The sequence below is a fragment of the Chrysemys picta genome, chromosome 2 (assembly GCF_011386835.1).
Source record: "Chrysemys picta bellii isolate R12L10 chromosome 2, ASM1138683v2, whole genome shotgun sequence".
In the NCBI taxonomy this organism is placed as follows: Eukaryota; Metazoa; Chordata; order Testudines; family Emydidae; genus Chrysemys; species Chrysemys picta.
In genome coordinates this window covers 150,748,615-150,854,286 of record NC_088792.1, presented here as the reverse complement: position 1 = coordinate 150,854,286, position 105,672 = coordinate 150,748,615, and the positions used below count along the sequence as shown (strand labels likewise).

The 105,672-nt window shown below is 50.6% G+C and overlaps 4 protein-coding genes across 7 annotated transcripts; 2 read left to right on the top strand and 2 right to left on the bottom strand.

Moving 5' to 3' along the window:
• Positions 1-3,577: 3,577 nt before the first annotated feature.
• On the bottom strand, positions 3,578-27,026 carry STAMBP (STAM binding protein). Of its 3 annotated transcripts, none has more exons than XM_005286504.5 (11): positions 26,839-27,026; positions 25,464-25,531; positions 24,291-24,506; positions 15,857-15,932; positions 14,374-14,469; positions 13,195-13,570; positions 11,728-11,852; positions 10,067-10,204; positions 8,209-8,321; positions 6,865-6,964; positions 3,578-5,844 (listed from the first exon to the last, which is right to left on the bottom strand). In XM_005286504.5, the coding sequence occupies exons 3-11, from the start codon at positions 24,491-24,493 to the stop codon at positions 5,788-5,790; spliced, it is 1,284 nt and encodes a 427-aa protein (XP_005286561.2). In that variant the 5' UTR covers positions 24,494-24,506; positions 25,464-25,531; positions 26,839-27,026; the 3' UTR covers positions 3,578-5,787. The 3 variants fall into 3 exon arrangements, with proteins under 3 accessions (XP_005286561.2, XP_005286562.2, XP_065440464.1); XM_005286505.5 differs by having other exon boundaries at positions 26,365-26,956; XM_065584392.1 differs by having other exon boundaries at positions 25,464-25,693; positions 26,839-26,956.
• Positions 27,027-28,057: 1,031 nt separating this feature from the next.
• DUSP11 (dual specificity phosphatase 11) lies at positions 28,058-39,716 on the bottom strand. The gene is made up of 10 exons (XM_005286503.4): positions 39,470-39,716; positions 38,206-38,281; positions 37,174-37,305; positions 36,019-36,142; positions 34,012-34,072; positions 33,538-33,584; positions 32,276-32,351; positions 31,781-31,906; positions 31,318-31,362; positions 28,058-30,546 (listed from the first exon to the last, which is right to left on the bottom strand). Exons 1-10 carry the CDS (start codon positions 39,502-39,504, stop codon positions 30,276-30,278), a joined length of 993 nt encoding a protein of 330 aa, XP_005286560.2. The 5' UTR covers positions 39,505-39,716; the 3' UTR covers positions 28,058-30,275.
• Positions 39,717-49,307: 9,591 nt separating this feature from the next.
• On the top strand, positions 49,308-50,399 carry C2H2orf78 (chromosome 2 C2orf78 homolog). Its single transcript, XM_065582460.1, has one exon. It carries the CDS (start codon positions 49,308-49,310, stop codon positions 50,397-50,399), a length of 1,092 nt encoding a protein of 363 aa, XP_065438532.1.
• Positions 50,400-64,822: 14,423 nt separating this feature from the next.
• On the top strand, positions 64,823-98,185 carry PROM2 (prominin 2). 2 transcript variants are annotated; one of them, XM_024108402.3, is made up of 24 exons: positions 64,823-65,364; positions 65,711-65,760; positions 66,521-66,723; positions 67,527-67,647; positions 73,972-74,035; positions 75,078-75,167; positions 75,660-75,859; positions 76,068-76,142; positions 76,232-76,295; positions 77,542-77,701; positions 78,500-78,652; positions 80,717-80,840; positions 84,239-84,330; positions 85,595-85,679; positions 86,811-86,957; positions 87,987-88,058; positions 88,245-88,337; positions 88,961-89,014; positions 91,846-91,926; positions 92,299-92,367; positions 93,660-93,749; positions 95,173-95,279; positions 96,486-96,572; positions 96,757-98,185. In XM_024108402.3, exons 1-23 carry the CDS (start codon positions 65,100-65,102, stop codon positions 96,547-96,549), a joined length of 2,523 nt encoding a protein of 840 aa, XP_023964170.2. In that variant the 5' UTR covers positions 64,823-65,099; the 3' UTR covers positions 96,550-96,572; positions 96,757-98,185. The 2 variants fall into 2 exon arrangements, with proteins under 2 accessions (XP_023964170.2, XP_042715222.2); XM_042859288.2 differs by having other exon boundaries at positions 64,844-65,364; positions 97,002-98,185.
• The last annotated feature ends 7,487 nt before the right edge of the window (positions 98,186-105,672 follow it).

Here is a 105,672-nt window from a genome sequence, read left to right as displayed (position 1 = left end):
ACATGGCCAAGGCAGTAATGTACTGGGGAGGGGGGGGGAATGAATTTAAACTACCTGTGCGCATTCTGCCAAATGAAAATTCTCGGGAAGGATGATCTTGTGGTTAACAGACAGCATTTGGGTGACCTGGAAGGCAGCAAGGCTTGGTGGTTAGAGCACTGGAGTGGCACTCAAAAGACCTGGGTTTTATTCCTGGCTCTGCCACAAGCTGGATGACATTGGGCAAGTCACATCCTCGTTCTGTGCCTCAGTTTCCCCATCTGTAAAATGGGGAGGATGATACTGACCTGCTTTGTAAAGTGCATTAAGTTCTAGAGCTAGGTGGTGTTATAATTCCCAGCTGCCCCACAGATACAGATACTTGGATAAATCACTGCCTCAGAGCCTGACCTCTGTCTCACGGTGAGGCTAATCCATAAGTATTGGCAAATGGTGGGAGCCAAGTATGTACTTAAACAGGTTCTATTAAATATTTAAGCTCCCATCGCATGTATGGACTGGTACAAAACATACAATCTTTGCCCCAAATGCTCAGCCCAGAGCGGGACGTGTTATGTTTGACAATACAGACAGCAACCATGATACCTTCATTAATTGGGGTGGGGTGGGGTAGCCCTCAAGAACAAGACTAAAGTCTGCCTAAGAGAGCAAGCTGTGCACTCTCTTCTAACACGCTGCGTCAACTCTGCCTTTCAAGACGGCAGCTGCCTTGAACGGACCACTAGAAAAATACAGGTGCAGTCCCCAGAAGCCACAATCAACACCATCTCAGAGCTACACACACACACACACACACACACCCCCCACGGGAAGGCCAGGCACAGTCCCAGAACAGAGCAGTGCACTCAAAGCAAGTTAAGATGTGCCAAAGACATCGTTTACCATGAAGTTGGGTGACCCTCTACCATGTCAAAAGTATTAACAACCCCAAGAGTTAAAAAATAAAATAAAATAAAAATCCTGTGTTAAGCCTCTCAAATCACTACAAAAAAAAATCATACTTTTTAAGCCAATGCATTAGGGTTCTCTATTTGCCTTCTGGTTTATGAGCCTTTGGGGTGGACTTGGATCACATTTTCAAGCTTTTCACCCAAACCTTAAGAACTTTAAAATAAAAAAACCCTTGCTTAAAAAAAAAAAAAAAAGAAAAAGAAAGCTGAGATTCTTATATATTCCCATGAGTCCGGGAGCTGGGGCTCCAAGAAACACACCAAACATTGCAAGACTGTTAAAAATCACAAGCATTCCCAGCACTGCGTCAATGCAGTTTGCCTTACAGGCCAGAGGAAAGCAAGAATTCAGAGCAAAACATCGGGTGTGGACAAGTTACATGGACCAGGGACACCTCTGCATTTCTGTAAGCCACAGGATAAATACAGCCACTGGGAAAGGTAAGTGAGCCCAAACTAGAGGTCAGGCCAAAACTCTTTCTTCAGGACTGGCCTTATCCTCACAAAAGGATTCCAAACAAGAGCAAAGCAACTCCGAATATTTGACGCCAGCCACAAAGGCTTTTCCAGCTTTCAGTAAAGTGGTATGAAAGAGGGCCAAGGAAGTAGCTGTCATCTCCCCTCATGGGTCTGCCCCTCCGGGTCTTTCCTCAACCTTCCTCTTCCAAAGACTGAACCAGGAGCATTCCTCTATATAGTCTCCAAGGTAGTCACATACTTGGTCAGCTGACCACACTCTTCTGTCCTGGCTGGAGACTAAACTCCCAGCAACATTCTAGGCCCTTTTGAAGTTACGTCCACACTGTAAAAGCTGCGTTTAACTTGGGTGAACAATCTAGGATTAAAATAGCAGCAAAGATGGGACAACTTGGCTTTTAACTCAGATTAGCAGCCCGAGTTCAACCCCAGGTGGCCCTGTAGGCTGTAACCCAGGCTGCTAACTAGAGTGAAAAGCCAAATGGAGTCACTGTGTCTTCACTGCTGTTGTACCCTGAGTTAAGAACAGGCTCTTTTGCAGTGTAGACGCACCCTGACCGAATTGAGGGCAGCACCCTGTTACAGTCCCGCCCCGCTCTAATGCGGCCGTTTAGGAGTGGAAGGAGAGCTTTAACCTAGCACGTAGGGACAGGGGGAAAGGACAGGTTACAGCAGTTAAGTCTCCAAAACTCAGCCACTATAAGAGGTCAGACCAGAGCACCATAATGGTCCCTTAGTCTACATCTCTCCACAACCAGATTAAGTTTGTCTCAGGTCAGACAGGCATTCAAGTCGTTTTCAGCCAGTGAGGGCAGCAGCACTGCAGACTCCTCTCAGCTGTGGGTGTATAAACCTGAAAGGAAACCCACAGGGCTCAGAAAGAAGCAAAGATAGGGCCCTTCCATCCCCGGCTGATCTCCCTTCCTCTCTTCCGTGATCTTTTCAATACCTCCCCAAAGTTACTTTCCCCTGGCAGCAGCTGCGGTAGTTGCTGTTGGGGGCAGCGAAGAGGTGGGGAGGTACCTAGGAGGTAACATCTCCACAGAAGCATGAGCCACACTATGAATCAGTTGGCAAATGCCTGGACTGAAGATTTGAAGCTGAATTTCAAAGGAGTCATTGTCATCGACGGACACAGGCACGGTAATGAAATTCTCTGCAATGCTTCGTATAAAATCCAGTCCAAAAGGGAAGGATCAATCCTCCATTCTCTAGGACCAATGGCCTCCACCTTGTAGATAATACATCTTTAATGTCATCCTAGCCATCTTCGGGATGGGGTCATCACTAGGATCGAAAGATCAGATTCTGAATCCCTTATTCCCGTTGGATAGTTCCTTACTCCGCCAGCTGGTCTACTGAGGTGAGTGGAACCATTCATGGAATCTAGGGCTATTAAACAAAGTAAGAGTAATAGAATCAGGCTCAAAACCAGTGGTTCTCAGCCAGGGGTCTGCGACCCATGGGTGTCCATAAGTAAGTTTCAGGAGGTTCACCAAAATAAACCCGGCTTCAGTCCCAGGCGGCAGGGCTCGGGGAAGGAGCGCCACCTCCATTCTGACTCACCTCAATGGGCCACCTAGCCTGCGGGTCCGCACCAGCAAGTTTCACACAAAGTAAAACAAAAATAATATTCAGGGTTTTTATTTTTGTACCTATCTTATGCTTTTCTTTTGTATAGTACAGATGTGTGTGCGTTTAACTGTACAACTCTCAGTTTAATATGGCTTTTTATCTGCTGGATATGCAGGAAAACATTTGCTGTGGCACAGGTGGGCCATGGAGTTTTTATAGCATATGGGGGGGGGGGGGGAGAGGGACATGTCTCAGAAGGAAAAAGGTTGGAGAACCCCTGCAAGTCTAAACAGTTCCCAAGTAAATGAGATCTGTAAGGGCAAGTCCCTAATAGCATTATTTGCTCTGCTCCTTTCTTGTTGCTAGGAATAATCTATTTCCAATTATGACCTCAAGGTCCGATCAAGAACTCGGGAGGCAGTAAACCAGGGTCTCTCCTGTGGTGGGATGCTGGGCAACTCACTCCCCCTCCATAAAACAGGGATCTCTCTCTCCTTTTGTATCCTGAGATGAAAAGGGTTAAATCAGTGCAAACTATTACTGCTGTACAAATGATCAAACAAACCCATCCGAGATAATATCATCGATCTGTATTAAACTGTACACCAAAGAATTTTATACAGCAAAACAGGTCAGTAAGGGCACATATTATATTCCAGATGAAAAGCCAACTGTGCATGTGTTGATAAAAGAAGGAGGCGCCAAATGTAGGATCTCATACTACCGTCAGCTGCTCCAGAATGAAAGCCTAAAAGCTTTCACTCTACGCTGAGCCAAAAGTCCGGCTTGTTAACATTTAACGCTCATCGATAATCTAACACATCACAGAGTTAGAATGTATGAAGAGTATTAAAAAGTGGGACAGTTTCTAACACGTGGTTATCTCCATTTCTTCTCCCAAGACTAACAGACACTGAGAAAGACAGATGCAATGGGGGAGAGAGGGGAGAGAAGAATCAGTGTTTGGCATCTGACGTGAACAACGTATTACACTTGTCTACAACATTCAGTGATTCTACACAATAGGCTTTCGAAAACAGATCATCTCAGGACTTCATGGGAGTGTGAACTTTGGCAAGGAGAGTTAAACTTTCTATGACTTTGGCTTCCTAGGGGAGAAGTCAAGCAGTAGCAAGGGGTTACGGAGGTTAATAGAGGATTCTTCGCGACATGACGTGAATACTAACAGGGAGGCATTTGGATCCCAACTTTGCCAATCGTCAGGGATGGTTGACCCAGAGAATGAGGAACGACCCATTCTGGACCTCAGGCCTGGTGAGAAGTTCAGATCCAGGACTATCTGAATACAGTTAATTCTGGCATGGTTCTAATAGTTTCCCTGACCAGTGTGGATAAAGGGTCTCCGGGGTACCCTGCCCCAAATGCCTGAGAACTGCCCTGCTGCTATTAAAGTGTAGTTCTTCCAGGATGCTTTTCATCTGTAGATCTCAATGTACATGACAGAAAAAAGGTCAGTTTCATCATCCCCATTCTATAGACTGGGAAACAGATCTAGAAAAGGGAAGCAGCTAACCCAGGAACAGAACCCTGGTCTCCTGACTCACAGGCCAATGCCCAATCCGCTGGACCTTGCTAAAAAGCCCCACGCGAAGTGCCTCTAGCTAGACTAGATAACACTTCCCATTCCCCCGCAGGAATTAACCTACCAAGGGAACGCAGTGTTAGAACCACGACAACACTGTTTCACCTCTCTCGCCAGCCGGCTGTTAACACACCTTCCATGTTCTATCACATGGACGGCACAGCTGAGCTGTGGGACTTTCCTACTGCTACACTGTTAGAGTAATCCATAAGAAATGACCCTCTTCCATCCATATTGCACTATTAAAGAAGCAGAACAAAGACCAGAGTTATTTCCCATTTAGGAACAATAATAAAATAAAGGATCCTATTTCTCCTCCCGCCCCCATTACATTTTTGTCATTTTAAACCGATTTAACCAACTATTTATAGCAACTGTGAATTGAAACCAGTTTCCTGTCTAGTATCTATTCCTTCCATTGTGCTCACGCTACTCATTTATTGTAGGGCTGCTCGTTAGTGGCGGAGCTGTTCGCACCATTTCCCCCCCCCCCACTGCTCTAAAGTAAAGTAATTGAACCACTGGTTTTAGGGGGAAAAGACGTTGTGTAAATGAGAATCAGGCCCCGAGGGCTCATTTCACATTGCTCTCAGCACACAGGAGGCCCAAATGCAGGTGAAGATGTCACTTACACGAAGACCCCTTTACAGGGGAAGTAAGTGAGTCTCAGATCCATTGGAGCTTTACAAAAGTCCTGATCGACAGCCCACTGAAGTCAACGGAAAGACTTATGACCGTTCAACAGGATCAGACATGAGGGGCAAAAAAAGAAGATGGGCTAACTTCGGAGGATCCGAGTTTGGAAAGAGCTTCCTTTCAAAGGCTCTCCAGTTAGCCCAATCCAAATGTCAAGCCTTAGGATCACAGTTATTGCCATGAGTCCTTCTGGAAGGATTGCAGAGTGACTGATTATTAGGGAGTTAAATAATCCTCAGAGTGTTAGTTTTTTTCTTTTTTTAAAATCCAAATTAATATTTCCTTTCACCCCCCGGAATCTCAACGTCTCCCGAGACCAGAGAGTGGCCTCCGAGATCTCATGCGCTCCGAGTGGAGATTACCAACCTCACCGTCATTACTGAAAATCACCCTGTACGGTGGGAATCATTTGCTATGGGAGGAAAAGCTTCCCTAGGCCTACAAGTTAGATCTTTTATGGTAAAGAAGTAGGTTAAGGCAATGGGCTTATCGAAGATCCATCAGCACCACGTCTCCCTCAGTTATTGTCACGTGAGTGCAGCTCTGAAAGAAAGAGGAAAAATGGGAAGGTTATTTAAATATCTTCATCCCTTACATTCTATTGACCCTACTTACATGGCCCTCACTGTGGCCTCGAGCATCTCAATCAGTGGATTTTATTCTTACACCCCCATTGTACAAATTGGGAATTAAGACACAGGGTACATTAAGCAACAAAGAGTCCTGTGGCACCTTATAGACTAACAGATGTATTGGAGCATAAGCTTTCGTGGGTGAATACCCACTTCGTCAGATGCAGCATTAAGTGTCTTGCCCAAGGTCCCACAGGGAGTCTGTGGCTGAACCAGGACCTGAACCCAGGACTCTCTAGTCCAAATCCAGCGTCCTACCCGTTAAACTATCCCTTCTGCCAGGAATAACTTATACTTCGCACTTAAAGCATTAGTCATCAGTAGACACTGAAGTATTTATAAAATCTGAGGCAGCATTAGCCCCTTCATTTTCTAGCTGGAGAACTGAGATACAGAGAGGGCAAAGTGACTTGTCCAAGGTCAAACAGCAAGTCGTTGGCAGAGCTGGGAGTAGAGCCCAGATGCCCCCAGTCCTATTCTCTGTCCATTGGATCATGACACCTCCATTATCGGAGGGGCAAGACAATTTTAGAAACAGGAACAAGCCCTATGGATAAATTTGCTCCATGAATGAACATGACGACTCCACCCCCAGTTAGCAAGACATTCCAAGTTCCCTCTCACCATGTCTTCGGTAGGAATTTAGCCCCATTCTGCAGATGAGGATGCTGAGGCACAGGGTGGGGAAACTACTTGCCAGAGGTCACAGCGCTAGACAGTGTGAGACAAACAGAACCCAGGAGTCCAGCCCAACAGCACTGCAATGATTAACCCAGACCAGACTCTCTCATACGTTCTAGGGGGGTGGTCAGACACCCCCTTCTTTCCCTGGATTATAGCCCAGCCTTGCAGTATAGCTACGACTTCAGTGATTGATTGAACAAGCCGAATGAGCTGCAGTTCTCAGTGTCCCTTCTCTTCAGGTACTTACAGTAAAGAGAGGTGGATCTTTGCTGTGTGGATGAAAGCCCTTCTGCCGACAAGAAGAGATCTCCTCCAGGCCATGATCTGTCAGCTTGAAGAATCCCGTCCTACAGAGATAAGATGCTTTGAACAACCCGGGCCTCTTAAAAAGATCAGCAGAGCAAATCCCTTTAGGTCAGACCTGTTTTGGTTTCTCATTTTCCTTCTAATGTCATCTTAACAATGCAACCCTCACTGACACCTCCTCCTAGTCACCAAGGGTACATCTACATTGCATTGTAAACCCAGACTCAGCTCGGAACTCAACCTCCCCTCCGATCCCCACACCAACCTCCCTGACTCTGGTCAGCAAGCACTGGGGACCTGAGTGCTGCTGAGATTCAGGTCCAACCCCTCCTCTTGCAGTGTGGACACAGCTCAAGCCGCAGACCCAAGTCGGAAGGTTGGCCTAGTGCAGTATGGACGCATTGAGTACGGCTGTAGGACACAGTTCCAGCAACTGTATGCCCAGGTTTACAATGCAGTGTAGATGCTCAAGGGTAGGCTTGGAAACACCGAGTCCACAAGTTTGGGTCCCACAGACCCAGGTTTACAAATGCAGTGCAGACCTACTCCTAGGGGGCCCAGCGGTGCTGCCTGGAGACAGAACCATCCCTGCCCCAAAGAGCTTACGGTCTACACAGACAAAGGAGGAATTCTCTGCATTTTACAGATGGGGAACAAAGGGTCAGCCATACGGGGGCAGGTCAGACAGGGCATGCGTAGCAGAGCTGGGAACGGAACCTACATCTCTGGAATCTCATAATGCGGCCTAACCCCAAGCCAACCCCTCAAGTCCACATGATGATTCTACAATAGTTTCCAACTAGTTCTAGGGAGAGCTTGGGATGGGCTGTTCAGAAATGTCGAAGCGACTTTAGAGCAAAGTCCAGGGGACACGTGCACCTAAGGCCTGCTGCACAAACGCCACACAGGGTTTGCACTGGTAGAACTGTTGGTGGGGGGGCCCCACGAGATTTGACTGATACAGTTATAGCAGTACCTAGTGTAGACGCAGTCAGACTAATATGAAGGTTCCTATAACTGCATCCACACAGAGGGCTGTGTTATTTTAACTACACCAGGATAGCTAAAGCAGCAGAGCTTGGATGTTTAGACAAGGCCTAAGCTGACAAGACTGTCAGTTCTGGAAGGCGGGGACCATCTTTGTACAGCACCTAGCGCAACGGGATCCTGCTCCATGACTGCAGCGTTTAGGAGCTACCGTAATACACCTAATAAACAACACTTTTGAAAATCCCATCTGCCCAGGAACGACATGCTTGGGAAGCAAACACACTCCCCTACTTACTCGTTGTATTTGGGTGCACACACAATGGCAATGGACTCGGCCAGCATCATCTGATAGGAGCAGTGCGTGTGCAGATCCACGCTGGAAAGAAAAGCTGTTTGCGTAGGGTGAGTCTAAACATGGATACATACAAAGGAAAGGAAAGAGTTAAGAAGCCTGGCTCAGAGATCAAGGCATCTGAAACAGCAGCAACGACTGAAAGTGGTCACAAAGAGTAGAGCATTTTTTATTCCGTGACACCGATTAACAGAGCAGTAGCATGCTAAACCTTTACCGTATTTGACAGTCCAAACACGCCTCCCACTCCCAAAACAGCCATTTCAAACTAAGATTCCCCTCTTTCTTTGATACTAAACTGAGAAAGACACAGAAAAGGATGTAGGTGGCTGAAGAAGCCCCGTGTAATCTTGCATCTCAAAGCACACTTAAGTACAGTTATAAGCTATATTATATGCACCCCTACATAGGAGTCCCTTCACAAACTAACGAAATGCAGCCCTTTCTGGGATGGAACACGTTAGCTGTTTAACCACACCAAACAGGGCAGGAGGTAAGAAGATTCTAGAATCCAGTCAACACTGTCACCTCCCAGCCTCCTTAGCTGTAACATCTAAAATAATGAAGATCAATTGGCATTGGATGGATTTAATGGGGTTAGATCCTTTCGGATGAGAACAAATCTCCCACAACCCTTCACCCTCCCCTACTGAAAAAGAAAGGTCTCTTTCTGCAGGTCCCTTGGCTCTTTGAGAGGGGAAGCTAGTGCCTAGGGAGACAATCTGGCCAGTATCTTGCAGTTGCCAGTGTTTGCAAGGCAGCTGCCACATTGGAAACCGCGTTCCGCAGCATGAAATGTTTTGCTTGGCGTTTGGCACCACTCCGAAGGCTGAGTCTGGCTGGGAACCAGGCCAGCTCTGGAGGCAGTAGAGGAATCTGGAGCTGGCTCACCATGTGGTGGGGCGGTCTGGAAGAGGAGCTGAGGAAAGCACCATCCCGGGGAACCGCTGGGGGGTTAAGTAGAGGCATCTGGCTCAGAGCTGGAGCTTCAGAAGGGAAGCCGGACAATGGCTCCGTTGTTGAGGCAAAATACCCGAGACGTCTGCGTAGCTCTCAAGTTGCATAAGGAACTTTTCCTCTTGAGCGCTCCCAGGGCAGGGGGCTGGGAGAATGGGGTCACAAGACCCTTCCTCATCTCCCAAAGCCCCGTACTGAACAGGCCAGCTTTCCTAGGTTGAGGATGACTGGAGCTCCCTGCAGCAAACGCCAGCGTTGCTCTCTGCTCTGATGGAGGTGGCATTTAATACCAAACAGAATTTGCAGGGGAAAAAGCTTCCACTCAAGATCCTTATGTTCAAGGGGGCAGTATTGATGTTCCCGATTTGGGGGGGGGGGGGGGGAAGGAGGAGGAGATAGAGAAGGGAAAGAACTTGCCCAAGATTTTGTTTCTATGCACAGCCAGTTTGGGAAGCTCTGCATGCAATGATCATTGCAATATAATGACTTAACAAAGAGGGGTTAGAATCATAGAATATCAGGGTTGGAAGGGACCTCAGGAGGTCATCTAGTCCAATCCCCTGCTCAAAGCAGGACCAACCCCAACTAAATCATCCCAGCCAGGGCTTTGTCAAGCCTGACCTTAAAAACCTCTAAGGAAGGAAATTCCATCACCTCCCTAGATAACCCATTCCAGTGCCATACTGGATCAGACTACCGAGCCCAGAATCTCACCTCCAGCAGTGGCCAGCACCAGCTGCATCAGAAGAAGAAATCCCATAGAGGACACTTTACCTATCCCCTTAAACCGGCTTTCCAGGGTATTTGCTAGGAGTTTTCCCTGCAGGCTCAGGGAAGCACTTACGTGGATCCAGCCCAGAGTGATGAGGCTGTCCTGATCCTGAATCAGGAAGAGCTCCTCCTCGTTCTCCGTGTTGCAATAATCGGGGCCTCCATGTTGTTTGGGGACAATGACGTGCGTTATCGTGAATTCGTTCCTCAGCTGGAAGATAGCAAGGAGAGGGTGGTTACAAAGAGGACAGTGATCAATTGTTCTCCATGTCCACAGAAGGCAGGACAAGAAGTAATGAGCTTAATCTGCAGTAAGGGAGATTTAGGTTAGATATCAGGAAAAACTGTCCAACTCTAAGAGCTCTGGAACAGGCTTCCAAGGGAGGCTGTGGAATCCCCATCATTGGAGTTTTTGGAAAACAGATTGGACAAATCACTGTCAGGGATGGTCTAGGTTGTCTTGGTCCTGCCTCAGTGCAAGGGGTTGGTCTAGACAGCCTCTCAAGATCCCTTCCAGCCCGACACGGTCTGATCCCACAAGGCAGTCTATGGTGGACAGAGCAACGCATCAGAGCATTAGCAAGTTTTAGTGCGGCTGTATACGCTGCCTTGACTACACAAGGCCCCAGTCCTGAGCCCAGAACTGAGGCCAAGGTGTCTGTCTTACCACAGGATGCTAGACAACCAGAAAGCTTTGGGATGTACATTTAAAAAAAGCTTAGGGTCATATACCAACAGAACACTTCTACATTACGCCCGCTGAAGTTATGAATGGGATGATGAAATGGGGTCAACAAAGGGCTGGACCCGATGACCCAAGAAGTCCCTGCCACTCGGTCCCCAGGAAATCTTGTAACGATGAGGTTAGCAATTTGACCCTAACCCACATGAGTCATGACTGGACGTTACTACCCCCTAACGGCAGCTCAGTGACGTATTGGGTGGGTCTGAGTCCCCAGTGGAAAACTGCCCATTTCACTACTTCAATTGTAAGCCCCTTGGGGCAGGGACCATTGTTTTGGTCGGTGTTTGTACAGCACCTAGCACAATGGGGTCCTGGGCCATGTCTGGGGCTCCTGGGTGCTCTCATAGCATAAATAATTAAAAAAACCATCCCCAGCTGCCAATGATTAATAATGATAAAATACTTCGCTCTTACACAGCACTTTGAGAGGAAGAATTTATCACTGCGGGGGGGGGGAGGGGGAGGGGGAGGAAGGGGAGCTGGGAGTACTGGGGAGAAGCTGCTATGCTGCTATAATTAGGAAGCCTTTTGGGGGAAAAGAAGGACCCGATTGCCAACCAAACAAGGTGCCCAATCGTGCAATCAGATCCCAGCAGATGGATCCCCGTTGATTTCAAGGACACCTGTCCGCATGCAATCCCATTCTGCATGGATCTGATCGCAGGATCGGGGCCCACGATGCAATTGCAGAAGGCGAGCAGCGGAGCACAAATACCCATCAAGACAAGGCTCGTGAAGGTGGAACGAGCATAAAGCCAAAGCCTGAACTGTTCGGGTCTTTAAAGAGTCAACAGGGCCAACTTAAGGTCACATGCAATGATGATTTAAAGGCAATGTAGGATCCGACTTTAGAGTCGGAGTCAATGCAGGACATCGCAACAAAAGGTGGTTTTTTTTTTTTTTTTTTTTTTTTTTTTAGGAGATCAAGGGGCCAAAGGGGAACCTAAGGCAAAGATATTGACATGGCTTTATCCAGAATGTCACCTTACCAGTTTCCCACACAGGATTCCACACGTCTCCACACCCCGGGCAGTGTTAGCATCTGCTACCTGGAGGAACTTATGGCAGAGCACCTTGGGGATGACGACATGGCGAAGGCCCTCTGTCATTACGTCTGTGGGGACAGGAAAGGTAGATGTGAATACAAGGCAAGATTTGCTGCAATGTGCACCAGGAAATCAGGAAAGGTCAATACCTAAAGGGGTAGGGGAAATCATTTCAGCCCAAACAACGCAGGGCTGAGGTTTAAAAATCAATAAGCTAGGTACACAAATACCTGCTCATCATATTCCTAACGAGTACATGAAATCACTGGTGTTACTTAGCTCTTATATAGCACTTCTCATCCATAGATCTCAAAAGGCGTTACAAAGATGGAGATGGGGAACCAGAGGCACAGAGAGGGGAAGCGGCCTTCCTAAAGACACAAAGGTTAGATGGAGCCAGGAGTAGAATCTGCAGGAGTTTGGACTCCCAGTCCAGTGCTCTATCCATTGGACCATGCTTCCCAAATTATGTGTGTAAATCAAGTAATTGTGCAAGTGCAAAAGCGAGGATGCAAAACTGAACTGAATCAGAAAGTGAAATGGACCAGCCCGTTTTCCCTCTCTCTAGCCTGGTAAAATACCAAGAGCATTAAGTGGAGAAAGGAAGTTTGATTTAAAAGAAACCATGCTCCATTGTCGCGACCAAAAGGCTGAGTAACACAAGACAATAGCATATTGGGCCCAACTATGATCTCACACTAGTGGGACTATCGATTTCAGCAAAGGTCCTGCACCCATGTGAGTGGTCAAAATCAGGCTCGTTAATATTCCCCCTCTCCCCCATCTTGACAGCATCCCTTTAGAGACCAGAAATGCTTTCAGATGGGTATTGATATTTTTAGGGCATGTGTGGAGGGAAAGGCCAGAGGGAGACAATCAAATGGCAAATCAGCACGGACTTAGCTCCGAATTTTGATCTCCGATTAGTCACTTCGGTGCGTATGTAAGAGGAGAATCCAGCCCTTGATCTGAATCTGACAAGGGACTGAATCCTGCAAAGAGCTGAAAACTGATCCCCGTCCTGCAAGGCACGTAAGCACGTGCTTAGTTTTAAGAAGGAGAACAGTCCAACTGAAGAGCTGTGTTGAATCGGGACCAGAGTGCTCAGCAATCTTCAGGTTTAAATGCCTACTCCTCTTAAAGGGGGAGGAGCTATTTATGGATACTCCAGAGATACTCTCTCGGTCAGCGCAAGCACTCACCACCCATACAGTTAGGGTGGAAGCCGTTCTCCCTGCAGGGATGAGGAGGGCTAGAGATAAAGCGGAAGGGTGTCTAATACATTATGTGTGTGCGTTTTCGCATAGGACACTTGAGACTGACACTATTTATGACGACATCTCTATTAGCATCCAGCCTAGGTTCAGGCACCAGTGTCACTAACAGGGGTTAATTCCAAAAGGTACTAACTGTTTTCCGGACTCCCCAAAGCTCCAGGTTTCAGAGATCTGTCCACGACAGGCAGTTTTGGTAGCACTGTCCCTACCACTGGGCTTGCAGGTGGAACAGGAGATGCAGGAAGCTTTGGGGTTAAGTCAGTGGGGGGCTTTTCCACGCCTGGTATCAGGGGTTCCCCCTGAGACTCAGGACCTAGCTCTGGCTTCCCGAATTCCTGCAGGATTCTCAGACGCTCTTTCTCCAGCTCCTTGCGCCGGATCAGCTCCTCGAAGGCATTAAATTGCTCCTGTTCTGCCTGTTGCTGCTTCATCTGGGCAACCCTTTGCCTCTCCTCCTCCAGCTGCTGCTGCAGAGCCAGATTACGTGCAAACTCCTCCTCCTCCTTCTTCTGCAATAGGAAATGTGTATGGACAACAGACAGGAGGTCACTGGGGCTTGTGGTACAAACGGGTAAACTGAGCAGGGAACAAGGCTAGGCATTGTCAATCCCTTAGACTATCCCTTCCTCAGGACGAATCCTTTACAGATTAGCTTCCCTTCAACATGACCTGCTGAAACACATCCTCACACAGGAAGGGGCTGGAAAGGGCAACCAACCAGATCACATGTCAAACAAGTGGAAGACCACTGCCGCTTTGGCCCATGGACCCCAACGGGCTCCCACATACAGCACCAAGCTCGTTCGGACCCCATTGTCTGGAGTGTGTCTGAACCGAGTGGTTTAGGTCCGAGCCTGCGGATCAGACAAACAAGGAGGCCGGGGTGGAACAGACAGGGTAACAAAAATAGGATGTGTGCAATTCTTAATAGCAGTCACATCGTGCCACCTGTCCTCAGCTGGCAGTTTTCTGTCTCCATCACAGCAGAGGGGAGGTCTGAGGAACGACCTGCAGGAGGAGAAGGTGACTGGCTTTATGGACTCAGACTGGGACTCTTTCCTCCCTGCCTGGCCCTTACGCAGGGAGGAAAGCACAAAGGTGATTTGGGAAGAAGCAGGAGACCTGTCTAGGACAAGGCAGCAGCGACACGCTCAGGAAGTTAGCTCCCAGCACTGTGCAATACGAGGCTGCAATGCGACATTGCAGAATCCAGCTACCCAGTTTGCAGGTTCAAAGACCCTGGATATCAGTTTCCTTTGCAGCTGCCGGTTTTATTTGTGACGCTAACGTTTCACCTCACACCATTACTCACCTTTCGCTCACTGTATTCCACATACTCTTTGGTGTATCGCTTTAGCAGCTCCTTCTTCAGCTCCTCGGCTCTGGGGAACGCAACTTCTTTGAGTTTCTGGAGGGAGAGGGAATAAGTACGATGTCAGGACAGCAAGACCAGATGGGAATGTAGGGTCGGCAAGCCCACAGCACCAAGACAAAGTAAACTCAGCTCCCATACTTACTGCAGTAAGAGGTATTAGGAGAGGTTAAGCCACAAACTGGCAGGGGGCTGGGATACGGACGGCTACAGCAGAGAAGCAGGAGTCAGAGAAAGGAGCACTCAACCCAGAGAGAAACAAAGAAATGGTGCTGCAGCATCCTGCTGGCGCATCTGAACGCAGCACCAGTGGGACACATTGATCACATACTGACGTATCAAGGGCGTACGGTCCGCATTTCCCACCCCCTCCCTGGCTGCTGGGCGGGGAGATGGTGTTCCATGCTGCCTGGCACCCATGGGTGCTGCGAGAGCCAGCGACGCGCTCAGGCATTTACCCAGACGTGCACATCTGCAGCCCCGAAGAACTGCACGAGGTTTGGGGGAAAACAGGCTCACAATTAGAGGGTCTCTACCCAGATGCGCCACAATCTGAGCACAAGACCGGCACTCAGAAAGTCCCATGTCCTAATCCCTGGCCCTCACGGAGACTTGTCATTTGGGGCCCTATTTTGAGAGGTGCTAAATGCTCTGAATTCAACAAGGGCTGCAGGCAATGATAACCGACTCAGCCGCCCCTTCCCCTCCACCCCAGAGCCAAACCTTTGGAGCATCTGTGCTCAAGACTCAGCGAGCCAAGCTTGTCTGTTCTGAAGCCTGTGTCCACAACACCCCCAATGCCCACATGCAGGATAGGGAGGTGAACATGCAAGTTGGCCTGTGCGAACGGTGCATTTCACGTACTGCCGTAAGAATATGGCCCAATGAATACCAAGGAGAAGAGAGGATAGCAATCCAAGGACCAAAACACTGGAAGACCTAGGCTGAATATTAGGGAAAGATACTTTCTAACAAGACCTGCCCTACTGGGAATGGTCTCCCACGGGACGGGGTGGAAGCCCCATTACTTCAGAGAGCGAGTAGTAGATAGGACAATACCACAGACAGTGTAGCAATAGGGAACAGGGCTGGAAGTCTGGCCGATAGAGGAGAACGGGAGGAAGAGGTACCTGAACTACCATGAGGCACCGCGGCAGCATTTCCAAATAGGAATGTCAGTTTTTGGCTTTTCTATATTCAAGTTTTTGACCAAAAAAACCCCAACAATTTTCCACCGGAACCCTCTCTCCATTTTCCTGACCAGCTCCAATAGAGAACAACCCAGCAACGGCAGGATGACAGACCACACGACACACCAGGTCCTTTTCTACTGCCAACATCTATTATTTTAATGTTGTCTAATAGAAATTATTGAGAGAGAAAGAGACTCTTGGTAACACCACTGCGAGCTGCGACAACTTACCTTCACTGTGTCTTTCTTCTCAGGGAGGACGGCGGTTTTGTAATCGCGATGCTTCGGCAGCTTCTCTATAAACAGCCTGCAAACGCAGAGCAGAAAGATTGCGTTTCCAAACGGTGGCTGCAAGACGCAGGAAGAGATGGAAGACAACAGTCGTTCTAAGCTGGGTTTCTTGCAGCCTAGCACAGATGTGCTCTGCGTTCCCACTTGCAGTGCTCAATGCTTACATCCACTACTCTGCTGTGCTTGTGCGTTCCTCATCAATAGCAACTTCCAAAGATTAACCTCCTCCCAGGCTCTTTGGGATAGAGACTGTCTTTGTACAGCACCTGGAACACTTAATCATTTGTAATATTAAAGTGTCCAGGAGTTCCAGTCACGGACTAGGACCCCACTGCTCCTGGTGATGTACAAACACTCCTCGTCATTCCACAATAACAATTTCCATTAAATGATGATAATGGATAGCAACAACAACTTCCATTAAAACAAATTCAAACTGGAGTAAAATTGAATAGACCCAGAATACAGCAGACTATACATGATAGCTCCAATTCAGAGCGATACTTAAGCACAACAGTTGAAGCATGACAGTTGTTCCATTAAAGTCAGCGAGGTTACTCACATGCCTCAGAATCTCGCTAACTCAGGGCCTGCAGAAGGGAAATGAAACCACTTGCGCAGTAGCTGGGGAATCAGCTAATTTCCCCCATTCATATGGCTTAAATAAAAGTGAGCATCTGAGTTGAGAACCAGGAAGAGACAGAGGGAATGAACAGAACAGGATAATTATTGACTGATCCATCCCCTGCTGTCCAGTCCAAGCTTCTAGCAATCAGTGGCTTAGGGACACCCATAGCATGGGATTGTATCCCTGACTATCTTGGCTAATAGCCATGGATGGACCTATCCTCCATGAACTTATCTAATTCTTTTTTGAACCCAGTTATACTTTTGGCCTTCACAACATCCCCTGGCAATGAGTTCCACAGGTTGACTGTGTGTTGTATGAAGTACTAGTTTTAAACCTGCTGCCTATTGATTTCATTCAGTGACACCTGGTTCTTGTGTTATGTGAAGGAGTAAATAACACCTCCCTATTTACTTTCTCCACACCAGTCATGATTTTGTAGACCTCAATCATATCTCCCCCCACCCCGCGTGTCATCTCTTTTCCAAGCTGAACAATCCCAGTCTTTTTAATTTCTCCTCATATGGAAGCTTTTCCATTCCCCTAATCATTTCTGTTGCTCTTTTCTGTACCTTTCCCATTTTTGGAGATGGGGCAACCAGAACTGGATGTAGAATTCCAGAGGTGGGCGTACCATGGATTTATATAGCAGCATTACATATTTTCTGCCTTATTATCTATCCTTTTCCTAATGGTTCCTAACACTGTTAGCATTTTTGACTGGCACTGCACACTGAGCAGATGTTTTCGGAGTCATCATGGATAGTTCTCCAATATCTCTTTCTTGAGTCGTAACGGCCAATTTAGACCCCATCATTGTGTATGGGTAGTTGGGATTATGTTTTCCAATGTGCATTGCTTTGCATTTATCAATATTGAATTTCATCTGCCATTTCGTTACCCAGTTTTGTGCGATCTCTTTGCAGCTCCTCGCAGTCAGATTTGGTCTGAAACTATCTTGAGTAATTTTGCGTCATTTGCAAACTTTGCCACCTCACCCCCTTTCCAGATCATTTATGAATATGTCGAATACCACTGCTCCCAGTCCCCTAATGCCTAGGGGGACCTGCTATTTACCTCTCTCCATTGTGGAACCTGACCCTTTATTCCTACTCTTTGTTGCCTATCTTTTAACTAGTTACTGGCTCACGAGAGGGACCTTCTCTCTTATCCCAGTGGGATAAGAGCACCTACTCCCAGGGCATATTAATGCTTATACGGCCCATAGAGGAGAAGCGCTATATAGAAGTTAAAACTGGAGCCCAAAATAGTCGAAGGATCCAGAGGACTATTCATGACAGTCCTGCTCCAGCAAGGTACTTACTCACATGCCTAGACTTCAGGCTAAGCAGCTATAAATGCCAACTATGATGATCTGCTACAAGGCACTTTTGGCTGTGTAACCATCTCCCAGCGTGGCATCTGCTCCAGTGTCTGAACTGGACTTTCAGCCACCCTCCCAGCTAACCAGCTAGGAGCAGAAATGGTGACTGGCAGATACCCAGTGGAGGGAAGAGGGACAGAAAGGACTAAGCAGTAGCCCAAGGAAGAGTGGTACAAGGAAACAATCAGACCATACCTGACCCAGTTAGAGCTCGCACAGTGATCACAAAGATGAGCAAAGGGATGGAGTGCAAGCAAAGGCTGAGGGAATGATATTTAGTTTGGAAAAGAGGAGATTAAGGGGGGGGATATGAGAGAGGTCTTCAGACACTTGAAAGGCTGCCATAGAAAAGACGGAGAAAAGTTGTTCTCTTGCCACACAAGGCAGGACAAGAGGCGACGGGTTCAAACTATAGCAGAGCAGATTTAGATTAAATCTCAGGAAAAAACTTCCTAACTGTAAGAATAGTAGGACAATGGAACAGATGCCTAGGGAGGTTGCGGTAACTTCTTCACTGGAGGATTCCAAAGGAGGCTGGATAGTTTAGACACAACAAATCCTGCATCTTGGCAGGGGGTAAGACTACCTGACCCTTACGGTTCCTTCTCGCCCTCAGAGTTTATGACCACGGAGTTTATATTGGAGAGCGCATTAACTAGCATGAAAAACATTCCTCACGCCGATTTGTGTTCCCGGATGGCCTGCTGCTCCCTGCACACAGCTGCGAAGCAGGCGACATGACCCTTGGATCATTGCAAACCACTTTCAAAGCTGGAGAGGAGGGAGAGTCATTCGGATGGGGCAGGAACAGGAGCTGCACATCTGGGGTGTGGGGAGAAGGCTGGGTTTCAGCACATGCTCCAAAGCAGGATTCCGCAGATGAGGAAAAGCCACATGGCAGACCCAACATGATCATTAAGGAAAGACAGAAAACCCAGGTACCATGAAATCAATCAGGTCAGAGAACAGCGACACGAAATAAACCCATCCGTGTGTTACAAAAGTCTCTGTTTACGCACCCCTTACTCACAGGAGTAACTCCTTACTTGTGGGCATAAGGGGCACATCTACCCCGCAGAAATACCTGTGGCCAGCAAGTCTCTCAGCCTTGGTCTGCAGGCTGAGGCTTGTGCTTCGGCGCTAAAACTAGCCATGTAGATGTTCCGGCACAGACTCTGAAAACCAGACCCCAAGGTCCAGCCACGCAGGAACATCTACACAGCTACTTTCAGTGCCACAACGTAAGCCTGAGTCTGGAGAGACGGGCTCGGAGACTCGCTGCTGCGGGGGTTTGTTTTTTTGCTGTGTAGGCACCTGATGGGGCTACGGGCATGGGTGGGCAAGTGCTGCGGGATCAGCTTTCAACAACCGCTTTGCCCTGAAAGGGTGAAGCCACCACTTGGCTCCGGGGAGACCTTTGCAGACGCACAAATCGGGAGCAATAGATCCAGAGGCCTGGCAATGGGACACAGAGGGTTTCCCTCCCTCTCCCTCGCCAGCGAGAATCCGAGCCAGGCCAACCGGGACTCAAAATCCCTGATCATCTCATAGCTTTTCACTGGCTTGTGTGGAGCTGGTGACCTCAGTCCATCTGCCAGCTGGCAGGTGCCCCTAGAACATAAGTCACCCTCCGATTGGCTTCTTGCATTGGCAGGCTCAGCTGAGAGGTCAAGAACTGAATGTACCAAGGAAGAGACAACTCTGCTTGAGATCAGGGGGCCCAGTCAGCCCCATGCCCCTCCAGTCAGCTGGGCTGGGAGCACCAGATGCAGTGGCAAGGTGGGAGCACGCCCCTATCTGGATCCAACTGAGCAGATCTATGCCCAGGCAAAGCTACACTGAAGCTAATGCATGGATCCCATTGTAGGATCAGGACCTTAAGGTTCCGTAGAACTTGTGGATTCTAACTGCATCTCTGTATCAGACACAGACACAGAGCTGCACCTGTTAGCATTGGCTGTCTCCCTCTAGGGGCACTGCTAGATGAACTCTGGAAATAAAAGTACGAGCCAGCACTGCCTGAGCTACTGAAGCCGGCCTATTAGCATAGCGACAGCAGCAGGAGCCGGTCATCCAGCCACTGGGGGTGGATAAATAGCCCCACTGTGTTAGCATGAGTTACACATGGTTAAAAATCAAAGTTAGGACAATCAAGAGTTAAAGCTCCTACAGCTGAAACCCAAAGCCAATCACAAGCCCCGCCCCCTCAACTCTATTTAAGCTCAGTGTGATGAGGGACTCCTCCCCACCATGCAAAACCAGACCTGGGAGAAGGCTGGATGCTGCAGATCTGTTGGAGGACGTAACAGACCCAATGCTGCAGGAGAGTTCTTTACAGCCCAAGGTCTTGGGGACAGCATGCAAGACAGCAAGTCTGCGCACCCCACCCCCATGGCACTGTGCTGTGCCCGCTAAGGGAACAAAGTAGCCCTGAAAATATCGGATATTTCATGGTCAGGGCATACAGCCCTAATCCTTGGCTGTGGAGAGGGGAAGTGCCTGATCCTGAGACTGCTCGGTGCTGGGGCAGTCCCCTAACGAGGTAAAAAAACTCTGCTCTAGCTTATGCCAGTTGCCAAAGGCAGCCAGGGACTTGCTGGGACCCAGGATGTCAGCCCACACTGCTTTCCCACTAACACGCCCCCAGCTGCAGGAAGCGTCATGGCTGTATGCCCCACTGGAGGCATCACATATGCTGGAGCAAGCTTCGTCCAGCTGCCTAACGAGGGCTCAGGGCAGTTTAGGGCCAGAGATGTACTTGTGTAATTAGAGAAATCAAGTCCGGCCAATGCATAACACACTGCTGTGCGGTACCTGGCTACAGCACATAGCCACACCCACCCACACCCTGTTTGTTATGGGACAAACTCTGCTCGCCCAACCAAGCCAATTCAGGGTAACAACCAACCACTGACGTGCCTTTGGCATTACACTGATGGAACAGGGGAGTCTGGCCCTATAGCTGGAAAGGGGCAAGCAGGGAAGATTCATAGGGTACAAGGCCAGAAGGGACCATTATGATCCTTTACTCTGTGCATTACACAGGCCAGAGAACGTCACCTCGTGACTGTTCCATGAAGCCCACAATGCCTGCTTGGGCTAGAACAGATCTTTTCACAGTCTTGTTCTAAACCTTTGAGCGATGGCAAATCCACCACAACTAGGTACATTGTTCCAATGGTTAATTACTCTTACAGTTACAAACGTGCACCTTATTGTTAGTCTGAATGCATCTACCTTCAGCCTCCAACCTGGATCTCGTTCTGCCTTTGTCTGCTGGATTAGATGACAGAGAAGCAAATGCAGAGGGCTAGATTCGGGCCTCCTTCACAGTGACGCAAGTCCAGAGTAACTCCACTGAACTCAATGGAGCCATTTCAGATTAGCGCCAAAGTAGGTGACACCAATTCTGGCCCAGAGGAACTAAATAAAATATCCTGCCGAGTAAATCAAATCTAGGTAGAACGAAAGGCTAATTTCAATTCACCAGCATTAGGGACAGCAAAGTGCCGGGACCTGTCCAGACCACATAGCTTCCAGGGAAATGTACATGCCACGGCTCCTGGAGAGGGAACTCACCACCGTCTGTTGCCATTATCATGGAGAAGCGATTAGAACATTTGTTTAGCTAAAGGAGCTTTACGTAGCAGTGTGCGAGGAACGGAGCTGGAAAGATTCCACTTGATTTTACACTTACCAGCCTCCCACAGAGCCCAGAGCAATGTCCATAAAAGCCCAGGAAGTGGCAGGGGGGAAGAGAGGCTGGAGTCCAAGCTAATCAGAGAAAAATGTATTGAATTTAACAAGGTCGGGTGAGGAAAAAACTGTACAGACGCCCTGGAAAAGCAAGTGCCAGCAGGACACTGAATGGCATTGTGGGCCACCGTCATACTTTGGGGAGTGGGCCCTCTTTTTTTAAGTTCCTGATTAGATTCAGGGAAAGTGCATAAAATAAATTGAAGCTGGAGTTTGCAAACGAGCCTAAGGGAGTGTGATGTTCATTGGGACTCGGGCATCTAACTCCCTTAGGCACCTGTGAGAATCCCAACGTTAATGCATTAAAAAGAGAGCAGCCTACACAGTTCAACCTTCTACAATTTGAGATCCCAGACTGACAGAACGCAAAAGCCAAGCAGGGCCTGGCAGGGTTAGCAATTAGATGGGAGATCGCTAAGAAAAAGCCACAGGTCTGCGGGAGTAGGTGAGGGCAATCCACAGCTAGGTCCCAGACGGTGCTGAGTGCCCATGAAGATGGGTGGGAGTCGATAATGGCCTCTCAGGATCAAGCACTTAACACACGCCCATACTGAACCAGTGTCCTCAGTGCAGCCTTTCAAATGAGCCTCTGACCCTTGGTAAAAATCCCAGGCACTCCAAGAAGGTATTATTCACAGCCTGGGGCTAAGCAGCTGTCAGGTTTCACCCCAGGGGTGGGTGCATTTCAGTGCTGGACAAAGCAATCACCCAACATAGTTACATTTGGAAACCTCCAGGGCATGACACTCTGTAGAGATATGACCATTGCCCCTATGTACAGCCGGGCAGCAAGAGAGGAGCTGGTGATGTCTCAACGTGGGGACAAGGAAGAGTCTCTCCCTGCCAATCCAGAGCAGAGAATAAGGATCAAAGTGTACCAGATTCAAAATAGGGTTGCAAAGACCACCCTGAGGAGACACCGTTGTGCTTCACACCATACGGCTGCAGTGCAGAGCATAGGCGCTGACTCCGTGGGTGCTCCGGGGCTGGAGCACCCACAGGGAAAAATTGGTGGGTGCGGAGCACCCACCGGCAGCTCCCCGCCCTGCCTCAGCTCACCTCCGCTCCACCTCCTCCCCTGAGCGGGCTGCCACGTCCTGCTTCTCCCCCCTTCCTCCCAGCATTTGCGCCGTGAAACAGCTGATTTGCGCAAGCCTGGGACGGAGGGGGGAGAAGGAGGAATGCGGTGCGCTTGGGGAAGAGGTGGGGACAGGGCGAGGATTTGGGGAGGGATCCAATGGAGCAGGGAGGGGGCGGAGTCGGGGCAGGGCTGCAGTTGGGGGTGGGCGCGAGCACCCACCAGCGCCAACAAAAGTTGCAGAGGACAGTCTTTATAGGTCAGAGGCATAATCAGGTCTAACCTGTGACTTTAAAGGGAGCATTTTACATTTTAACCCTGTAACAGGCTGACAGCCTTTGCCAGACATGCTCTGCCTTATTAGCAGGCGTTGAAAGGGAGAAATGGGTTCACTGAGGCAGAGGACTCATGATCCCCACCTCAATATAAGGGAGAAGGGATCTTACATGTGGGCTGAGCAGTCCTGAAGGAGGAACTGGAGCAGCAGGCAAGCCAGGGAAGTTGTTTGAGCCAAACTTTCTGATTGTTAATTTCTTTGCCAACAAAAGCAAACCCCAGGAAGTGGTAAACCGACTGTATGCCATGTGTGGACTGTTTTAGAACAGATTGGGAAAGGCCCCTGCTCCCAGCCTCTTACAAAATGCTGCAGTCACCTGGCAGCAGGAGGAGCAAAGGCTGACAGTACCAGCTGGCCAGGGGCCTCAACAGCAGAACATTTAGTGATTGAGTGATGAGGAGAGGGCATTTCCCAGTTTGCCTGGGACAGCAATAAACCTTGGCCCCCACCACAGCTAAGGTTGTGCTGGTGCACCAGGGAGAGCTATGCCAGCAGTCAGAGAAAAGAGGTAAGTTAAGATCTTAAGTGCTATTCACCCTGCAGTCCAACGAAGGAAGCCCCAACATCCAACCCTGTCCCAAAGCCCAGACCACAAGATCTGTTGCTGGCTTCTACTCATTGGCCAGTAAATGCCAGGTCAGATGAGAATGCACACCCAAGGAGGATGAGAATGAAAAGAGCATTAAGCTGGGCAGGGCAGCAGGAGCGAACTGCTCTAGGGTAAGGGGGTCTTGTCAGAGATAGGGGCCTGGCATTGCGTGAGGAGGAGGAAGCAGCTGGGAGTGGCAAAGAGGAAGAGAGATAAAGCGACCATATCCCTGTTCAGTTCTTTAAGGGTTAACTCACGCTTCCCAACACTAGAGAGAACATTTCTAGCGTGGATGGTTTGGGGGATGTTGGACTTTAAAGCTGACCCCTTGGTCTAGCCATTCAATGGTAGCAATACTTGGCACCTATGTAGAGCTTTTCATTCATTGTGAAGAGGCGGGTAAAGATCATCATCCCCATTTTGCAGATGGGGAAACTGAAGCACAGAGCAAGGATGCGACTTGCCCAACAGAACAGACCCCAGCTCTCCTGACTCCTAGTCACTCCTGGATTGTAATATATGGTGCATGACATCCAAAATAAGACAACAGCCCCAAAGAGCTTACGGTAAGTTATCCTCATGCAAAGCAAAGGAGCCCTTACGTGATATACTTGTTGTACAGTATGAAGGCGCGCTCAATGTTGCCTTCCTCAGAATAAATTGTCGCCATGCGGATGATTTCGAGCCCAGAGCGGTAATATCGCCGTGGCGGGACATCCTCATTCACCTCCACAGAGCTCCCCATCTGGATCAGCCTCCTGACTCGCTCCTCCGGAAGGAGGCTGACATCTGTGTGGTCAGGCATGAGGGCCAACGGGCTAGAGAGAGAATGAACACAATGCATGGACATAGACATTATCCCGGTATATTCTCTACATCCAAATTTATCAGGGACATATCCTCACCGGGACATAAGGGAGGTGGAAGTGGTTTTCCTAGGAAAGGGGATATAGTGTTTGGGCTGAGCAGTCCTGTGGGAGGAACCCTAGGAGAAGCCAAGCTCTCATCAGAGCTTCACTTTTCAGATACATGCATTTTTGATTTGGGGGCAGAAATTCATTCGTGATTACCTGAGCCCCAATTACCCCGATTCAAGTTTTCAGGGGAGATCAGACTGAGTCTGAATCTCACCACTGTCCACCACTGGGTGTTTTGCAAGACGCCTCTTTAAACAAGCATTTCCCCGTAAACAATGGTGTCTCAAGACACTTGAGGAAGAATCAGTCACCTACCCCCACTCGCTGTAAGAAACTAGGTTATGGCGTGTCTGCTACAAGTAGGGTGACCAGATGTCCCGATTTTATAGGGACAGTCCCGATTTTTGGGTCTTTTTCTTATATAGGCTCCTATTACCCCTCACCCCCGTCCCCATTTTTCATATTTGCTGTCTGGTCACCCTAGCTACAGGTAAGTGATACAATCTCATACAGTGTTCTGATTCCATGGCAATGGCTGCCACAGAATATAGGATAACTAAATAAAAGCAAGAATCCGCAGAATCTCCCTCTAACAACCAGAAAGCACAGTACCCCATCCAACCCTCCCTGCTCCTGATCCCACCTGGCTCCTGCAAACACCCTCTTCACCCTAGCAATGCCAGATTCTACCCTCTCCTCCCATCAGGGCCCTGTCAAACACGTTCCCGAGTGACCATCAACCTCCTTTCTGGTTCCCAATGATAATTTCAGGAGCCTGAGGCAGGCTGCAGGCAGAAAGCACTGCAAAGGGTTCAGGAAGCACTGCAGAATGGAACGCTTTCACACAAGAATCCTTACCTGTGTCACTGTCCTGTTGATGGAGACCGGCCTCTCTGCTCTCCGACGGGTGCTAGCCACTTGAACTCCTAAAAGCAGATAGTTTCCAAGTATCACCCACTGGGAACTAGACAGTTTATGGATTAAACCTTCAGTGAAATCATAGTGCTGGATCTGTAACATCCTGTAAATCCCTAAGCAACGTGACTGCCACCAATCATCACTGCATTATGATTTCTTGCATCCTCCCACTAAACAAGGGGAAAGGTCTTGATCAGATACAACAGGGACCTGGGGATGTGAAGGGCTACAGGCAAAAGAAGTATCATTTCCAGCTTTACTTTCATGCAAGAACCCCTTTTGAAGGTCTCAAATCCTGCAGTTCTTCATCCTCACTCTGCCAATATGCCTAATGAACTCAATGGGAATTTTTCCTAAACAAGCGCTGTAGGATTTGGCCCTTAATAAACATCATATACTCTGTTCATCTTATAAACATAAGACAGTGGAATCCACTTTCATGACCTAAGGCTGCACAGTGCTGAGCTCCATCACACAAGAACAAGGGAAACCACTGTTCAGGAGCAGAGTTGAACTCCGTCCCGCCCCTGCTCAGCGCCTGCAGAACCAGGCTTATAGTGAAATCATTTCTCCCACATATCTGCCCTGGGGTCAAATTCCAATCTGCACCTCGCAATCCACTGAATATTCAGGCTTTACTATAAAGGGAGTTTCAGCTCACTAGAAGCCCACTCCCCTGTATAGACGAATATGCCTTTACAGCAGCAAGCTCCTGTATGCTTGCCAGTACATAACATATTACCTTCCCCTCCACTTAACTACAACTCTGGAGCCATTCAGCAAGCCACCACTAACAGAGAGCGTGGTGTTTAGGTAGCCCAATAAGACACAGCTTGCTCACCACAAGCATAAGAGGCAGCACAGGGACAGCCTTCGGAACAAGCACCCACGTTTTGGGGGCAGAGTCGCCACTTGTCCTGGTTTTCCTAGGATCATCCCCTCTTTTGAGGCAGCCACCCTTGGAAACCTGAAAGGTGCTCAGCACACACTGCCCGCCGGCCAGCGTGGGGGGTATGGATCACTCAGGCTACCCCAGTGTTGTCTTTTGGTGGCAGCCCTGTTTGGGGGCCCAGCCGCTCGCAGATTCGCCCCCCCCCCCAGCTGTCAGCACGATTAGGGGGCAGGGGCCCCTGAGGGCTCAGCAAAGGCCCCGCCCGTCGCAAGGTGGCCGGTCCCATCTCCTGGGCGGTGGGAACAGGCGAGGGGTCTCACACCTCCCACAACCTCAGAGATGGGGCGGGGCCGGGGTCTGCTCAGCGCCCCTCCCCCAGGGACAGCCTCACCCCGGAGCCCCCCGCCGCGGACAGGGCCTGACCTGTAGCTCGATGGGCCACGGGTCCTCTCAGCCCAAAGGGCGAAGGGGGTGTGTGTGGCGCCAGCTGCCCAGCACCAGCTCCACTTCCGGGTGGCTGGGCTTCCCTCAGCCTCGGTCTGAGCTACGGGCCACGCCCCTTATGAATAAGCTCTATTCTGGCCTGGCGTGGGCGGGCCAGCCTCGCTCTCAACAGCCAACCAGACGGCTTCATCCGGTTTGGGGTCTCTGCCTTTTAGCCTCTCAACACTTTATTGGCCGGTACGGGAACAATGGGGGCGTGAAGGCGGCCGGAAGTCACGGGAGGCGGCCATCTTGGTATAGGCATGGGGACGGGAAGTGAAATCATGCCTGTTATGAGACCGGGGTTGGGGTAAGAGAGGGGAGTGGCCTCTTAAAGGGGCCGCGACCTGTCAGGGGAATAAGGTGGGGGTGTATTGGGGCTTAGCCCTGCCTGGACAGGGGCTACCCTCCTTGTGCCCCCCTGACTGCAACAACTTCACAGCCCTAGGGTTCCCCTGATGGCTCAGGCAAGAGCAGGGGCTGGTGCCCTTGCTGCCTAAGACCTGGTGTTTAATTCCAGCCACCCAGGGCCATGTACAAGGGCAAGGTCTAAAGTGTGTGCCCAAGCCAGGCTCTCCATACTACATGACACATGTTTAAAGAGTACCTCTTAGCACCAAAAAGAACAGGAGTACTTGTGGCACCTTATCGACTAACAAATTTATTAGAGCATAAGCTTTTGTGGGCTACAGCCCACTTCTTCGGATGCATATAGAATGGACTCTTAGCACCATATTCAATACATAAAAGGACTTTTTCCCCATCGGGCAGCAAAACATCCTACCCCAGAAACCTGCAAATGCATACTTGATTTGTACCATAAATGCCATTCTTTGCTTAAGTGGGCACTATATGTCACAAGAGGTAAAAGCTCATGAGCCAAGTGTGTTCCTTGCAAAAGTGTTGTATTTTGTATCATACTCTCACAACAATCCCAGCTGTCCTGCACAGTAAACTCCAAACACCAACATCCTGCACAAAAATCATGAGGCCTGAGTTAGCTGCTTAACTCCTTCCATCCAATGATTGTAACATTTTAAAGAGGTGTGTGGGGAAACACCCCAATTTTACAGATGAGGAAAATGAGGCACATGCAAGTTAAGTATAAAGTCAAACAGCAAATCAGAAAGAGCCAGGAATAGAAACCACACCAGTGAGGAAGGGTACCAACCGCCTAATCAAACCACATTTTATTACAAGCTGCTGCACCCCAAAGGCAAGCAAGGGATAGCTAGCTAGAGTCATTTATAAAATGCACAAGAAGTTTATGAAGCACTTCAGGAGTTCATTAATACAGTTTATTAAGCTTAAACTTTACTTCCAATTTAAAACACACTTTCGCTGACTACAGCAAATAATACCTCCACGGATATGTGAATAACAAATACAAGAATTGATATTCCTAAGGAAGCTGCAGACTGTGTTGACTTACCTTCCACACCACTGGTCAATTCTTGCTCTCAGATAGTCTAAGTGTGAGGGGCTTTACTGCATAAGCCAGCCAGCAACTGAACAAGGAATGAAATCATGATGCCAAGGCACATGCAATCCTGTCCACCTGAAGCTCTTAGGTTAGGGAGAAGACTTGCTTTCTCTTATTCAAGGACTATGGCCCTGGAATGAACACACTTTAATTTAGAGCAGCTTTCAGTGTGCATCAGCAAAGTTATCCTAATCAAGAATTAATCATGCCAGATTCAGAATCCTGTTGCTGGTAGGACACATTGGCTATTAATTCACAGAGCAAACCCACCCTCAGGATTTGTCTTCACTGACACAAAGTTGCTTTTCTCATAGGATAACATGCATTACCTACTCTGCTGCAAAAAAAAAAACAAACCACACAAGGCATATCAGTTTTACTGCAAGGTAAACTCAGTGCCGTTAACCCCAGGTAGAAGTACAGTGCAGACCTCGCCTGGCCACCTCCCAGAAAACACAAGTGCCTTGGTCTCTACTTAGGATGTTGCAGTAAGAACTGGCCTGCATTTATCATCTTGCTGCAAAGAAATCCCCTTTTTAAGCAGTGAAGACAAAGCTTAAGTGACACTATCCTTTCCACGTTCTCACAGAACTAGGACCATGATGTTAGCCTCACTAAATGGGCACGAGCAACTTGCTTTGAACATCCTTGTCAATGTAGTGCTGGTAAAATGAGGTGCCAGGCTGAAAGCCCTGGAGATCAGTCTCCTCCGTTTCTCCACAGAGCAGGAACAGTTAATACAAGTCTCATGGACATAAATGACAACGTGTCTCCACACTGATCAGCTCTGCGGTGAGGAGGGAGTCTCTGCTTCCATCCTCGGCCTCTGTGAGACTGCCACATAGAGTGATAACCATGGTGGTCTGCAACAGTCACCTGTCTCATAAGTAGCGGATAAGGAGCAATGACCTTGCTGACATTCAATTTCAATCTGAACTGGATATGAACAACCAACCTTCAGGCTTCCTAGAGCCACCCAGTCCCTCACCTGTTACATTTAGGAGACTACTAAGGTTAAAAACATACGTTTAAAACAATGTAAAATGAAAATGATTATACTAGATTTTGTTCCTCTTGAAGAATGGAAACATTAGGCTATTAAGTAGAACTGGTCCTAAGTTTTCCAGCTGAAGGTTTTTCTTCGGCAAAATGCCAATTCATCAACATTGAAACATTCTGTAGAAACCTATCAATTTAGACAGCTCTTGTGATGGAAAACAGGCAACCAGAAATCAGACTTCATAGGGAGCTGGGCAGCAAGCCAAAGAATTCTGTGGGAAATCAATCAAGTGGGATTTTTTGAGTCTATCCTTCCCATTAAGCTTTTTTAATTTGATCTTTGGGATGAAAGTTCTCAAAAATTTGAGATTTTTTTCATGGGATGGAAAAGCTGATCTCTGGCCCGCTCTACTATTCAATTTCACTTTGGTTATCTTTCCAGGTATTGCCATGCTATGCTTTGGTTATAAACAAACCCATAAAAAGGGGAAGGCATTTGTTTAAAACACAATTCCCTTAGAGTTTAAACAATACACACGACGTTTCTCATGGAAACCACCTAGTCAGTTTGAGTCCATATTTATATTGGGTGTCCATTTAGAACTCGATACGTCATTTTAACATGGATGTCACAATATTTCAATACAGTAAAAAGGTGAGGGTTTGTTATGAAGGTGGTTAGGAAAAATAAAACTTAAACAGTCTCAATATTAAAATTAATGATTTCTTCCTTTGTGTTTCCTGACTGGCAATTGGCCAGCGATGGGCACCACAGCAAAGGAATTAGAATGAATAAAAGACTCATTCTCGAATAAAGCTTCTAGATTAAAAAAAGCCACAGAGTGGACTCCATATAGCGCACTATCAAGTTCTTCCACCAGATGAGCCCCTCACGTTAATTTGTATAGTGATTCCTTTTGGGTCTGCTGGATGTTTTCATTTTATACATTTCCCGTTGTATATAATGAGGATTTTGCACTGGAAAGTATGGTCCATTGTAATCATTATACTGTTTGTTATAAGGTAGGGGAACAGGGTAGTTGACAGGTCCCAAGTGGTAAGGCGGTGTTTGCTGGGCCAGGTTGGCTGTAGGGACACATTCCTTGAAATAATCAGATCTCCCATTGTCGTAAATCCCATGGAAATTCCTGACCGGGTACAAGGCTCTGAAAGAGAAAGGTCAAGGTCATTTACCTGGATGGCCGAGCTGTTCATGAGATCTCAACTCTTGAAGCTCCTAAGCCACATCAGAGATAAACTGCACTAGCGAGGCATCAATTCTACTTTGACAGGCTCTATTAATCATGTTAAGACTCTCAGTCTCTTAATACTTTGCATTTACATAGATCCTCAGAGGAAAAATGCTAAGATCTTTTACAAACATGAAGCTTTACAGTACCCTAAAGTGGTGGTCAAGTATTACTACTGCCTACCTCTTTTACGCTAGTCAAATGTCACGCAAGAAGTCTTCACAGAAGTATTCCCCTGCTTCCCACCCCATCCAGTTTGTCCTAACAGGAGGAATACCCCCTCCGCCCTCCCCCCCGCCATATTTTGGCCCAGAAGGAGTAATTAAATGTTATGAAACGTTCCCCTGGTCACTTTCGTTTGATTGTCAACCACACACTGGAAGGTTCAGTTCTGTATTATGTAACAGATTAACTCTTAAAGAGCATTCTTGTACTTTTATCTCCTTCAACTTACAAACATATCTGGTTGGCTTTTGTAACTCCCAAATCGTGAACTATGGAAGAATTAAATTCAGCCCAATAATCTATTAAGATTTAGGAAGCGAAAGTTCACCCACAGATCCATGAAGCAAGGACTAGAGAGGGTTACTTAAGAGGTGGGAGCTGCAGATGTAGTATCATCATATGACACTTGATGGGAGGAAGTGCAAATGCCTACATCCCAGGAGTAAAGAAGAAGCCATTTACCTTTGTTCTCTTTTTCTTCCCTTTCCTTGCCAAGAAGGGAAGAGCCTAAGAGCAGGAGAAGAAGAGTTACAGCCTTATTATGACAAAGGCAATTCTGCACAAGAGTCACTGAAGTCCGAATCATAGAGTAGGGCCCTTCTTTGTGCTAAAGTACCCTAGAGTACTAAAACTATTTCATTTATTATGCACCTCCCACAATGTATCTAGTGCAAAATTTAAATAATTGCCACAGAAGCAACCAGCTCGATAGGTCTTGTCCATACTATGGTTGAAACAGTCTTAGCAACTGAGTTTAAACTCACTTCCTAGACAAAGTGAGTTTTGGGACCAAGATTCGAACTTGAGTGCCTGGCTTGCAATCTTGTGCGCCTGTTTACTTTTGTCACTTTCAAAAATATACCTTTTCCCTTGATCCAATCTACTTTACCAGACCCGAGGTTAGAGATGAAAACTAAATACCAACCTGCCATCTGCCAGTGGGAGCTGTTGTGAATACGGATGATGTCCAACTACTTGGAAATCCAAATTTGGTGCCGTGCTGCTTTGTCCTTTGATTAAATCAAATGCTAGTCCATCTGCAGCATGGTTCCTTAAACAAAAATGTTCCATTAGCTCAGCCCGAATCTACAGAATCACTCAATGAAGTTGCAGGGAAGTTTTTATTCTCTTTACAGTCTCAGTGATAATTGCACCTCAAACCACTTTAAGAGGTGGGTGTGATTCCCATTTTAAAGATGGGGAAACTGAGGTACTGGGAGGCAGAGTGACTTGCCCAAGGTCACCAGCAGAATGTGAAACACAGCCCAGATCTCCTGGCTTCCCTATCCACTGATCCCTGCTTCTTCATCAGCTAACAGGAGTGAAAAAAGCTAAACTCGGTCCATTAAATAGCTGACATGACCTAACTATCCTTCATTCTAGCACCCAGACACAAACAGATATCGAAACAGTGACTTACATTCTGATGGGACCCTTCTGAAGGTCCTCAATATAGTTCTGCCTCTCTATAGAATGCCCTCGCGACCTGTTGAACACTACGAGGAGGGAAGAGTTAAGTTACAAAACACCATTATACATAGATATTTTACACTAGGCTACTCAGGACAGGGGGTAGATCATATGTTGGCAAAGCACTGAAGACACTCCATAGTAGCAATAATAAAGAACTCAGAATGATTTTAACCCTTTGGTTTTGACACTGAGCACACCCCAACTTATTACCAGTAATTCAGTTAGGCTCACATGAGCACAGGTTAAGCATATAGGTATCGGAAGGTTGGATATTAGGAAGATGTCCTTTAAGGTACAGAAGAGAGATGCAGATTGGAACGAAGGGATGCCATTTAAAACATCAAGGTGCAACTCCATTTCTACATAGTGTCCCTTTGATGACAGCTCATGGTTGCACGAATGACCCATTGGGCGGAGCAGGTCTTCTCTTGTTTATAAAGAAGAACCACCGAGCTACGAACACCAGAGTTATGAACTGATCAGTCAACCACACCCCTCATTTGGAACCAGAAGTACACAATCAGGCAGCAGCAAACACCCTCCCACCCCCCAAAATAGCAAATACAGTACAGTGTTAATCATAAACTACTAAAATAAAGGGAAAGTTTAAGAAAGATTTGACAAGGTAAGGAAACTGTGCTTGTTTCATTTAAATTAACATGGTTAAAAGCAGCATTTTTCTTCTGCATAGTAAAGTTTCAAAGCTGTATTAAGTCAATGTTCAGCTGTAAACTTTTGAAAGAACCACCATAACGTTTTGTTGAGAGTTATGAACATCCTCCATTCCCGAGGGATTCGTAACTCTGAGGTTCTACTGTAAGAGATGCAATGAGATGGTCTGGCAATGGAGTGGAACATTGCTCAATTTACTTTGCACTCCCACCCATAAGTCACCTGGGTTTCAAATCCAGGGATTCACTGACGTCAGTCTGGCTTAAGATGGATTCCAAGGGCACTGTAGCAAAAATCAATCCATCGTCACAATAAACCTCTTCCTCTTTGCCCACCCATTTTCTATTATCCATCCACTCTTTCAATCTTACATTTTCCTATAGCGCAAAACTGACCTTGCAAGTTCTCCCTCTGCGCTCTTCTCCTAGAGCCAACCTCCTAGCTCTCCTAGTGCCTAGAACCTTTTGAATGCAAGCTATTAGCCAGTGTTTCGCCCCATAAAAGAAACAGGAAAAACAGTGCTCTCCTTATACTTACACTCTATAGCGACGTTTGGTTCCATGCCTTCAACATCAATTAGGTACCTGAATAGAGCAACATAATACATGAGCTCTAATTATGGGAATAATGCTTAAGAATGAAAGACAAACCTTTCTCTCTCTGGATGCTTTTTTTTTATTATGTATTTACAGGCCATGATGGGCTATCAAAGTACTTACAGCTTTTACAGCAGAGGTAAATTTCTGATTGCCATACCAAGGCTCATTCACAAAAAACATACATGCCCTGAGAGCATCTGTACTTATCTGCCCAGAGAACTTCTAACCCTGGTCTGTTCATGAAATCCAAGATTTTATATGGTCACTGGGCCCTTGACCAGTGCACTTAACATTAGAGTCCAGGATTAGCTATAGGGAGGCAGACATTGGATAAATAATTTTCCCATCCCTTGTGCTACTAGAGAAATACCCATCTAGCACAGCTCAACTACAAGAGTTTAAGATATCTCACCTACAAACAAGGTAACCAGTTCTGTTTAAGCCATGCGTGCAGTGAACTCCAATGAGTTTATCTATGAGACAGGAAATTCAAGTTATGCTTTTTAATATAGTGCTCATTTTCAGGCAGGCAGTGGGCATCAGAAAGGAGAAGGAAGCAAATCTGATTACATTTGTTAGTCATTCACCGATTACGCCAACGTAAACAAATTAACATCTCTACAACAGTGCTTAAAGACAAGCTCACATTTATGGCTAATTATCACTGATTATTCAACTCTTGCTTATAAAAACCAGTCAGGTCACACAATTTAGTCACAAATCTTGTTTTAGGAGAAAACATGGGCACGTCGCACAAGGAACATAAAGACACTATGAAGAGCAGCCTTATGGCAGAGTTCTGATGAGTGTAAACCTGGGTTAATGCTTAACATAAGGCATATAACACAGTATCTGTAAGGAAGTGATATTGACACACATTAGAAATTAAATTAGAGCTGGGTAACTAACTGATTTTTCAGTTTGGTGGCAGTACAAAAAAAATGAACAAATTTTGGTTTACATTGAATTGAATTTGATATTTTAAAGATTTTTTTGGTGAACCTCAGACCTGCAACAGACTGTTTAACAGCCAGGATTCAAACCGGGGTGTCTCACACCCCAGGTGAGTGCCCTAGCACAGTGGTTAAAGGTTTAAGGGGGTAGAAGCTGCAGCTCCACCACCTCCTTTCTCCAACCATTTTACAAATGGACACAACTACTGGTGTGAAATTCACAAATAAGTCTGCGATTCTTTAATGGAGGTCACAGAAATCACAGATTCCAGGACTTTCCACAACCTCCGCAGAGGCTGGTGCGGCAGACTTCAGGGCCGCTCGAGCAGCTGGCCCAAGGGTCCACAAGACCAGCTGCACCAGCCGCTGCTTGAGAGGCAGCTGGCTCTGGGGACCACCTGAGCAGCGGCTGGTCTCACAAACCGCCCAAGCAGTGCCCCTGGGGAGTGCCCTGGAGCCAGCTGCACCAGCTGCTGTTTGGACAGCCCTGGGCAGCTGGCTCCAGGGAGCATCCGAGCAGCGGTCCTGGAGTACCCTGGGGACCACCTGAGCACCAGCAGTCTGGGAGGGCGGGGGGAGGAGAGGGGGTGCTGGAGCAGTAGCCCCAGGGGCACTCAGAGTCTGTTCGGAGAGCGGTCCCTGGGAGCAGTGGCTCGGGGGCAGTCAACCCCCAGCCCTGGAGCAGGCCCCCTTGGAGCAGTAGGGCCACAGAAGTAAAGATTTAGCCATGGATATTTTTGGTTAAAGTCATGGACAGGTCACAGAACATGAATTTTTATTTATTGCCCATGACCTGTCCGTGACTTTTACCAAAAATACCCATGACTAAATCTTAGCCTTATTCATGAAGTTATACGTGGACCGAAACTGCACTTTTTGTCAAATAAATTTGTCCAAAAATTTTATTAGTGCTAGATGAAACCTCACTGTGCTTGACTATACTAATAAGAACATAAGAATGGCCATACTGGGTTAGACCAAAGGTCCATCTAGCCCAGCATCCTGTCTACCGACAGTGGCCAATGCCAGGTGCCCCAGAGGGAATGAACAGAACAGGTAATCACTAAGTGATCCATCCTGTCGCCCATTCCCAGCTTCTGGCAAACAGAGGCTAGGGACACCATCCGGCCCATCCTGACTAATAGCCATTGATGGACCTATCCTCCATGAACTTATCTAGTTCTTTTTTGAACTCAGGGTTCACTTAACCATGAATCCAATGTTACTGCTACTGCCAAAGGCAACTGGCATTGTTGCCTTGACATCCTCTTGGATCTTCACATGCCAAGATGAGACGAAACCCATATGGGTTACCAAAGGCAGGGAACTAATTGTACACAAGATTATAAGAGAATTTCCCTAGCACACTGAAATCTACAAGAGATTATGTTCATTATAGCTCAAGACATTTTAATTACAATGGAGTTTTTAAGATAAAATAAGAATTAGAGGTAATCTATGCTCACCGTTATCTCTGTTCTCCCATAAAAACTCTTTCACAGCACATTTAAATTTAAAAATTGTTTCATTATCTGGTACTTCATGCCCAACTGTCAAGATCTTGGAGTAGCACAGTGTCTTTGGTAGCTCCTACAAAAAACAAAGGGGAATCCAACACATTTTTGTATGGACCATAAAACCAAACATTTCTATCATTAAAAGGGTCCACGTGCTTTATAGAAAGCAAATGCTTCTATAGTTTAAAAACTAAACCTGAAAGGGTGCCTGTGAGATTTTAGTCTGGTAAGTGAAATCCTCCGCAATAACTCAGGTAAGTTACAACAGCACCATATTATCAGATATATCATGCATCTCCCAGAAGTGCTGAAATACAATTATGTATAAATACATGGAGTGAAATTTGCCTGAAACAATTCTTACAGTGAACCAGAACTGATGCGAGGGCTCTAATAAAGCACACACCATAAAGAGTTCTGAACTAGAGTAGTTTTACACTAGACTATTATGGAGACTTTACAGCCCATATTTAGTAACAGTGATTCACAAGTGACTACCAAGATGCAAGATCTGATAGCACACTTAGACAACTGTGAGGTACCAACAAAAATATTTTTGACCAACACATTCCTTTGCTATTGTTTCTTATTTGTCCCAGGTTTCCTTCCCATCTGTCTTTTACAAACACAAAGTGCATGTAGCAGAAAGGCTAGAGGAGAATTTTAAACAACTGTTTCCAGGTAATTAATGCCATCAATAAATTAATTCAATTAAATTAATGCCATCAATAGTTTGAACTGGAATTCGGAAGCCTTTGTTTAGCGGTGCTGTGAGAGTGAAATGACAGAACATGGTAACACGTAGTCACTTACAGAGTCCACCATATCCAGAGAAATTTGAAGTCCACTTCATTCACTTGGGCATACTGAGGGGATTTTTAGGCCCTGATCCTGCTTTCAGATCCACACAGGCACAATCTTCCCCCCACCCCCATTACTACAGTATCTGAGTCTCACAATTTTCAATGGATTAATCCTCCCAATGCCTCTGTGAGATGGGAAACTGAGGCACAGAGAGGCTAACCGACATGTTCAACGTCCCACAGAAAAATCTGTGAGAGCAGAAGTATTGGGGCCTACGATAGTTGTTGCATCCTAACTTACCTCCGGTCCATAATAGCGCGTTGTGTATGTTAGATCAATGATCATGCCAAGTTCTTCTTTCTGTTCTCTAATTTTCTTAAGGAGGTCAAAAGGAGAAAATCTGTCTTTTGGGGCAAGTCTCCATTCAAAACTCTGGCGAGAAATATTAATATTTAATAGTTTATTGTGCACAATTGCAGCACCCTAAACAAGAATCTCAAGGCACTTTACAACAGCTTGGAGAGGGAGAGTTCCCATGCACTACTATGGTGGTCCCTAGAAAGACTTAAATCGCCCACCAACCCACAGCCCATTGGTGTACCCCCTAAACAGGTAGATGGTGTCAGAATCTAGGTACCAAACAGGAAGAGGCCTTGGCTATAAGCAGATGCATTAAATATTGAAGCGCATTGATACTGATCTATTGAGAGCATCTTCTCCCTGACATTAGTGCATCAGATTGCTCAGCTGTGTTCCAAGAATCCCAAACACTATAGTGATTGGAGCTCTCTACATGCAGACACATCTGGCAGTAATCTTAAGAGGATACACAAATGGCAGAGAAATGCATCTAAAGAGGTGGAGGTTCACCTTTGAACGTTGCTGCTGGTGCCAATCGTATGGCCATCTGTCAGTATTCACAAGCTTACCATCCTATGCATTTTTAAATACGCAAGCATGTTAAAGAAACAAACAAATGAAAATCTCAGCATAGCAACTGAGATATTAACACAAGGAGGCAACAAGGGGCATAAAAGCAGAATCATCTAGATATTTCTGATAAAGGAATAACAGCTACTACTTATTTCAGAGTAGCAGCCGTGTTAGTCTGTATCCGCAAAAAGAACAGGAGAACTTGTGGCACCTTAGAGACTAACAAATTTATTAGAGCATAAGCTTTCGTGGGCTACAGCCCACTTTTTCGGATGCATATGGAGTGGATTTGAAAAATCCCTGCTCTGAGATCACTAAGTCCATGTTTTCTGTTACAGTTAAAAACTGCAGATCCGAAACGACCCCATAAGAGGCCAAACTCAATCATCTTTCACTTACCTTTTTTAAAGGAACTTTGAAAGCGATGAACCTAGTACCCGGCATTCTTTGTCCAAGTGGCAGATAGTCTGTCCATCTAGAAGAGAGATGTGATGAGTAATGCCACAACTTCCCATAGGGGAATGTCTACACTGCGAAATTGTCAACAAAACTTTTTGTCTTTCACAGGTACTTAAAAAAGCCCCCCCCCCGCGAAAGACAAAAGTTTTGCTGACACAAGTGGCAGGATCAACGCGGTTTTGTCAGCAGGAGCACTCTCCTGCCGACAAAGCTAACACTGCTCGCAGGGCTGGAAGTATTTTGTCGGCAGTACTGACAAAGAGCGTTTACACACGCTGACTTTTCTAAAAGCTGTGTGGTGTAGACAAGGCCTTGCCTTTTACATTCTGTCTTCATTCCATGCCTCCCTCTTACTGGGCTTTATTTCCTTCCTGCTGGCAAAGCTTCGCATAGATGAATACAGATGTATTACCAAATCCCAATTTCTGTGTGTCAACTAATCCAGACCAGTTAGCGTCACTGATAGAGCCCTTTCAAAAATTATTTAGACCCAGCTATTGAAATTAGTGCTGTATATTGCAAAATCAGTTTATTGCCAAGGGAAAAAGCTAGATCAGGCCAAGTCACACTTATTTCAAACCCCCTTCCCCACAGTCTATTGGGCACATGTACAAGTAGTAAAATAGTCATCAGAAATGCAAATCACCACGGCTATGCTAGCCACAACTCCGGCAGCATTTTGCACTCAACGCAGTGTTACAGGTGATAGAGGTGAGAGTAAAACTTATTGGTGTCCTGATTTCATAGCAGTCTGCCAATGATTTCATACAATTCATAGAGACCCTCCCAAAGGAAACATATGGATAAAGGTTCCTTTACTATTGGGTCCAGCCCGCTACACGCAGCCCCAGGCACTAGCATGGGGGATGCACCTGAAGGGTCTCAGCCGCCGCCCCCCGCCCACAGCTAGGGCAGGATCCCAGAAGCTCAGTGGATTCGGGGAACCGGGGATTTCAAGTCCCTCATCTCCCCTGGAAAGCGAGGCGCCAAGTGGCCAGTAGCTGAAGGGGGAGGGGACAAGGGAGGGGACACCAAGAACTCCCTAGTGGGGGGTGGGGAGGGTTACTTTCAACGCGGCACCATTTCGAAAGAGGCGGGGGGAGGGGCTCCAGGTAACGCCCGCCCCCCCGCTCGCCCCCGGGGCCCGCAGGAGTCTCACGCCGGGGCAGAGGGGAAGGGCCCCAGCTGGGAGAGCTGGTCTCACCTGTCCGGCAGGCGGGTGTTGCCGTTCCCCGGCATAGCTCCGGCTCCGCCCCGGCTCCCCCAGCGAGGCCCCGAGCCCGCCCCGCCGCCCAGCGCCGCCCACCCGATACCCAGGCCGGGGCGCGCCGCCAGAGACGCTCCCAGCTCCCGGCCCCGCGGAACCCAGCCGGCGCTCGGCGCTTCCGGTTCCCACGACCTCACGCAGGGGATGTGACGCCGCCACGCGCAAGGCCGCCCCCGCCAGCGTGCACCGCCCATTCTGACATCAGAGCCGGCCCGCCGCTCCCCTCCCGCCTTTTGGCCCCTTTGCCCCGCCCATTCAGCTAGCCCCGCCCCTTCGGAAAGCCGCGGATTGTGGCACGCAGAGCCTCGACCCCGCCCAGCAAGGGCCGGCCCAGCCTTTACCCACAATCCTCCTGGATCCCAGCCCCATTGTCCCCTTCGCCTTACTCACAATCCCCCAGGGACCAGCCCCAATGTCCCCTTTACTGTTACCCACAATCCCCCGGGGCCCAGCCGTGGCACCCCCTTCACCGTTACCCACAATCCTCCAGGGACCAGCCTCAGCACCCTCTTTTCTGTTACCCAGAATCCTCCAGGCCGAGCCCCAATGTCCTGTTCTCTGTTACCCACAATCCCCTGGGGCCCAGCCCAATGCCAGCACCCCAATCTCTCTTATGCTGAAGTCCCAGATTCCTACCTAACTCTAGCAGTATGTTCTAAGAGTATGTCTCCTCTACACTGCAGTTAGATACCTGCGGCTGATTCAGGCTGTTCGGGATGGGTTTAAGAGGCTGTTTAATTGCGGTGTAGACTTTAGGGCTTGGGCTGGATCCCTGGCTGTAGGACCCTGCAAAGTGGGAGGGTCGCAGAGGTTGGGCTGCAGCATTTTTTAAAAAGCTGCTATACTGGATGGCTGGAGGGTACCAAATGTACCCATCTTTAGAAAAGAAAAGGCACTAGGGGTCTTGTCAAGTCAATCGGAGTGGAGGGCGCTCAGCACCTCACAGGATCATGATTCCGTAGGGTATCTGTTAAGTCCTTTGAGAGTCTCTGATGGCCAGCTTTGTCTGTCTTTCTGAGGTGTGTTGTAGCCATGTTGCTCCCAGGATATTAGGGAGACAAGGTGGGGGAAATAATATCTTTTATTGGACCGACTTCTATTGTTGAGAGAGACACACTTCTGAGCTTGTCTCTCTCACCAACAGAAGTTGGTACAATAAAATATATTATCTCCCCCACTTTATCTCTCGCAGGAAATTGATCATCTTATGAGCTATGTCCGCCTGATCCAGAAGGATGATTCCTGCACAGTGTTCCCACTCATCCCAAGTATCAAGCAGCATAAACCACTCCTACTCCCAAATGTGCACACACATTCCAGCGCAACAAAGAGGAATAGTGTGTCCCTCTGCAGGGAGCAATGTCCTGTGCTGGAGCCAGACCGGGTGACAACAGCAGCCAAATAATGTCCTGTTGAAGGGACAGTGGACGGTTCCATGGCAGTTGAGAAACAGCAGTTGCATTCAAAGGGATAGGGATGAACAGCGGATTGGGGGTGGGGTGGTGGGAGGTGCCATTGCATCAGCCCTAGCCTAGCCCACAGCCCTAGCCTCAGGCAGAATCTGGGGGGCAGGAGAAAGATTCCCATATTGTTTGCCAAGTGTGAGAAAGAAATGAGAGCTGATGTCATAGCAGTGATTGCGGGGCCCTAAGTGCCCTGGTGAGTGCCGTGCCCTGGCCTAAGGGAAATGGGGACGAGTGGGTGAAAGAGACAGGGGGATTTCACCCGCTTCCCCATAGAGACAGCTAGAGAGAAGGGATATACCCAGCAGCGATGGCTTACTGGACAGAATAGGAACTGAGGGATTAGTGCAGAGGGAAAGCAAGATTGGTTTTGGAAAAGAAACCTAATAAACCTGGTGTCTGGGCATGTTGTGACAGTCAGGTATAGACAGAGCTAGTGGATCGCAGCTTTAAAGCTACATTCCATACCGGGGTGTGTAATACAAAGGAAGGAGCTGCTTCTTGCTCTTCTACATTCAGAGAGGGCAAGAGCTTGGCAGCGGATGAAAATTCAAGAACGCCTCTATGACCTAGCTCCCAACTTGGTGCTGCTAGTGCATTTAATCTGGGCCACTGATTCCTGCCCTGTAGCAAGGGACTGTCCAGGGGAAATGGGTGGATTAGACAGAGCATTAACAGGGAGGGGATAAGGAGGTAAAAGTAGTGGATGTACTGGGTACCAGAGAAATGGAAGGGAGAGAGCTGATGGGACAATGGGGTGGAGAGAGGGGAGACAGCTAGGATGAGGAGAGGAGGGAAGAGACCATATGGGTTTGGAGATCACCAGGAGAGAGGAGAAGACAAGAGGAAGGACAGAGTGCAGGGGAGGCAGAGAAGGAGGCACCACACCTCTTGGCAGACAGAGAGAAGGGATTTACCTTCCAGGAAAGGCATCAAGGGATGGCAGGAGGTATGGGGAAGCTCAGCTCACCCCAGCCACGGTAAGAAACAAGGGTGCCCATAAGAGATGGGGGCTGGTCCAAACACTTCTGATCTACAGGGGAATTCAATTCTAGGTCCAACCCTCACATCTGGCTCATCTGAGCCAAACCAAAATCCCGGATTGGAGCAGCCCTGAATTTTGGAAAGATTGGGGTATGGAGGTGAGCTGTACAGGCCCGATTCTGCTCTCACCCTGGTGTACATCATGAGTAATATATGTACAGCACCTAGCACAATGGGACTCTGCTCTCGGTTGGGTCCTGTAGGCACGACTAACGCAAATGTTGCTGCTCTAGATTTGCCCTGGGGTATCAGAATAAGGTCCTCTGCCTCAGTGTTAAAGGGAAACAGAGAAAAGCTTAAGAGCCTCATTGCAAATTCACCTATGGTTTCTAGCCAAACCCTTCCAGAGGTCAAATGAGCTAGATAACATTGCAGCACTTTGTCAGTCAAATTACACAGGACGACAGTACCTCCATGTAGACGTTAGGCTTGGCTCAGAAAATGTCCCTGGTATATTCATAGATTCATGGAGTTACCAGAAGGGTCTGTAGATCATTGAGCCTGACCTTCTGTACCACACAGCCCATTCAATTGCACCCAGTTACCCCTGTATTGAGCCTAATAACTTCTGTTTGGCTAATACGTCTCTTCCAGAAAGGCATCCAGTCTGGATCTGAAGACATCAGGAGATGAAGAATTCACCACTTCCCTATGTAGTTTATTCCAGTGATTAGCCATCCTCACTGTTAAAAAATGGTGCTTTATTTCACCTTTGAATTTGTCTGGCTTCAACTTCCAGCCATTGGGTCTTGTTCTGCCTTTCTCTGCTAAATTAAAGAGCCCTTTATTACCTGCTATTTTCTTCCCATGAAGGTGTCTATACACTGTAAGCAAGTCACCTCTCACTCTTCATCTTGATAAACTCTTTAAGTCTCTCACTCTCAGGCATTTTCTCCAGCCTTCAGATCATTTCTGCACCCTCTCTAGCTTCTCCATGTCCATCTCTCTCACCCTCTCTAGCTTTTCCACGTCCTTTTAAAATATGTGGACACCAGAACTGTAGCAGGGTTCCAGTATCAGTCTCCCCAATGCCATATACAGAGGTAAAACCACCTCCTTCTGCCTAGTCCCCTGTTTATACATCCAAGGATTGCATTAGCCCTTTTTGCCAAAGCATCGCACTGAAAGCTCATGTTAAGTTGCTGGTCCACTGTGACTCTTAAATCCTTGTCAGAGTCACTGCTTTCCAGGACAGTGTCCCCCCGCCCCTCCAATTCTGTAGGTACAGCCTGCCTTCCTTGTGCTTAGATGATAACTTTTCATTTGGCTGTATGCATTAAAATGCATTTTGGTGAATGGGGTCAGATTACCAAGCGGTATAATCAGTCTGTTTGACTGCCCTGCCTTGTTCTCATCATTGTTCATCACTCAGCCAATCATCCGCCCATTTTTTCAGCCGGGATTTTACATTTACTTCCAGATCATTGATGAAAAAGTTGAATGGGAGAAGGGAGATGAGGTATTGGCCAACACGTTCAAATTCAGAAGCCTCAAGTTAGGCACCTGAATAGAACCTGTCCAATGTTCTGATTAGCTGAGAATTCACAGCAATCATTGAAATCACTGGGCGTTCAGTCAGGGTGGCCTCTCAGTTTGATCATGAGTCTTGCAATATTGTGTTGTATTTTTTAAAGCAATAGAATCTGGTGTGACTACAACAGAATCTCAGCTTTTGTTTGATAAGAAAAGTAAGATTCTAGTGGTCACAGGGAAAAGCTTAAAACCATGAAACCAAATGGTTCAAAAGCCAGATGGCAAATGAAAAAGACTCTCAATTGAAGTCAATGGGAATGGGACCAGGATTTAATTCCAACTGTATTATTTGTTAAATCTCCTGATTTTTAAGCCAGTCCAGTGATTTTTTGGGGTGTGGGGGTGTGGAGGGTTAGATTGGCAATACTGCTTGAAATTGATACTATGGGTACGTCTACACTGCAGTTGGGAGGTATGATTGCCGCCCGTGTAGACATACCCGAGCCAGTTTTGATTGAGCTAGATCAAAGCTAGCTTGGATAACAATAGCAGTGAAGCTATGGCAGCATGGAGCGTGGCCGCTCAAATATGGACTCAGAGTCCTGGGTCGGCAGATCTTGATCAAATCTAGCTACACATGCTGCAACCACACCTCCTGATTGCAGTGTAGAGGTACCTTTAAAATCAGGGCTGACTTTTGAAAATTTGGGCCTTATCATCTCAACCTCAGTTTTCCCAAATGAACATGGAGGATGGTGTCACCCAATGCCAAGGACAGCTGTGAGGAGTCATTCATTGATGTTTGTATAGTGCAATGAGGTTGAGTTATCCCACCTGTGGTCTTGCTGAGGCTTTACCACACGGCTGGATCATTTTCCATCTTCACTAATTCACTTTTGCCTTCCTGGTGGCAACCCCAACACCCCTTTCCCCAATAAAACTGCCCCCACGTTATGACCTCATCTTTCATGGTAAGATTCTCTGCCCTTCCCCTCCATCCCCTCACAATCTTCAATGACATGTTAGAATCTTCAGGGTTACCGTGGGGCTTACCACTAAACAAATTTGTATCCTCACAATGTAACAGAGCATTCTCTACCGGAAGGGTGCTCTGGTTGACTGCGGGGGAGAGTTGGTCCCTCCAAGGAACATTGAAATAGATACAGAGCTAGTCATTTCCCCTCAGTCATGGCAGGTAGGGGATAGGTATTGTCCAGAGGGCCAGATTGGGTCCCCATGATTCATAGGTAGAGGGGAGTATTTGTAAGCGCAGTTCCCTCATGCCCATGTGTAAGGGCCAAGCTACTTCCACAGTACCACTCTCCCTTCTCCAAGCTGGACAGGGCAAGCTAGGCATGGAGCTAGGAAGACCATGTTGGGGAACTTGTGACACACGAGGGTTCTGGACAAGTGAAAGCAATAGATGGTGGGGTTGAGGAGAAGGGAGCACCAGGGGTACCAAAGATACAGGGATGTGGTTAATTAGAGTTTTCATGTCATCAGCTTACAAAAGGGATGGGTGTGGGGCGTGGGGTTGGTGGAAGGCAGCCAATGCCAGGAATGGGTTGTCAGTCTCAAGCGTAAGAGAGACAGAAAACTTGAAAGGTCTTTGTTTAAAAACGAAGGTGCTAACAGTAGTTCCAGTAAACAAAAGGAAGTATTTCTTCACACAATGCACAGTCAACCTGTGGAACTCCCTGCCAGAGGATGTTGTGAAGGCCAAGACTATAACAGGGTTCAAAAAAGAACTAGATAAATTCCTGGAGGATAGGTCCATCAATGGCTATTAGCCAGGATGGGCAGGAATGGTGTCCCTAGCCTCTGTTTGCCAGAAGCTGGGAATGGGCGACAGGGGATGGATCACTTGATGATTACCTGTTCTGTGCATTCCTTCTGGGGCACCTGGCATCGGCCACTGTCAGAAGACAGGATACTGGGCTAGATGGACCTTTGGTCTGAACCAGTATGGCCGTTCTTATGTTCTTAGGTTCTTATGTCCCTGCTTCTGAGTCACCCTGGCATTGTGAAAGCAGAGGCAATCTCAATTTCCTGTTTATAATTGTTTTTATCTCCCCTATTGCAGAAAGAGAGACCCACACAGACAACACTAGGGGACCCTTAACTGACTGTGCAGGGAAATTGCAACATGGACACAAAATTCTCTCCTGAGTTATAAAAATCTTGACAAACTATTTTATGACAGCAGTGGAAGCCCAATTCAGCTCTCAGTTACACCTGTGTAAATCTGCAGTGACTTCACTGACTTTGGTGAGAGAGAGAAGCCCCAGGCTTGTCTGGTGAGCAAATGGATGGGCTGAATGAGCTGCCCATCCCCTGGATTTAATAGCAGGTTGGGTTTAGGTTTGCGGTAGCTACTGCTGGGTCTCCAGTTCTCAAGGCAGAGTTTGGGGTCGTTTTCCAGTCCTTTATCTAAGGCTGGTGGTTGCTATGGGAGCCTGGGAGATGTTAGGCTCATTTGTTTGTTTTTCTGTGCAGAGAACTACAACTCCCTATCCTCAGAAGACCCAGACCCTGATCATCTGAGCTTCCCCGAAGTGACTGACAGTCTTTCAATGGGAGGAGGACTTCAGAACTTCTCCAGGCCACCTGTACCAGCTACAGGCTCAGCTTGGCTCATACCTTCTGGCTCAAACCAGCCCATTCAAGCTAACCCAGGAAACACCAATGCTTTTACATATCACCCTTCAGAAACAGGCCTATGGCCAGAGGTACGTGGCACTGGGGCACAGATACAGATTTCCAGTTCAGCTGCTCCGTACCCCACCGTCTATGAATGGGGAGTGAAGGGTCATTCCTATGGGGCTGCAGCGATCTCTGCACACTTCCCTGTAACGCTCGTAGCCCAGGAAGTGCCCAGCCCTGCTCCCTCTGCACCATCTCCGTTTAACAACGCCAGCAGAGTCAGCCCCATGGGCCACCTGTATGGGCGTATTCAGCCTTCCGCAAACGCTCGCCTCATGCAGATTCAGCCCCCGATTACATCAGTGCAGGCTCATCAAAGCCAAGGCCGTGGTCAGCAAGTTCCTTTGCAGGACTGGAGAGGAGCCTACCTTTACAACCGTGACATGAGGGGTCAGGAGTCAGGAGAGATGGGCTCCATCGTGAAAAGAGGCAGGGTCATTAAAGTGCCAGCCAACGCCCAGAGTGAAATGGTTCTGCTCCTGAAAGCCATCCAGCCAATGGGCACCCGCCCTTCCTCTTCGGCCAGTTTGTACTATCCAGTTTCAGCCCAGCCCAAGGATTCCCAGGCCATCGATCCAGGGTTCAAAGGTGAGCAGTGAGCTGAGGAAAGGAACATTCAGTTGCCCATTCTGTGTATGTCCCTGTCTTTGGTATATGCACAATGCACATTACTTATCAAAGTATCTAAGCACAGCAGGTGAGTGGGGTTAAAACCTTCATCTAAGGTGTAGGGAGAATGGAACATTTGCTGGTGGGACTCATGATGAAGTAATTAAGGGAGGGTCTAATCTAAAGTATACTGAAGTCAAGGGGAGTCTTTTCGTGGGCTCAAAAAGGCTTTGGATTAGGCCATTAATGAATCCATGGGGAGAGTATTAATAGTCAAGCTAAGAGGTTCTTCAGGAGTACTTATAATGGGGGTCCCTGTCTGCTAATATAACATACTTCCTCATTCTGGGAAGCCCCTGTTGCTGGGTGGTGAATCTTTCATACTTCAATTGCTCCATTGTCTTGAGACCTGAACTTACTGAATTTACTGGGTCCTGTGGCACCTTTAAGACTAACAGAAGTATTGGGAGCATAAGCTTTCGTGGGTAAGAACCTCACTTCTTCAGATGCCCACGAAAGCTTATGCTCCCAATACTTCTGTTAGTCTTAAAAGTGCCACAGGACCCTCTGTTGCTTTTTACAGATTCAGACTAACACGGCTACCCCTCTGATACTTGAATTTACTGGGAGATTTTCCATTGACTTCCTTGGGCTTTGGATCAGGTCCTGAGCGATTAGAGGTGAAGACGAAGGATCCATTCACACGGGGCTGGGAACTGTGTTCCCTGAATCATTTTTAAGCCTGGTTTTAAAATGATTAAGGATAATTCAGGCTGGAAAGATAGCTTGGCTGGGCAATGGATATGGGGCCAGACTCTTCTGAAGCTGAGGATGTCTCAGTCAATTGGACTTGAACATGGTTTCTACATATAGTTTGGCTTCGCTCACGCTATGTTTGAAATGAATCAGCCTCAAATGCCCTGAGCTGACAGTGCATAAAGGGAGTTTATAATGGCAGGAAGAGAAACCCTTCTATTTCCTGACCAAGTAGATAGTTGCTGGCAACAGTGGAGACAGAACTCAGATCCTCCTGCTCCTACAGAGCTCCACTGCTAGAGCAAATTTCTACTAGCCGTTAGCGGTATGGGGCCTATGACACACATTTCAGCCGTTCTGAGTATATCCACCAGAGGGCACTAGCCAGCTCATTGCAATACTGTCATAAATTGAGCCAGGTGAAATTTTTTGGTTGAAAATTTTTGGCCAAAAATGCAAATTTAGGGCAACCAAAATAACTAATGAATTCATGTCCAATTTGCCAAATTCTTTCAGCTGGGAAAAAAAATTCAGAGTGAATGAAATGTTTCATTTTGAAGTTTTGGAAACATTTCAGTTTTTCTCTTCCAAATGACATTTCATCTCAAAATCGCCTTCATTTTTGGATGAAAAAAATGGGTTAAACAAAAAAACCAGAAATGAAAAGAATGTTTTTTCCATTGTTTTTGATTCAGCCAATGAACTGAAAAAAAAAAAAATCGCGAATTCGGACAGCTTTCATCATCAAGCACTAAACTGTGGTAACGGAGGTGTAGCAACATTCCAGTTTGCTAATACGTATTCAGTGTTGGGCAACAGATAGCTGGATCCTGTTATTATGGATATGCTAATTCTGCCACAGCGTTCACTTCTGTAGAGTCACTCCTCACTGAGCTTGACTCCCTGGTCTCCCCCAGACTATTGATATTATAACAAAGTACGACTCTGAAACCAAATACACTGACACAACAATGAACCTATAGGTTGATCCGGCGCTTGAGTCTAACTGAAGCCCCATAGTGAGACTTCAGTGGCCCACAAACCTTATGCTGCCCCTCTGCACAGGGGGGAATTTCACCCTTAGTACAGTGTGTTGGATGCTGTGGTCGCCCTGCCGTGCCCAGACACAACAGCTTCTGCTTCATGTGTCGCTGACTTTTCCTGATTCTTTCCTTTCAGGGGCGGATCCCGTGCCTGGAACACTGCATGAGCCCAGGACCTTCTGCTTACAACCAGGCTCAGCTCCGCAAGGAGGCGGAGTGAAAGCGATCAGCCCAGAGATGCTTCCTGAGGCCTTGGATGGGTCTCAGATGCCTCAGGGATCACAAGGGCCACCACTGTTCCCCTTAGAAATCCCTGATATTAACAAGCTAATGGCTTGCATTGAGTCTGTTCAGGCAACTAGCTCTCTGTCACACAGCGACAGGCTCGTTGGTCCCAGGCAGGTCACAGGAGGCGATTCCCTCCAACAGATGCCTCTAGGGAAACACATTTCTCAGGAGAGTGTTGGGGGAAAGAATATCATCAAACCTCCACTCGCCACTGAATCCCAGGATGGAGCTTCACGTCCCGCACCTGGGAAGGGCAAATCGCCCAGGAAAGCTTCAAAGCAGGCAGAACCCTCGGCACTTCCTGCCACTGCGCCCCCAGTGGGGTCTGACAAGCCTTCTGCTGAGCGTGGACCCGGACTCGCTGATCCCCAGAAATTAGGAGCAAATCGTTCCGAGATGCCAACAGCTACTGATCCAGCCCAGCCCTCTGAAGAGGACCAAACAATGGGCGCTAAGAGGCTCGGAGATGAGAAGGAGACAGCATCAGAGGATCATCTCCCTGAAGATCTGTGGGAAGGGAATCTGGAGATCCGTCACCCTGCTGAGAACACCACTGACACCAGAAGTGTAACCGCCTTAGGGGACGGGCAAGAGAGTCCATGCACTGACTCGAAACAGAGGACAACTGACCTCAATAGGCAGCCTCCATGGAAACCGGTAGACCAGGCAGATGTTTCTAAGCCTGAAGAGCGGCAGCACAAAAGACTAAGCAGCTCAGAGAATGATAAGGGGAAAAGTACAAATCAAGGCAGGGGAAAATTAAAACCGGAGGATAAACAACCTGGAAGTCAAGAGGGTGGGAAAATCTTCCAGACAGAACGAGAGCCTTTTAAAATGCCCCGGAGCCACCTGGGGCTACACATGCTGGAGTCTATCCAGGTTTTCCACCCGTTGGGAAAGAAACTGATTCCACTGGGCCCTGCTCGTGGCGCTCCAGCTCTGCAGTTCAACAAGGCTGAAGGAAGCTCTTCCAGTGCCTGGCCAAAGCCACTGCTGGGTCTCAAGAGAGCCCCGGGGCCTCCTGAGGACCCAAAGTCAACCTGTGGTGGTAGGAGGGATGGACAATGGGAAGTCACTGGCAAACTCTGTCGTGCCCCAGGAAACACAAGGCCAGTTGCTTTAGCCTCACCTAGACGTGTCGCTCTGAAGCAGGGCAGCAGCCGAGCGCCTCCCACCAAGCCCTCCTTTGGGAAGGACCTGCCTCCGCCCCACGAGCGCACTCCGCTCCCTTCTCTCAGCTCCACGCCTGCCTGGCGTCCTGGAGGGGGAACCCAGCCCCCTCCTGCCATTCTGAAGAGCCGGCCCCTCCAGGAGCTGGAAGTGTCTCTGCCCATCCCCCTGGAGCAGAGAGGGGAGCGGGATGCGATGAAGAGGAGAGCGCAGAAGGAGAGGGAGCTTGCTGCCCAGTACACGGCCCTGGGGAAGAGACAATTTTTTGTGGAAAGAGAGAGAGACCTGACGATAGCGGAGGAGTTTGGCTACATCTGACCTCTGTATATAGCGCTGTGATTTCCCCTCCTGCTAGTCATACCGACCAGACCCCTCTTCAGTTGTTGCCCACTCTCATCTTGGCCTTAAATTCTCTATAGAGAGAGCAGAAGATATGGCCATAGCCATGGAGTTCGGTGTCTGTAGCGTCCCAATCTATTCCGTGACCTGGAAGCCATTTCTCTGCGGTGTATATTTCTATTTATTCTTAGTCCTGTATTAAAATTCTAGGTCATTCTTGTTTCTCTGTCTACAGTTCAGTCAGACAGAGAGTTCACATTTTCAGACACATTTTAAACACAGGTCTGCTCCACATAATTCATGGGCACCTTATGGGTGAAATCCACCCCCGTGCAAAGAGTCAGCTCAAGGCCCAGGCTCCACTTTAGTTCTACGGAAGCTCTCCAGATAGAAGTAAAGTGGTGCCTGGGCCACTGTTTAAACATTCAAGCACCTGATTCTCTTCTCATTTCCACTAGTTTTACACCAATGCAACTATTGACTTGAGTGGGGATACTTCTGATTTACACCAACGTAGGGGTGAGAAGAATCAGACCATAAAGGGTTAAGAGAGTGACCCCACCCCCACTGAAATCAATACACCTCTACCTCGATATAACGCTGTCCTCGGGAGCCAAAAAATCTTACCACATTATAGGTGAAACCGCGTTATATCGAACTTGCTTTGATCCGCCGGAGTGCGCAGCCCCATCCCTCCGGAGCGCTGCTTTACCGCGTTATATCCGAATTCATGTTATATCACGTCGCGTTATATCGGGGTAGAGGTGTACCAAGACCCCGATTGACTCAGGTGGTGCAGTAATTCACCCTGACGCAGAGATGCAAAGCTCATTTGTGAGTCAGTTTCCAGACACCATCTTGCCTTGCACCGAATTAAAAACTGACCAAGGGCCTGATTCTGATCTCCCTGACGTTGCCTTTATTTTGCAGTTACTCGTGATTTGCACCAGTGTAAATGAGAGAGAAATAAGCCCACTGGAAGAACTCAATGCGGCTGCACTGATATAAAAGCCGAGCGAGATCAGAATCCCGTCCAGTGGGATTTCTGCTGAAAAGAACGCGGGATTGATCCCATAATGCTGCTGTGCGTTCTTTTTTTCTGCTTCTCCAACTACAAAGTTGCATGATCATTTGGCTTCTAACAGTTGTTATACAGCCACTCGATTTAACTGCCGGACATTTAAAATGTCGCTGTCATGGTTATAGGGCCAGCTGCGCCATTGTCCCCTTTCTTGGTCTCTCTGCGGGTCCATCCACCTCCACTGCAGTGGGGCAGTGCGAATGGCAGCTCGTGTAGATGTACACGCATCAGCTGTACCCTAAAAACAGACAGCAGCGGTCAGGGCTGTGCAAGCGATTGCCCGCCCAGGGGGATCAGGCGGTCTGCAGCCTGCTCTGCTGCGTCCTCACTGTTATTTTTAGCGAGCTCGCGAGATTAAAGCAAGTGCAGGTACATCTACATGAACTGCAATAGCACCCCAACTGCAGTGAAGATGTACCCAGAGCGTGCCCTCCTCAGGTGTCGCTCCCTGGGCCTTCACCCCTCTACAGGTGGAATCCCACGATTTCCCCTCTCTCAGGTCCTAGGCTACAGGACCCTGTTTATCAACCAGGCTTACCCTGCAGGATTTGGATAACTGCAGTTCTTCCCTTCACAAGCTTCTGGCCAGCAGTGAATACAGTGGCCAGGCAGCCTTCTTAAAATAAAGAATTGTTTAATCTTAACAGCAGGAAGTAAGCATAGCATAAGAGAAAAGGATTTTTAAAACAACACCAAGTTTACACTTATGTCTATCTAGAGTTCCAGACAGGCCTAACTTAAACCCAGGATCTCAGTTTGTTCCCCCAGCTCTCTCTGTCCCTGTCCTCGAGGGCTGGTCTTTAGCTCCAGCCCGAGTTCTTTGCTTCCTCAGCTCACACCCTTGGACCTGCTGCCCCAAGCCGGTCTGGTGAGCTCCCAAGCATCCAAAGTGAATGGCTCTTGCATTGTCTCTTGAGGGTTTGCTGGGAAGCGTCTGTCTCGTTCCACCTTCCACCCTTCCTGGGTGCATTGCCTGACCATCCTGCTATTGAATTCCCTCTATATATGAATATACTAGACATCCCGGGCAAGATACAGTAAACCTCCCCTTACGACAGTCAGATAAATATAGAGAACATTAGTATTCATAAATTATTACAGGTAGCTCCACATTTGTCATAGTAGTGACGCATTGGACACTGACAGAATAAAAGACTTTCCTATCATTAATTATTTTTAATATCAATAGGGGGTTGCATACTTTGTTGCTTACGTATACCGAGCTGTACACAAGCCATACCCCTCACACCCACTATGGCCAGTACCCTCCCCCAGGGATGAGGTTGGGAGGGTAGGCCAGAGTGAGAGCATGGGTCCTGTCTGGGGGTTGGCCAGAGAGGGCGTGAGATGCTTCCAGCAGCCTCATTTCCATTAAAATCAGGCCCATACCATGCCCATTTGGTGCTGCGGGCAGAGGAAGCTCTTGCCACCCAAACTCAAATCCCCAACCCCTAACCCTAACCTAGACCTAAGCCTGAGATCATTGCCTGATCCCTGTATCCAGAGCCTATATAATCATAATGCTTAGATTAGTGGAAATCAGGCCTTCCTGCTTCTCTGATTTTCACCAAATTCAACAGGGTTTGGCCCATTGAGACCAAGCAAAGTCCTTAACATTTTGGAATTGATCAGATGCAGTTTTCAAGTTTTCAGGTCGCAGACAGACGGACAAACTAAAATGCCAATGTGTTGAGTGTAAGACCTCGCTTTGCTTGGCCGATTAATTATGATGATCATTTCCTAACTGTATTACTGTAGCTCCTAGAGGCCCCAACCAAGATTGGTCATTCAGTGGAGTTACTCCAAAATCAGAGTTATTTGGCTTGATTCACCATTCACCAGTTTAACACCATTTTGACACCATTGGGCCAAATCCTCAGCAGGTGTAAATCAGCACCGCTCCCCTGAAGTCAACAGCGCTAACAGGATTTATACTAGCTGAGGATCTGACCTGCAGAGCAAATGATTTTTAAAAAGGATAATTTGTACGGTGTCCCCATGGACGTGACAGTACTGCTAAAAAGCTCCTGTCTTCGCTTGTAGCTGTTAAAATGAAACCCTTAAGAGAGGGGTGGACAGATTTGAAAGCATCTTCTGGAGGCAACATCTGGTGGAATTATTCTGTAGATTATCAATGAAATTTCTCAAGTGGACAAGCTTGGCCATATACTGAACTTTGCCCTGCTATGACCATAGAGATGAGGCGTGATTGTGGACAGAGAGTCTAAACCCCACTTCCTGTTTGACTTAGTTTCCCTGGGAGATGGAGGTTCCCAATGAGTGGCCGGTGAAATCCCAAGTCTCCCCCCGGAGGGAGAGGGAGCTTGAGCTGGCTGGGCTGGAAATGCTTCCCAATGGCCCCAAAATTCCAGGGCATCCCCAGGGGAACCCCCTTCCCAGCTCCCACCAGCCCCTGGGATCCAAATCCCACAGTGAGGCTGCTCTGGACACGCCCCCTGCACCAGGCTCTGCCCCCAGGTCCTGCTCAGAACCCCGTGCCTGTGTGTGACACCCCCACCGGGGAGGGACCTGGGGGCTCCAGAGCCCAAAGCACGAGTTTGCAGCCTGAGCGTGTCTAAGAGTGCAGAGAACTGTACTTTCATGACGTGTTAGTTGAGAGAGGACAGTACACATGGAGGGAGGAATACAGCCTGAATGTTGCACTCTCTTGACTCTGGCTCTGGAGGGTGGCACACAGGGCATGGTGTCAGAAGTGAGTCTACTCTGCGGGGACGTGAAATCAATGTCACGGAGTGTGGGGAAGTCAGGTCCCTGCACCCCCCATTTAGGGTGACCAGATGACAACGATTAAATATCGGGATGCAGGGGCAGAGCGGGGGGAGGGCGGAGCAAAAAAAAAAAAAAAAAAAGCCAGAGGGCCCACCCCCCATCCCCCCGCCGCCGCCAGACAGCAGTGGCACAGCCCCGTCTCCACCCAACTCTCGGCTCCAACCCCCGATAATACACCCCCAGCTGCCCCGTCCCCTCGCTCCCGGGCCCACGCTGGGCTCCGAGCTGTGCAGCCGAGCCGCGCTTTGGGCCCCTCCTGTAGCTCCTGGCCCAGCTGCTCTCGGGCTCCATTGCTCTGGCCCCGCAGCAGAGGCTGCTCCGCTCCGCCCCACCTGGGACACTTGCCCCCGCAGCCCCGGGCAGCCCCTCTCCAGCCGCGGGGAGCTCGGGGACCCACCCGGGCAGGGGGCGAACCAGGCAGCCGGGCCGGCCCCTCCCAGCAGGAGCGTGTCCTTCCCACGCGTGTCTCCACCCCCCGCCTGCGCCGTGCTGCCCCCGGACCCACCGCACTGCCCTGGGGGCTGCAGGGCTGGAGCAGCCTCCGCGCTGTGCTCCCGGCCCCAGCCATGGCTTGTGTGCAAACCTGGGAGGGAGGAGGAATGCCGCGTGGTTGGGGAAGAGGCAGGGCCAGGGCGGGGATTTGGGGAGGGATCCAGTGGGGCAGTGAGGGTGCAGGGCTGGGGGCAGGGCTAGGGCAGGGATTTGGGGAGGAGGGGGCGGAGTCGGGCGGGGGGGCCAGAGCCCCTCCGGGCTCAGCCTGTGAGCCGGAGCGAGGGCAAAATTGTTTGTTTGTCCAGTGCCCCGACCAAACATCGGTCGGGACGCGGGACAAACAAGCAAATATCGGGACAGTCCCGATAAAATCGGGACGTCTGGTCACCCTACCCCCACTTCCTGCGATTCACCATGACTCTCAGCCAGCCAGTAAAACAGAAGGTTTATTAGATGACAGGAACACAGTCCAAAATAGAGCTTGTAGGTACAGACAACAGGACCCCCTCAGTCAGGTCCATCTTGGGGGTGGGCAGGGATCTTAGACCCCAGCCCTGGGGCTCCCTCCATTTTCCCAGCCAGCTCCAAACTGAAACTCTCCAGCCTCTCCTCTGCCTTTGTCTCTTTCCTGAGCCAGGAGGCCACCTGATCTCTTTGTTCTCCAACACCTTCAGTTGGCACCTTTACAGAGGAGGGGCCCAGGCCATCAGTTGCCAGGAGACAGGGTGTCGGCCATTCTCTGTTCAGACAGCATCACACTGGCCCTCTTGGGCTCTGCAACAATCACACACCCTGATCCTCCCACCTAGATACTTAAGAAATGCATAGGGGAAACTGAAGCGCCCACACAGTATTCAGAGAAAACATTAAGAACATTCCCACTTCGTCACAATCAGATACCAAGAATATCGTGAAACCAAAGAGAAAAGCATCATCCTAGCGCTATACCAGATTCCTGTTCCCGAGCAGATGGACATGAAACGGGATGTGTTTAGCAATTGGGCATTCCTTAGATCATAGTGGGAAAGCTGTGAAATTGCAACAGGGCTCGCTAAAAAAGAAAACAACATAAGAGCAGCCAGGCTATTAGCTGTAATGGACAAAGGCAGTGACCTGCACCAACAGCATCTGGGCATGGCAGCAGCAGAGCTGGAGGACCCATGTAAAATCCTAGATGTGCGCCCAACGCGTTTTCAGCCCACAAAACATGTCTGATATGAACGGGATCTTTTCAAGAAGCGTCATCCAGAATCTGGAAAAACAATTAATCAATATGCAAAATGGCCGACGCAAGTGATTATTAAAAGATGAACCTAACTCATGACAGATTAGGAGTCGGGATGAAAGACGCAGGAGCAAAACAGCAAAAACTGAAGGCTTAAACACTCCGACGAGCAAAGAAAGGGCGACGGCGCACAAACAAACAGGAAATTGAATGCCAAATAGGCGGTGGGTTATCAGGGAACGTGCCAGGCTATACCGGCTTCCTCGGCATTATGCGAGAGAAGAAAGTGAAACCGTCACCGAGCAAAGCTAAACTGAAATTGTATAGTGGGCACATTCGGAATACCACTTGGACCATGTCAGTTACAAGCAGAATACCAAGGAAGAGTACTGAAACTGAAATTTCAGGTAGTACAGGCGAAACAGAAGCTACTGTTTTCTACTAAAACAAATCATAGAATCATAGAATATCAGGGTTGGAAGGGACCTCAGGAGGTCATCTAGTCCAACCCCCTGCTCAAAGCAGGACCTAATCCCCAACTAAATCATCCCAGCCAGGGCTTTGTCAAGCCTGACCTTAAAAACCTCTAAAACCTTAAAAACCTCTAAAACCTTAAAAACCTCAAATGCATGCATGACACTAAATCCGAGACAAACAATTCATACAGTAGACACACAAGCAATGCAAAAATCATATCCAGAGCAGACAAAATACACTGTGGCATTCCTGCAATAAAGCTGTTCAAAGATTACCATGAGATTTTTGAAGGACCGGGCTGTCTTCTAGGCATGTTATACCTAGAAATAGAGAAAACAATTCAGCCAGTACATCAGCTGGCTCCCAGAGTACCCACTGCATTAAGAGAACAAATAATGGGAGCAATAAAGCAAATGGAAAGAGAGCGGAATTGCTGTTAAAGTGACAGAGTCCACAAGTTGGATAAGCCGCATGACAGCCATTGAGAAGACAAGCAAGCTGTGCATTTGCGTAGACCCAATCAGCTTAAACATAGCAGTATAAAGAGCTCAGTATCCGATGCCTACAACTGAAGAAATATTACCTGACTTAGCAAAAGCAAAAGTATTCTCAGTACTTGATGCCCAAGATGGCTATTGGCAAGTGTTATTGGATAAGGAAAGCACTTACCTCACCACATTCTGGGCACCAGCCGGTAGATACAGATGGCTGAGAATGCCATTTGGGATCAAACCTGCAGTGGAAGAATATCAACAAGACGTGCTAACAGGACTTGCAGGGATCAGTGTCATCCCTGAAGACATTCTGGTGTACAGACATGGAGACAGCATGATGGAAGCTGTGGCAGATTATGACCATAACCTCTTCTGCCTGCCAGAAAGGGGCCAGGAAAGTAAATCTAGAATTAATTACAAAGAGGATGAAATTGTGATGCACTACAGTACCATACACAGGAAACTTGATGACCTCTCATTGTCTGTGACCCCACCCTGAAAAGGCAAAAGATGGTCACATCTAAATATATTAAATCTCTTGATCAGTCTATCAAACTATTAGGATTAAACTACCTGACAATTTCTTCCAAGCCTCTCAGATGTGTGAGAACCCCTGATGTGAGGGACAAAGATGCAGTATGGACACGGGTACCTCGACATGATGCAGCCATCATAAGAATCAAGGAGCTGGTGACCAACTATGGGTCCTTTGGTGACTGAGGAGTCCGATCCTTGAGCTGCAAACTCATTGACAGACATTGCAGGTGATGTTGGAAGGCAGGGTTGGGTCATGATTGCTGCATGACAGTCCTCTGTCCTTTCTTTTCTGGTGTTTTTCTGTGACCAGGGCAAGGCGATTTGCCTCAAAAGTGAGCATTCTTTCTCTGACAAGTCTTCGCCAGTTAGTCCTGTACTGGGCTGCTGTCTCCCAGTGCGTGGTATCAACGCCATATCTCTTGATGTTTATCTTGAGAGTGTCTTTAAAGCATTTCTTTGGCCTCCCCGTTCCTTTCTCCTTCGGTGAGCTGGGCATACAGCAGTTGTTTTGGTAGGCATGCATCAGGCATGCGCCCACAGTGCCTGCTCCACCTCAGCTGGTGCTGGGTAATCAGGGCCTCAACACTGTCATCCAGGAGGACACTGACGTTAGAGCATCAATCCTCCTGCTCTATGTTGAGGCTCTTCCGGAGAAAGTGATGATTTTTCAGGTGTTTTCTGTAGGTCACCCAAGTCTCGCAGACATAGAGGAGAGTTGGGATTACCACCTCACCAATTCCCCCTTATACTGTTCCCCGTTCCCTCCACCCACTTCCTTTGCATCCATCTCTCCACCCGCTACCTCCCTTGCATCCCACTCTGATTGAAATTTTCGAGGTTCCTCCTCCCCATGAGTCCTCTTCCATCGATCTCCCTTCTCCGAACTCAATTCCCATTGTTCTCTTCCCCCCCATATTCCCATGCCCCCTGCCAACCACTGACCTTCCATCCTTCCCCTTCATTCCTTTTTAAATTTCAGTCAAGCAAGTATATGAATGAATTGCCCTTGTGATGTCTCTCACCAGCTCTTTTGATGTCCTGTTGTGGCGCTAAACTAGAGATTTAAGATTCCTTAGGAATTTGTTCCATTTTATTTCTCAAAATGAAAACGGGACGTTATGGAGACTTGAATGGAGACAGTTCCACGACACTGTAATAAAGTTGAAAAGACTGAGTTTAACACAGAATGTTAACATTTCTCAGGAAAGAAAGAGCCAGTCACTGCAAACCAAGCTCTCATTCCTTGAATCTAATCACACGGTGGTGAAATTATCACCAAATGTCATCCCCGGGGTAAACTTAATGCTAATATTACATCCTCAGTTAATTACACAATAGTGGCATTACACTAATTCTCTACTCTCTGAGTAGGCATTTTTGGTGCCAACAGAGACTTATGTATCCAAGGAAGAAAGTAAATAGGGAAGTGTTATTTACCCCTTCAGATAATATAGGAATTAGAGATCACCTGATATAATGAATAGGCAGCAGGTTTAAAACAAGCAAAAGGAAGTACTTCTTCACACAACACACAGTCAGCCTGTGGAATTTGTTGCCAGAGGATGTTGTGAAGTGTAAATGTATAATTGGGTTCAAAAATAATTAGATAAATTCATGGAGAATAGGTCCATCAATGGCTATTAGTCAAGACGGGCAGGGATGTATCCCATGCTTTTGATGTCCCTAAATCTCCAATTGCCCAAAAGTGGGACTAGACAACATAGGATGGATCACTTGAAATTGCGCTGTTCTGTTCATTCCCTCTGAAGCATCTGGCACAGGCCACTGTCAAAGACAGGATACAGGACTAGATGGACCATTGGTCTGACCTAGTATGGCCATTCTTAGGTTCTTATGTTCTCATCCTCAATATAGATCCTTCACTTGCCAGCTCAGTTATATGCCACACAACTTTAACAGTACTTAGATTAAGTACCATCAAAATATGTTCCAATCAGCAATGTGTGAGACTGTATACCCCATAATAATGCTCCCATTACAATGTGGAGAATTAGACAATTGTGTAATTGCTGAATGACAGAAAGGGTGTCAATTTAATTCAAGATGGCCTTGCCAGGTAACGAAATTATGTCATGGACAGAACCTTCACCTTAAATGTACTAATATCACACTCTGAGAGAACCCACTGAACCCACCCTAGGCTGCTGCTAAATTAAAGTTATTTTAATTTCTCTTACCCTTCGAGTATCAGCATATTGATAACCTGCAATCCTATTCTTAATATACTATAAAAACTTGAATTTCTATGGCAAAGGCCCAACACTGGTAAATCTGTTACTCTAAACATCACTTCAAGTTTCTGTATCTCTTTAAGGAACTGTCTCACTTGCTGATGATCACAAATCATGTGTCCAGGCTCCATTTACTTTAGGTATTAAGGTATTACTTCAGGTACTGTAGATAAACACACCTCTCGTTAGAATCATCCTATAGTTAACTAGTGTAGCAAGTTATTCCGTCTCAGCCCATTGCGGTCACTTAGTGAGAATATTATTTCTAGATATTTACTGACAAGCATTCTTGCTGGCAAACTACAAATATATTTCACTCCGATAACATTCCCAGACCTTATAAATCAAGTACACACCATATGAGTATTTAGATTAATGCAGATCCATGTCACTGACACAGAACATAGTATGCATAGGAGAGAAGTCTCTTTGTTACTTATCGGTGGCAGCTGGTACAATGGGAGTTTCCAGATCAATTTACCAATTCACGATGATGGTGTCTCTAGAGGTAGATGCGTAGAAGATGCAAGTCAGTTTGGGAGTTGTTCACTTGAGATGATGTGAACAGCTCCGATCCGGATCTTTCCCAGTATCGCTGTGGGTTTCCTTCCCGAGGATGTCAAGTAGAAAGAGTTAATAAAGAGTCATCTCACAGTTTGCTTGTAGCAAGTAATTGATAGTTACCAGCAGGAGGTGCTATCCAGAAGCCAGTCAACAAAGTCCTGCTTTTCTTGGCATTCTGGTGTCCCAGTGTCCTGGACGTGGAAGAACAGTGTTTTGATGGCTGATGGATTCTTCTCTAATAAGAACTTTGGTGGGTTGTCTGATGGCAATTTTTAATTTTTTGCAAATCTGACCCAGCCAGTCATGACACAGTCCCCATCTCTCATGAGGAATTGTGATTGTCCAACCCTAATCTTCTTCCCCTGAGGGGTTACCTTTTCATCATCCAATGAGATGAAAGGAATGTCTCTGGGAAGGGATAGACTAGGCCCAGAAGCCCCTTGCTGGAGGCCTCAGGGTCCTGCCACATCCCATCCCAAAGAGGAGCAGAAGAGAAGTCCACCAAGTGGCCTAGAGTGGCTGTAGGTGAAGCAGCCAATCAGAGGGGCTGCAGAAGCAGCCAATGAGTGGCCAGGAGGGTCATATAAAAAGCAGCAGCAGAGCCCGAGTCAGTCAGTTGCTGCCTGGATCTGGAGGAGAGGTCTGGGTTCCTAGCTGACTGAAAGAGCAGCAGAACCACAGACAGCTCAGTGCGGGCAAGGACCTGGAGAGCTAAGAAGGAGATCCTGGCTGGTTGCTGGGACTGAGCCCAGGGAGGGCTGCAAGAAGACAGTGTCTCCAGGGAGGAAGCCCTGGGGGTATGGCCCCATTCCAGGGCCAGGAGAAAGTAAAGACTGTATACCTTAGAAGGGATTTGTTCTGTTCCACCTACAGCCAGCCAGAGGGCTGAGTCACTGAGCACCTTCGAAGAAACCATTGACCCCGGGGTAGGGGGGAAGGGGGGCACTTGTGAGAGGTGGATGCCACCCCATTCCACGAACTGCGTGGGTGCCAACCCTGTTACAATCTCCCTTAGAGTTTTGCTTGTGCCACCAGAGCTCAAGGCTCATCAACTTCATGTGAAACTCATTATGGGCTTTTCCTTGGTTCTTATTTGAAGACCTTAGTAGTGAAGATGTGGTTGAATACCTGCCAAGGACACCTTAGGACTGTTTGTGGAAGACCCTTGAAGCCCTCGGTTGGGTGGTATCCATCTCCTTGGTTACTCTTGCAAGCCTCTGTTTCTAGGCTGACAGTCCTTTCTAGAAGTCTCCATTTTTGTCTCGCTGATCATTTGCAGCTTTCTCATCTTCTTCGGTCCTCTAAAGCTCGATCCATACAAAAGGCAGAACTGACTTAGCTATTTTCTCTTGGCTTGGCTCAGTAGCAGAGCAGAAGAAAGTTAACGAAACAGCAAGCCACAATAGCTGTGTGCATCTGCACCTACTGCTGGTTGTCCTTTTCAGTCATGCCATTACAATCGCCCGTGCCTCTGTTTCAAAGCTGGGTCTGTGTTTTACTTTTCTAGCAACTAACTCTCACTAGTCAAGAGGTGAGTGACCTGTGATCAGGCACTCAGTTGCAAGACACTTGAGTTTGGTCAGACCTAAAATACTTACCACTGGCTTTACGACCATAATCACATGGCAGAGTTCATCCATTTTAGTATCAACAGTAAACTGGCCAATAAATTCATTTTGGGGAGCACTGAAACTATTCACAGATTCAGGCTGAATTTGGCAAATAGTTCCAGCTGAAAAAACCTGAACTTTTTTTTTTTTGGAAATGTCAAAATGAACCATTTCGACCCTTCAATTTGAATCAACAGTTGAAATGTTTCATTTCAAATCTCTTTGTTTTTTTATCTCATTGAGAGAAATCGAAAGATTCAGTTTCGGTTCAATACTAATAGATTTTTGGTTCAGCTACTGAACCAAAAAAAAAAATCAATTATTTGCTCAGCTCTCTACCTGTTCACCTTTCAGGACTGGGGCTGTATTGCTCCCAGGTTGCTTCCAATTCATTGAATCATAGACTATCAGGGTTGGAAGGAACCTCAGGAGGTCATCTAGTTCAACCACCTGCTCAAAGCAGGACCAACACCAACTAAATCATCCCAGCCAGGGCTTTGTCAAGCCTGACCTTAAAAACCTCTAAGGAAGGAGATTCCACCACCTCCCTAGGTAACCCACTCCAGTGCTTCACCACCCTCCTAAACCAACTTAAACCTCCCCTACTGCAACTTGAGACCATTACTCCTTGTTCTGTCATCTGGTACCACTGAGAACAGTCTAGATCCATCCTCTTTGGAACTCCCTTTCAGGTAGTTGAAAGCAGCTATCAAATCCCCCCTCATTCTTCTCTTCTGCAGACTAAACAATCCCAGTTCCCTCAGCCTCTCCTCATAAGTCATGTGCTCCAGCCTCCTAATCATTTTTTTTGCCCTCCGCTGGACTTTTTCCAATTTTTCCACATCCTTCTTGTAGTGTGGGACTCTCACCATCCGAGGGCACCAATGAGCTAGAGGAAAAGAAATTCCATTTCCAAAAAAGGTCTTTTGAGGTTGTCTCCAAAAACAAGCTGGAAATCCCTGTGCTGGTTTTTTTGATGCCAAAGAAATAGCAAATCGGTGGGCGATAACACTGCAGCTTATGGTCCTTCAGATTTCTGTTTAATGTTGGTTAAAACTAGAAGCTCACACCATGATGAGCATTAGCTAGATGGATGATAAAGTATGTATGTGTGGTGATAGACAGATCCAAAAACAAAAGGTCGGTGAACAATACTTTACATCACTCTAGTGTCTTTCATGCAAGGATCTCTAAGCACCTTCCAAAACAGTAACTCATTCAGCCCCGCAGCCCTGGGAGACAGGCCAGCATTATTATCACCATTGTATGTATGGGGAAACTGAGGTACAGAGTGGTTAGCAGTCTGATTTTTCCAGAGGTGCCAAGGACCTGCAGCTCTCACTGAAATCAGCAGGTGCTGAGAGTGCCCACCACCTATCAGCAGTAGGCAATAAATGATGTACCCAAAAAGAGTCGGTGGCGGAGCTGAGAGAGAACCCAGGAGTCATGATTCCCTGACCTGAGCTCTAACCCTTAGACGCATTGAGGGCAAGCCTGTAATCGCCAGCAGTTACTTCTTTCACACTTCACCAGTCCCCACACCATATGGCAGCAAGTGCAATGGGCTGAGCCTCGGGGTGGGGTGTGTACGGACACCTCACTCTGGCAGAGAAACCTCTGGCATCTGAGCTGGAAATAAGTCACCCCTGCAGGTCCAGCAGGCCCAGACCATGCACAGGGCTGGGGGGAGGCAGCTTTCTCCCTCCTCCTCCATGGGAAGCTGCCTGAGCAAGCACCCTGCCCCAGGCTTGTTGGTGAGTAAGCACCCAGTCGGCAAGTCTGTGCTGGCCCCCAGAGTGGGAACGCCAGAGTCACGCCTGGAGCCCGTTCGTATCTCTCTCCGCTCCACTGCTTTCTCCTCCCTTCTGCCCACCTGCTGGCCATGTACCAGGCTTTCCACTATATGGTAGCAGCTGGGCCCAGGTCAGATTCTGGCTTACTCTGTCCTCCCTCCGCCATATTGTTCCTGAACCCCAGGACAGTGGGTGCTCTGGCTGGTCACCCAGAGGTGGGTCAGTGCCACACAGAGGGTCTCTCAGATCTCCTCCTGAGTCAAACCTTGGCCCTGAAGTGTCTTTCCCGGATTGCTGGCAAGAGAGTCAGTTTGTCAGCTCCACGGAGCAATGTTCTCTGTGCCCACACCTGGGCAGCAATTCCTGAATCGGCACCTGTATGAGGCTGGGTTGCTTTTGACACAGCTTCATGCCCCGTTGTGACTCTGTTTCCCTTGTGCAGCTTGGTTATTCTCAGGCCTCTCTGCTTTTGTGCCTTCTGCTGTGTGTTTCCCACGCAGAGCTGAGGTTTGGCTTTTCTTTTCCTGTAGAAAAAACAAACATAACAAAATATACATGACCGTCTCAGAATACATGAACTTCTCGGAATATATGAACCATTTGCTGCCCAGCCTTAGCTATACTTTAAAGGTTTAATTCTCTATAATATGAATGGTTACAATAGAAATCAATTATTTGTATACACGAACCAATGTTGCTTATCAAAATCCAACTAGTTTAAGAAAAATTATTAAAATAAGATAAAGTATAGAAGCAAAGTTAGGAGGAGGGGAATAGAGACGGGAAAAAAGTGGGTAGAGAAGATGGTAGGGTGACCAGATAGCAAGTGTGAAAAATCTGGGTAGGGCAGGGGTGTTGCAGGGTAACAAGCTGGTATATCAGATGTCTGGCCCCCCTCGAAGAGGGAAACATGAGGGGGGGCATACTCTAATAGGATCATTCAGATACCTCCAGGAAAGTATCCCATATCTCTGATTTTTCTGGAACAGCTGCTGGGAGAAGCGCCTCGCCCCACCCTGCCCCATCCCCGGAGCAGAGGGAAGCAAGCTGCAGTAGCAGCGCCTGGGCCCTCAGGAGGCATCAAACCAGTCGGGCCAGTTTCTGAGGCACTCCAGCCGCAGACACAATCAGCTGAAGAGGAGGGAGTGCCAGAGCCAGGGATGCCTCTCCGTGCGCCCTGCGTTGGATGCGGGAGCTGGGAGCACTGAGGGGGTCTGGGCACTTCCAAGGAGACCACCCGGCACAGCGGCTTCCAGGCACAGCCCCTGCAGGAGGGAATTCTCTGCCTCAAGGGCTGGGTCTCCTTGGAGCTCCATTGCAATTCACGCGGTAGAACCTTCCCCCGCCCAGCTGTTTTTGGACCAATGCAGGCCCCTCAGCCCAGAGGCGTCCAGGGCTCAGCCTCTGCTCTGCCTCTGCACATGTCTCTGGCCTTAGCCTGGGTTCTCCTGGATCCAGTTCGCTCCCAGCAATGTCCACCTGGAAACCCCCTCCTCGTCCACCAGTTCATGGAGATAGGTGCTGACCAGCGGGTCCCCGCCCAGCACCGGGTCCCAAGCTCACTGGATCCGCTCTACGGCGTCGTCCGGCGCTACCTGGATGTGGTCCAGCAGAACCCCTTCCCCACAGGTGAGCCAGATGGGGGGCAGAGAGCCCTGGGGAAACTCGGGGAACCCCCCAGTGCCAGAGTAAGAGGGATGCACAGTGTCCACTCAAAGGAGCGGTTAAAAATCTCGCCCCGCTCTGGTACAGTGCGTGCCTGAAATTCTGGCCCTGATGGTGGCTTGTGAGCCCGGCCGGCTCCAAGTTCCTTGGGAAACCTGGGCCCCACCGCTGGGCATAAGATGGAGGGGAAGAGCATCCTGATGGGCAGCTTGGCGCATCCTGACAGGGCAGTGGTAGCAGGGGGAAGGCGAGGAGGAGGAAAGGCAGCTGGGTTCGGGAGTTCGACGGGACATTGGTTTTGTTTTCACAGAGCTGCTCCGGGTGGCCCTGAATGAGCCGTCGTCAGTCAGAAGCTCTCAGGTGAGCAGGGGTGGGGTTCGTACCTGTCCTGGGTCAGTGGCCCCATTTCACTCACTCCTCTGGGGGCCCACCTGTGGCCCGGCGGACACCAGGATTTCCTTGGGTTACGGCGGGGGGGGGGGGGAGGAAGGGGGAGAAGGGCGGGTGAAGGATGGGTCCGAGGGCAAGTACACATGGGGCTGGCTGAGTGAAATGCGGGGCCGGGGGAGATGTACGGGGTGGTGTCAGAAGGGTGAGGTGGAGGGCATGGGAGAGATGTGGCAAGGGGAAGGCATGAGTGAATGGAAGGGAAGGTTTGGGGCAAGGAGTAAGTTGGGGGCAAGGCAAGGGGAGGGAGTGGGGAACTGGTGGGGAAGCAGGGCAAGGGGAGGGCGTGGATGTGGGTGTGGGAAGGCGGGGATGGGTGGGGAGGTGGGGCAAGGGGTGGGGAGACGGGGCAAGGGGAGGGCATGGGGGACTAGTGGGGGCGGGGCAAGGGGCTGTGGGTGTGGGTGCAGGGCAAAGGGTGGGCGTGGGGGGGCAGGGGTGGGTGGGGGAGCAGAGGTGATGGGTGGGGGCGAGGCAAGGGGTGTGGAGGCTGGCGTGGTAGAGCGGGGGTGGGTGGGGAACAGGGAGGATGGCTGGGGGTGGGGCAAGGGCGTGGCGGTGGACATGGGAGGGCGGGGTTGGGAGGGAGGAGCAGGGGCAAGGGAAGGGCATAGGGGATGGGTGGAAGCCTTGGGCGGTACCCCCCTGAGGAGGCCCTTGCTTGCTCCCCCAGGTGGTGCGCTACCAGGCTGGCTATGTCGTCTGTGCCATGATTGCTGTGCTCTTCTTTGTGGCGGTCCCGGCGACTGGTCTGTGCTTCTGCTGCTGCCGGCGCCGCCGGCGCTGTGGGGGGAGCATCAAGGCCGACCGCCGCTCCCTCACCTGCCAGCGCAACCTCCTCACGTTCTGCCTTTCCCTCACCACCGCCATCCTCCTGTGAGTGAGGCCAGCGCCGGGCTGGGAGGGTGCGGGGGTCAGGCACGTGTGTGATGGATGGAGGGGAGCGGAGACGGCGGACGAGCTGCTCACTGGGGATGGGACGCGGGAGCTAGTCCAGGCAGCATCACGAGGGGACAATGTACCGTAGGGCTTCACGTGGGGGCAGGGCTGGTCTTTCCACATGGGGCGGGTGCCACTAGGGGTTAATCTCCCCTTGGGCATTTCCTGGGCACTGGGGCTGGCATGTCAGGGGCCGAGGGAAAAAGGGCATTGGGGCCCTCTATGCAGGAGAGGATCTGGGGTAAGGGCACCCTGGCTATCACAGCAGGGGCTCGGTCCCCTTCTGGCCATAGGGCACCCAGGAACGGAGGCACCCCAAATCAGAGGCTGCATATGAAAAACATGGCCTGAAACCCCGAATTTTCAACCCATCCATGATGAGCCCCACCCCCTTTTCCCCTCACCCCAGCAACCCCCTGATCCCCCTGTTCTCACCCTGTCATCCCCCACTGACCTGCTCCCGGGTCCCTGTTCTCCTTCACCTCTGCCCCGCTCTTGAGAGCACCGAGAACAGCTGAGATACAGCGTTGGGATGAGCCTCTGAACCAGGACAAGGTCTGGGGTCATTTGCATAGACCAGCCATGGAGCTCAGAGCTGGATCTGAAGACCTGCCCCCCCCGCCAGTCTTTGGGGTTGGTTCTGGTCCATTGCATGTCAGAGGGCTGTGGGACAATAGGAGATTTTGTCGCTCTTTGGAGCACTAAGCATAGATGACCCACTTTGGCCTCATCTCCCGCAGGGCCGGCGTTATCTGTGCTTTCATTGCCAACCAGCGGGTGAAGGAGCAGATGGAGCCCGGGGCCCGAGCCGTGCCAGCCACTCTACACACTTTGAGGAAGAATATTGGCAGCATCCCGCAGGTAAGCCGGAGCTGCCTTCCCTGTTGGCTGTCGCCCACGGGGCCAGGAGAGAGAACAACAGCTGCGCAGGGATCTCGGGGTGTGTCTGTGCTGGAGAAGGAGAGGGATGCAGGTATGGGACCGGTAGCCAATGCTGCATATCAGGGCGGCTGTGGCATCCCACTTGCCTCCTGGAATCCTGTTTAGGCCCTAGGTCTCCCTCCGAGTCCCCGCTGCTTGCACAGACTTTGGCAAGATGGGCATCTTCTGCCTGCTGGCTGGGGACGGGACTGACGGGCAATGGCAGAACTGGACTCTGCCCCAGCTCTGCAGTGCTAGCGGGGAGGGGATCCCCAGTGGCAGCAGTAGAGGGTCCTGCGGATAAGGACTAAAGTGCAATGGTAGCGGGGAGGGAACCCAGGCCTGGGATAGCAGGGGCTGTGGTCAGGATTGAGACACATGCTGGAGGGAACCCAGGCCAGGGACAGCAGGAGGGGCTCCAGGTCAGGACTGAGGTTCATCAGCAGCAGGGCCGGCTCCAGGCACCAGCTGAGCAAGCTGGTGCTTGGGGCGGCAGATTGTTGGAGGCGGCATTCTGCCCAATCCTAGGGCGGCACAGCTGCTTTTTGTTGTTGTTGTTGTTCCGCTCCGGCCGCCCTGGAGGGGGCGGCGGCATGGAGAACCAGAGCGCCCTGCAGGGCAGTCCTCTTCCTTCCTTCCCCGCCGACCGGAGCGGAGCCCTTGCGGCAGGGGGCAGGAGTGGCGCAGCGGGAGGGGCCGCATGGCAGCGCCCCTGCTGTAGCCCTGGCCGCCCCCTTCTCTCTCTCTCCCACCCGCTCCCTCTCCCCCGAGCCGGTCCCCCTGCACCCGCGCTCTGGCCGCGCCGCAGGTTTTTTTTTTTTGCTTTGCCGTTCTGGCCGCCCCGTTGTTTTTTTTTTGCTTGGGGCGGCCAAAAAGCCAGAGCCGGCCCTGATTGGCAGGAGTGGGGAGCCCAGGACTTGGATAGAGAGGGGCTGTGGATCAGGAGTGGTGGAAGCTCCCTAAAAGTGTGTGTGGGGGGGTCGCTGCCGCCCCTGCCCCCCACGCTGCCTCTTTCCCCCCCAAATCCTGTCTGCTGCTCGCTCCCCTCCGCCCCCTCCCTCCGTTGCTCGCCCTCATGGCTGATAAAAAGCGACTCTCTCAGGTTGGTACTGTGACGGGTTTGGACCCTTTGGGGTGTCACCTGATGTGCTGGGGTGCCACTGAGTCAGCCTATTCTGCCAGCCTGGGTCCCCTTTACCCTGCCTTGCTGGGCTAGGCTCACCATCCTCTTCCAGCCAAGCACACAGGCAGGGCCACACCCAGCTGCACAGAGATAAAGACCCGCTCTGGGAAGATTCAGCCTTAGGGGTTCCCCCAACACTCTGGTGCCCACTCCCTTTATGGGGGACAAACCTAAAGGTTTTATGAAATTCGCCCCCTCCCTCAGTGTGGAGGGAGATATACGCAACATTTTTCCCCACCCCCCCCAGTTAGAAATTACATAAACTGGGTTATATTATAAACAAGAAACAAGTGTATTAACTACAAAAGGTGAATTTTAAGTGAATATCTCTTTAAGTTAAGAGATAACAGGCAGAACAAAGCAGATTACTGAGCAAATAAACCAAAGTACGCAATCTAAGCTCAATAGACTTTAAGAAACAGGCTACAAACTGTAAATTCTCACCCTAAATGTTATTTTAGGCACGTTGCAAAGTTTCTGTGGTTCAGAGTTCCAGTTATGGGATAGCTCAGTGGTTTGAGCATTGGCCTGCTAAACCCAGGGTTGTGAGTTCAATCCTTGAGGGGGCCACTTGGGGATCTGGGGCAAAATCAGTACTTGGTCCTGCTAGTGAAGGCAGGGGGCTGGACTCGATGACCTTTCAGGGTCCCTTCCAGTTCTAGGAGATGGGATGGGACTCGCCTTCCCTTCAGGTAGCTTTAGCAGTCTTTCTTCTTAGGCAGACAGGCCATGGAGAGGAGAAGTCCCCTTTGCCTTCCTCCCCACCCTTAAATAGGATTTACATAAGGGGGGAATCCTTTGTTCCCCAAACTTGACCCCCCCCTTCCCTTCAAGTGGAAAGTTACAAGGAGTCCCAGGTAATGTTTAGTATCAGGTGACAAGCCCACCTGACTCTGTAGTATCACAGTGTCCTTAAGTCAGGGGCAGTATGGAGGGTCTGCAGGAAGGCCAAACCTTTTCACAGCCCATTGTCCTCACTGATGGGCCATCCGCCCCGTCTGGCTTTTCCATTGTTGTACCTGACGTGTTAGCACGGGGCGTCATCCAAAGTAGCATAGTTGAAATACAGATACATAGTCACTATTCCTAACTTCAGATGCAGAAATGATACAGGCACACAAATTGGATAATCACATTCAGTAAATCATAACCTTTCCAATGATATCGTACAAGACCCATCTTGCATAAAGTACAGCTCAGTTATGTCATATTCATATCATAAGCATATTTTCATAAAGAATATGGAGTGAAACATAACAGGTACCTCCTGGTTTGAGCTTGGGCTGCCCTTCTCAGGTATCGGCATGCCCAGCCTTGGACTGAACCAGTGAGCACAGAGCACTTTTTCATACTCTCAGATGTGGCACAAACAGGGGGATGTAACCATTGAAATCAATGAGCTGCACTCACTTAGGGCAGTCAGATACCATGGAGATGGGCACATTATATAGAGAGATACCCTAAGAAGGGTGGGTGGATGGGTGGGTGGATAGATGATTGAAATCTGAGAAGAATAGATGGTGGGGTGTGTATGTGGATAGATAGATAAAGGGAAGTGTATGGGGATGGATGGATACATGAGAGAAGGGGGTGCATAGGGATAGAGAGATGTCTATGGGGATGAATCGATAGAGGGATATGTATGGGGATGGATAGATTAGGCCCCAGAATCCATAGGGAGGGTCTGATCCTGTCTGAGCCAATCCACTTTGCAACCCCTGCGCATGCTGCGGGTGCCGACTCAGAACCGCGTCTCCTTCAGCAAGCGGCAGCTGCTGCGCAAAAGGAAGCTCTGTCACGGCGGGTGCATCAGCCACTTGCTCAAACGTGGAAGTTTTCTGCTCCGATCGGCTCAGAACCCCCCACTGCAGGCTGAGCGTGCTGCCCGGCCACCGCCGCGGCAGGGCTCCTCAAAGGCTGGTGCACTAATGCAAGGAGACAGGCGGGCATCCTCGGAGACAGTCGTGAATCCAGGGCATGGAAATCAACATGAACCTCCCCCCAGCCTGGAGATGACACATGTCACCTCTGCAATGTGCTGGGGAAAGCACCGAGCTGGGGAAAGGCCAAGGAGGGGCCTGCCAGCCAGGGCAATGCTAAGCCTGGCCAGCTGGGCAAAGATGCACCAGTGTCCTTCTTGCCTAGTGGGTCAGGTGCTGTGCAGAGGGGCGATTCAGGGCAGGAGGGGTGCTGTGCGGAGCGGTGATCCAGGGCAGAATGGCGTACCCGGTGGGATGGGATGAAGCACAGTACAGTACATTGTGGGGTTGAGCAGAGGGCTGTGCCAACACTGGGTGCAGTGTGGTGCTACACAGAGGAGCGGGGTGGGAATTGTGCTTTGGGGTGATGGCAGCCGGATGGGGTCCTGAGCCCTGGAGAAGGGTGCTGTTGAGGTGGGCGGAGTATTTTGCAGTGGGGTTGGGTACATTGTGTGGTGAGGTGGAGCAGAACGGGACACTGTGCCGTGGGGTGCTGTGCATGGCGGTGGGATGCCTGGGGGCACTGTGCATTGGGGCGCCAGGTACTGGGGTGCAGCGCATTGGGATGGGATGCTGCAGTGGGGTGCTGTGCCTTGGGGTGCTAGCAGCGCAGTGGAGCCCTGTGCACTGGTTTTCCTATAGGCCCAGGGAATATTAGCAATGGGGCAGGACAGTTCACCATGACGTCCCCTTCCTACAATCCTGTGCCGCGGTCACACAGGAGACCCCTTCCTCTGCCCTGCTAACTGCGCAGATGGTTGCTTTTCATGCGGCACAGGAGCAGCCTGGCTGGCACTAGACACGGCTGCTGGATTCACTCGCCCTCCTGCATCGGTGACGGAGCCGGAGCTCCCTTCAGGCAGAGCGGAGACTCCTACAGCTCCATGTGAGATGAGCAGAGGGGTCTCAGACCAAGTTCTTAGCAGCTCCGCAGCACCGAGCCCTGGGCCCGGATCGGCCCTCCTGGGCACCCACCCTCCTTCGTGGGGCAGCACCCGGCCAGGCGTGGCTGAGACGCGACAGGAAGTGGCTGTGGATGGCTGGCGTAGGGGCCAATGCCAGAGCAAGTGGGGGGAGGTTTCAAGAGTGCCCACTGCTTTCTGCAGATTGGTGTCATGCTCTCTCCCAACACCCTCGGCTCCTCTTCTTTGCCATGGGCCCCTGGGCTCATCTGGCTCCCCTAGAGGGAAAATACCATACTACACCCCGCCTCTGACCTTCATCTATCTCCTGGCTGTCCTGTGGCTGACCTAGAGCTGCTGGCATGGTGGGGCTGGCCTGGGTTTCACTGCTGGAGCAGGCACAACGTGCTGCAGCTTCATTAAAAATGCATTTTTAATTGCCAAGCGTTGTTTCGTTCCCTCCCCACTGCTGCCTGGCCAGGCGGTTTGCTCAGTCCGCATTCTGCACTGCGGCACAGCCCCGTCCAGCCGAACAGAGCCAAGGTGGGGCTCAGACCCGGCCAGGGTTCCGGTACCTATCTGGGAGCCACCGGCGAAGACACGGGCTTGAGGGTGGGGTTAATGAGACGCGCAGCTCTTAATGATCAGTGCTCTAATGCAATGGCGTTTTCCTTCCCTCAGGGCTAAATCCTCGGGGCCCTCCATTCAGTGGAACTGGCATGGCCCCACTGATCTGGGGAGCCCCTCCCACTCCCTGTGCCCCATCTTGCCTCTAAGGCAGATCTGAGGTTTGGGTGTAGGCGGGAGCAAAGCCAGTGTGATGCTGCAAATAAACCTGTGTGTAGGGGCTGTAAAGGGTACTTCAGCCCCAAGGCTGGTGAGGAGCAACGTGGGGCCTGCCGCTGAGGTAGGGAGGGGGGTTTCAAACACCCCCGCTCTCCAAGGTATTCAGGCTTTGCCCAGGGACCTGGATTTTCCCCATGGCGCTGATTGGGGCAAGCTAAAGAGGCGAGCTTCCCTGGCTGCCCAGGGCTTGATCCAGCCTTCTCCAGTGGCGACCTCAGCAGGAGCCAACCGGTGATTTGGGAGCTGTGTTTGAAGGGAGGCCCAGGATGGCACCATAACTACATCTCTCCCAGAAGCCCTCGTGTAGGGCGTTGGGTCCCCGCCCCAGCACCTCGCCACTCAGCCCAGGGCCAAGCGGGCAGCTCGGTTGCTGTGTGAGTGGAGAGAGCGCCCTGGTTGCGTGGAGTTTATCGGTTATTGTTTAGGGAAGGCACCACTTGCTAAGGCTGGATGGAGATTTGCCCAGGAAGCAGGGTTCCCACCTCTGGGTGGTGGATGGAGAAGCCAGTGCAGGGGATCTTGGGGAGTTGTGTGCCTTCCCTGGGTGGCGTCCTGTCAGTGAAAGCCCTTGTCTTCGCTAGGATGTGGTTAGAACACGCCTGGGAGGAGTGGATTTAGCGACTGTGGTGCTGGCCGCGCGTGCCTGGTGAGAGGGGACCCAGCCATGAGGTTACTCGTGATTAGACCCCACTGGGACCAGCCATTAGCCACAGCACGAGGGGGACCACGACCCGTCCTTGGCAGCTGACTCGGCTCTTTATGGTCATGATCCACTCGAGGCTTGAGTGGGACGATCCCTCACGAGAACCGGGTGGGCAAGGCCGGCTCCAGGCACCAGCCCAGCAAGCAGGTGCTTGGGGCGGCCAAGGGGAAAGGGCGGCATGTCGGGCTCTTCGGCGGCAATTCGGCGGCGGGTCCCTCGGTCCCTCTCAGAGGGAAGGACCTGCCGCTGAATTGCCGCCGAAGAAGAAAGTGGCACGGTGGAGCTGCCGCCGATCACGATCACTGCTTTTTTTTTTTTCCCCCCGCCGCTTGGGGCAGCAAAAACCCTGAAGCCGGCCCTGCGGGTGGGACCTTACAGCCTGCAGAGAATGGGCGGGTGCTGGGGTCCAGGAGAATTAACTGAGCAAAACTGGGATAGCTACATGGAATGGAACAAACCCAAGGGCTATCTGCTCACACGGGGGACCCCTGTCTGGGGGCAGGAGCATGACGAACCATGCCCAAGCTCAGAGGCAGAGCCCAGCCAGGCCTCATGGGCCCAAGCAATGGTGGGTCCCAAGCCAACTGACCATGTTGATGCAGCCTCCAGGGGGCTGAGTGAGATCTTTCTCTGCTTCTCTCTCTCCGGCAGGGGGTGCAGTCTGTCGTGGAGCAGTTTGCAGTGCCCAGAAAGCAAATAATCGGCGACCTGAACAGTGAGTGTCTGGCTGTTGTCCTTTCCTCTTCTAGGCCAGAGCAGTCTCCCCTATTCCTGGGGGGCTTGGTACTTGGGGGAGAGGAAAGCAGCTCTGTGACCCCTGGTCCCAGCTCTCCTCTCTGAGCAGTTGTCACATGTTTCTTTGCATGACCCCGACTCCCTTCCACCATTCCCTGCTCCCAGCGACGTCATGGCAAAGCTCCCGTTGACTTAGATGGGAGCAGAATCAAGTCATTAAGCCCCAACTGTATCCACAGCATCTGGACTCCCATTGCCCCAAATAAACTCTATCCCAGGCGCCCGGGGTCTTTCTCAGTGCTTGCCCGACAAAAGGAAAATTCCCACTGGACCACATAGCCTTCTGAAACGGCAAGGAGCGATTTCTCAGCAGCTTTGCTTTAGCCCTGCCCTAAGCGCTCATGGGCAACTTGCATGCATGTTCATAGCCCTCGCCCTAACCCTAAGCAAAGCCCCCATTGGGGCAGGAGGAGACTCTCCTGAACCCTTTGCGGAGCTGGGAGTGGTTCTTCATGGTTGGTTCAAATCAGCGTAGGTTGTCCAATCTATAGAGAGATTTTGAGCAGGCCTGGGTGGACGTCGGATCTCTGACCCCACGAGGGCAGGGAGAGAGTGGGACTGTGTCCACGGTTCACCCCGAGGTAGAGGAAAAGGCAGAGATAATGCCAGATCCTGCTCTCAGTTATCAGTGCAAGTCATTGAAGTTGTTGAAGTTTGCATTGTGCAGCATACTGGCTTTGTGTGTGTTAGTGAGGGACGACACCATCTAATGGCTGCAGCCCACAGGGGCTGAGAGACACGCCACTCCAGCCTGCTGTAGGAGGTGTCCTTTTGCTCAGGTCTGGTGTTTATAAAACTGGGTTTCCAGACTCCAAATTCCAGCTCCCCATGTGCGTGAGACTCTGCCGCAATGGAGCCTGACTGCAGCCCGTAGCTTCTTCCCACTTCATGCGAGTCAGAGCAACGTCTGCTCCGTGCAGGGCGGAGGCAGCAGCTCACAAAGGGTGGTTTGTGCTTTTCAGATGTCAGCCGTGGCATCGGCCTCACCATCCATTCGCTGCTGAAGGAGCAGGTGTATTCAGTGCTGGAGGCCATTCAGGGCAGAGCACAAGGTAAGATGGCAGCTCACCTTCTCCTGCGAGTGGGACTGTCCTTCACTGTCAGAAATGAAAGGCGCTGACTTTAGAGTCCTCCAGACCAGTCCTTGGAGCCTCCTCATGCCAGACTAGGATGGGGACAGGTCCAAACCTCTACCTCCCAGAGATCCTCTCTGCCTGATGCTGGGATCCCTGCCCCTCCCTCTGCCCCACAGTGGGCATGGGCTGGCTTCACATCTCATCCCTTACCCATATCCTGAAGATGCCTTAGAACTTCCTCTGTTCCACTCCCCTCTTCTGGTGACCCGACATTCTATCTCTAGCCAGAGGCTGGGGCCAAGGGGGATGGCATCTGCACTGAAGATGGCCGTCTGTTGAGCTGCTCTGTAGCTACCTGTGTAGCAGCAAGGCAGGAGGGCCTGGGGGCCAGCCTGCCAGCGAGGGGAATAGCGTTAGTGGCACAGACGGAGCGGAGCGCCAGAACTAGCTTTGGGTTTTCTCTTTAAGACCTACAGAACTCGCTGAACCATTTACAGATTCTCAACAAGACCGTGCGGACTCTGACCCATTTCCAGGATGAGCTGAGCCTGGCGCTGAGAGATCGCAAGGAGAGCGCAGTCTCCCTGCTGGACAGTCCGCGCTGCACGTCCTGTGCCCGGGCACTGGGCAAAGCCCAGAGCTTGGAGCTGGGAGCTGACTACAGCAGGGTGAGTGTAAGATTGTAGAGAGAAGGCCTTCTCCTCCCAGGTCTGAGGGAAGGGTGGGTCTCTCTTGCCACTTGGGCACCTTTGTGTCCATTCCTTTGGTGCGGGACATCCCTCAACGCTGCTCCACGTACGCTGGCTCAGCAGGGACACTCTGCCGAGTCGTAGAGGGGAACTCGCTTGTTCATGGAATGATGGTTTCTTCCTGCAGGTTCCTTCGGTGGAACAAGTTTTGAAGACACTATCTGGTCTCCCCAAAGCTAACTTCCCAGACTTGATTGACCAGGTATGTGACTGACAAGGCCTGGGGCCTGTTTGCAAATGTGAAAGCTGGTTCGATTTTGGGGGAGAACATGTCTCTTTTTGCTCTTCCAGGGCAACAGCACCTTCAACTCGATGCCAGACCTAGCCGTTGCGAAGATGGCCCAAGTTGTGCAGGGTGAGCAAAACCTCTTTTATGGTCAGTAGGAGCTATGCAACCACAATGCCTTTGGTTCTTGAGAACTGCCCCTTTAAATTCCTAAGAAAAAAAACTGTCTGCGGAGACAGCGGCCATTTTGTTCCCAGCATGGCTTCAGACTGTTAGGATATGCACCCCCCCGTGCTCTCCTCTGGGGACTTTACTTTTGTTCCCTCTTATTTGGTTGTTTACTTTAATCCATGCTCCTGCCAGGCACTGGGGCCCAGATCCTCGGAGGGATTTAGCCACCTAACTCCCACTGATTTCAAGGGAAGTTAGGCACCGAAATAACTGTCCCTGGGAAACGATCCTGCTTGTATTCAATGGAACTGCAAGAAACAAGAAAATCTTTGTACTGGGGTCATAAACCCTTGGAAATTGGCGTGAATAGTGGCAATATTGAAAGGCACTAAACCTTAGGGGAGTGAGAGACTCAGCCAAAGAGCCACAGCGGAGACCAGGCCCCCACTGTGCTTGGTGTGGTTACAGTAGGAGACAGGCCTTGCCCTGTAGGACCTTACAGTCGAAATAGTGAGAGGGTAAGTGACAGGCCCAGGGTCACCCAGCACATCAGTTGCAGACATGGTTGCCAACCCTCCAAGATTGTCCTGGAGTCCCCAGGAATTAAAGATGGATCTTTAATGAAAGACAATATCATGTGATGAAACCTCCAGGAATTCATCCAACCAAAGTTGGTAACCCTAGTTGCAGAGCTGAGCATAGGATCTACGTCTCCTGAAACACAGGCCAGCCTCCTACCCATTACAGGGGACTCAAACTGGGGTAATACGAGTCTCTGAGAGTATGGCTGCATTGTAAGCCCAGCCTCAGACTTAAGTTTGAGCCCAAACCCCCCTACTGTCCATGCACAAATCACTCTGACACAGGTCAACAAGCATTCGGGACCTGAGTCCTAGGACCCACCTGAGCCCGAGAGCTTGGTCTGTACCTGAGACTTGAATCCAAACCCTGTCATTTTGCAGAGGTTCAGTTAAGATTAGGGTGTGTTTACTGCACCAGGTAAGGGGCAGACTCTTCTAGGACTTCGGCAGAGGCTGGGTGAGAGGGTCTGTCCTGAACAGAGGAGGGATGTATTTTGTGAATGGTCCTGTAAGATCCAGCCCCTTGGGACCGCAGAGAAGGACCAGTGCTTGCCTACGCCCGTCACTGCCAGCTGCAGGGTTCCCACTACGTCCCCCCTATGTCTCCCACTCTCACCTTGCAGACCTAAAGGACGAAGTGAACAAGATCAGTGAGAAGGTCCAGTCTATTGCAGACAGCTTCCCAGTCTCCGATTACACTCAGCCCTTGAATGATGCCCTGATGCAGGCGGAGAACAAGAGTCGACCTTACCTCCAGGAGGTGAAACACTATGAGAAATACAGGTAACGGGAGAGTTGCTGCAGCTATGTGAGTCTAAGGATCTGATTCTGAGCTCACACCAGTGTGAATCAGGAGTCACTCCAGTGAAGTCAAGCAGGTAACACCTGTATAAAACCAGGGGAAGTGAAATCAGAAGCAGGCTAACAATTTTCCCGGTTCAACCTCTGGGAATGGCTAAATCCCTTGTATTACCCTCCACCCTCTACCATTTGAGCTAAAGGAGCCACTCTATTAGCAGGAAGCAGTAGTAGGCTGTTATCCTCTGGTGGTCCACCACTAGCAGAAGAGAACACACAAGCATTCTCAGTGTGTCACACTTCTTTAAGAGGGTCCAGAATGTATCGTACCAGCCCTAGCTGCTCCTGGACTGAAGCCTCCCGACTGTTGATAGTCCACTGAGGAGTTCAGGGCTCTCCTCAAAATTTTCCAGCTGATCACTTGACTTCTTGCTAGCAGGCCCTGGGTGGCTCTGAGGCTGTGTGAGGGTCATGACATGCCAATCCAATAAGTTCAAATCTAGTCTAGGGTAGAAAGCTGAAGTAGAGGAGTGGGTGCATTACTCACATCTGCTTCTCTCAAAGGGTGATTTTTGACTTCCTGCCTCCACTGACTAACAATGATTGTGGGCTCGGGCCTGAGGCTGAATTTAGGGTTTGCTCCCAGTTGTGGCAGGCGACGGTGCAGGCTCCCTCCTGCCACCGAGGATGGGGGAATGAGCCAGAAGTGGGGAGGGGGTGGGGGGGCTTGTTCTTTAACTGCCCTTGTGGCTCCTGACTTCCTCTGACCTCTTCTCTCCGCAGGTGGATTGTGGGCATCGTGCTGTGCTCCGTGGTCCTGCTGGTTGTAGCCTGTAACCTCCTGGGGCTGTCCCTTGGGGCCTGTGGGCTCGCCATGCGGGAGGATCCGAGCGACTACGAAAGCAGAGGAGAAGCTGGGGCCAAATTCCTTTTGGTGTAAGGGGCTATTACTGTACTGGACGGGGCAGGGGAGAGTTCAGGGCCCTCACACCTCATTTGGGGGTGATGGGGAGAGAATATCTCTGTGATGTGGTGGCATTGGTGGCATGTGCTACACAACAGGTCAGACTACATGATCTGGTGGTCCCATCTGGCCTGAAACTCTGTGATGGGCACATGGCATTGGGAGTGGACTGGAGTCCAGCCCTCCTCTGTCAGCTGGGAGGCTCTCCATGGTGATGTGGCACTGTAAAAGGTGGATGGTGTTACAATCAAAGTGTGCGGGGGTGGCAACTAAGAGGTCCTCTGGCTGGGTGGTAAGCCGAAGCCCAGCAGATGCAGGAGCTTGCTTAGGCACTCACGTCTCGCTTCTCTTCCCATTTGGGTCTCCTCGGGGATGGCTAAGAGGCAGCTCCACCTCTCACTGAAATGTTCCTGGTGGACATCTGATGCCAGGTGACCTGAGCATGGTTGCTACCAGCAGCAGGTTCTTTATCGGCAGTATGTGCTTCACAACATACTAGCACAGGGGTTGGCAACCTTTCAGAAGTGGTGTGCCGAGTCTTCATTTATTCACTCTTATTTAAGGTTTTGCGTGCCAGTGATACATTGTAATGTTTTTAGAAGGTCTCTTTCTATAAATCTATAACATATAACTAAACTATTGTTGTATGTAAAGTAAATAAGGTTTTTAAAATGTTTAAGAAGCTTCATTTAAAATTAAATTAAAATGCAGAACCCCCTGGACTGGTGGCCAGGAGCCGGGCAGTGTGAGTGCCACTGAAAATCAGCTCGCGTGCCGCGAGTTTTTCACTGAAAGTTTTTTCAACGGAAAATAGCTTTCTGACCAAAAATTTGTGTGGAAAATCTTTATTTGGGTCAAAATTTTCCAGTTTAAACCAACAACTGAAAAATGTTGGTAAAAACTCAGTTTTTCAATGAAAAACCAAGAAGTTTTGAATAAAAGAAACACTTCTGAAATTTCCCTACAAAGAATAATTGATGTTTTTCAACCAGTGCTACTTAAAATGTTTCCCCTTTGGGGCGTGTGGTCTCACAGGACCATTGGAACAAGTGACCTAGGGTGGGATGTATTGTCCATGACTCGCAGTCTTTCAGACAAGACTGGATGCCTTTCTGAAAGATCTGCCCTCGCTCAAATGGAAGTGATAGGCTTGGTGCAAGAATCATTGAGTGACGTTCTCTGGTCTCTGTGATGCAGGAGGTTAGACAAGATGATCACAACAGTCCCTTCTGGCCTCTCAATCTATGAATCTATGGCCTTAGGGAGTTTCTTGTTTGGTTTGTGCACTTGGGGGAGGAGAGAGAGTCCTTCTCACTATCCCCGTGTTGTGATTCACCGCCGAGCACGCTGGAGCCTGGATCCCTCTGAGCAGAGGGACCCCGCAGGCCTGAGGAACCTCATGAGACATAGGGTATGTTTACATTGTAATCAGAGGTGTGACCTCAGTACATGTAGATCCAGGTACCCATGCCAGCTTTGCTCTAGCTAGCTCAGGTACCAATAGCAGTGAAGCCGCGACAACATGGGCTATACAAGCCCACCCGGGACCCTCGAGTGGCTGGCAGTCACACCTATATTTGCAGTGTAGACATACTGTGAGCCAGCGTGGCTCAGATTTTGCTCCTTTTCCAGACCAGAGAGGTTCCTTCTTCTGGACACTGCCTCAGGAGGTGCTGCTCTCTCCTGCTCAGTTGGGATGGCGTTAGCTGAAGCATGCATGGTTCCCCGACCCGGGACCATGCTAGCTGTAAAGCAGCTATGTCTGGCCTGGTCCCTGGGGAGTTCTCCCATAGTCCATGGGAGTGGACTCAAACCTGCCCAGCAGGTCTGCGGTCAGTGCCTTCCGGTGCGGGTGTGGCAGTGTTGTGGGATGGTACCGTGCAGCTGCGGAGACATGTGTGTGGATGCCAGGGACTCCAAAGAGAAGCAAGGCAGCTCCCAACTTGCCCTCCTCCCTGCTTGTTCCAGCAGAGTCACTAGGATGGAGGACTAGCCGGCAGGGCGCTCCCTGTAACCCATCTCCTTCTCTATTGCAGGGGTGTTGGCTTTAGCTTCCTCTTCTCCTGGCTCCTGATTCTCTTGGTCTTCGCCACCTTTCTGGTTGGGGGCAATGTCCAGACGCTGGTGTGTAAGAACTGGGCCAATCAGGAGATTTACAAGGTGGGTCCCTGCTTTCTTGGTGTGCCGAGCCTGGCGAGCTGTGCTGTAAGCTCCCCAGATGGAAGAACCAGCTCGGGCTGGGCTGTGTTAACCAGACAAAGTTGCCTAGTGCACACACTCATTGCCGTATGCATCCTATGTGGATTACTGTATGCACACACACAACATCTACACACACCTATGCACTCTGTCCTTATTGCTCACACCCTCACCCCCATCACACACTCATCCCCACCCCCACCTGTACACACTCAGTGCACACGCACCTAACCCATATGTACACACTCATCACCATGCTCACTACTGCATGCTCAGTGCACACTTACACCTGCAGCTGCCATATCACACTCACACAGTCAGCTCTCTCGCACACACTCATTGTAGCGGACCCAGGCCATCATCGCAAACTCCCGCTCTCTAACGCAATCACAAAGGCATGCTCTGGCCTTCATTTATCATTGCCCTATGGCCGCTATACTCTCCTGACATACTGGGGCCATAAAGCTGTCAGATCCTGGGGCCGGTCCCAAGGATATGGGGGGCCCTGGGGTTAGAGTCCCCACACATGGGACTCAACCATTTGCACAAGTGTGTATAAGTGTACGAATCAGGCCATGAATGACTAGACTTGGCAGGTAGCAACCTGCAGGCTACTGACGACTCTACTGAAAGCTTTTTGCTTCATTGTAAAACTTCTCTTCTCCATCACCAGAATAATTCGTTTCGGGTGCGTCTCCACCGCAGCCAGAGGTGCACATGGAGACATACCTATGCTAGCTTTGATCTAGCCCGCTTAAATAACAATAGCAGTGAAGCCATGGCAACGCAGGCAGTCTGTACAAGCCCATCCGGGACCGTGGGTATGTATTCAGGCAGCTAGCAAGGGCTGCCGTGGCTTCAGAGCTGTGATTTGAGCTAGCTAAATAGAAGCTAGCTCGGGTATATCTCCATAAGCTGCAGTCAAGGCTCTGGTTGCAGAGCAGACGCACCCTGAGTGTGCTCCAGGCTTGTCAGCCTGTGAGCATGCCCGCCAATCAATGCATGCATGTGTGAGCGTTCATGGGTTATGACAGTTTCTTTGTGACATGACGTGATGGAAGAGACCCATGCTCACGTCTGCCCCACTCAGTGTCCAGCCAGGGTTACGGCCCCTTTCCCTCCACCTAGGGTGACCAGATGTCCTGATTTTATATGGACAGTCCCGATTTTGGGGCTTTTTCTTATATAGGCTCCTATTACCCCCAACCCTCTGTCCCAATTTTCCACACTTGCTGTCTGGTCACCTACCTCCACCAGGCTTCCAGCTTGCTCCCTGAGGCTGAGGAATCGCTCTCAGTGGCCAGTCACACTGGCTTCCCATCTGCCTCGCACATGGCGTAGTGAAAGGAGCTGGAGGGCAGGCTGAGGAGCTGGCCTGTCGTGTCACATACAGACCTGCACGGGTGCACGCTGTCGTACATGGATACACTTAGCTGCGTGCATACACAGAAATACTGTAAATCGATTCAAATGCAGTTCCACCGAGTTCAGCCCCAGGGATGACGTGACCCAATGATGAGATGATCCGTCCCGTCACCTCGTCCTGTTCCGTAGCGTCCGGCGTGTAATCGAATAACTCGCTCGCTGCATGCTGCAGAATGATCCAATTATGCCCACGCCCGGCCCTTTGCACTGCTTTACCCCGGGCACAGTTGGCCCGCACGGATCGTTCCAGTGAATTAATTAAAGCTCCTCAAATAGCGGTAAATGTTTGATCTTTGTTTGGAAGCCGACTGTCACCGCAGCTCCCCCCACACACCGCCCCCTGCCACCGTTGGCCAGCTGGAGCTCAAGAAGCAGAGAGATGCGCTGAGGGGCTCTGCCCAGCCAGAGAGGCAGGGACTGGACAGCTCTGGCTGCAGAAGGGCTAGCAAGGCTCCTTTTCCTGCCCAAAGACCGAGTCTCCCATACGGATTAAAGGGAGCCAGGGCTCACAGCATAGCAGGGAAGCTCCGAGGGAGGGATTCCAGGTCTGTCAACTGCCATAGACCATTGCAGTGACCATGAGATGAACTCTAAGGTGGCCACTACAAGTGCAGGGAGAGGAGGGGCCAGGGGCTAGTGCTAAGGTAGAGCACAGTACTCCAGGGGATAATGCTATGGAAGTACTGAGTACCCCAGGGGGGATTGCTGTAGTATTAGGGTAGCCAGGGATAGTGTTGTGGTAGTATTGGGTACTCCAGGGTGTAGTATAGATTCTCCAGGGCATAGTGCTATGGTGAATGGGGTACCCCAGAGGGTGGTGCTGTGGTATTGGAGTTCGCCAGGGGGTAGTGTTATGATATTAGGCTATCCCAGGGGGTAGTACTAGGTTGGTACAAGGTACAGTACTATGGCTGTGCACCAGCGGTTTCCAATGGAACCCAAGACTGCACATGTGAGGATCAGCCCATGGGATAGAGGCTACTGGGGGGCACTTACCATTGACCCCTATATCAGGGGACTCACCCCTGGTGCAGATGTGGGGAGCAAGAGGAAATCACACAGGATGTGTGTGCTGGGAGAAGAGCCGGTGGTTAGGATGCTGGGTGTAGCCTGTGGCATATGACCTGGGGAGTGGCTGAACTGTGGGATGGCACCAGGGGTCATTCCATATGGAACAGGCCATGTGGGGACCAGGGTATGGGAGCTGTGGGATGAATTAGCCCCTAGTACTGCAGGTCAGGGGGAAGGGTCACCTTTGGTACAGATGTTAGCGAGATCAGCCCAGGGTGGGTGCAAGAAGAGTCCCCTTAGAGGAGACGCTGGGGTTTTGTGGGATATGAGCAGTGTTAGGATTAGCCCATGAGGGGGCTTTAATATGGAGATATATGTATCTCATAGAGCTGGAAGGGACTGTGAAAGGTCATCGAGTCCAGTCCCCTGCCTTCACAGCAGGACCAAGTACTGTCCCTGACAGATTTTTGCCCCAGATCCCTAAATGCCCCCCTCAAGGATTGAACTCACAACCCTGGGTTTAGCAGGTCAATGCTCAAACCACTGAGATTGTGCCCAGGTATAGAGGGTGGGGGAAGCAGCCTGAGAAGTCTGGTCTGAGGGGAATATCCATGATACAGGTGCTGGGGTGGGGAATTGCCCATGGAGACAGGGATCCCTAAAGGTACGGATGTGGAACCCCATCCTCTCCTTCTTGCTTTCCAAAGCTCCTCACTGACTTTCTCTGCTAGGGGTTATTTAGCCCCACGTTGCTCTAGCCAGTACCCAGAAGTAGGATCACATCCCTTCATCGCTCTTTTCTTCCTCCCGAAATGCTGTTGGGACCAGCACAGCTGTGCTCCCTCTGTGCTCCAACACACCCTGCTCTCCCCCCACCCCCGACCAGGACCCTCTTCATACCTCATTTCTCCCCTACTCTCCAGTTTATCGACACTCCTGGGAACCTGCCTCCATCCATGAACCTCACCCAGCTACTCAGCCTGAAGAGGAACCTCAACCTAACCTCTGCTTACCAGTGAGTACTCTGCTATGGGGCTGCCCAGGAGACTCCCCCACCCCCCACACACATTCTTAATGCCACTGCTCATGCTGTCCGGCTGCTTCCTAACAGACTGGCCTCCTTAGGAAACTCCTTGAAATGAAGGCCAACCGTCTCGAACTGGGGGTGGAGCTTAAATCAGAACTAGACCCCTGATTTCCCGAAGTCCCAGCTCCCACTGACCTCTGGGGATGGAGCAGGTCGAAAATGTTCTAGCGAAACTCTTTTTCGACTGAAAATTGGGTTTTTGGCTAAATGGGCATTTCCCCGGGAAGTGGCCGTGGCGTTCCTCGAAAAGTTTGGATTTTTTCCGGTGGAAAAGCAGACATTTTCAGGCCTGGCCAAAAACATTTCTGGTTTTTAGCAGGTTGCGGCCGGAATTCTTTGGTTTTCAGTTTTTATTGATGTTTTCCGGGGTGTGTGTGGAAATATTCATTTTCCACCCAGCTCGTATTGTGAGTGCATCAAGATGCCTTTCACTGAGGTGCCCGCATATGTATTAAGTGTCCAACAGTTGAATACTTACCCAGCAGCTCAGATTCCACCTTTGGTTGCCCCTCATACAACTGAGGGCCAAACCTGGGCTAGTCTCGCTGACCTGAAAACACCTCACACAGTTAGTTCAGCGAATTGCGATCTCCAGCCTACCTGGCCCATTCTAAGCTCCTTTGAAATCTCCTCACCTTGCTGCTGACACCAGTGACCTGCTTATGCCACCTACCAACTTCCCTGGCTTTAGGGTTACGGTAGTGGAGGCGCCAGTCAGCGCTTCTGTTACCAGACAGGCTCCAGTGTGCAGGGCTGGCTGGAAGCAATTCATCCCGGTCCCCAAAGGACAGTCTCAGCCCTTCATCATCTGGCCATATCCCTGGGACAGGAAAGGGTTCAGTGGATGCAGAGGTTCTAGAGGCACCTCCTGTTATTACCAGCCCCAGTAATCACAAGGCAATGACCTACCATGTCTAACAGAGACAGTAGAGTGGGAGGAAAGGGGACCCGAAGACAAGTAGAATCTGATCTGGTGGGAAGCCTCCCGTGGACTGAATTGGGAGCTGCGTGGTGCCAAACTGGACTCTGGACTCTGGGCGCTAGGGAGGCGTGTGGGGCTGCAGTAGCCATGTGGAGCCAAGGCACAGGCTGGCTTTAGGCAGATCCCCTCGAGGAGCGCTGCCCGGGAGTCTCCTCTCCCCTCTCCCGCCCATGCTGACTCCCCCCCCCCCCCCCCACCGCTCTGTTCCAGGGAGTGCAAGAAGGGTGCAGGCCTCTGGGAAGTTCTGCAGCTCAGAGATGCCTACAGTCTTGAGGATCACCTCCACCTCAGCCAGGTGAGTGGGGGCTTTTCCCCAGGGGGCACCTGTCCTCCCACTCTTGCCAGCCCTGTGGCATCCTTAAGCAAGGAGGGGAATTAAACCTCCACATTCATACAGTCTCGCACTGTCCCCTGCCCCCAGATCTGCCCACTTAAAGGGAGATTTAGTCTTTACATTGATTCAGCCAAGGGCTTCTCCAAGGGACCCAATCCCTGGCCTCTCTTTCCCAGTGAATTCAGTCTCTATTTTCCATCCAGTCCCGGGTTTCCTCCAACGTCCCCCTTCCAGCACAGACGTGGTGGAACCATCTGTCCTCACACAAGGGGAGACTCTTCCTTTTCCATCTTCCTCCGTTCTGGGCTTCCAGGAGAGGTTGTGGTGGGAAGGGAATTTGGCCTTGCAGCTGTGTGCATATAAAGTACCATGCCTCTCCTCACCTAGCGGGCTCATGCATGAGGCTTAGAGGACAGGATGCAAAACGCGGGGCCTAGGAAAAATACAAATGTGTGTGTAACCCACTGAGTGTGTTATAGCTCCCTGCCTAACCCACAGAGGGTGTGAGACTATGACTAGTCCTAGTTAGGAAGCCTTAGCTCTGGAGATTCCCCGGTTCAATCCCCAGTGTATCAGCCCAGATAACAGCCATCCCTTAAACACTGCAAAATAGCACGAGGCTAATTTCTCTTGCATGCAAAATGAGCCCTATCTGCTCAGCTTCAACATTCAGAATTTCCAAAGAGTGCTGAGTAATTCATCCCCCCGGCAGTGAGCTGGCCTGAGCGGGACGAATGGGAAATCTGGGTCTGAGACGAAGTGTGCATCTAAGAGAGAGGAACCTCTCGGATGCTGGGTGAAGTATCATACAGGGGCTGTATGTCGTGCTGTCCTGCTTTTATAGCACTAGGATGGGGCACACAGATTTGCCTTTACTGGGTTGACTGGTTTGGAGGCCATTCCATAGATCTAGCTCTACTGGGCTGACTGGTTTTGTGATGCTAGGTAGGAGCAGAGTCACCCAGCCTATAAGGAACTAGGGCCAGATCCAAATCAGGAATCAGTGGAAAGGCTCCCCTGGGCTGTGGGTCAGGGCCCTAGCCAGGACCAGCACCCGTGGGGCTGGTGGTCATGGCCCTGCCTTGCACTCAGTACACCAGAGACTTCCAGAAGCGCCTCGACAACTTCAACCTCCACTTTGAAGAAATCCACTTCCTCGACGGGGCTGGGAGACGGGACCTGGAGACCTTCCGGCAGAGCGGGATCGACCAACTGGACTACCCCACATTCCAGGCTGAGGTGAGGGGTGCCGGAGCAAAGCTACAGCCAGTGCGGTGACATCAGGCAGGGGGTCGCCCTCTCCATTTGCATCCTCCACAGCAGCCCTTCCTCCCGCCGGGTCTGGGAATTGAGACTGGCTGATCGTGCTGCTCCGGCCCGGCTCTCACCCTTGCAGATCCTGGGTCCACTCCCAACCCTCCCCTGGCCCTGACGGAGGCATCTGCCCTGTGTACAGACCCCCTGCCTGTTCCTACTGCCTTTGAGCCCATCCCACTCCTGGATAAGGCTTGTCAATATGCGCCCGCTCCCTTTGCCTGTTCTCCTGCCGGCTCCCTTCCGCCTCACGGTGGCAATCGCCCCCCGGCAGACACCCCAACCCCGTCCTGTCTTCCTATCCTTCCTCGCTCCCACTCTCTCGGACAGACTCTGCGCAACTTGTGTGAGCTAGAAAAATAGTCTTCTCCCCAGCTTTACCGGTGGGGAAACTGAGGCATACCGAGGTGGCGTGACTGGATAGTTGATTAAGGCATTGGACTGGGGGCTTGGGAGACCACAGTTCAAGACCTTGGTCAACCACAGGATCCTATTGGTAAATCACATAATCTGCCCCATTTGTCAGGTCCCCATCTGTAAAGTGGTAATAGTCCCGCCCTACCTTACAGGGCCCTTTGGGAGGGTAACGTCCATTAATGATTGTGATGGGGGCCGTATAAATAGCTAGATAGTTGCCAAGATCTCGCAGTTGCACATCTGGGAATAGAACCCAGGAGTCCTGACCCCCCACTCCCTGACTCTAGTCACTTGAAAACACTCCCTCTTGGTGGTTCATTGTAGGGGGATGGGATCCCTGTGCCCTCGGCCCACGTTCTGCCCCGTGTTACCCTGAGCATTGAAGGCCGTGGGGCGGCACGGCTGTAGCTGAGATCAGGGTAATGTGCAGGCTGGAGGCTCATCGCTGGTGCTCAGGGAGCATTCGTAAAGTGTGCCCCGCACTTTGGGACCCTTGGCTGACATGGGGTTGTTCATGCGGCTGGCTCCTTTCTCCAGATGCAGAACCCTGTGGTGAGGACGAGCCTGGAAGATCTAGCCAGGGACCTCGAGGGCCTCCGAAAAATTCAGGTGAGTGCAGAGTCGACCTGGAGGGAAAGGAAGGGGTGATCCCCAGGGGCGGGGAGGGGAGATGCATGTGCTTTGCCTCCTGCTGCCCAGCAATGCCACCTCTCTCCCCCCTGCCAAGGGCTCCCGTGCTTCCCAGCTGACCAGGAAAGCCATCAGTGACTCTGGTCTCCCTGCTGTCCCCCACAGAACAACATCACAATAGCAGGATGGCTGGCCAATGAGTCCCAGGCCCTGTGGAAAATCCAGAATGCCACCGTGCTCACCCAGGAGGCCCTTGTGGTGAGTGTGACGGACCGAGCAGCGGTCATCTCCAGGCCGGGCCAGGGCCGGACTCCGTCCTTGGCTCAGGAGCTTTGGGGTGCAGATGTCATGGCTCAGGCCTAGCCCCAGTAGCATGGCACTTGGGAAGGGCACAGAGCATCATGGGAAGCCTCCATGGGGGTGTGTCATTCATGTGGGGAGGGACTGGGGGCTGTATGACAGACCCCCAGGGGTGTGAATCCCAGACTTGCCGGCATAGGGGAAAGGTGGAGGGAAGATTCCTGGATTCCACATTGTAGATGGGGTGGGGGTGGAAGCGGTGACTGAAAAGGGGGGGGCGTGGTGTCTGCCAGCTGTGCCCAGTGGGCTGCTGGCGTTGGTCCAGTTCTTCCCAGTCAGGGGAAGCAAAACCTGCCCACACAACCGGGCAGCCACTGCTGAGAGCTCACAGAGGGAATGGCCATGAAAAGCAAACCCCCCGGGGCAGGGTCGGGGCTGAGGCCTCTGGGTTGGAGGTGGGGAAGGAAGGCTGCTCTCCTCCCATCCGCCCTTTGCCTTCAAAGAAGGCCATTGGGTTCCAGGCTGCGGCCCCCCAACCTTGAAGTGGAGGGGACGCATCTGAGCCTCCCTTTGCCTTGCAGGTGAAGCTGAATGAGAGCGTGCAGTTCTTATCTGCCATGGCACCCCACCAACAGGTACGGTTGCCAGGGGAGACCGTCCATCTGATGGAATGGCCACTGGGAGAGGGAATGGGGTGGGCAGTGGTGGGCAGGTGGGTGGCCCCAGGTCCTCGGAGTTAAGGGGGTGGGCAGTGGTGGCCCCAGGTCCTGGGGGTTACAGGCACAAAACTCCCTGCCGGGCCCTGTAGTGACCATAAGGAGCAAGGCCTCGGTGCTCCATTCCCAGCGGAAACCAGGGACTTTACCGCTGCTGTAGGGAGATGGGGAGCAAGCGGTGATTTCATGGCCAGGAGCTCCCAACCCCGTGGCGCAAAGGTAAGGCACCTTCAGAGGGGCAACCCAACAGCCTGGGCGTGTGTGTGAAATACCCCACAGGCGCTCTCCGCTTTTCATGGACATCATCCAGGGCTCAACCCTGACCTGCAGGGACCCCCCCTTTTCTTGGGGTGAGAGGGGAATTCAGTCCCTGTGGTCATTCATTCTAAAATGAGCTTCCTCCATTGACTCCCACCCTGGTCTGAAGGGACCCTACTCTTGTGAGGTGACCCACTCTTGGGCAGGACACGTTCTTCCTCTTTCTGTGTCCCCTTCCCATGAGTGTGTGTGTCTCCTTGTTCTACGAATCTTCCTCAATCAGAGCCCTTGGAGAGAAGGACATTTGCCTTCTAATCTCTATGTTCACCTAAGCCGGGTTTTCCCTCTACCCTGCTCCCTGCTCCTGACTGCCAGGGACCACCTCCTTCCGGGGAGCGGAGAGAATTCAGTCCCCTTGAGTTGGGCTCCCAAGTCATTTAGGCGCTTTAGAAAACTCCATCCCTCAGGGACAAGGTGGGCGAGGTCACATCTCTTAATGGACCGACGTCTGTTGGTGAGAGAGACGAGCTTTTGAGCCATGCAGTCCTACCTAAAGAGGAGCTCCGTGTGGCTCGAAGGCTTGTCTCTCTCACCAACAGACGTCGGTCCAATAAAAGATATCACCTCCCCCACTTTTTCTCTCTAATATCCAGGTACCAATAAGGCTACCACTACATTTCCTCCCTCAGGGTTTATTCAGTCCTGGGCTCCACCCACACATTGTTCCCCAGCCCTGACCTATCAATCAAGGCTCAGTAATAATAATACTGCTTAGGCATATGAAGCCAGTCACACTGGATCAGACCCAAGGTCCATCCTGCCCAGACTCCCATCTCTGGCAATGGCCAGCACCACCTGCGTCAGTAGAAGGTGCAAGGAACCCAGCAGGGATGGGATAGTCTCAGGTTCTCACCCTACCGGGGTCACGGCGACGGCCGGAGAGTAAAGCGATTCTCCATCCTGATAGCCGCTCGTCCGCAGCCCCTGTCACTCGGAGGGTGGCTTGGGCCAGGTGGGCGTTTCGTGGGGTTAACCCTACGGTACATGCTCAGCAGCCACACGAGGAGCCAGCTGATTTTGTCGTATAATGACAGAAGAAAGAACCTTCCACCTTCAGTCAGTTCCCCACAATGCTCACTGCCTCCCAGCCTCCACGGCAAATCCACATTGCGATGCTTCGGCTGCCAGAAAGAGACGTCTGTCAGCCCGTCTCCCCAGCGGCACAGGCCGGCCAGAGCCCAGCACCTTATTGGCTTCCCCTTGGACACCAGATCAAACTCAAAGCTTTGCTCTTCCCCTTCCAAGCCAATGCTGGGACTGGCCTGAGGGACCATCTCACCCTCTCTGACCCTGACCTCCCAGACAGATCTGTTCGACCTCCAGGGTGAGACCTCATTGTGCAGGAGGAGGGAGCTTCTGAGATGGAAGTTCTGGAGGAGATCAACAACACAGACTCTCACTAGTGCCTCCAAAGCTAGATGCAAAACCCACTTCTATGACCAGAGTGACTCCTTCCCAACCAAAGACTGGAGACAGTCCCATCCCCCGCTGCTTGCAGAAGAGATAGCTAAAGATATCTCTGTGAGCACCACCTTGAACAACACCAAAAATCAAGCCAAGGCCTGCTCCCTCCCCCCAACCCAAGCTGAAGAGTCAGGCTTTTCTGTAGCCATGAACAGTAACAGGCTCACGTTCCCCGTGGCTGACACACAACAGGGTAGGTCCACACTACCCGCCCGATTCGGCGGGTAGAGATCGATCTTCTGGGATCGATTTATCGCGTCTCATCTGGACGCGATAAATCGATCCCAGAAGTGCTCCCCTGTCGACTGCGGAACTCCTGCTCGCCGAGAGGAGGAAGCGCTGTCTATGGGGGAGCTTGCCTGCGCCGCGTGGACCCGCAGTAAGTAAACTTAGTTCAATCTAGGAAACATCGACTTCAGCTACGCTTTTCTCGTAGCTGAAGTTGCGTTTCCTAGATCGATCCCCCACCCCAGTGTGGAAGAGGATGTGTGTCACACCCTGCCCAGTGGATTCTGGGCACACTTTATAAACACTAGGAGGTGTTCAGATACCAGGGAGATGGGCGCCATAGAAGAACCTAGATACATTCCTAGCTAAGTATGATGTAGCAGTCTGAGCTTGGTGTCAGAAGCCAGGAATTCCTGTGTCCTAGTCCTACCTCCAACCCCCTCGGTGATCCTGGGCAAGTTCCACCCTGCCCCCCGTGTGCATCAGTTTCCCCACCTGTTACATGGGGATAGGGACATTTACCTCCTTCCCATGGCTGGTGTGAGGATCAGTGAGTTAATGCTCATGTACGCATGCTGCTGCATGATAAGCCTACAGCTCCATCCTTAATTAGAACTCCCGCTCCCAGAATTCCCCATCTCAGTGGTCAATCTCTCTCCCTCCCCATGATTCATAGCACCATTCAGCTCTCCAGTGCCCTCTAAGGTGCCTCTCTCCTCCCAACCCCGCTCTCCCACCAGCCCCTCTTGAAACGGACGATGGCTGAGATCGCCCTAGTCGAGACCATGCTCCCGATGCAGGCGCAGCGGCTCCTGAGACACGTGAGTAAGGGGGGGACCTTAGCCCCACAGGGCATTGAAGGGCAGAGCTGGGGCACAGCAATCACTTGGAGGAAACCGCAGAGATGGCTGCATAGCAGCATTGAGACCCTTGCGGGGGATGGGACTCCTGCTTGATAACCAGCTCCATGGGACCTGCCTACAAACCCAACGCTTGCTGGGGCACCTGGGACTGCAAACCCAGAGGCAGCATGACCTACACTGGGGCAGATCCTGGGTAGCTGGAGATCCAGCCAGCAAACCCAAAGCCTGTGTGAGCCTACTCTGGGCCAGACTGCGCACTGGGGCACTGAATTCCTCGCGAGCCCTTTGGAAGCCAGTGTGTGTCCTTCAGGCTGCCTTCTGTTCCTGCAGGAGATCGGCTGCTTCACAAAGAAAGAACTGGGCTATTTCTCGCAGTACCTAAACTGGGTGAGACGCACGGTAGGTGCTAACATCAGCAGAGGAGCCCCGTCAGAGCAGGGGTTGCTGCGGTTGTGATTTATTTGTATTACTGTTGCGGGTCGGTGCCCCACTCCTGGACCAGGAGCCCATTGTGCTAGGCGCTGTACAGACACAGAACAAAGAGGTGACAATCTAAGGCTGTCTTCACTTGAAACGCTGCAGCTGCACTCAGGGTAGACACTTAAAGCAGTGATGGGAGGTGTTCTCCGGAAATCCATGTTCCCGGGAGGTGGCAGCGAGGTTGGGGGAAGAATTCAGTGGAGCCCCCCATACAACAAGAGACAGCAGATGGAGGCAGGCAGCTGGGGTCTCAGCCTAACTGGTGGCAAGTTTCTTGTAGGCATCAAGGCAAAGGAGAGGTTGAAGGAGGGCTTTGAAGGAGGCTGGTGAGTGACTTTTGTGGATGAATCCAGGGAGCGCCTGCCCAGAGTGAATAGCGAATGAGAGGTGATAGGGCAGAGATTGGTCACAAAGGGCCTGGACAATGAAGACAGTGATGTTCGGTACGATAGAGAAGGAGCCGGTAAAGAGCATTCTCCCCGAGGGCATTCTTAGTTTGAAGCTCCCACCAATGCTACCAGGCAGCATGTAACCGAGCGGGGCAGCTATGCAAGTACCCCATGGGATGGTCTTGTGGTTAAAGGGCTGGCCCGAGGTGTGGGTTCGATTCCTGACACAGCCTCCCTGTGTGACCATGAACAAGCTGTTTGTTGTTGCTCTGTGCCTCGGTTTCCTCTGATTTGAAATAGAGATAACAATCCCAAGCTCTTTCCCAGTACTTTTTATCCATAGATCTCAAAGCATTTTACAAAGGACGGCCGTGTCTTTACCCCCCATTACAGCAGGGGAAACTGAGGCACGGGGAACACAATGACTCGCCTGAGATTACCCAGCACAGTAGTGGCAGAGCTGGAAATTGCCTTCTCCATTCCTCTCTGGTGCCCTCTCCACTGCTTCCCCACAAAACATCTCCCACAGTGGGGATGGACCTCCAGGTCCTTGACGAGTGCTCAGAGATTAGGGTGATGGAGGCCAGCTGTGAACCTGAGTGAACCCCGTCAAGGTCTTGGCTCCCACTGTCACACCTCCGGCCAGCTCAGCACCTGCCACGCCCAGCTCTGCGGAGAACCCAGCCCTGAGAGTGTAGCAGAGCTGGCCAGCAAAGGCAAAGGTCAGCTGATTGGGTAGCTGAGCATAACTGGGTTTGTGACTGTGTCAGCCTCCACCCAGGTCACTGCCTGGATAACTCGCTGTCTCCTCTTTTGCTCCAGCTGACTGAGGACGTGGCTTCCTGCCAGCCCCTCGCCACGGCGCTGGATAACGGCCGGGTGATCCTGTGCGACCGCATTGCTGAGCCCTGGGTAAGGACAGCAGGACCTTCCACTCCCTGCCTCTGCCTTGGGCTTTAGCCCCCATTCCTCCCTGCCCCGGGGAATCTGTTCCCGGCCAGGGTTGAGTGGGCAGCTCTCAGGCACCATGGAGACAGCACTAGCTGGTCTGTCTCAGAGCCCTCCCATCCCCAGGCACTGAGTGATGCCCAGTCTCCACTCCCATCACCCCGGCATCGAGAGCATGGGGGAGAGCAGAGGCACTCCCAGCAGCTGCAGGCCATCTCAGTGAGCAATTTCTGTGCAAAGGGGCAGTTGTGGGGGGTCTATTATTTTATAGGTATTATAGGTGTGCCATGAAATTGGGGCCTCACTGTGCGACAGGCTGCACAGATACATAGTAAGACAGTCCCTGCCCCTAGAGCTCACAGTCTAAATAGACATGGGGTGGGAGGGGAAACTGAGGCACAGACAGTGGGTTGCCAGAGGTCACTGACAGATTGAGGGAGAGCACCCGGGTCTCCCGACACCTAATCCAGCGCCCGACCCACTAGGCCATGCTGTGTCCACCAAAGGGATGTGAATCAAACAGGAAATGAGATGCAGCCCGGGAGCCAGCGCGGTTCTTGCTGCGACCATCTCGGTCCTGGCATAAGCCAGATCCGCTCCTGTTGATGTCAGGAGACGCAGGCTCCACCCTGACTGACCTCTCACACCGTGTCCCCCACAGCTGTTACTAACTGGAATCAGCCCCTTCACCCCACCCTGTCTCCTGGGACCCCGTCTCCCTCTATCTCCTTGCCTGGTCATGGTGCTGCCAGAGCCAATAGATGCAGAGAGGGGATAAATGAGGCTGCCTAATCTTGTCTGAGCAGCCTAAGTTGCCCCGGGGAAGACGCAGCCTTTGCTGAGATGGGCCAGCGCCGGATGAAAGCAGCCAGCTTGGGGGCATCTATGTACCATGCAGGGTGCTCTCCTCCTCAGCAGGGCTGCCCAAAGGTTCGTTGCATGGCAGGATTTCCAAGTTCCCTGATCTGGCAGCAGGAGGGGGACCATCTACGATAAATCTCGGCACGCACTGTGTGTGCGAGCACATTCATGCCACTGCCCTCTGCTGGATGGTATCGGAGCTATTCCACTGTGTGTCGTAGGCTCCGTACTACCAGCCAGAGAATCCCTCTGATTAGGAGTTAGGAGCCCACGGGGCAGGCCTCTTGCAGTCCCTCTATGGAGTAAGGTGACGACTGCAGGCCAGAAGCTAATAGCATCGGGGCAGTGACCAAACTCCCATTGACTTCATCAGGCCCAGAAACTGGCCCCTGAGCAAAGGGTTAGAGGCTCTCTGTCCAACCAGCTTCCATCTGTATCCAGAGTAACCAAGGGGCCAGCTCCCCCACTCTCTCCCCCCATGCCCCACCCAATGGAGCTGATCAGGGTGTTTGTTGTGTCCTTCCAGAACGCCTTCTGGTTCAGCCTGGGCTGCTGCACCTTCTTCCTCATCCCCAGCATCATCTTCGCCATCAAACTTACCAAGCACTTCCGCCCCATCAGGAACCGGTTAATGTAAGTGGCAGGCGCCGCAGGTGCTGGGACCTGTGCTCCGCCCGCATCCTCTCCATGCCATGACAGCAAGGGACCCACAGGAAAGGGGAACGCACCAAGCAGCAGCTGGCGGGTGTCGTTCCCAGCTGGAGGAGACGTACGGGCACTAGCTGGGAATCACAACTCCTGGCTGCTGTGTAGACGTACTCCTGGAGGGACCCCATTTGAGCCACCCCCACAAATGCCCCATCAATAGGCCCAGCTGTGGCAACCCTGGGCACATGCCCACCTAGGGTCCTCTGGTGTCTCTCCATGTAGACGTTCAGCAGGAGCCCAGCAGCACCTCGATACAGGGGTATTTACCTATAGGTTGGATGGACTGAGGCGAAGGGCCACAATCAGGGGTCGAGGAAGCGAAGAGGGAGATGGATAAAGTTCCATTTGCTTTTGATCCAGTCCTGGATGGATCTCTGATTCCTGCAGTCCTGTGTCCAGTAAGCCCATTGGACAGATCCATCCAGTGGGCGGATCTCTTATCCCTTGGATCTTGTCCCCCTTTGTACGCTCCCTGAATCCTTGGACACAGAGTCCAAGATCTTGCGCATACTCAGAGCTTTACCTGTTTGCAGAATGCCGTGACAGCGCTTGATGCAGCCTGCAGGGGGCACTTATTTCCTGTTCTTATGTGCAGCCACCTTTGGAGTGTTGGCCCTGGAGAACAGAAAGGGTTAACTCCCCCCCCAACACTCCATCCTGCTGCCCTTGAAGGCTCCCCCTCAAACATGCCTGGGGCCCTCGTCCCCGTACATGTAGGGTGAACCTGCATGTGGTCTATGCCCATTGCACACAGGGGTTAGGTAACTGGCACATGGCTCTGTCAGCTCTTCTGCCCAGGGCTCAGTTCCCTGAGAGGCCGGGATAGATCCAGGAATTGCAGTGCATAATTCAGAGGTAGATTAAGGACAAACGGGTAACTACCACCCTGAACCACAGCCTGCCCCAGGCCTAGCCAAGCTCAGCTCACTGAATTCTCCCATGTGCCCCTCGTTACTGTATGTTCTTATGGCCCCTGAATCCTCTACAAAGAGAGGGTCATTTTACCCACCAGAGTAATGCAGCCTCCTCTGGGGCAGAGCCTGGCAGGTGTTTAACTGGCTGCAAGGTGACAACAGAGATAATATTGGCTTCTCCCTTATGCTCTCTCCTTTTCTTCCCCACCACCTGCAGCTCTACTGCCTCAGAGGAGACCTATCCTTTCCACATCCCCCGCGTTACAGCTCTCAAGCTATAGGAAGGGGTCTCCGGCATCTCCAGGTAAGGGGGAAACTAATTAATCTGGGAACTCATATCTCTGTGGTGGAGGACACCTGAATCTGAGAGTCCTGGGGCTCCCCAGGAGTCCTGGGACTACAGACCACTGGTCCCAGGCAAGCTCTAGGTGGGCTCTGGGACCTTGATGTCACCTGGGGATGGACATTCTTGGACCTCTCTTTTGCAGGTCCTCTTCAGAGCTCCTGGACCCCTGAACCAAGGTTTCTCTTGGGGATCCTATACCTCAGTGCCATGGGACTCTTTGTGGATACCAAGCTGCCATGTTGCAAATATTTCTGAAGGTCGCCCACACCCCTGAGTCAAAGCTGCCCCCCCGAGTTCTCCCATAGGTTTCCATCACAAGTGTTCTGGGGGGGGTCCAGTCTGTTCATATCTCCCCAGGTAACTGCTAATGAGTCCTTTCACTTGTAGGTCTCCTGAGGAAACTGCCTGGATCCCTCCCAGTGCCAGAACCACCCCCACCAGAGACACTTCCCTTCCACTCTGCCTCACCTTCCCCATGTTGCTTCTGAGCTGCTGGAGGAGACTCCTGCAATGACCCCACTCCTCAGCTCTTTCTCCCAGCACCCCGCTCTAGTGACCCCCACTCACTGCAGCGCCAGTGGATTTGCACAGCACAGCAAGGCAGAAGGGAAAATTCCTGCCGCATAGCAGCATCCCTCCAGGGTTCGACGTCTCCAGCCATCCCAAAGGGGAGCCATTAAAACCTACCGATGCCCATGTTACCTCTCGGATTAATTCATGTCTGCGGTGTCCTCCCGGCTTCAGGCTGCTTCATGGTTCCAGCAAGTTTTTCTTAGGATCTGTGAGTGAGCCTGCCTGCTCGCTCATCTTCCTCCCTGGCCTTCTGCAAACACACACGCACTAGGCTGCAATGCTAAATCCACCGTGCTCAGACAGGGCTCTCACTCATTCAGGTTAAGAGGATGCATATACGACCTGATGACTGGTCAGGGCTCTTCCCCTTAGAGCCTGGACCAGCTCCCCAGAGCCAAACGCTCTCCAGTGCGGCCAAAACCCAGATCTGGATCTGAACCCGGCACCCTGGTCATTGGCTCGCTAATGGGCCACACACAAACCTCCGCTCCAAAGATCCCAGGAGATGGGGTGAGGGGGGATGTGAAGTCCAGATCTCAGTTTTGCAGCTGGGGCTCGTCTCTGCTTCCCAGGTCAGGGCTCTCGCTGGGACTCTTGCTTCTATGTCTGCTGTCCCTGCCCGGCTCTGGAGCACCAAGCTCACAGAATGTCCTGTCACTGCTGCTTGGGTGAAAACCTACCTGGGTCTTTGGGGACTCCTCCAGGTGGTGCAGGACTCCTGCTGCCAGAGGAGAGGACACGGGTCTAAATTCGACCCCCAGCTGGGAGATCGCCCCTTCTGTCCCCAACTCTAGGCACCTAAAGGAAACTGGTCTGGCTCCCTCTGGGGTGAAGATGGGTCCTCATGCTTCTCTGGACTTTTCTGCCAAAGGGCAGGCTACCAAGGCCCTGTTGTATTTTAACCCATCCTGGAAAGCCCCGGCATTGGGATTTAGGGTACAAAGGGGTGTCAGTGCTGGAGGATGCTGATGCCATTAAAGCACTGGCCCCTTTTCTAACCATGACTGCTTTGTGCATCCATTCTGGCGCTCTGTTCTGGAGGGGAGGGATGGGTGAGGATCAGTGGTGGGTGGGATAAATCCTCTCTGTTTTCTCGAAACAGTGCATTCCCAAGGTATCCGTCCTTGTGGATCCGTGTCAGAGGGCCAGGCTGGAGAGGAAGGCTAGCCTGGGACTGGGGAAAGCCTACAAATGTCCTGCTCTGGTCTAGGCTCTGTGTGTGACCTTGGGCAACTGACTTAACCTCTCGGATATGTCTTTACTGCACAGTTAGCCCAGGATCTGTGACATTACCCAGGGTACAATCTGGACCCCTCAGTTCTCCACCCTTTTATACAGCTTTGCTGTGAGAGTTACCACTCCTGGTCTGCCCATACACAGCCTCCAGCATGTAAGTTACTCCTAGTCATAGAGTCTGAGCAATATGGGCAGCGACTCATGAATTACACTGCAGAGCAACACCAGCAAATTCCCAGTCCTGGACTTTCCCGCAGAAATGTTTGTCTTGTACTGCCCAGCTCCCTCCTGGACAATACAAGCTCATATAAAGTCTGTCATTTCAAATTCAAACACATTCTGTTCTCCCAAATGGCGTTTCCCAAACACTGGTTTAGATAAAACAATTAAACAAAATTATTAACTACAAAGAGATAGAGTTTAAGTGACCGCAAGTAAGGACGCATAAAAGTCAGAATTGGTTAAAAGAAAATAAAAATAAAATGCAACAGATGCCAACTTAATGAGCTAAGTGAATTCAAAGCAAAGTCTCTCTCCCCCCATGTTCCAACAGTATTTTACTGGCTGAATTTCTTTCAGTCAGGATCTCTCCCCCAGTCCAGTGCTGCTTCCTTGTTCTTCAGATGTTGCCGATGCTATGGGTAGAGAGAAAGGGGGAGATAATTCAGGGTATCTTCTCTCCCTTCTTATAATTCTTTCTTTTCTTTGAGAATCACCTCCAGCTGAAGTTGAGGAGACAGAAAGTCTGTGTAGACGGGAACCCCAAGCTGTTTCTTTGTCAAGATGTTGCTCTTTCACCCACACCCTCTTTCCTGCCAAAGAACGGTTAACCAGGTGATGGTCCATTTGATTTCTGGCCAAGGCGTCGGCTAGCCTTTTGTCTCTGGGGAACTGGTTTGTGACATTTTGTCTTAGTAATATCACACAGTAGAGTCTTACAATTTTACATACACTTGCCACACATATTTTACCGGGACAATAATAATCAGCAAATTACGAGTTTTCAACCTCACAAGCCATACTTCATACAAAATGTATCACAGTCTTGTAAAAGGGGTGAACATAGAGGTTCAGATGGTCACAGGATCTTATCTGGGTTTTAGCCCAAACTCCCTACTGTGCACACAGTACGTCTGACTCGGGTTTGGAGGTGCTTTAAGTCCTGGCTAGCCGATCCGGCTTTGAGCATGGGTTAGAGCGCTGGCTGGAACCCATAACTACTCTGCAACGAGGATGCAGGCAAAACTCACTTGAGCGCTGCCAGGCCTCCAGCGCCCTTCCCAGAATTGTCCCCAGTGAACCGACAAATTCCCCCACAATTGGGAATTGGGGGGAAAAATCCTAGCCTGTCTCAGCACAAAGAACCCTGGGACACGCCCCCCGCCATGTGCTGATGCAGACAGGCAGGGAGGGCTTTACAGGGGGGAAGCTCACACCCAGGCTGGGCTAACCCAGCTGCCAGTTAGCCAGTGAAGACACATCCCCACATTACAGATGGGAACCAGTGGCATACTCTGCCTTTCGAGAGGGGGTGAGAACAAATACATTTATAAGGATACCCAGCACTAGGACCCAGGTCTGTAGAGCTTTGATGAATGCTTCCACACCTCCACCCACAGCAGAGCCACCATCCATGCTCTGTAAACCCTGGGAGACTGAGTGCCGCCCATGGAAACCAGATCAGCAGCCCCCCCATCCTCCCCGTGGCCTCTGATTGCGCCAAGCATGCTATTTAACCATGGAGGGTGCTCCAGGAAGCTGTCTGGGCAACCTGGCAGTACCCGGCCTGCTGCTACAACAGACCCCGCTCTCGTTCCCTGCTTCGGAGCCCGGCTCTGTTCCTTGGCTTGACTCCTGATCCCTGACTCCAGCTGCGATCTCTGACTAGACTCCCAATTCCTAACTCTGGTTCAGACCTTCGGCTTACTCACGGTTTCTGGCCCTGGCTCCTGTTCCAACCACCAGGCCCGGCTCCTGCTCTGACCATTCAGCCCGACTCCTGGTCCTACCCGCTAGGCCAGACTGCCCATGTCCCAGTTGTGCCAACACTGATGTTTGGGAGGTGCTCGGATAGTACAGGAATAGAGGCTGTAGAGGGGACGGGGGACCAAGTCTTACCACTGACGTCTTCAGGCTTTGCATCAGTGCAAAGAGCGTTGGCCCATTGGAGTTTGGCGCCTACATACCTTTGAGAACCTGGGCCTTTGTCTTTGGTGATAGACACCCCCCACCCTGTCTTGTTCCTACTCTCCTAGGACAGTGACTCTCGCTAACATCCCGCGGCTCTAACCTCTGACTGCCCCTGACAGGCTGGTGCAGGGAGAAGGCAGCGACTTGGCCCTGAGGCTTTGTGGATTCCCTGGGAGCTGTGATGCTTGAAGAAAGCCAAAGGGCCCTGGTAGCGTGGCAGGGATCTTTCCCTCCAAGAGCGTCGCTGGGACGGTTGGGGAGGGCTGGGGAGAAGCTGCTCACTTTCTGTCATCCAGCAAGTCAGCTGTGCAGGGGGAAGATAACTGGAGAGAGCAGCTGACAGCCCCAATTACCAGGGAAACCACTCTGCTAAGGAGCGCCTCCTGCCAACACTTCCCCAGCCCGTCCGCCCAGCAAGGGCCCCTCCAGCCAGCTCCTCTGCCTGAGCAGAGATGTCCATCCCAGCAGTGAAAGGGGCAGCAGCCACAGTGCTCCCCATTTGTGCTTCCTCCGAGCCCTTCACGGACGGTGAAAGCTTCGGCCTTCCCATCCCCTGGGAGGGAGCTGCATTGCACATCTGGGGAAACTGAGGCAGTGAAGGTCCAGGGTCTCACAGTGATTCCTTAGGCCATGCTGCTTCAGATGTGTAGGTGCACGTCCACACTTACACAAATATGTATCAACACACACACACACATACGCCAGCTGGCACACATGTGCACATGGCTGCATGCAGACGCACTTGTGAGCGCACAGACGCATGAACACGTGCGCACACTGATGCAAACCCGCATGTGTAAACTGCAGGGCTGCCCAGAGGATTCAGGGGGCCTGAGGTCTTCGGTGGCGGGGGGGGCCCGGGCCCCATAAGAGTTTTCCGGGGCCCCTGGAGTGAGTGAAGGACCCCGCTCCAGGGGCCCCGAAAAACTCTTGTGGGGGCCCCTGAAGGGTCCGGAGCCTGGGGCAAATTGCCCCACTTGCTCCCCCATCTGGGCGGCCCTGGTAAACTGACCCAGCAGTACACACGTCCTCGCTGATACACGGGTGCACACACACACACTGACACACGCCCACGTGCCCTCAGCCAACATAAACTGGCCTAGAACCTCTGACAGAGCCCCTCGGGGATCTCTCTCTTTCACACCCTTTTCCAACACTTGCCCGGCAGGCCACGTACATTCTGATTGGATTGAACTGAATCTCAGGGTAAGCACTGCACCAGGCTGGCAGGCTGACTCAGTGCTGCGGGGCAGGAACGACGGTCCCAGGGAATCTGTATAATTCAAACCCGAGGCTCAGCTGGCATTAAGCCATTCCCTCCAGTCCGTAAATTTCCTCTGCCGCCTCTTGGTGGGTCAGGCATTCCTTCTGGGCCCTGTGCTCTGGAATCATTCTGGTTGCTGCTGTGCTCAGAGGCAGCAGGGGCTATGAAAAAGCAGAGCCGGGTGAAATTTTTCCAGCCCAAGAAGGCTCCTAACCAGCGGAGGATGGAGGGTCTGGGACAGCAGAAGATGGAGCATGATAAATTTATGAACCGGACGATGACAGGGCTGCCTGAAATAGTAGGGCACTGGAGTTGATCATCCAGTCAATCCCTTCTGATCCTACATCCCATGACTTGCTTGCTCTGTGTAGCGATGAAGCCCCTCCAGTCCGGTGTCTGGATATTGCACAGTGGTTAAGAGCAAATGCATTTAAAATGGAAGAGGCAGGGGCAGGTAATGCTGGCTAGCACCAGGGGCTCTGCAGGGTTTATGTGCGCACCAGAGGGAGGCACTGTGCCGCGTGCTGCAGTACTAAGGACAGACTGGAGCTGGCTTCAGGAGGAGAAGGTGGGGAGGGGGCGGTGAGAAAGGTTCAGGCAGAGATTAAAAAGCGCGAGTTGGTTTTAATCAGTGCTGCTGAGATTAAGTTGGATTAGGGAGAGTTGGTTTGCGAGGGGCTGGGAAGCATTTCTGTCTTCCCCTCCCCTCATCCCCGACATGCAGTTCAAGGGGAAGGCAGCGGGAGGGTCCACTGCAGATGCCCAGCTGGTCAGGCAAGTGGCCAGTGAGTGTCTTGCAGTTAAGGTCAAATCAGGAGAGGTGCTGAGCATGCTGGATAAAGCTCCCCGCTGGGCAGAGGGCCAGCCTGAGGCCTAGGCTGGCCCTCTGCATGGCGGGGGTGGAATGTCACCCCAAATGATGCTGCCAGGGGCTCCGCAGAGGCTTGAACCTCTGTGATGCAGGGAGTTGACTCCACTAGGAGGCGCTCAGCACTGCCCACCGCTGATCCCTGGTCAGGGCCTTTTCAAACCTGCCCCTGGAGTCCCATTTAGCCAAAGACCGGAGCTCTCTGGATACGGATGCTGGGCTCCGGCAGGCAGGGGGATGAGATGTGGGTTCTAATCCTACCTCTGCTGTTAGCTTGCTGAGTGACCTCTAGGGGTGGGGGGAGAGAAAGAAGCCATTTGCGCTCTTGCTGTGCCTCAGTTTCCCCATGTGGAAAATGACCCTGTGCCCCATCTTTGTACAGTGCTGTGAGATCTGAATGGGGGGCAGTGTTAAGAACAGTCACTCCGGGGAGCAGAGAGCTGCTGTGTGCTTTGTACAAATGGAGAGTGTGGGCCTGAATGTGAGCTCATTGACACCAGAGGGGAAATCCAGTGAAGCCAAGAGCCTTCGCCGGTGTGACTGAGATCAGACTCGGCCCTTTCTGGCCCATTTCAGGCCTGCCGGCTTCCAGTCGCCTTCAGTGAGCTTTAACTGCCGGAGGCTTGGAAGTCTGGGCCAGTCCCTCACTTGGTGTAAATCTGCTGCCCACAGTGCCAATTTATACCTGCTAAGGATCTGGCCCCATTTGATCCTGAGGCAGATCCCTTTGGCGCTTGAGCCAAGTGGATCTATAGCCTGTTGAACTGAGAGATAAGAACATCAGAACGGCCAACCTGGGTCAGACCAATGGTCCATCTAGCTCAATGTCCTGTCTTAGGACAGTGGCTGGTGCCAGGTGCTTCAGAGGGAAGAACAGAACAGGGTAATTATCAAGTGATCCATCTCCTGTCATCCACTCCCAGCTTCTGGCAGTCAGAGGTTTAGGGACACCGAGAGCATGGAGTTGTGTCCCTGACCATCTTAGCTAATAGCCATTGATGGACCTGTCCCACAAGATTGTACCTAATTCTTTTCTGAACCCACTTATAGTTTTGGACTTCACAACATCCTGTGGCAATGAGTTCCACAGGCTGCCTGTGCGTTGTATGGAGAAATACTTCCTTCTGTTTGCTTGGTTTAAACCTGCTGCCTGTACTTAGCAAGCAGGCAAGGTAAACCGCACGCAGAGGTGGGTTGCTAGGGCAGTTGTAGAAGACAGACGAAGACAGTAGAAGACAGATGTCCTCACTCCTTGGATTGGTATCTGTACATTATTCAGCTGGAAAACAGCCCAATGCTCTAAAGGTGGCGGATGGTGCAGAGGGTGGTCTGAGAGGGAAAGCTGGCTCCTGTATATCAGGCTGTCCATAGCCTGTCACTAGGGCTGGAAGAACCTATTATTATTAGTTATTTATTAATTATTTATTTGTCTCACCATAGCGCCTATGAGTCACAGTCATGGACCAGGACCCCATCGTGCTAGGCACGGACTATGGACCCACATTAACAGACATATACATGCATGAAGGTGGATGCCTACACAGACCATATGTTAAGGTTCCTTCCCCACTCTGAACTTTAGGGTACAGATGTGGGGACCTGCATGAGAACCTCTAAGCTTAACTACTAGCTTAGATCTGGTTTTGCTGCCACCACCCAAATTATTTGGGAAACTCTGTTTACCTCCCCCCCCAGAATATCTCCCTCCCAAGTACTATAACCCTTCCCTGGGTAGCCTTGAGAGACTTTTCCACCAATTCCCTGGTGAACACCATTCCAAACCCCTGGATTTTAAAACAAGGAGAAATTAACCATTCCCCCTCCTTTCCCCCAACCAATCCCTGGTGAGTACAGATCCAACCCCCTTGGATCTTAAAACAAGGAAAAATCAATTAGGTTCTTAAAAAGAAGGCTTTTAATTAAAGAAAGAAAGGTAAAAATCATTTTTGTAAAATCAGGATGGAAATTAACTTTACAGGGTAATCAGATTCAAAGAGCCCAGAGGAACCCCCTCTAGCCTTAGGTTCAAAGTTACAGCAAACAGAGATAAACACTTTAGCAAAAGGAACATTTACATTTTGAGAAAACAAAGATAAAACTAACACACCTTGCCTGGCTGTTACTTACAAGTTTGAAATATGAGAGACTTGTTCAGAAAGATTTGGAGAGCATGGATTGATGTTTGGTCCCTTTTAGTCCCAAGAGCAAACAACCCCCAAAACAAAGAACACGAACAAAAGCCTTCCCCCCACCAAGATTTGAAAGTATCTTGTCCCCTTATTGGTCCTTTGGGTCAGGTGTCAGCCAGGTTACCTGAGCTTCTTAACCATTTACAGGTAAAAGGATTTTGGTGTCTCTGGCCAGGAAGGATTTTATAGTATTGTATACATGAGGGCTGTTACTCTTCCCTTTATAGTTATGACATCATACATACCTGTGAACATGGTGCAGATGAACATATATGTGTGCACATATGTAAATGCACGCAAAGACGGATGCAAATGAACATCGATGTGCATGGACAGGTACACAAACATGGGGGTGGGCACCAAGGTACATGCACAAACATATATCCACACTTGAATGTTCAGAAAGGAACATAGATGTGCATACACATGGACAATGTACACAAAATGGATGTGTGTGTGTGTGTACACATGACCATGCACACTGGAATATGGATGTTCCTTCACATGCAGGCTCCGACATGTACATTCAGACACATATGCACATGGACATAAGCATGTGGACATGCACATATATCCAAACCTTTGCTAGTTGCAGGACTCAACCCAGACAAGATGAAACATTAGAATAACTTTTTCTGCCCTGTTCTTGCATTGCCGCTTCCATCTGGGCCAAAATCCCAAAAGCCAAAATCCCACCAGGGAATTTATTCTCCCCAGTTGAAGCAAAGAGCTCCAGAA

Excerpts from the sequence above, each read along its gene's own strand:
- STAMBP (XM_005286504.5), bottom strand. The coding sequence starts at position 24,493 with ATGCCTGACCACACAGATGTCAGCCTCCTTCCGGAGGAGCGAGTCAGG. Across the intron at positions 8,322-10,066 it reads TCACTCTGGGCTGGATCCAC|ACTCACCCTACGCAAACAGC; the intron begins GTAAGTGCTTCC and ends ATCCATGTTTAG. Across the intron at positions 6,965-8,208 it reads TGTGCACCCAAATACAACGA|GACGGGATTCTTCAAGCTGA; the intron begins GTAAGTAGGGGA and ends TTATCTCTGTAG.
- DUSP11 (XM_005286503.4), bottom strand. The coding sequence starts at position 39,504 with ATGCCGGGGAACGGCAACACCCGCCTGCCGGACAG. Across the intron at positions 36,143-37,173 it reads CGCGCTATTATGGACCGGAG|GAGCTACCAAAGACACTGTG; the intron begins GTAAGTTAGGAT and ends TGTTTTTTGTAG. Across the intron at positions 31,907-32,275 it reads CAGAAGGGTCCCATCAGAAT|GAACCATGCTGCAGATGGAC; the intron begins GTAAGTCACTGT and ends TTTTTGTTTAAG.
- C2H2orf78 (XM_065582460.1), top strand. The coding sequence starts at position 49,308 with ATGCCAACAGCTACTGATCCAGCCCAGCCCTCTGAAGAGGACCAAACA.
- PROM2 (XM_024108402.3), top strand. The coding sequence starts at position 65,100 with ATGCAGGCCCCTCAGCCCAGAGGCGTCCAGGGCTCAGCCTCTGCTCTG. Across the intron at positions 77,702-78,499 it reads AAACACTATGAGAAATACAG|GTGGATTGTGGGCATCGTGC; the intron begins GTAACGGGAGAG and ends TTCTCTCCGCAG. Across the intron at positions 95,280-96,485 it reads CCCATCAGGAACCGGTTAAT|CTCTACTGCCTCAGAGGAGA; the intron begins GTAAGTGGCAGG and ends CACCACCTGCAG.